At 45.2% G+C, this 122,145-nt stretch overlaps 1 protein-coding gene and 2 pseudogenes across 1 annotated transcript; all 3 read left to right on the top strand.

Moving 5' to 3' along the window:
- The first annotated feature begins 11,535 nt into the window (after window positions 1-11,535).
- On the top strand, window positions 11,536-64,538 carry LOC8023715 (annotated as a pseudogene).
- Window positions 64,539-67,977: 3,439 nt separating this feature from the next.
- On the top strand, window positions 67,978-68,656 carry LOC121835834 (annotated as a pseudogene).
- A 24,619-nt stretch (window positions 68,657-93,275) lies between these two features.
- Window positions 93,276-99,955, top strand: LOC115316188. Its single transcript, XM_040214436.1, has 3 exons — window positions 93,276-93,341; window positions 96,266-96,392; window positions 98,822-99,955. The coding sequence occupies exons 1-3, from the start codon at window positions 93,309-93,311 to the stop codon at window positions 99,052-99,054; spliced, it is 393 nt and encodes a 130-aa protein (XP_040070370.1). The 5' UTR covers window positions 93,276-93,308; the 3' UTR covers window positions 99,055-99,955.
- The last annotated feature ends 22,190 nt before the right edge of the window (window positions 99,956-122,145 follow it).

Raw genomic sequence — 122,145 nt, 5'->3', positions numbered from 1 at the left:
TAAGACCATCGGGAGCCTTAATAGGCCGAAATGTTTATAGCATATTCTAGAGTTGTTCTTTGAACACCAGTTTGATTTGTCTTCACAACTAGAATAAAATGTGGACCATTAGAATTAAACTTTGCTTGCTAGAAAACAGTACGCAAATCGGAATGGCTGCAATGTGATATGCCAGCTTGGTGTAAAAAGGTGACAGTCAACAAAGTGTACGTGTGAGAAGGATATTTACGCCTCGCAAGAGCTTTTTTTAAAAAAAAGCATCCTGTTTTCTGCAGGCCGTCACATTTCTTACCAGACTCAGCATTAAATTTGGCTGCCGAAACAAACAAAACTTTATGTGCTACAAAAAACAGTATTTGAGAACTCGCAGGTTTGGAAGGTTTTGGATGCGACCGCACGTGCCTAACGTCTATGTACGCGTACAACTACGAGTGCCGGAACGGCCGACGGGCCTCTCGGTTGAAGGCCTAATCACCTGATTGTCGACGTCACAGCGAAGCAACAATCGGCCCGATTGTTCCCACCGTATTTCCCTATGTGGCTGTCGATGTGACTCGTAAAACAACTTGTGTAATTAGGTTATTTTGCCGGGAAGTCTGCAAAACCACTTTCCAAGCAGGCACATCAATTATCGTTCACTTTAACAAGTACTATAAAATTCACTTACTTGATTCGTCGCACTGTCGTAATCCACTTCTGCGGCCGTGTTGCTTCCCACACTCTAAAAAAAAAAGGTGTCAAGGGAGAGTAACTGCCCTAAGTTACCCTCCTTTAACCCTATCTTCATCCAAGTTACTCTTTCACGACCGCTTCTTTCGATGATACTCTCCCTTAACCCTCACTCGAACTCTAGAGTAACTGTAGCTAGAGTTAGTTTCTCCTCGCGATATCACGGGCTGTCAACAGATGGCGCCGCTATGGGGTCGGCGCATTTTCGACGCTGCTCGGCGCAGATTTTTGTTGTTGTGTTTTTCTTTTTCCGGGGAAGGTTTTTTTTTTTTCCCTAGCCGCTTCTTTTTTTTTTTTTGGGGGGGGGGGGGAAGATGGGCAAGGATATTTTAATAAGTGAGTTGATACAGCCTACCTTTACTTAATTTTGTCAACGCGCAATTCAAATGTTTTTTCTGCTAATTAAAAAAAAAGTGCAGAATTTAAGGTGGTTTTTTGCTGCTCCTTTGTGCATATGCGTCGCCAGCGATACGAGCTTATAGGGACCACCAAATGAGCCAGCCGATGTCCGCGTCTATGCATCGCCCTCCCGTCGCGGCCAAACGCATGGGACTTTCGCTTTAGATTATTATGCAGACTTATGATCTTGATAGAAAAGCTTCGTACCCTAACTAGGGGTTTATGGACTGCACTTCGTGTCAGGAGAAGAACATTTTTTGCCTCCAACATGGTGACGAGGCACTGATAGTAGACGACAATGTTGGTTTTGACCTACAGTTTAGCCGGAAGTGACGTCAGCTGCAACAAACGTATACTTAGAAGCGCCAGAAAAAACAAACAACCTAACTGAAAGAAGTAGTAGTGCAAACTCAGAGCGGCTACCGGCAGCTCAATTTTATTTGGAAAACACGAACATATTTGCACACCAGCGGCGTAGCCAGGGGACGGGGTGTTGGGTGTTGAAGGGTCGGAACACCGCCGAAGTTTCATGGTTGTCCCCCTTTACCCCTTCCGCTTTTCCAATGTCAGTATTTTTTGTGTGTGTGTTTCGTTTCGACAATCCACTACGGCGAGGGGCGGTGCATGCCCGCAACATACCGAAGCAAAACGAAAAAGACGAGGCTGTCCGTGGACTGCGTGAAAAACACATCTCCGGCTCCGGCTCTTCGAACAGCCCTCTCCAAACTCGGCCACGTTTGTAACCGAAGCCTTTCTTCAGGCTCGCAGGTGCGAATGGCTTAGCTCCCGACGTCATAAAAGCCGCGAAATCCTGACCTCGAAAGACGCTGGCCTCGCTTCGGGGAATGCAGGCGGCTTAACTAAAGTTCCCCTACCCTTTGAGTGTCAAGGGCTCGACGACAATCTCAGGGCAGCACAACAAAATTCCAAAATAGCAATGATTTGACTTTACGAACCCTACAATGCGGAGAAAACCGGACGACAAAATGACAAACAGCTAAGCGGTTTTTTTGTTTTTTTTTTGTTTGTCTTTTTTTGCTCCGTCTTTTTTTTTTTTTTTTAGGGTTCACTCGCCTGCGCTTATTTAGCTTCAATATGGCACAAAAATGCAAAAAACACACACACACAAACATCCCCATCGTTAAAAAAAAAGAAAAGAAGCAACATAGAAAAGCGACAGCATATGCACTGTTGAAGCATATTTGTAATGCTCATAATCACTTGGTTTGAAAGCGTATCTAGTTGACTTCTTTAATCGCCGAAGTGGGTAATGTTTACATGCTTGCGTTCAGCACGTGAGTCGTGGAACTTTTTCAAAAATGAGTTCAAAAGCCAAGCCGTTCTTGACGTTCTTTTTTTTTTTTTTCTTTTTTTTTTTTTTTTTAAGAATAATTATTGACCTACAACTTTAAGCGTGTCATCACCGTCTCCAACAGCTAGAGTCGGCACATTCACGTCAGGCAGCATTTTATTTGGAGTCTAGTTGGACCGATGTCGTTGGCCACAACATCGCTTTCGCCCTAGGCGAGAGCGATGTTGTGGCCAACAACGTCGGTCTCTATGTCGCAAGCCTCGACTTCGATCAAATCGGCGGCCTGTGCGGAGCATTCGTTTTGTTAAATGCACTTCCTGGGGAAGTACTGGTTTTGACACAGATGGGGAGGGACCGCACCGCGTAGCGCGTCTCGGCGGTACATGCAACTTGCATTTGCCTAGAGGCTTTGTATCCTAATGTAACCCGCCTGCTTAGCTTAACCCGCCTGCTTAGCGCAATAGCTTCCACCATGCTAATTATAAACACCGTCGAACTTGTTGTCCGTAAGGTAATGACGTCACGAGAGGAAACCATAGGAGGGCGCCACCAAAACATCTCGCCTCTAATAGGGGCTGCGCATTTGAACATTCACAGAAATATGCAAATCGGCACCGAAAGGGTACTCTCACTTCTTTCTATCGACCGACGGCGGCTTCCACTAAATGTTTAGACCCCACAAAATGATAGAAACTGGTATTTGTTTCTTCCACTTTCTCGTAAAACGACAACGAAGAACGAAAATAGCCTAAAACATGACTATACAACGATATTTTCTGAAAAAATGTGATCCTCGCAGGGGAAGTACTGGTTTTGACACAGATGTGGAGGCACCGCACCGCGTAGCGCGTCTCGGCGGTACAGGCAACTTGCATTTGCCCAGAGGCTTTGTATCCTGATGTAACCCGCCTGCTGCCAATCCTGGCCACCATGCTCGTTAGCAGCGCTGAATCGGAACGTTTGTTTTCTAGACTCCGAATACTGGGACGTTGAAGCACCTGAGTGCTTCAACGTCCCAGGGGCGCTTGCTACTCCGTTCCAAGCTGAGACCAGACGCTCCGCCTTCAACGCGAGCTCGCTGGCTTCGGTAGTGCTTTGGTTGCGCGTGCCTGCGCGATCACACTTGTTTTTGCAAGGGCAGAAAGATGGCGACATGTGTGATCAAAAGCGTCGCTGTGGTCAGCCTTCTACGATTGGCCGAATGGTGACTATGACGTCAGCAAAGGTTTTCTCATCGACAGAAATAAGAGTAATGAAAGAACTTCAATTTTGACGGTGTTGGTAGTGTTGGTTTCAGAGCGCAATAGCTTCCACCATGCTAATTATAAACACCGTCGAACTTGTTGTCCGTAAGGTAATGACGTCACGAGAGGAAACCGTATGCGAGGGCGTCACCAAAATATCTCGCCGCTAATAGGGGCTGCGCTTTTGAACATTCACCGAAATATGCAAGTCAGCACCGAAAGGGTACTCTCAGGCCTGGTTCACACTTGCGCATCGGCGGGCGAATCTGCAAGAATTCGGCCGCCGGGCGTAGCGTCCCCTGTGCATTGCCGCGGCCAATTCCGCTTCGGCGACAGCGCATTAGCTGTAAGTGTGAACCAGGCCTCACTTTTTCAATCGACCGACGGCGGCTTCCACTAAATGTTTAGACCCCACAAAATGATCGAAACTGGTATTTTTCTCACACTTTCTCGTAAAACAACAACGAAGAACGTAAATAGCCTAAAACATGACTATACAACAATATTTTCTGAAAAAAATGTGATCCGCGCAGGAGCAATGAGAGTGACGCTTCACTATTCACTTCACTCATTGCCCCTCTGCGCATTGCAGTTTTTGTGTTTAATCGTATTCTAAACTTCGCTATTCTCTGGCACTTTTCCATAGTTTTCAGTCATTGGATACCCGAGTGTTCCGCATTGAAGTGCACGCACCGTAATTTTTTGTGAGCCTGTTTAGACTTTTTTGCTCGAAGTCAATTGTAATATTTTATGACTGCGTTCTTGCGTCGTTTAACATCAAATTCTCCTTTTTTAAATACTGGACGAACGAGATGGTGGAAAAGAAGGTTGGACTTTTGTCGTCTAAGAAACAGGAAAATAGCAAACAAAATTGTGTTTGGGCAGTTTCTTTTCCCGGTCTCTTCTTTTCTTTCTGTCTTTCAAACAGCTTAAGCAAAGAAAAACACCCATGAAAAAAATTCCCTGGCTACGCCACTGATACACACTTTATTATACCTCAAGCCAAATGAATCTGAATTTCTTATTTGATGAAACGAGCGACGACGCACTGATGCAACTGTCATCTTCCTTTACACTGATTTTGAACACCTCGAAATTTTTCCCCTCTGTTTTCTGTTCCTACTTGCTCGGAATCTGTGGTTTATCCAGCAAACGGTCGTACGAACATTTATCACAGTGGACTGCCAAGTTCCCTAAAGAAGACCACTTTATAGAAAGTTCATGCTCTATGTGCGATCGGGTGGTGCACGAAAGCACCCGATATCAAATGCCCCACGACTGACACCCGCCCTTTTGCCCTGCCTTCAAAGGGCTAGTTTTATCAGAAGCCCATGACGCGAATTCCCAGATCATGTGGCCTGGTCCTCACTGTGACGGCGGAGCATTCTGCTTTTAATTAAGAGACAGCTAGTGTGTACGCGAGCGCGTGGAAGGTAATCATGCCGTCATTTGTAGACCCTCAAGATATTATGTTATGACATGAAACAACGGCGGTTCAACCGTGTACAAAACTTCTGCACGTGGGGCTATAATACTACACCCGTACGATCGCCCACATGTCGTTGATATTTTAGACTACCGATGTGGCGCATTCTTCATGTTTGTGTGCATGTCTCTTTGAGCGCATGCTCTCCTGTTTTGTTTATTTTGAGGCATAAGCTAGTTAGCTTCACTGGTGCTGCGAGGGAACGCCAAGTGGCCGACAATCTTCTTGCAATTTATATCACCCCTTTTCTTTTCGTTGGGAGACATTTGATTTATCATTATCTTTTTTTTTTTTTTTTTTTTGACGAGGCTTCAAGCTGAGTTCAGTGCTTCGTGTCTGTCAATTCCTTTTTGTCCCCTTATTCTAGAGTTATCATGTGTAAGCAAACTCTACTATATTGTTTTTCTGGTTACCCGGATAGCAAATACCAGCTGAGACAAACCGACGAATTCGAGAGAGGGAAGAGCCTAGTGGAGGGGCGCGCCGATGGCCTCGAAACGGGTTGCTTACGAAGGTCCCTCGGCCTGGCGCAAGTGCTCTATCTCTCCCTCGAAAAGGGCGAGAGAAGGTGCTGAGAAAATAATTTCCCTCCCGTTTTCCCCACCCACCATCACTAATCCCTCCAAATCTCTTGTGAGCCTAGGGGACTCGGCGTCCGCGTCCTTGAAGGAGGAGGGCCCCCTTGATACCTAAGCTGACAGTTTCGGAGGACCGTCGAGCCCGCCATGCCAGTTATCGCGTGCTCCGTTCTCTGCGCGTGGTTACGGGAGGGAGCGTGATCATGTGATTAAAGCCAAATGTACGATTGGCTCACCGAACACCTTAGCTTCCTCTTCACTTTCAGCTTAGGAGTGACGGAGTCCAGCCCGCGAAGCGCACGCACACACACACACTCACAGAAAGTGTAGTCGCGTGAACCAAGGCCTAACGATAAGGTAGGGACTGGACGACGGTGGGGACGGTCCCCTCAATGTCCAACACGCGCATCCGCGAACTGGAAAGGGGCAGAGGCGCTTCGCAATTTATGGAGTTTTTTTTTCGGCAGAGATAGCTCTTTTCAAGAATGGCAAGATGAACATGCTCATATCAGGAGTCCAGGACACCGTGGTGTCAGTTTCTTAAGTTGTTTAGGTTCATTTGATTGCTTAGCGGACGTTTATTTTTTATATTTTTTTTTTCGGGTGAACCGGCTCGGCATCTCTTTTATCCACGCTTCCCCAACTGGAACCGGTAAGAACGATGGTTTATTGCCAAGAGCGATCTTCAACATGCGGAATGTCAAGACCTTGGATATTCTCTCGGCAGCGCCTACACACCGGTGATCTTCCTTTGTTGTGGCCATACATGTCACCACCAGCTTCGACGGATCGAAGACACGACGGACCACTTTCTTTTGCACGTGAGTGACAATGAGAGGATCCTCTCCTTCTTCTTGACCATCGGAGACATGTGTTTTTGCTACGTAATGTACGTTTTGTCATGATCCGATCCGTTTGAACCGTGTCTAACTCTGGGCCGGGAGTCTCCGACGAGTCCCGCGTGTAGTCCACAGCGATCGGCCTGAAAGGTCCTGTACAGCGTTATTTGTAAATGCTTTTTATTCCAATAGTCTGTGAGAGACGTTCTGATTGGGTATTTTCGTGTTTGAAGTCATTTAGTTCATTTTTTTTCTGTTAAAATATGGCTGTCTTCTTGAAGGTAGACGTGTGCTGTAGTAAAATCCTCCCAGTATGTCCAAAGCCGAATTGCACTGGGCGTTGAGTAGTCCTTCTTTGCCAAGATTCAGCTAGTCGGGTGGTTGTGGAGTGTCAGCTATGTCACTGCGCTATGCGAGCGTATTTGCCAGTAATCATCTTTACTTGACAAGTTTTTTTTGTTTTTTTTACGTGAGTGATTTATTGATTGAAGCATCATGTTCCGTTGAACTGTCATATTTTGTTTGTATAACAGGGTATCTATTGAACTGATAATTTAAAAGTACATTTGACACTGGTGAGCTGAAGAGGAGGCCAGCGATTTGATTTATAACTTGTAAATAATATAGAGGGCCCCCCCCCCCCCCCCCCCCCAATATGCCTACATTTATAACTACATATTTCTGCGCCGCAAACACCGCAATTCCTTAAAACTGTTTCTTTTTTTCTTTCAAATCAACGTAGAAATATAGGTGTGAACTTAAATGTCGAGATTGCAATAAACATGTTTTAAGTTTAGATGAAGGATTGAGAGTCGCTGTGATGCTGCCAGAGTAGGGCTAAGCAATTTATAGATTAACCTTTCTACTATGTGGGAAAAAAAGAGCTCTAAATTCGACCTTTCAATGCATGTGCCTGCCCCTGCATTCAGAGTGGTGCAACCAGTTCATCCGCATGCAATAAAAAACATAGAGCCCACATCTATTGCGCAGCAGCACGATGAATTGGCACACATGAGCAGCTCGCTGACTTTCTAGTAGTGTCGGTTGTGGTAGAACTTAAGCTCGCCGCGATGCATGTTCTGTTTTGACATGTAGCATATTTATCAGTTATTTTAATACTCGCCAATCTTAATTTGTACGTTCTTGGTATGGCCTACTTTTAAATTTCTTTTTCTTCTTGTTTTGTTTTGTTTAGAATTCGTGAATTTTAGTAGGTACAACTTTTTCTTTATTAAGGTTCAATGGTACTTTATGGCGAATTATCCCCTTGTAGAGCTGTAGTTACAATATTTAATGATTGGTCTCCCCAAACTTAGATGTTACTTGCATTCGTTAGCTTCCTTTCTAAAGTTGTGAAATAAACTATAATATATGGCAGTCAGCACTTAAACGCAATACGTTGTTTACACTAATTTATCTATAAAAATGTTCCTAACATATTGTATGCCACTTGGACAAATGCAGATGTTAAGAAATTGCATTTGTCCTACCCCTCAGTCTAGTGTCTATATAATAAAGCTATGTCTTGCACCGCTATGGACAGAGGCCAGCTGATTTGCTACTGTTTGGAAGGTGGAGGAGTGATGTGCAAGGAAGCTAAACTCTGTCCCTCACTCCCATATTGCCTGTTATAATTGTTCCAAAAGTCAGGGAGAAGGGGGAGGGGAACTGCCCCCTCTCGTTGCCCCCTTTTTCTGATGGGGTGCAAACTTGAGGATACCATAAATGAATGCAACCGCTTATGGCTGCTATTGCATACAAAGGAAACAAATAGAGAGAGAGCGAGGGATGTGGTCTATCTTTCTCCTAGGTGTTCATAGCAGGGGATACGAACGGTTTTGGATTTTTGCGGCTGAGCGAGCTAGCAATCAGTGCTGCCTTAGTGTTCGGTTGAGACTCTTATTCAATCGGCAAGAAAGCGAGCCCCAGCCAATTATTGGAGCGCATCCTATGAATGGCTCCTGGGATTTTCGAAAATGGTCTATTGTCTCGCAAATGAGTGCACTGGTATTAACTAAAAGCACTTCGCGAGCTGTTTCCTCTCTTTTAATATTGGTGACTCTGCATTTAAGCATTCATTCTTCACAGGAGGAGGGACACGGCCGATCGACCTTTCCGGTGACGAGAATTGACGAAGAGGACTCAAGTGCCATAACTGTGGTGTTGGAGGACCACTCCTTTGAGGTGACGGGCTGGTGCAGCGCTCGTTCTTGCATCGCACGGAGTCGACGACATTTCTTACCGTCAAAAAGCAAGCCAGTCACTCGCAGTGATTGGGCACTTCATTAGTTTGAAGTACAAATAAAGTCCGTCTTGGCTTTAGACTTCATCACGAAGTTAAAAAAAAAACTGTTAGCCAGAGGAAATTTGTGTGTTGGTTTTGCCTTTTTTGCCATGTGCTGAAATTAAAATTTTGGTTTATTAAAATCTATTCTACTGTTTTATTTCAGTGCTGACTTTTTATGAGAACCTATAGCCTCTGTGCAGGCTCGTGCTTTATATTTTGTCATTTTTCAGCTGCAGTTCCACATTTCCTTTGCACCCATCTCCTTGTGAACATGTACATAGCTGCTTTTAGATTTTAGGGTTTCCTGAAGAGGGTGCTAATTCTTTTATACAGAGTTTAGGGAACACATCAGATGGGTCTGTACTTACTGTACACAATTATTTCTGTAGAGTAATTACAGTCCCATTCAAGTGTTGCCTAAACTCTGTATTAAAGAGTTAAGTGCTATCTAAGGAGGGGTCATACAAACTGCTCAAGTGTGCTGCTATGTGACATTAACTCTTGGTAGAGAGCAGAGTTAACTCTATAATACGGACTCAAGGTACAATTCAAATGGAGTTGTACTTACTCCACAATAAGGTTAAAACTACCCTTCCTGGAGAGCGTGCTTAACTCTTAAATATAGAGTTCATGCAACACTTCTAATGGAGTTGTCATTACTCTCCACAAACGAGTGGATTCAACTCTTCGCGGAGAACATGCTTAACTCTTGCATACAGAGTTTAGGCAACACTTCTAATAGAGTTGTGGCTACTCTACACGATGGAGTGAGGGTAACTCTTCCTGGCGAGTACGCGTAACTCTTGAATACAGAGTTCAGGCAACATTGTAATAGAATTGTAGTTACCCTACACGAAGGAATGAAGGTAACCCTCCCTGGAGAGTATCCTTTACTCGCCAACAAGGAGTTTCGGCAACACTTCTGATAGAGTTATAGTCACTCTACACAAAAAAGTGAAATTTACTCTCATCAAAGAGTTTAGGCAACACTTGTCATGGAGTTATAGTTACTCTACACAAAGGAGTGAAGGTAACACTTACACTTACAAATCAAAAGAGTAGCCCTGACTCTCTCAAAGGTATTGGCGTGACTTTGTATAGAAGAGTTAAATGAACACTTGTATGGAAGAGTTAAACATACACTTGCCTCCGAAGAGTTATAGTTACTCTTTAAAAGAGTGGATTCTGTGACAAGCCAGTTACACTCCAAAAAGAGTTAAATCGACACCTTTTTTTTTTAGAGTGCAGGATCTCAAAAGGAAGCACTAAGGTTTGACCCTTGAGTTCTCTTCGCGACTGCGGCAGTCTTTTGCGCAGGAGTAGCGACGTTTATTTTTGGGGGGAACTGTAGGAGTAGGCAATATGTAACTCTAACCCGGTGAGGTCATAGACATGTGAATCTAGGACTTTTACAAAACACGGTTCCTAAAAAGGCTCACGCCGATCCAAAATTCCACGTTCACACCTGGTTTATAAATGCGCGCGCCAGCAGTCAACGCGACTCGGGACGTCCTGGCCTACCCACTGTTTTCTTTTGTAGCTGCTAGATGGCGCAACGTGTAATGCCAAAGTGCATTGCCGGTTGCCTCTATGATTGGATCAAAGTCCTCGACAAGTGTTGGTGCAGCACTCATGTCCAATACATGCTCAAAATACACATGACCAAACAATGTCGGGCACTAATAATTGGCACAGCAACTTCTAGATGGCACGTACTTGTGTTTCTTTGTTGTCTTTTTTCACCGCAAGTATAAACTACGTATTGCCGAACGTTGATTTTCTACCCAAGCGCAGGGCTATAGCGGTTCAATCGAGATGCCAAATTTTTTAAGACTGTAACCGTACCTTAGTCAAAAGTTTAAAGTGATTTTCTGAAATTTTTTGATAGCGAAATGGGGCCCGTTTTAGGCGCGTGTTCTCTAACTGGCGCCGTTTCTGCAGCTCCATGTATTTGGGAGCTTCGTCGGCCGCCATTTTTCCATTCGAATTGTCAAAAAAATCACTTGCAACTTTTAAGAAAAGCGGTTAGTTTTGAAACTTTGTCATCTGGTTCGGACAGCTCATTTGGGAGAAAAACGAGCGTTCGGTAATGCGTCGTTTAGTTTTGCGGTAAAAGTATATATATATATGTGTGTGTGTGTGTGTGTGTGTGCGTGTATATATGTATCAATTTTCTTGTTTCAGAAGGGGTGGGGTTGGCGTTATTCTGTATTTACCAATACAATACAATGCAATAAAACTTTACTCTCATCACAGATACATGTGGTAAATGGAAGGTCGGAAAAAATGCTGCAGAAATGCAGTTTGACGTGCTCCGGAATTCCCACTCAGCAGCTAAACTACTATCAAAAGGTCACCACATCAAAAAGCGTGACTAGGAATTGTGTCGAACGTCATGACGTTTATCTTAATGCAAAGACGAACCAAGTAAACATTGTTGGCAGCATCTTTGCGACCGTCACACACACTGTGCCCGTTGTGTTTTTTGGTCCTCGTGCTACGTACGTTCGTCGAACTGTTTAGCACATTGACTTAAATATCAATTTTAAGACACACGGTGCAGAAGGTTGTTAAAGGGGACTGATCAATATTTGTCTATACAGGTTATTGACACTCGTTGGATTGTGTTTTCTCGGAAGTCAAACTCTTCAAAAGTCTTCAATGCCAAATATCATTTTCATTTTGGCTGATGATCTGGTAAGAAATGACTAGTGATAATCTCCTATTGCTTTACACAATATATGCTGATTTAAAAGATGTCTTCACAACTTGAATGACAAATATCTTGAAAACAAAGAGAGGTGGAAAGGTGTGGATTGCAGTAAACTGTTAAAGATCACCTTAGGTTGTACTGGGTCCATATCAAATGAGCGATTGACATTTTAGCGAACAGCGACATTTGAGCGAAAGGACGTTTTAGTGAACAACCGGGGCGCGCGTTAACCCATCCGCCGCGCTGCGCTTTACGCCGTTTCGCGGCGACAGTCTGCGGCGGCTCATTACAAAAATGTGAACCCATTTGGCCCACCCGAAAACGCCGCTTCGCGGCGTCCGACTATTCGCTAAAGTGTCATTCGGTGAAACGTGGGCGTTCGCTAAAACGTCATTCGATCAAGTGAGTGCCTCTCGGTTGTATTGTAGCCACTTAAGAAAACGTCAACGCTTGCTCTGTCAGTAGCCACGCAGGAGATCAACTAGATACTCGACTTCCGGCCTCGTCCTGCTCAGCATGTCCGCACCAACCTGTGGGATCGGAGCGCTTGTGCGAGCACTAAACTCCTGCAGATAAGTTAAACAAAACTTTAGCTGTTCCTTAACATACTACTGCAAACAACACATTTTTACCCCTTTTCGTTTTCAAGATATTAGTCAACAAAGTTGTAATTATCTTTTCGGGACATATTGAAGTGTATTCGGTAGGGATGGGCGAATATACACTCTAAAAAAAAGGTGTCTAATTACTCCCCTTGTCCCACATAATACACCCTAGAACTTCAATTCGACGTACAGAGCCCCATAATCGAATAGGCGGCCCCAAAGTTTACGAGGGGCTTGATAGCCGTGTGGTACAACTTATTAAGATAGCTGATGTACGTATTAAGATAGCTGATGCACGACTACAAAAAAGATTATCGGAGTTTTCCTGGCCGTACTGCAAAAGCTGTGTGTTTTTTTTTCTTTGGTCTTCGATACGTACTTTAGCAATTTAATAAGTTATATCGCACCGTTATCAAGCCCCTGGTAAAATTTTGTGCCGTCTGTTCGACTATAGGGCGCTGTACGTCAAAATGAAGTTTTGGGGTGTATTATATAGGACAAAAAAGTGTCAGGTGATACCCTTTTTTTTTAGAGTTTAGCGACTTGAATAGAACGTCAAGCAATTCTTAGCTTGAACACTGCAAAGTGAATGTCGTCGGTTTCCCCAGCACTGTAAAGAGTATGAATGACTCAGCGCTATTCAATTCGAACCGCTTTCGCCTACCTCTTTTGTTTAAGTTAAAAAAACACACACAAAAAACATCAACAACGATAACAACAAATGAACTACTTGGGCACTATCAAGTTTACAGCTCAACTTTTCATATTTGTTGGATTACATAGTGGAGAAGTGTGCCATTTTGGTACCTGTCACCCATTGCCTATTTAGTGACTTGCAGCCTAAGAAACCCAGGTCGTGGTGACTTCCAAACATCTTATTATCTCTCCGACGCCTATCAGAGTGAGGTATTAGTCGATAAGAATGTCGCAGGACCAGTCACGAGGCAAGAGTTACGAAGATCGCATAGTACGGTTTTAACACGAAATACCGACGTAGCTTCTACGATCCCTGTTTTCAAGTTATACTACAGGTGAAACAAAAGAAAAATTATGAGTAACTGATTAACACGGGACTCAAAAGTATACATTCGTATTCACCAGCTTCGACTAGCTATAGCGCCGTTATAAAACTGTGCGTCTAAATAGTAATCTCCAGCTAAACGAAGAAAAATAAGTGACTAAGCAGGAGTGTTGTAGGCGCTACTGGACAAAAGTAGAGAAGTATGTTACACGTTAATTGCGAATAAAAGGAACGCGTTACGAACCGACATTACCTTGAAATAAAATGAACGCGTTAACGTTACTCCTGGATTGTTTTTTCTGAATTAAAACGTTTTACTGTTTCGACTATGACAAAGGACGGGGGCGCTGTTTCTTTTTTTCCTATGTAAACATGTTTGCGCGGGAAAGGGAGAGACAAAGTTCTGGAGGTATGCGAGATGGGTGCAAAAATTCATATGCTTTGACGCCTAAAAACACGAAATGAATTTAAATATAATTTTTTCGAACCTTGGGAAGACGATTTCTACTAACGGTAACGAAAGACGTAACTACGTTACCTGTTACCTAGAATAAGAAACGTAAGTATGTTATCCGTTACTTTTTGAAAGCGTAACAGGTACGTTGCTTGGTTACAAAAATAACGCGTTAACGGTAACGCCGTTACTTGTAAGAACGGGTTGCCACCAACACTACTAAAGAGTGACTATAATAATAATAATAATAATTTTATTGACAGTCTTGAGATACAAATCAGTGTTAACGTGTCCGCCAAAGCCTGTACTGGCTTGTGGGACGTAACCCGGCAACGGCGTAAAAGAAAAACAACATAGGAATTCGGAATATAAACATACATCACTACAACAACAACAAAAACTACAACTCATATCGAATGCACGAAAAAAAAACGTAAACATTTCTACACTGACAACGCAGCAGAAAAGAGTGAATACAATAAAACGCGGTAGCACAGTAGCGATGTCTAACACTTAGTACTCATAAATATTTTTTAATGTCGTTTTGAGTTTATATTACGAAGTGGTACTGTCAATTTGTTAAATATACCAGGAACATAAAATTACCGCTTTCTTTTTCCATATTTAGTGTATACTCTGGGGATCGCAAAATGTTCGCTGTCCCTCAGTGAACGCTGAGCTGTGCGTGAAATTTTAAAAGGACTATTCCAGTAATGTTTTTCTATGACACACCTCTCGAAGAGTGCTGCAAAACGAGGGAGATGAAAAAAAGGGAAGAGATTGTCAGATGGGATGTTGGTACCGTATGCTACAGCTTTCAAAATTCCTTTTAGAATACTGTCAATTTTGTTTTGCCAACCCAAGAACCGTTAACATGAAGAGTAATACCGTAGCGCAGCACACCATAAGCCAGAGCATTTGCTACCATTTTTCGGACTGTGAAAGGCAAAAACATTTTTGTTGAATAAAGCAAACATGAAACACTACGTAGTTTTTTAGCAATATGACAAAGATGGGAATTCCAGGAGAGATCACTATCAGACAGTATTCCCAAATACTTGGTTGTATTAACATGGTTTATGGGTATACATTGTGGGATTTCCCTTGCTGCTACCCGTCTAGGAGAATGACACAGCACACCGGTTCAACAACACGTAAACATTTAATGACCGCTATCGCCTGCGCCGCGATCCCAACAGCCCCCGCGCATCCGCTGCGACGGCCTTTTATCAGCGGCGGAGCGCCGCTCGCGTGGCCAGTTGCCCTTGGCCCCCTCGTGGTCAAGATGACCACTTATGATTGTCGGAGGGGCAGCCTGGGCCAACCGCTTGGAATCGCCAGGTTGCCCACAACATGTACAATCAACACAGCTCGATGAGTGTAGAAGGAAAGGAGTATCAAGAATCTTGCGTTTAAGGGGACTACAGAAACACACAAGTTTTGTTTTATCTGTGTTTACTTTTATAAAGTTAGAATTGAGCCAGTCCATCACCCGCGTAGCGTTTGTTTGTAACGCAGTCATTGCACTGGTACAATTTAGGTGACGCGATACCAAAAAAGTATCATCGGCGTACTGATATAGTTCACATCCCGACACCGCCTTTGCTTGATCATTCACATACAGCTTAAAAAGTAACGGTGCTAAGATGGAGCCTTGCGGTACGCCCGATTTTAAAGTGAGATATGTGCTTCTAGTGTTACAAATAAAAACTTGTTGCGTTCTGTTTGACAAAAAGCTACTGAGTAACGAAACAAAGGGTCCATGAAAACCGCAGTCAAATAGTTTCTTCGATAAAATTTTGTGACAAATAGAGTCAAAAGCTTTTGATACAGCTAAAAAGAATGCGCGAGCAAATTTGTTGTTATGAAATGAGGCGTACAACGTATCAACAAGATCCTCAAGTAAGGAATCGGTGCCACGCCCTGCAGTAACACCATATTGTCGTTTTGACAACAGATTAAACTTATCTAGAAATGAGGTCATTGTTTTTAGTAAATGTTTTTTGAGTATTAGTACTAAACACGAAAGGATAGATATTGGTCTATAGCTTGCAACGTCATTGCGCTTACCTCCCTTGTAAAGCGGCCTTACAATAGCGGCTTTAAGACAGTCTGGAATAACCCCAGATTTTATAATTCCAGTGAATATGTACAGCAGTGCATTGCCCAGAATATCAAAATTGCGAAGCAAATCACACAAGCAAATATTATCAGCCTCTGGTGCCTTATTAAGTTTAAAAGTAGATATCAGAATACGAAGATCTTGCATAGTCATTTCAGGCAAATGCGCAGAGAATTTAAAAGAAGGGTCTAGGTTCGAGGGCACTGAATCTTCATCGCACGAGCTACCAGACATCAAAGCAAAAAAAAAAACAGTTAAAACTTTCGGCGATTGATTTTGAGCCTGATCGAAAATTTCCAATAATCCCGTCATCGAGAGATAACTTAGAAGCGCAACCCTTGACCTCATTAACCAGAGACCACGTCCTGGCCATGTCAAAACGTGACTGATAAAATTTATCGTGCATGTGTTTACGTTTTCGCGATCGAACAATATCATTGACTTGGTTTCTTTTACTTTGATAAGCTGCTTTGAAGTCTTTATTTCCCGGATAACGACGGCAGCGTGCCCACAGGACATCATTTTCTTTTATAACCGAAAGAATGTCTTCAGTTAGCCATGGCTGGTTCTGTTTCCGCGTTTTTATTCTGACCACCTTCGTATTTGCAGATTTCAGACTCGTATAAATATCGACAAACTTTGAATAGGCCTCCTCGGAAGGTGTGTTTTCGACGAAAGAGACCCAGTCAATGGCCTGCAATCAACCTATCAAGATGACAGGAATCAGTGAAACTGATTTGTCTATGCTGTTCAAATATTTCGTTTGAGCCATTTACAGAGCTTAATCTAGAAGCAATAAAATAGTGGTCCGCTAGCTTCTGCTGAATGATGACAGCTGCTACTGGTAGTCCCGAGTTTCGTACACCTACGTGATAAATGCACGACGTTACCAGTTTGTTTTGGAGGATTTGTTCTCTAGTCGGTGTATTAATTTGACTTTCTATACCATAACTGGCGAGAATAGTTAAATAATCGCAAACTTGGGACTTGGACTGCTTTATTAAATCAATATTGAAATCACCCACCAGGCAAACATTATTGGTTATTGCCAACTTTTCTAAATTTGAATCCAACTCCTCTAGGAAGCTAAACATATTTTCAGACGGCGGTCTGTAAATAGCCAAAAGTGATACAACTGAAGTATGGTTAAAAAGATTTAGAACAAGGCATTCGGCATGATTAAAACTAAGGTTCAAGTCAACCGTCGACCAGTTACCTTTCACATAAATGGCTATACCTCCTCCCCTGGATTTACTACGAGTAGAAAAGAAGGAATCATAACCAGGTAAGGAAAATTGGTTTTGCAAAACTTCGATGTCTCGAACATTTATTTCCGTTAAAACAAACACGTCTACACTAACCCCCACTCTCCCTGCAACGATTTGAAATTCCTTCCAGTACTTTCTAATGCTTCGTATGTTGACATGTAAGACCGTAAGCGTACTAGCACTAGGAGGAAAAAAGTCGAGAAACGAAGTAAAATCAGGAAGTATTACTGTGTGCTCCATTATTACGCGATTTTTTCTAAATTCCTAGTGCTAGAGATACGGAGCGCCAATGACGTTTCATTTTTCTTAGCAAAGATAACGGCGTTTTTCACCCACACGAACTTGTAAGGTTTTTCTTTACCTTTGTTTCGCGCCTGCCAGAAGAGGTCCTTATTGGCTCTGGTTAGATTGTCGTTAAAAGTTAAGCCTCTGTTGGTGCTCTGACCGAGAAAGCGCAGCCAGCTTTTCGCGCGCGCTCATCCAGTGTTCCTTGATGGATACCGAGGTGAATTGCACCAAAATTGGCGCAACACCATCGCGCCTGGAGCGCAAGCGATGGCAGGCTACTACTTCGGCGGGGTCAAAACTCGCTACATCTACTTCTTGAGCAAGGTTGACTAAAACGGCTTTCAGGTCTTCACCGCTCGAACATGGCACACCATGTATTTCCCGATTGCATCGCCGACTACATCGCTCATTTGTATTAAAGTTTGAGTGGAGTTGCGCTCTCAATGATAATGTTGTGATTGCGCAGGCGAGCTGGTAGATGTTAACCATTTTGTTCTTAGCCCGTGTCCTCGACTGTTCATTTTTCTTCTACTTTGAAACTTTCCTCTTTTCCTGCCTCAGTCTCGCGCTAACAATGTCGTTTGCTCGGGCACTGTAGCTTGCAGTGCACCGACCTCTGATCTGAGTAGCTTCACCTGCTTCTCATTTTAGGTCACAGTTTGCATCAGCGATTCGCAATTTCTTACAGATTCTTAGAGCCCCTTAATCGTTTCCTTAATCGCATCAACTGAGGGCTTTAGCGAAAGAAGGTCATCCACCTTAGCTGGGAGATCACAGAGCCGATCAACATTTGCCTTTAGAGAGCGAAGCAGCTCGAGCTTCGAGTTTATCTCTGCAAGTTGCGCAGCGACCGTGTCTCCCCCGGCAGGAAGCACGTCCTCACTCAGAAAGCTTATACTTAGCTTACTCTCGCGGTTTCTGCATGTTTGACAAATCCACATACCACGCTTCGAGGTTCCCATTGATTTGAACGTTCTTTCCGAAATTCCGGAGCATGAATCGAAATGGTAAACATGTTTACATGAAGCACAGGTCATGAAGCTCCCGTCAGACAGAACTTGCTCAAAGCACGCAATACACTCGGTAGAACTTGTGGCCGCCATGGTAGAAGAGAAAAGTAAGACTTTGCGTGTGAACAAGGAAAAAAAAAAAGAAACACACACAACTCTGAATGAACACTTGGTGCAGTCGGCCGCAGAACAATAACAGTCGCTATCAAAATATTATACAAAAGATTCTCACCTGCCGAAAATGGCAAAGTTAATTTCGTGTTGATTTTGGGCCGCCGACTGCGCTGAGAATAGCCGTGGGATCCGCAGATATAGTCGTCCTATCCGGTTGTCCGGATGATGAACGGCGATCAACCACGTGACCTGGTGTTGCTTGACGAGTGCTGAGTCAGCGACATCGGTCGGCGAATGGCAGCAATGGCGCGCCCGGCACGAGGAGCTGCCGGAACCGAAGGACCGCTCGCCCTGCCGAAAATGGCAAAGTTAGTTTCGTGATGATTTCGGGCCGCCGACTGCACCAAATGCCACCAACACTATTAAAGAGTGACTATAGACCCAGCGGAATGCAATAGTGAAGAAAGATATAATTGAGTGATCATCTAATCAGGAATAAAAAGTGAAAATGACTTAAAAGATTGACCACGGAAGAGCGCAATCATACGTCACTTTTAGAATTGCTATTTTTATAGCATAACAATAATATTGAATAGCAATAAGAAAAAAAAAACGGTTAAAATAAAGACCTTATTGTCCAGGAGTGAGTTTTACAAATAAAATTAGAAACACGCCAGGGAGACACCACAAAAGCCGTATTGCCAGCGACATAAAGAAATATACAGGCATATAGTTAATCTAGATGGAAAAGTTCCCATGCATTCGGGCCACTTCGGAACTGCGGCGCGTAGACGCAGACATCTGCGGTCCCTTCCAGTTGGCAGTCCCGATGGGCCCTATATCGCTGGCGAAGCCTTAATATGCACAAAGAAGCAGCAAATCATATGTAAGGTCTGTAACTTGTTTTCTCTAGCTTACTTTGCAGGAAATACTGGAATGGCGCCTTGTATAAAATTAAATACAGTTGGCAAGCCCTCGAGCAACTTCAACTCGTCGCGGCTAAACGAACACGCCTAACCTTTCGTCTGTTTCTTTTCTCCGCTCTTTTCTCGCTCACGTTCTCGCTACGTCTTTTGGGACCTCCGATGTTAGTGCCCAGAGTTTGCCACGTTGTGTTCCCCTCTTTTGCCCCCTGTACACAAGCGCCTGTAAATGCGGGATCTCTCGTCCTCCAGCGACCTGCTGAGATTGGCTTAACGGCAGCTGGAACCCTTAAAGGGGTTATGACAGGCCAAAAATAAAAGATCAGATAACTATACTGCTGGAGCCCATTGGGTGTTCCAAGAATCCTGTTAAACTTGTTTGGAAAATGGCGCGATAGTTTCGTGGATAAATCGATTTATATGCGCGTCCCTCGGATCCGCCCCATTCGGAAAGGGCGCCGTGGATGGAAGGCTGGTGACGTAGCCAGCGTCGCGCGCGGCGTCCCATTGCAAGCATTCCCAGACTTGGCTCTCTTGGCGTCTCGAGCTTCAGCTTCCTCGTTTACCTTCCGCGCTTCGAGCATGCGATCCGTGACGACTACGTCTGCGGCATCGATCGCCTTGTCAAGGTGTTGGACATTGATCGCAGCTGCGATGAGAGTGATTGCTATCAAGAGATATTGGAAGCTGTTCATTTTGACTGTGACCCGCTGGAGACCAGCTCCAGCGACGACGAGTTACGGACAGACTCGCCGTGGTCACCGTCTTCCAGGAATATCTCGCAGGCGCATGCAGGGTGGAAGGTCAACCCGCTGGGTGCGAGCGCGAGAATAGCGTTCGGGTTGCCGAGTTGCGTTAGCGGTTTTGATCGTAACGCGGCGAGGAGGGCTTGGGCAATCATCAGGGCGTTTCGAATGAGAGAGCGTTCATGATCACGTAGTTTATGGACACCATGACGTGACTAACTTGGGCAGTATTGCCAGGTCGCCAGATGAAAACGATAAAAATTCATAAATTGATTGTTGCAATTACCAGAGCTTTAGAAAGCGCGTAACTTGGTGTATATACTAGGCAGCCTATAAGCATTCCATTTCAAGAATTATCTATTCGTTTAATTTTTGCGTCATAACCCCATTACACAAGTCAATTTCCGCACTATCTGCTGTTAAAATGTTATCTAGGCATTTTTCCGAGCATCGCACACAGTTAAATGCTTCGTTAACACTGGCAGTCAGTGGTTTGAAGAGTTTGCAATGGCACTGAGCCGCTGGTCACCCTCTAAATAGCAGCAGCCATTCCCCTTGACCAAGATTTGCTAATCGGCGCGCTTTCTATATGCGTCGCTTGTAGCGTCTAAGCTCTAAACAAGATCGATAAATATCGAATGCTTACTTCTCCACGATTGCAGTCAGCCATGCGATCATTTCAGCCGATGGCCTTGTTAGTCAACGGTTAAGCAGGCGCTAGCGACATGTGTTGGATGCGGCTGATAGTGTAGGAGCTTAAGTAAGTCATGCCGCTCGATCGATGCACCTGGGAAGCCTGAAGCGTTACTTACTTTTTTTCTGTGTGAATTGAATTTATACTCGCAAAAGCTATACACTGCACTCGGTCACCCGACTGGATCCATGGAGGCTGAACAAGCCTCCATCCGGCTTACGCAAACGCTGGAGAGGAGGCGACCTCCTCTCCAGTGTTTCCTCCGCTGAAATGGAAAGTGGTGGGAGGAGCTTCCACTTTGTTTTCGACCTACCACCGGCGATAGACATCTACATAACATAGTTTTCGCTGCGGAAGTTCGGTGCGTTTGACGGAATGCTAGCAGATTAATAAAAATTTGGTTAATATTATATAAGAGCCATAAAAATAAAAATAATTGTGAATACCCGGTCTTCATGCTCTAGGGCTGGGACGACGTTAGTTTTCACGGGTCTCCTCAAATACCAACGCCAAATATGGATGCATTAGCTGCTGACGGGATCATCCTCAACCAGCACTACGCCCAAGCGTTGTGTACACCGTCCAGGGCAGCATTGATGACTGGGCGCTACCCAATTTACACAGGTGGGCTATAATAATATTTTATGCTCTCTGCTATAGCCTACACAGGTAGGCTATAGAATAATTTATGTTCTTTGCTCTTGCGCCAAAAACGCCAGAGCAAAGTACAAAAAAAATCTAACAACAGAGCAAAGAAGTCAGTGAAACAACGGGTAGAAGGCAGTTATGGTGCCTGGAACGCGTCTCCGACTGTTGTGTTTACCGCGTCCGAAAAAGTGGTCCCTCAATTTCCGCCGGATGAGGTCAAAGAAGCGTTATGCTGTCGCCGGTTGCGATCCTCGCGGCGTCCCAGCAGCGGAATGTATGCGGCAGACGCCTGTTCTGCTACAGGTCGCTCTCCGATGTGACAGTCCACAGAAGCTTCTGCTGCCAGAAGTTGGGACGCCGTGACGACAGCGACACTCGTGTTCGCTTCTGCTTTTTGCCAGCAATTCTACGACGAACCGCCAGGATCGCGACATGCAACAGCATGGCACTCCGGCTTCTGTGACGTCATTTGTTGCGACTTCGGGACCACTTTTGATGTATGAGCAGCTTAGGACGCTAAACACACCAGCTGGAGACGCTCTCCAGGCACCATAGCTCCAGTGCAGCGTCATATTTCTGCCGCTCTCGTACACTCATAAAGATTAACACGCCGCTCGGATGTACCGTCGCTGCGGCGGCGCTGCTGTCGGCACGGAGTACGCGCAATCGCGTCACCTCCGCGAATCGTGATTTCTACGGCCATGCTGCGGCCTTCCCTTGGACAAACTAGGGCTGGTCTGTAAACAGCGTGTTTAATTCGTAAGAAAACAATATTTGTGACTTGTTTTTTGCCGCATCTAGGGCTGTTTTGTTCAGGTCCTTTCATTTTTTCGATAACTTAATACTCATTTCGTCATTATCGTAACTGCAAATTTCTATCTTAACTCCGTCTTTTTATGCTTTATTTCTTTATATATGTATTGTTTATGTACAGAACTCTTCCCGCAAGTTTTTTTTATGACAATGAAGGGAATACACTCACCGATCCAATAATAGTTTGTATCTAAACGACAACGGGCTCCAGGACATATGAACGCGTATTGTTAATGTTAGCATTTTTTATAAACAGGGATGCAGCATTTTGTAATTCAGCCTGGTGAGCCTTGGGGTCTTCCACTGGAGTATAGGCTGATGCCAGAGTTCTTCAGGGATCTCGGCTACAAGACACATATGGTTGGGAAGGTAATTTGTTTTCTTTGTGAATCATACCCGTGAAATGATCGTGATAGTATTATACGATGACCATAAAATGCCTCATTGAAAAAGCAGCTGGATTTAGAAACAGGCTATTGAAATATGTAATTAGAACGTTCACGCTGCACAACGAAATTACAGCTCTATTTATACATAAATAGATAAAAGAAACGATGAACTAAAAAAAAATATTTCGCGTGTTTTAAAATTGAAAAAAAGTATTATGAAATTATATTAATTGCAATCGCTTTCAATGAAGCTTGCACTATGGCAGAAGATGATGCATTTAATGTTATTCACTCTAATTATATTTACTCCCCAACTTTTTAAACAGTGGCATCTTGGCTCCTTCAAGAAGGACTTTATTCCAATGAGACGGGGATTCGACTCCTTTTATGGATTTTACAACGCTGATCAAGACTATTATAACAAGACCTTAACTGAGGTACCTTGCAAAATTTTCAAATCAGGGAGCAGTGGGTCGTAGTGGTGGTAATTTTAAGTTTTGAAAGTTTTCATGGTCTGGACATTGGGTAAAACATTTGTGTAAATGGTCGAATTTAACTTTGTGCTAATCATATTTTATGTTGGTATTTACAAATTGAAATGTGCATGTAAAATTTATGTCTGAATGTATAAAAGTGTCATCTCAAAGGTCTAGATTAACTTATCGTTTGATTCATATACATATGATACGGCAAGTGTCAAAAATATGCCATTGGTAGTTGCTGTTTTAAAGTTTAAGTAGAAGCTGGCAATCTAAATCCATACATTTTCTCATTACAAACTATGTGTGGGCTCAAAAATATAAAAGGAAGTTAAAAAGTGAAAATCGCATTAAAAAGGGGGCGAAAGTTAAAAAAAAATCTATTAGAGGGGTTATGACACGAAAATTAAACAGATAGATTATTCTTGAAATGGAATGCTCATAAGCTACTTAGTATATACACTAAGTTACGCGATTTTTAGAGCTCTGGTAATTGATATATTCACTTTACGAATTTTCATCATTTTCATCATCATCTGGCGACCACGCAACACTGCCCGAGTTAGTCACACCATGGTGTCCATAAACCACGTGACCATGAACGCTCCCTCATTCTAGGCGCCAACATGATCGCCCAAACTCTCCTCGCCGCGGTACGATCAAAACCGTTCACGCAACTCGGCAACCCGAGCGTTATTCTCGCTCTCGCCCCCGGCCCGCTGACCTTCCACCCTGCATGCGCCTGCGAATATTCCCAGACGACGGTGACCACGGCCTGTTCGTCCGTAACTCGTCGTCACAGGAGCTGGTCGCCAGCGGTTCGCAGTGAAAATGCACAGCTTCCAACATCTCTTGATAGCAATCACTCTCATCGCTGCCGCGATCAATGTCGAACACTTTGACAAGGCGAGCCATGCCGTAGACGTAATCGTCACGGAACGCATGCTCGAAACGTGGAAGGTAAACGAGGAAGCTGAGGCTCGAGACGTTAAGAGAGCCAAGTCTGTGAGTGCGTGCAACGAGACACCGCGCTGGAGGCTGGCTAAGTAACAAGCCTCTAGCTCCGCTCGGATCCGCCCCTCCGAGGGAACCGCATATAAATCGATTTATCCACAAAACTATCGCGCCATTTTCATAACAAATTTAGCAGGATTATAGGAATATACAATGGATCCTAGCAGTATAGTTATCTCATATTTTATTTTTGGCGTGTAATAACCCCTTTAAACATAATTATCTATATTTTATTTGGCAATGTAAACAAAATATAAATATAGACCGTTTTAAAGTTTGAAGGCAAAGGTAGGTTCAGTGTGTAATATCAATCTCAATGTAATTCGCAAAAAAAAGACAAAAAACTGAACGAAATCGGTTGCCAAGACATGTTCGGTGTTTTTTACAACGTAGTAGGTATGCTCAATATAAATTTAAGTCTATTCTTACACTATTAAGCTATGAAAGTACAAAAATATGTTACTAATTGTTTGGGTCAAGCACAAATCAGATATCATCAACGAAAATCATTAAAACTCAAAGCCCCGCCGTTTTTTAGCGCTTTGGGAATTTCTTTTTTTAATCAAAACATGCCCGAACATTCAAATAAGAAACGCCGTTTTTCCCGCGGTATACGCCACAATATGTAAAAACATTGAAGTAGTTCACTATACTCGTTTGTACATCAAGAACAACAGTAAAAAAAGTTCGTCTCCTCGCGGAGAATTACCAATTCAATTGCAATTTGTGATTTATGTAGATGCAGTTTAGATTAGATACATGCTACCACACCAAGACGTACTCGTTTCGAACGCCAAAAGCATCGCTACTTCCTATGATAACCAAATCTTGTAAGAACTACATCTCACGGCGTATAAACACTGAGCAAAACTTCCTTTTTTAGGTGAAAAGGAGTATAGAAGTAAGAATGTACTCCACCGCCGGTAACCCAAATGAAACCAATATGCAATATGTAACGTCTTTAGAACCACAGATGCTTTAGTAATGCTCAATACAGAGCATGTTATTATAAAAACGTGCTATAATATTTATTCGAATTTCAACTACGTAGTTATTTACAATACGTTAATTCATACAAATTGAGTGACGATACGTCAACCGCTAGAATGCATATACTATTGTAATGTTTCAAAAGGCATTTTTCGCAAGGCTGCTTTTACACATATGTAGGATTCTGTGTTTTCGGAGTTTATTTTTCTTCAAATTTGTGTGTGTGTGTGAGGGAGGGGTGGAGGGGGGGGGGGGCGGGGGCGGGGGGCTGGAGTTTATTTATTTTCGAAACTTCGAAGTTTATAGAAGTTCATTTTTGTCTGATTCCCAAATCTCCGAAATTTAGGGCTCAATTTCGCAGTGTTTCACATGAAAAGTAAGTAATATCCGAGTGTAAACGCATGCTGCATAAAGAAAAATAAAACGCGCCCTTATCTATTAATATTTCTCTAGCAGGATTTGAAGTTGGCGCCTTTTCTATTGACACTTCTCATTTGTCCCACGGCAAAAGTTGCACACATCTGTGGCTTCGATAAATGTCGATACCTTAAAAATAAACTCCTGGAGGTAGTCGCTGGGAAGCACGTATTTATCCCATCCTATTTCATGCCACCTCGCGGCCACGCGAGGTCGAGTGGTAAAGGATGTAATAGGGAAGTTTCTACTTCCCTATGAAATTTTCCAATTTTATGCAATCTCTATGGTCCATAGCTTTAACTGTTACAAATACAAAACCTCTCCTTCCTCTTAAAACACAAATAGTACGGCCCAAATTGGAAACCTATACAGAGGCTTCTGTCGTGACCCAAAAGTACATTCACATATCGTCCTGCAACTTGACGAGATAAGCGTTAAGACCCCTTTTGTCAATTATCCGAGATTCGAAAGACAATTACTGCGGTGGCATTTTCCCGGGACCATTGATCGTGTACGCTCATCAAACTTAATTTTAAAATACCTCCATTTAGTTTATACGGGGGGGGGGGGGGGGGGGAGGGGGGAGGGGGAGGGGAAGGGGAATGGGAAGTGGGAGAAAATGGCACATAAAAATTCGGAATTTATCGGATAAATCCGAATTGACTAAAATTTTAACCGGCAGGTGTTTTTCGGAGTTTTTCGGATTTATCCGGAAACATGGAATTCTACAGATATGCTATTTATTAAACTGAAAATTATTAGCGCGTGCTTTGTGATCACTAGTAATTATCACTTTTACAAAATTATTTTAGGAGAATAGCCTTTAAATACATAGTTCGATAATCAACTACTTCTGTAAAAAAATATAGGCGTTTTGCCGGAACTAACGCACCAAAGGCCTTCTCTTTTTTTGCAGGGCGAACATACCGGATACGATTTCTGGTTGGACGAAGACATTCATATACACCCAAATAACCGATACTCAACTCATCACTATACAGAAAGAGCAGTTTCTCTCATAAGGTCTCACAACCCTGAACAGGTGAGAATTGAGGGATCTCAGCTGATGAAGGTTTCATTAGGCTTAAACATTTCTAGCCGTTGTGTTCAAATATAATGCAATACACGTATTCATAGGCTTCATCTAGTTATATCATCACCAATGACTTTCAACCATAGAACCACCAGCTAGAAATATCAATTTTCACGATTTTCGAAATTTGCCGAAACACACGAATTGTTTGGTTTTTTGAAGTTACCGGAATGCACCAATGGGATGGTGAACAAATTAGGCGCTTCCTACTTCATCCTTCTTTAGAATTTATTATTAGTTTGCTTTTAGTTCTTCTTTTTGTATCCACGTACTACAGAGTTGATAGCAGAGCGAACACACCGGTAATGATGACGCTGCCTTGCTGATGATAACCACTTAGAAATGCTGGAGCAACGCAACATACATCTTTTATATTGATACTGCGAAAATTCAAATTACCCTTGCGCAGCGTTCTGATTTTTTTCCCCTAAATGTTTTGATCATGTATATTTCATTGGCGCTGCCCATGCAATATAGGCATCGAGAAACATTGTTGGTATAGTAGTCAAAAACCTGTTATTTGTAACGCCAAAAAGACATAAATAAAACGCCAAATATTGAAAATGCTCTTTAGAGCACGCAGTCATTCTCGACTAGAGCTAAGAAAGCGACGACTACGGTTAATCATTTTTAATATTCTCAACGACTACTGCTCAGTTGTTCTTTATTCTTTCAAAGACCGAAAAGCAAAAAGGGGCAAGTGGAGGTCGGGAAAAAAAGTGTAAAATACCGAATTTCCAAGGGGATACGACTCGGATGATAAAAGACATCACTCGAGACTTGTGGAGTGATAATGCTAAATGAAGTCTTGTTTTTTGGTCTTAATGCATACTGGGTGAGATATAATTCGTTGGCAAGAGCTGCAGTAAGTAGATGCTTTTCGACACAGAATTTGGTTGGTCGGCAGCCATTATTAATCCAGAATGTTTTATTGCTATTCCCGCGTCTCGTATAAATGTTAACTAAAAAAAAAGCCTGAAAGTGTTGCGTTCATAATGCACAATTTATACAATAAATAAATATTATTTAACATGTTAAGTCTTACTGCGAATGTTTGATTGAAACTGGTGAAAAAATAATCACATCTCGCATATCTTAGTGTCGAATTTATCTACATACTAATTGAATTCAAACACTAAATAGAGACACGATAGCTGCATATAAATAAAAAACAAATATGCTGTCTTTTTTTTTTTTTGGTTTGGGCGGGAAAAGGGGGGGGGGCAGATGCGTGTATTCTTTGAAAAAAGAAGCCGAGAACGTCAAATACCAAATTTATTTGTCGGAATAGAGCAGCAAAACGTGATATGTTTGAAGATGGCTTTAACCAAATTCCCTTTCCCATTGCGACCGAGAAAGTCCCCGTTTACCATTTCCCATTCTTCTACATTGTATCTGCCGAGAAACTGAAGGAGAAGGGGTGATGAGAGCGCGCAGGGACATCGGAACGACCAGCTCCGACTATGACGGTTGGTGGGTAGACGTGAAGCTAGCTGACTTCGTATCTACTTACTCTTCGAACGCGTTCCATTGCGAACGCGGAAAGCTGAACGCCGGAGTTTGGCGATGGAAAGCGTTCAAAGTGTGAGTAGAGACAGAGACAGCTAGCTTTGCTCCAACTCACTAAAGATCATTCCAACCAGAGCTCGGAGTTTTCACTTCCCGGCGCCCTCTCATTACCCCTTCTCCTTCAGTTTCTCGTCGCATTGAATCGTTTGTGTTTTGAAAACAACGGTTTTCGCATACGAAAACTATTGTCCCGAGACATGCGAGTCAGCTACGCAATAGTAAGCAAAAAGAAGTTTGGTAAGCTGGCGGAGTGAATTGAAAAAGGTCTAAAGTTTGAGGCCTATCCCCCAGCTCTTTTTCCTAGTTATGGGCAATGGACATTTCATTGAGATTTCGTTTTAGTTAAAATCGAAACGCACATGCGGGTAATTTTAGAAATACATAGTGAAATCGCTCGTTACCGAAGTGACAGAGCATGTGCTTGGTTTTTAGTAAAGTACACATGTATTAATAATTCTTCGCAGGCGTTAATTGCCTGGTTCATTGCCAAGTCCAGATTTGTTTAAATGTATAAAAGAAACCCTAGAGATGTAGTGCCGTGAGCCTCAAACAATAACTGTCCTAGCGGAATTGTTATTCGCCCATTAATCTAAAACACGAGAATTAGTATTACTATCAATAATTATCTTTGCAATAATTTGGCAAAATTGTATTAATAAAAGGAACATCGAGAAAGTGATCCGAAATTAGAGCGATTAGAAATGTCAACAAAAGCGTCAGCTACAATTCAGCATAAGACATAAGGATAGGTAACTATACTGTATAAACCACATAACCCTGGTGAAAATTTCATTTTATCGAATTTTGTTAGATACAATTATTACGAAAAAAAATTGGTCCCGCAGTTACTATCCCATGCGAAGGAATATATCGTACAAGATATACTCCAAACGGCAAAATTTTGCGCCCAGGAAATAATGGCAAAACTTTCTCTTTCCTACCATTTTATAAATATCGACACCGAGAAAATAATGTTCACCGCTATATGCACTCTGTTGAACCTTTTTCATTCTCAAAATAAGTAAGTATAGTATAATATATGTGTTATATTCAACTTCATTATATTTTTCGCAGCCACTCTTCTTGTATCTTAGTTACCAGGCCCCGCACGTAGGCACGGGGCCGTCGCTTCTTGAAGCGCCGGAAGAAAATATGAAGAAATTTCTCCACATCCCGGAGAAAAATAGGACAACATACGCTGGTGCGTACTGCTAAACCTATGCCCTAATAGTTCATATCAGTGTTTAAGAACACATATGGTTTATGTACGAAATGAAGACAAAACGCCGGACGGTTTATCGGCATTTCTTTTATTTTAATTTAGTCGATTGGTACCGTTCATATAACTGCAAATCCGAGTTATAATATTTGCGTATAGACATAAACAAACCGGGAAAAAGCATAACTGAACCAGCTATTGTGACCAATTGTCATAATTAAAAAAAAAAATAAGAAAATGAGCAAGATTTGAAATGTCAATTTCTGTAAACGACTTAATTTTCGCGGGCTCGAATCTTCGCGAATCGGGCCGCGAAGAGGAGGACACGAGAGCGTGTTGGGCCGTCAGAACGCCGAGCTCCGCTTGAAATTATTAATGGGTATACGCATAGCTAGATGTCTTCGTCTCTACCAACGAGGAAGAGGGCCTTAGAGCGATAGACTGGCAGCTGAAAGTAAATGTGCAACATGGCCGCAGCCATGTTGCACATTTTTTTACCACTAGACGCGTGACCTTATAGTTTTACGTCTAGAGATTGACGAAGTACCGCGCACAAATCATTGCTTATTGATCTTTATTAACAGTACCGACGAGATAAGCTATGTCTCGTTTATTTTAAGTCCAAAGTGTTATTTTACGACAAAAACTCGGCCATCTTCGAATGCCTCCACTAGATGTCGCCAGCCGCGCAGCTGCATTCTGGGTTTTTTATCGGAGCTTGACACTGATCTCTGGGGCTAACACTTTTGAAAAAAAAAAAAAAAAAAAATAGTTGATCATGTTTTTTTTACAGCGGTCGCAATACAAATCTCGGTTCAGTTTTGCGTAAAAGCCTAAAGATTCGGTACGGTGGCGTGTCTAGTGGTCAAAATTGTACAACATGGCGGCAGTCAAGTGGGGGTCACTTTTGCCTCGTGAACGCGATACCAGTTTATCGATGTAAGCCCATTTTCCTCGTTGGTGTCTACTCACTTTTCAAACGCGTTCGAACGCGAACACCAAACGCCGGCTTTCGGCAATCGAACGCGTTCAAAGAGTGAGTAGAGACCTTTGCGCCTACCCAATCATGATTCGAACCAGAGGCCGGCCCTTTGACGTCTCCGCGGGCACTCGTCTCCTCCCCCAGTTTTTCGTCGCCTAGTCATTGAAAGAACGAGAACGGCAGCGCGTTTCTTTCAAACGCACGGCTTCCAGCACGAGCTTCGTTGCCTTCCGTGGTGCTTTGGTTGCGCGTGCACGCTCCTCGAGGCGCTCACGATATGGCGAAGCGTTATCGAAAGCAGGAAGCTCGGATTGGATGTGGAAAAACTGAAGGACCCTTCGTATCATTCTCATCAAATTATATATATAAAAAAAGCAAGCATGTTTCGGCCATATTTAGCGAACTGTTAGACGCGCAGCATGTGTTGCTAATGATCTGAGCACATGCTCAAAGCATGTGTGACGTCGCGTGACGTCATGAGGTCGCGGGACACAGTAACGTCACAGCTTCACGTGATCTCATTAGGACTCGTGTGTCTGTGTAATGCCGGAACGCAACCCAGCAACGTGACGGTTTTCTAATAGAATCCGGCTGATAAAAAAACAATAAAAAGACATTCTGCATGTGATATTTACTTTAGTGTTCAAACAAGTGACTTTTAACTTACCCTCCCTTGTGTAATACCCGCACACGGGTCCTCAAACTAAATACATAAAATAAATGAAATTAAAAGGTATCGCAGCATTGTCATGTGTCACATTCTATTAAAGGAATGGTGGATTCACTTGACCAGTCAATCGGAACGATCATGGAGGCGCTTCAAGAAGCTGATTTGATCGGCAATACAATCGTTGTGTTTACCTCCGACAACGGCGCACTGCCGTGGGGTGTCAAGTCGAACCGCGGCTACAACTGGCCCCTGAGGGGAGGCAAGTTCACGCTCTGGGAAGGCGGCCTCCGGACCACCGCTTTCATCTGGAGCCCACTGCTCGAGAAGAGTCGCCGAGTCTCCAACCAGATGATGCACATCGCCGACTGGCTTCCCACGCTCTACTCCGCAGCTGGTGAGACATTTGGGCTGTTCAGACTCTGTATGCTACTACACTTTGTTTCATTGTAAGGCAGAGCGCAGACGAAGGTTGGAAGACAGACAAACACCAACACACATTGTCAAAGCGGGAACGACCGGGAATCCACCGCGTTTTATCGGCTTCACTGGTGAAAAAACGTAGAGAAGAATGACGAACGCCATGGCGTTCTGCATTTTGACGCGGTTCGATTGGCCGGAACTGCTCTTAGCGTTGTTTGCGCTCGGACGTGATGTGAAATCAAAGTACACTCAATTTCAGAAATCTGGAACGTTTATTACGGACTAAAAATGAATTTTCTGCAAAATATTCTGGAGAACGAATAGCTGCAATCTACAGGGGGTGCTCGGCGTATGACGAAGCTGAGGATAAATGTTAGTCCAGGTCTATCAAAACAGCCTACGCTGTGTCATTGGCCATGTTGTGTCACCATGCATGCTCAATGGTACACCGCGAATGAAATTTTTTGGTTTAGATAAGTTTTCCACCGGGTCAATCACCATGCAACCTCCGCAGATCGCAGCCAATGGTTCTTCCAGTCGTGCTTTGCGAGAAAGTAGACGCTCCATATTTCTTGGAGTGCAACCACTGACATCTCAAGTAGTTCAGAAGCCGAAGCAGTGCAAGAAACGACAGACCGCATGGAGGTAAACACAGACAGAACGCCGTTTTACTGTGAAACATTGCTGAGCAGTAAACAATTAAAGGGGCCCAGTAAATGCTAAAGTTGAACCTTTGGCAAGTTGGTACGACATACCTCAAAAGATGAAAGCACCGCAAGAAACGACGGACCGGATGAAGGTGGACGCAGACAGAACGCTGCGTCCGGCTTTTTTTGCGGTGTTTTCAGCTTCTGAAGTATGTCGCACCAACTTGCCCATGCTTCAACTTCAGTATCTCAAGTAGTGCAGGGCATTGTACTGATACACTAAAGTGCAGGACATTGATCTTAGCGACAACGCGTGCTCGTTGAGTACGTTGAGCGCGGGGTGGGGGTGGTGTATCGAATTCGGTTGAGTTGTGGTCGAGCATACCTCGAATAGACGGGCCGTTATGTCAACAACCGAGCGCGCGAGCACGCTCTGTCGCTGAGTGACTTGCATGTGTAAGTCAAACTTGTCCATATCACGATTCTAGGGAAAGGGGGCTGGTAAAACTTCAAGAAAATTGACGGAAGCGTTTGAGATAGGAGGAGAAGTCGCAACAGGGGGGGGGGGGGGGAGGGGGTGTCAGTCAAACTTCTGTTTTTTTACATAAGATGAGGTAGCCTTTTCGAAGCTCATGTCGATGCGATAGTGGTGTTGATGGTTAGTTTAATGTTTTTTTAATTAAATATTCAGTTGAAGTCCCGCGCTTGTCCCATCTGCAACTTCCTGGTCTTTTTTTTTTATTATTATTATTTCAGCGCCGTTCTACGTTTTGAATTGAAGCAGGCAGCAACCAGTCTAAATTAATATCCGGCAATGAATTCCGATAGGTAAAAGTGGGCGTATATGTCTTTGCGCTTGACAAAAAAAGCAAATATTACGAAAAATTTTAACGTAATAAATAACTTGCAGTAATGGAAGGGCTGCACCATTTGCGCCAAATTGCGCTATGAACGAAAGTTTGCTACATCTTGCGACAAAGTGTCATCTTTGCTACGAATTGCGCCACATCTGCCTAGATGGGCTTAAGCATCGTAGAAGTCGGCGAAAAAAATATACAAAAATTAAAGACGTTTACAAATTTCTGTAACGCGAAATTAGAGCGCAGCTCTTGAGGAGGAGGAGGGGAGGGTACGAAAGGGAAGGTATGCCCCTCTTACTCCTTCGTGCCCTCTATTCCTTCCCTCCTCCTCTCCTCTTCTCCTCTTTTTAGTCTCCCCTCCTCCTTCTAAGCTCCTTCTCCTCGTCTTCCCCTCCTCTGTACCTTCCCCTCCTCCTCCACTACACATGTGACGTCAATTTTCCCGCCAAATCTAGCGGAGAAACTGAATTTTTTCATAGGTGACGTGAAAACAAGACATCAAGCCATTTCAGGTATTTTCCCCGCTGAATTTAGCGGGGAAAAATTGCTGTTGAGGTCACGTGATGTCGATTTTACCGCTACATCTAGCGAAAAAATTGAATTTGTTTATGGGTGACGTGACATCAAGTCATGGGACGTCATTTCGCCGCTAAATTTAGCGGGGATACTGAATTGCTGTTAAAGTCACGTGATATCAATTTCCCGCTAAATTTAACGAGAAATCGAATTGTTGTTTACGTCACGTGACGTCAATTTTCCCGTCAAATCTAGCGTATAAACTGATATTGTCCATAGGTGACACTAAGTCATATGGCGTCACTTTCCCCGCTAAATTTAGTGGGTAAACTGAATTGGTGTCGAGACTCCCGTGACGTAAATTTTGCCGCTAAATTTAGCGGGGAATTGAATTGCTGATCAGGTCACGTGAAGTCAGTTTTCCAGCTAAATCTAGCGGAGAAACAAAATTTATTCATAGGTGACGTAACGCAAAGATTGACGTCATTTTCACTGCAAAATTTAGCGGGGAATCGAGTTAGTGTTGAAGAAGCGTGACGTCATTTTTCCTGCTAAATTTAGTGTGGTTACGTCGACGCCGACAGTGACGCCGACGCCCCGAAACTCAGAAACGGGTGCCTAAGAGCTGCGGTCTAATATGCGTTCTACAGCATCTCTACTCACCGTATAGTTGGTTTAATTTAGGTAAAAGCACAGTCGAATGCCCGAACACACACAACAATGAAAACAAACTGAAAGCGCAAGTTACGGGACATTCGCTGCGCTTGATTTAGTGGATGAACAAGCACGTACAGGAGGATGGACGAAGGCATCATTTTGGCGCTCTGACGCTGCTTGGTTGCTCCCTTTGGCTCGTAACGGTGGCTGCTCTGATAATTAAGATGAAACGACGCATAGAGGCTTCTTGTCAACCGCGGTGGCCTATTTATACACTGGCGGGTTGATTGCCGATATAGTCTAAATTTCCAGACGACGTCGGTGGGAGGCGCTGCGGGCAGCCGGAGATTGCGGACAAGCTTCACATGTGCTACGCGGTGTTTTCTAAGGTTCGGCCTAAAAATAAGTTTTTTCGCCGAAACAAGTGTTCGAGTGATCTCGCGAAGTGATCCGGACTCTTCCGACACCTACACCTGGTCGGTGAGCGGAAAGTCTTTTGATTTACCGAACTCTTCCTGTCTGGCTCCCACGAGGGCCGGCTAACTCTCGATAGACTTAGCAGCCCTAGGCGAGCCGAGTCTGGGAGATCCGAGAAGGCCGCCTCGTTAAGCCTAACCTAACGGAACTTTTGAGTGCGGCATGCGGACCAGCTTGACTATGGTTCAAGGACCAAGCAAGAGACCCGATACCGGAAAGACTATTGGCTACAACCCTGAGGAGAGGGACCACATCAGGCTAGATCCGACGCGACAGCCGCTACCTGTTGAATAAGTCCTGGAAGGCTTCCCCGGAAACAGGGACGCTAGACCCGGCAAGTATTGGGTTCAAGTGTTATATAAAAAGAAAAAGAACAGAGGCGAGAGCAGCAAACGCTCATCGCTCAAGCGCACGAGCGGATCTATGCGCCAGCAACCGGAATTAAAACTTTCCCGAACAAGCCTCTGCGACTGCCGATACTTCAAGTGTTCAAGTCCAAGATCGTCGCTAAGCCCAAGGAAGTGGTTGCACTCAAGCTATTCAAGACTCACATTGTAGAGGCGGTACGACGGACACTACGGAAGGAACTCAAGGGTAGTTCCGTCAATCGCCTACTTGAAGTGCAGAACATTAAACAACGAGTGGGACGACGCGGTTGGTCGTGCTGGCCGGAATCAAGGTTCTTCGCTTCTCGGTCGAATACCTGGAGCTGGGAGCCTACCACGTCGCACCAGTGAGGGAACTTTCCGCGGGGTGATCCTTGTAGTCCGGACGGAATTTACAGATGAGGAAATTTTACAAAGGACTGGAGCCAAAAGGTTTGAGGTTCTCGACGCGAGGAGGCTGGGCAGGTCGCAGTCAGTCGTCATCACCTTCGCTGGGAAGCAAGTTCCATACACGGTAAACTTCGAGTGGATAGAGACGCCGTGCTTTATCTAGAAAAGGACCAGAGGGAGGGCTGCCTCAACTGCGGGGAGGTCTGCCATAGGGCAAACGTCTGCTCCAAACTTAGGGGATTCGCCTGCACGCTCTGTGGAACTGCCAACGCAGCTTAGGAACTCCCGTGTACACCGAAATATTCTTTGTGTCGGAGGCTTCACCATACTTACGACAGGTCCTGCCCCGAAAATGTTTCCTAACCGGGCCAACCAAGCAGTCGGGAGAAGGAGCCCGAGAAGGAGCCCGAGCAAACAGTCGGGAGAACCGCTGGTGCGATGGCTTTCGTGGGAGTCGTCGCACGGCGAGTGAAGGTCGCGCTCGAGGAGCCGCTCGTGCATCTGCCAAGGGTCTACGTTACACAGTAGGGGTAGTACTCCTCCGATGCGACGCATACGAAACAAGGTGGGGAAGAAAGCCGGAACGAAACCGAAAAACGAGACATGTATCACGGGGAATACGGGGCAAACCGAGTGGCCAGTTCTCGCACCAGGGACCCAAGCGAGCACGCAAGAAATGCAGACCAGCCTCGAACTGCAACTGCAGAAGCTCAAAAGGGAACTGGACCAATATAAAATATCAAATCTAAATAAAATACCATTGCTTCAAAGGAGAGTGTTACGCTTTATTGGAAACGTTCCTTATTTATTCCACACCGAATCAATTTTCAAAAATACAAAATTATCATTATATATCGATTGTATGTATACCTTCTGACTAGGTCATGTTGTTTTTCATCACCAGAAGTGATTGCTTTGTGAGGCATACATCAAATTTAACCAGAACTATAACCACCATCCGCACCAGCTGCTCGGAGGAATGGAGGGTGTCCCGTTATCGTACAAATTACGGCTTGCAGTCCCTTTCTTATAACCTACCCATATTACTCAATAAATAGTTTATACATAATCTTGACATTTATAGTTTAAATCGTAAATCACTGTACCTACATTTTGTGTAATATGTATTAAGTTATGTTAACCTTTTAGCTGAGGCGTTTTTTGCATTTTGTTACCCTGATTTTTTTTCCTGCTTCTTGGTCACCAACTGCCAAGCTCTCGGGACCCGGACCTAGTCAAGCCAACAAAGATTACCTTCTTTGTCCGTGGCTCCGGCATCTGTACTTGCAGATGCAAATAAATTATTTGATTTGATAAACAAGCCTGCGAAGGGGTCAAAAAAGAAAACGAGCGGCTTAAGCGGTCCACGAAAACTGCGAAGCCAAGAGAAGAGCTCGCACAACTCTCGACATCCATCGCGGAGGCCATTGCTCAAGCGGTGCAAGAGATCAAGCAAAGTCAACTCAAGTTCTAGGAACACACTACCAACCGGCTGATATAGCTTGCGCAGCGGGTACAGGAACTGGAGAAAGAGAACAGAAAGTTGGCATTACAGCACCACAAAATCATTAAGACTCCAGACATCAAAAGAAGAGAAGTCGGAGGGGGATAGCTGGAATCGAAACAATCGGACACGGAATTATGCACAAACCAGAAGTAAAAAATATGGCAATCAAACTGCCGATGGATAGGGCGCAAGAAGGCTAGCCTCAGCCTGCGGGTGCCCGAGGAAACCAACCCTCCGGCGGTGATTATACTACAGGAACCTGGGAAGAAAGCTGTACATATTAAGGAATACGTGGCCTACGAAGCGGACCAATGCGTGGCTACCCTGGTGCATAAACAGTATTCCGCAACTAAGCAGGAACTGGAGAGCCAAGGGAGTTCGTACTGCTTTCTCACGGTGATCCCGCACCAATAGAAAGAGAGCGAACTGCACACAATGAATGTCTACAGCAACCCGAAGGACCAAAGAACCGACATTCAGCAACTGATCTTTGAAGCCGTGAGGGTGGCAAACAGGAAACCGGTCGTTATTGCCGGGGACTTCGATGCCGCCCACTCGGCTCGGGGGTACAGCTTTATCACGCTCAAGGGAAGACGACTGGCTGGAGCTATGAACCGGGCACGTCTCACGTTACTGACGGACCCAGATCACCCCACGAGGGTGGGAACAAGCTCATACTGGGACAGCTGCCCGGACCTGACGCTAACCAAGAACATACGTGACGCGAAATTAAAGAATCTTGGAGAACAACTGAGCAGCGATTACAATATACTGGAAAAGCTCGTGCACCAGGCTGGATGGACAAGAAAATTTTGGAAGGTTAAAATCGTAGACTGGAACAAGTGGCAAAAACACCGGGGCATCTCGTCGGGCTACCATCGACAATATTGAAGTCTGCACCAAATACATGATTAAAAGCGCGGAACCCTTCAAGAAGGAGCTGGAGCGTATTGAGAAGGACCCGGAGGTAAACCCGCATTTTCTACACTTGTGGGAGTCCCTGCGAGCACACATCAAACGCTGGAGGCGGCAACGCTGCAACAAAGCTCTCAAGAAGAAAATAGGTGAACTGACCACAAAGCCCGAAGAGTATGTTGTTGTCCTGGGCAGGCCAAACTGTATGACTTGTGCAGCAGCATACAGGGCAACCTCGGACTCGCCCAAACATGGAAACTTCTTGGGTGATTTCAGATAAGATCGACCAAAGGATGGCTAGTCGACATTTTCAAATCAACTGATGTTTTTATATGTTATTGTCTAGTGTCTGGTATGAACGAATCCAAACTTAGTTTTGACTAGAAAAAATACTTGGGGACAGGAAAAATCGTAAGGCATGAGGTGGTGGACAGTTGCATTAACGCGCACTGGTGGAGGGGGCCCGTTTGAGAGTGAATAACTAAAGCGATAACATTAGGAGAACTCTAATACGTTTTAGGCGCAAACTATGGGTATAGCTTGCTTGTAATATAAAGTAATCATATTTATTTAAAATTTATTTATTTTTCTAAAAATTGACAAACATGCCTGCTCGAACGACAAATGGCAAAATTTGGAGGTCTGTATCTCATGAAATAATTTAATCATTATGATATAATTTGCAGATATTATTCTTCTAATATATAGCTAACATTTACAAAATAACTAAGGTATCTGTGTGATACAATAGTTAGGATATATTTAGTCAAACATGGAAAAAAAATCAAACAAAGAAAAATTCCGATGCGAATAAAAAAAAAACACCACCCTCGATTTTTTTTTTTTAAATTTAGGTAACCTGTTATACTCTATTTCGGCATTCATTTCCATTAAAAACATGTTGCATGATTTTATTGAGAAAGAAGATACAACTCCCCAAAGTAGGGTCCTTTTTCAAAGCCTACACTTAGCAGTGTTTTATACAAGAACTGACTCTGAGTTCCAGTTTCATGAAACCAACACACATCATTTATATATTTTTATTCAGATGAGGCCAATGATAACTAAAGAAATCGTTCACACACTTAAATTAAGGAGAAACTACTGTGTACAAAGAGGTATCATATTACGCACTAGTGATCCGAGAAAAGATCATGCAGCCATCGACCACTAGGAACTGTGTTTACTTTATTCTCCTGCGACACTATATGCTATTCCCTCTTCCGCTCTACCTTCATCTCTCTCTCTCTCTCATATATATCCCTGATATATATCCAGAACAAAAACATGTTCAAGCATTCCCTTTCTGCGTGGTAGTGTTCTGTGGCTAGCAAAAATCATTTCCTCGCTAAGCTCACGATTATGGCAAAATAGTTGCCGGAAACCGCAGACGACACTCGTCGCTAGTTCTGGCAAAACGGCCGATACAATCTTTTTTTCGCATTTCCCCGCTCGCTGTCAAGGACAAGCGGGTTCGCTTCAACCAGCAAAACATGGCCGCCGACGCCTGTTTACTGAGCAGTCATGCCTGTCGCCATCTCACTCGCTGGCGTCACGGGTGATAACATCAGGCACAAAGGGGCACACCAACCGGCAGCATTATCCCCAAATACTCGAGCCTCGCGTAAATACATAGAGTGTAAACGCTGTCGCCATGTTATCGTAGTAAGACCGCCCCCCGCCCCCCCTCCCCCAACGGGGGACTGCAGTACGCGACGGCGTACTAACACAACGGTGACGATATCGACATCGCGGGCTCCGAATTTTCCCATAGTTCTACTCCACGGGCATTTCTCGACACGCTTGATATTGTGTACGCCCGCCGGGAAGGATTTCAGGCGCGTAGTTAAGATAAGGCGGTTCTCCGCGGCAAAAGAAAGCAATTTCACAAAAGCTTAAAAGCGGCGGCGACGCGTGTGCGGTGAACGCTTGTAGTTTTGGTGTAGACAGGGTGTGTGTGTTCTCGTTGTTGACACCAGCCGGTGATAAGGCACTGCAGGCGGTAGCTCAGTACAGCAAGGGCTAATCCGAGTGACCATCAACGTAACCCCACCGCCAACCCCTCGCGAACCGGTCGCCGACATGGCTCAGGCTGTGTCATGAACCACGTGGTAGAAGCTCGGGTGCTTTCATATCAGCGCGTTGAGGGACGACAGTGCGATTCCGGAAAGTCTTTTTCGAAGGCCGCTGACCACAATTTTTTGTCTGGAGACTTTCCCTCTTTCTTCCTTTGACGTGGATGAAGCTTTGCCGACAGCCTCAGTTGTGACCTCTCTTTTCAAATGTACGTCTGCAGTGAGTGAGCTCCTCAGCCTCGGACTTGTCACTTGTGCACCCAGTAGTTCTTTCACTTGGCAATTATATGCCATCAGTTGGGATTTAATTTCTATTATTTATGTATGCATTATGAAGACGTCCTGGAGCTCCGAACAAGTGTTTTGTGCAGATTACTTTTGCAAACACAAAAAGACTATACCAAAGCAGCGGAATTTTCGAAGTGTTGGCGAGTTGGACCTAAACTCGTTGAAGCAAATTCTTCCGCCTGACTGTTCCACCAAAGTGAGTGCGACGGACTACCTGTGCTACCATTGCTTCATGCACATCACTAAGGAGATCTCGATGCGAAGCTCAGAGCAGTGCCCTGACACATTTGTGCCAGCTAAAGAAGCAATTGAAGATCTATATCGCAGCATACTACCTACAGATGTGTCGCCGCTGAGACAACCAAGCGTCGTAAGAAGTCGGGACAGGCCTGCCTATGTCAAGAGAAAGCAGACAGAACTGGAGCAGGTTGCCGTCAAGAATATAGGCTCAAGGCTACGTATTGCGTACGACAGGGACGCACCATCGGGGTCGTCCGAACCAACATGCTCCACATGCACTGAGTGGGTGGACAACTTTCGGCAGGCCTTTGAAACCGCCACCTCTCTCCGGGAACGTTGTCAACTGCTTACTCTCCTGCCGTCAACACTGACGAAGAATGAGGTTCAAAAGATGATTCCACAGGCCTCAATGTACCTCATCAGTAAATCCCGAAAACTCAAGGAAAAGCATGGCGTGTGGTATGAGCCGGATCCTTACACGAGGTGCAAGGTGAGCCCTGAGAACCTGTCTGCTGCCCTAGAGTACTTCACGAAAGACGAGCTACAATGTTCGCGCCAAAGTCCCAACCAGAAGGACGTCATCTCTGTCATGCTCAACGGAGAGAAAACGTTCGTGCCAAAGCGCTTCATGACACGCTCAATACGAGAGGCCTTCCGTATATACAAAGACAAGCATCCCGATTCCGGCGTTGGGCTAACGAAATTTTATTCGTTGCGCCCTAGATGGGTCCAATGTATTCCACACCAGGAAGTGTGCGTTTGTGTGCGCTGCGCCAATTATTATCTTTGTATTGCCGCTCTAGAGAACGTTACAGGCTCAACATTCAACACTGGTGAAATGAACTCGGCATTTCTGTGCGACCCAGCAACAGAACTGTGCCTTCAAGGAGACTGTGATCACTGCCCAAAAGGCCAGTTTCTTACACTCCAGGAACTTGATATCCCGGAGGATGAAGAGATTGTGCTTGCAACATGGGAGTCCGGCGACCTTGTGAAAAAAACTTTGGAACCTGAGACTTTCCTAAAAGTCATCCAAGTGACGGTTGAAAGTTGGGTACTTCACAACCATATCCGGCAAACGCAAGGTAAAGCGATCTACGATGAAAAACAGTGCATGCAACGCGGGAGCATTGTCTTTCATTTTGACTTTGCTGAAAACTGGACCATCGTGCTTCCTGACGAAGTGCAAGCATATCACTGGAAAAAAAAACAAGTTTCGATATTTACATGTGTAGTGACGACAAGAAAATCTACAAACAGCTTTGCCATCATCAGTGAGGACCTGTGTCACGAGGCCGCTCACGCTTGCTTGGCTCTAGAAAAAGTGAAGGAGTGGGTTGAAGACAACGTTGCGGTATACTCGTACGTGACGTACGTAAGTGACGGCGCCGCCAGTAATTTCAAGAATCGCTACCAGCTTCACCAATTTGCAAAGGACGATTGCCCACAAGCCCAGTGGTTATTTTCTGCATCTGGTCATGGGAAAAATGCATGTGACGGAGTTGGCGGACTCGTGAAGCACCAGGCCACGCTGAACAACCTGAGAGAACGTTCAGTAAGCGCAATTCAGACGGCCAGGACAATGGTGAGCGTTCTATCAAAGAAACTGAAAGGCGTGCATCTTGTATATCTGGACGAAAATGAGGTTGTTCGGTATCGTGAACAAAAAAAAGAAGAGTGGCTGACGGTGCGCGCCTTCCCTGGCATTCAGTCTTGGCACGCGTGGCGGCTCAGCAAGTCATCAACAGAAGGGACCTGTGACGTATATGTAGCACGGACAGTCAGATCTGCTTGGAAGCAACTTTATTAAATGGGTACAGAGAGGAAAACCTTAGCGTAAAGTGCCGAATTTGATTTCCCAAGGACTGCTCATTTTGAATGCAGGGACATCTTATTTATCACATTTTTCTTCACGGGGTATTTAACCTACTGTTTTTGTTGGTGGTTACTAATAATTTTTATCTGATCACTATAAAAAAAAATCCCAAAATGTTATCCTCGAGCAGGATAAAATATATCGGCTTGCCACGATTCATTCATCCACCGAGAGCATCGAAGCTGCTCCAGTTAGGCACTATGGCATCCGTCACCTGAAATTGTTTGTAATCGTAAATACACAGCCAACCTAAATATCTTACTATTATATCTTTGTTTTTGTGTGTGGAAGTAAAGTTATTTATTTTACTCTAGATGTAAAATATACCGGAAGGTACAACTTCACACTGCATCATCTTTTCTCAAATCATTAGTCTCTAATATGATACCACTTTGTACGCTTATGTAAAATGCTGTATATAGTTTCTCCTCCCTTTTACTGTGTGACCGATCGCTCTTTTTATCAATGACCTCATCTGAATAAATGTATATAAAAAATTTGTGCAAGTTTCATGAAACTGGAACTCAGAGTCACTTCTTGTATAGGACACTGCTAAGTGTAGGCTTTGAAAAAGGACCCTACTTTGGGGAGTTGTTTCTTCTTTCACAGTGCAATGATGCAACATGTTTTTAATAGAAATGAATGCCGAAATAGAGTATAACAGGGTACCCAAATTTAAAAAAAATCGAAGGTGGTGTTTTTTTTATTCGCATTGGAATTTTTCTTTGATTTTTTTCCCATGTTTGCCTGAATATATTGTAACTATTGTGTCACTCAGATACCTTATTTATTTTTTCAATAATAGTCATATATTAGTAAAATAATGTCTGCAAGTTATGTAATAATGATTAAATTATTTCATGAGATACAGATTTCCAAATTTTGCCATTTGTCGTTCGAGCAGGCATGTTTGGCAATTTTTAGAAAACTAAATAAATTTTTAATAAATATTATTACTTTAAATTACAAGCAAGTTGTACCCATAGTTTGTTTGTAAAAAGTTTTAAAATTCTCCTTATTTTATTGTTTTAATTATTCACTTTCAAACTTGCCCCTCCATCAGTGCGCGTTATTGCAACTGTCCACCTCCCCCTGCCTTACGATTTTTCTTGTCTCCAAAGTATTTTTCTGGTCAAAACTAAGTGTGGATTCGTTTATACCAGACACTAGACAATGTCATATAAAAACATCAGTTGATTTAAAAATGTCGACCAGCCACCCTTTGGTCGATCTTATCTGAAATCACCCTCTTCGCGCCCTAATCCACCCGGAGAAGACGAGAACGGCCACGACCAATCGTCTCACGGAGTTGGTGTACAAGATCAAAGAATCGCAGGACGAAATCAAACAGCTTTGACAAGAGATACACCTGCTTAAGCTCAGGCGTCATCCAGCCTGAGTACAAAGAAGTACATGAAGATATCCGCAGCCCCGGATCCGGACGCCATCGCGACCAAGCGCCTATACAACATGGACGAAGGGGCCCTAAACGAACTGGTATAACACTTTAACAACTAATAGACCAAAGGCATCAAGCGGGACGTGTGGAAAAGGGCTGAAGTGCGGTTTATACCCGAGCCGAAGAAAGAGCTGAATATAGAACCTTCGCCCCATCTCTGCTAGCATCGTGCACGGGGAAGTCCTTTGAAAGGGTAATCAACTCGAGATTAAGAAAATACATTGAGAAGAACTCTTCTCTACCCAACACACAATTCAGACTCAGGCCGCATACCTCCACAAAGGGTGTACTCTTCTGGCTGTAGGAAGACTTGTTTGAGTAACCCTGAAGGCCCAGCCGAGGTGCGAATTCGAGTGTCCCTTCCGCGGGTCACTCTGGGCGGACGCGTATCACTTCACCTGTGCCTGCCGGAACATCCCCGACTGGACCAAATACAAGACCCCAAGGAGTTCTCTGACTGTCAATAAAAAAGTTTTCAACAACAGATGATGTCGGCGATGTCAGGAGCTAAAAGTTGCGAGAAAACATTGTATTGTAGTATTTTTATAATCGAATAAATGCAAAGGTGCAAGCGAGCTGAACAAGAATGAGGAACATAATCCCTGGGGATTTCCAGGGATTATTTTCGTCGGCATTGTAGTAGGATGGCGACTATTGTGCTAATACAAAACCAGAACCCAGGTTCTTGTACTCCTGGTGAGGCGACTTTATTATCATGTCTGCCGCATGCCTCCGTGCCGCCTCTCACCAAAGCGCGCGCGTCGAGCTTCACCGCTTTGCACCGGAGTGAAACGACGGCTGACATGGGCGAGCGCCTTGGTTGGCGCGATAGGCTCGGAAACTATGCTCAGTACAATCACAGGCGTGCCTTCTTCGGTCTTGGTTGTCGGTTGATCTCTAAATCTAAATAGCTATACCGAAAAAGAAAAATTGAGGGTCTATATTTGAATAAATACAGTAGTCAAGGTAGTTCCCTTGCAGCTGTTGATCGAAAGAGCAGCGAACTTTGACTTAACTCTGGTTCAACACCGCTAAAGAGCCATGCAGATTTTAAAGCACGAGTGTAGGAGGTATTTGTAATATTTGGTGGTGGTTCGTTTTTAAGTTTATAATATTAGAATTGTGTTTGGCAGGTTTATAAAACTTGGGGGGCGGACTTGTTTATAGACCTGTTAGCGGATATGCCGTTTTTTTTGTATGTTTGCAGAAATAATTTTTACATGTTACAACTACCCGGTGCAACAGTGGGAGGGGAGAGAGGCTTTACCCCAATTGAAATGTTGCGCTATGAGTCATATTTTACCAATTTTTAGTACCCATTCCCATACAAAAATGATCTATGGACGTCTATAGAAAATCCTATGGTGAGCTATCACCTTCTATGGCCCTCTATGGTCAGCCATTAGAAACCATAAAACACGCTATAGCCACCTATAGGAAAATGTATGTCTTCAAAGCTTTAGAATCTCGACCATTCCGATTTCTATACCTGGCTATAGAATAATTTATGACTACGCAGCTATAGACTCGCGACTATTCAATATTCTTTAGCGAGCTATAGAAATATGTATGTCCTTGATGCTATAGATTCGCGACTATTGAATGTGCTTTAGCCGGCTATAGAGTGGTGTATGTCCCTAAGTCTATAGAATCGCGACCATTGAATTTTCTTTAGCCTACTCTATAGCGTTTTATGTCACCAAAGCTATAGGCGTTTGACCTTTCAATATTCTTTAGCCGGCTATAGAGTGATGTATGTCCTTAAATCTATAGACTCGCGACCATCGAACTTTCTTTAGCCGTCTCTATAGTGTTTTATGTCACCGAAGCTATAGGCCTCCGACCATTCAATGTGCTTTAGCCGACTATAGAGTGGTCTATGTCCCTAAATCTATAGAATCGCGACCATTGAATTTTCTTTAGTCGACTCAAAAGTGTTCTATGTCACCAATGCTATAGCCTCCGACCTTACAATGTACTTTAGCCGGCTATAGAGGGATCTAGGGTGCCTTCATGTGCGCTTTGCTTAGGGTGGTGGCATCTCGCCATTTTATCCCACATGTTTATTATTATTTTTTGTTCAAAAGCGCGTGAAAGAGCGCGGCCCTGCACGCGTTTGTGGCGTTGACTGTGCTACGGCGACATTTTGTTTTCGTTGATTTCTTTGTATTTTCCCCGTGAGCGCGCGCTGTCGGCATCGGGTACTACAAAGGGTGGCATCACCCTAAACAGAAGGACATTGAGGCACCCTAGAGGGATCTATGTCTCCCGAGCTATAGACTCGCGACCATCCAATTTTTTTAGTCAGCTCACTGGTTTGCTTAGGCTATAAACCCGCGACCCTCTTTTTTTTTTTTTTTTTTTTTTTTTTACTGCAGATGTACGAAAGTGGAAGAGAGTCATTCATGCGCTCGATCGGGGCGAGAATTTTCTTCAGCCAGGTTAACGGGGCGTACGTCGCCGAGGTTATACGCCCGCGATCACAAAAGCGTCCTTAGCTGCCTATACAACTATTGCAGTTTTGCTGGCTGCTTTCCCTGCGCATTGCCTTATTTCGGCGTTGACGTCATCTCAATCTTCCGTTTTTTAGCTCTAATTATCTGTCGTTTCCAGTGTATTTGATAAGTATATGTATTTCGTAGCGCGCCTTCTACGTTGTCCGTGTCCCTGCCATGTTTGTATTTCTTTCTGCCTGCTGTGTTAAATATATTTAATTTTTTTTTGTATATTTTGTCGTTCTCGACGCGGCGTCAAGAACGCTGCTTACGCCACTACAGAGGTGAGCTTTACTCTTGTCACGACGGTTTATCGCGCTATAAAGCCGTCTATTGGACTCGTATAAAGTCTCGAGAGGGCGGTTTTGAATGCCGGTGCACATGTCATCGGTGTAGGCAGAGCAACGACGTAGCAATCGCGACGCGAGTGCTGACTGCGCCTCGATCTGGCCGGCCGCGCTCGCTCTGTGGAAATGTAAGCTTGGGACTCTCGAGCCCCGTTAGCTTACTGAAGATGCAAGACACTACTTCGTCGTCGCGAATCCTTTGCCCTTCGAATGGCTTCGAAGCCGTTCCAGCGCACGGCGTATTAGCCCCGAGAAGTTCGCGTGGCGCCCCCTTACGGCGAACCGGGGTGACGTCACGGCGAGGAGAGAATTTTTCCCCGACTCGGACCTCTCGCCCTGTGGAGGCTGTGACGACGCTAGCTGACGGCGCGCTCGTTTCTATTTAATTTTTTTTTGGCGTGTTTTTCGTAGGAACTGTAAATTTTTATATGAGCCTTTATTAAGGTATGGCCTGTAACTACAGGCGAAACTTCAACCAACATTTTAAGCATGGTTGACAGGGCAGGCAACGCATGAATCACAGCTGGTATATGAAAATAAAGAAATATGGCCACAATGGCAGGAGCATCACTATAGATTTACATTTTGCACAATAAATGCTGCTGATGGTCTGAATGAATTGGCAGGATATGCATTTTTTTATCTCTGTTTTTAAACAAGATCGCCGAAGCAGAAAAGCTGCATGCTGCTCGAGCAACGTGCTAAATACAGTCTGGGCCATGAAGAGAGAATTACAAGCAAGACTGCCCAAGTGCAGGGGCAAAGTAAAAAAAAAAAAAAAAAGAACAAGGAACATTTGTTATATACATTGCTCGCATTTGACCTTTGCTGGATTCGGATAGTATTTCGATGGACTACACGGGTGGTATCTGTGGACTTGTTTCTATCAACGCTCAAGTAATGTATAACAAACGTAAGCGAAGGTGTCTAGCTCGTTATTAGCCCCTTAAGCCCTAAAATTGAAATTTTACTTATATCGAATTGTCCTGAAGCTAAAATACCAGAAGCTTTTCTCACGCAGACTGTCGCCCTTCACAGGTTCCACATTTTCTGCTGCTAGAGCTGCATCTACCACTGGAAAGACGTTCGAATGCTTGCTTTTACTCCTGTTTGCCTCTGATGTCAGAGTCCAGCTGTGGGGAGTTTGGAGGCTGAGGAAGCTTTTGGGGACCTGCAGCAGTGTCTTTTTTAATTGGAAATGACAATTCAGACTCAACGCTGTATTTTCCGAATACCAAAGGCTGGAATAAAGAATGTCAGGAAAAAGTATAAACATTGCATATTACGGCACTATTGCCGTGTATAGTTTGGCAGTTCAATACATATCATACGGACAACTGGGAACAATTCGGCCGTTTTTGCTGCTACCATAAAAACTATTTTCCAGTAATTGTGCAGCTTCTAAGAAATATGCCTGCATGCGTGTGTAAACTATATAATTAATTCACGAAGAAGCTACATTTATTGAAAATAACCCTGTTCCACGAGCACTTTCAAGATCATCAGACGCAGGGCCTTTAAAACATCTGCGAACCAGCGCATGCAGAGTGGCAGCGCAGAGTCAGGGTCGCGAGCTAATTTGCCGACCGCCCAAAGGCCCATGATATAAATGCCACTTCAAATGCCTTGAAAGTGGGATGTAATATCGTCTTAAATCATAAACGTGCAAGGAACAGAATTCCAGCGTCTGAAACACTCGCGCCACCGCTTCACCAACCCCTCGCAAGATTGCCTTGTGTCGTGTGGACGGACGGGGAAGTTCATCGGCGGGATTGCCTCCGCCGATAGCTTTCGGTATTTTTAACCCAATTTCAAAGGTAAAAGGGACAAGCAGGCTTATAAAATGTACGGAAGCACGTCAATATCGGCCTAACTCAACGTCTTATACCCGGGGTAAACGGAGTCCAGCTCCTCGAAGAGCTTGCCGCACTCAACGCCAAACCAGGAAACCGGTGCTGGGAAGCGAGCCGATGCGAGATCGCGGAGCGGAGTCCTCTTCCTGACGTCACGGTACACCTCACCCAATGAGGGCGCGGCGACCGCAGCGACGCTTGCGTTCGCTCTCGGGGCTAATACCCTACGCAGCGTCCTCCAACAACCGTTCGCACAGCATCGGAACCCTCCGTCTGCGAGCGCCGGCGATTCGCCGTCGCGGGGATTATGTTCGCGGGAGTTCATGTTCGCGGTGTTTCATGTTCACCGCAGGAGTTCATAAAATGCTCCCATTCAAGTCGCAATGATAAATCGTCGGCGCTCGCAGACTGCCAGTAGGCTCCAGAAAGGTTGCGATGCTGCGCGGGCGGTCGCTGACAGGCGCTGCTGCCTAGGGTACGCCGAGCACTGGAACGTTTTCGCCGGCGTTCGCAGGACAAAGAATCTCAACGACAAAGCAGCGCCCTGCATCATCAGCAAGTTAACACTGCTCGAGAGTCCCACGCTCGAGAGTCCCACGCAGTCGTCTCTCATTTCGCGATTGCTGCGTCGTTGCTCTAACTAAACAATTCACAGTTCTCTCGAGACTTCATGAGCGTTAACTCGACGCGTCTATAGCGCGATAGAGTGTCGTGACAACAAAAAAGCTTACCCCGGCAGGGGCGTAAGCAGCGGTGCAATGTCCGTCAACGCCCATGTCGAGAACGGCGAAATATACAAAAATAACAGCCGAAAAAAAAAATTAATATCATTAGGCACGCGCTACCCTAGGTGCGTCTTTCTGTTCTGCGAATTCAACAAATCAGCAAGCGCTGTGGCTAATTTTTCTTCTTTTTCTTTAAATTATGAGACATTAGACTCATTGGAGCTTCTTGGAGCACACATCCCCACCATGAGTCATCATGGTGCTTAGAGATTGTAATTGATGGCAGTGATATAGACTGAACTCACAGATGAAAAACGTATTACGGCACAAATTTCTTAAACCACACAATTATAGATGCCACAACGATGCAAAGATTCCCAAAATTGACGTTTAAAAATGCGAACCTAACAGTGTACACATAATTCAAAAGTGCTTGGTAAAGTATATATATATATATTTATTTATTTGTTTGTTTGGAGACATCCTGCGCAAAGAGAAAGTATTCGCCATTAATTATTCATTTTGAATTAGAATGTGGGCTAAAAGGCGTAAAATATGATATCTTCAAACATGCCTCGTTTTGGGTCACTTCTGGGAAGTGCAGCTTTAGAAAGAAGTCCAAAAGCTGGGGGGCCTTCATGGAGCTGTCCTGTTCACTCGGTAGTGACAGCAGAGTAGACGCTATGCGTGTTTGAGGCCAATCATGTCTCCGGTTAGGGTCCCGTGACAACTGTCTCGAAGCTGGTGATAACGCTGGACACGGCACCTGCCTTAAGCCCAAGGCCACACATAGCATCCACTGCACTATCAACCTTGGCACGAACTGTCAACAGGATATAAGTGACACATTCTCTCGTTGTGTTCATTGTTGGTATGCCCCTGAGGATTAGTCTTTGTGATCGCACCCCCGTTCTGGCCTTGAAGGAGCTCTGCTTTTCAATTTTTCTGTTTTCTCTCTCTCCCTAAGCTAAAAGCATTGCAGAAGCTGCGGACTCGGCGGACCAATCAATCGTAGACTTTCTATCGCTTCACTCCGCTCTCTGTGCGCATGTAGCGGAAGGAGCGTGATCACGTGGTTTAACGGATGACGTAATAGCCGCTGCCAATCCCGGAATGAGGCTGCTTGCGGACCTAGTTTCGCGTGTCGTGCGGCCCGCGGGGCTGCTGTGGATTTCGCTTCTATTGGTGAATTCCACTCGTAGATCTGGAGCGCTTTCCAAAATCCGCGAGGGAGGCAAAATTCCGCTCCGTGGGACCCGCTCCGTATCGACGAGGGGAAGATAAACTTGCATTTTTGGAGCGACCTCCCCCACACCCCTCCCCACCCCTTCTCCTTCCGCCGTTCAAAATGGCCGCTGCTCGAACTTGACCAGCCCACCAACGCCTCAGCCGGCTGATCTTTCCGACGACCAGTGACGACTGTCACGGCTTAACTGCAGAAGTAACACGCGACACAGGCCGGGCGGAATTATACGTACCACGGCGCCCATGTCACAAATAGCGAAGACGTCCGCGTTCGGCACCGTCACATACCTTTCGGCCGCCTCGAAGCGGCGGGGCACGGACAGCGATTGCCAGCGGTGGAGTTCAGATTGCTAGTACGACTTTAATAAACACAGAGGTAACAAACCATCACTTGCGCGGTCGTTGCCTAACCACATCTTGCTTTATTTCACGGGAAAACGCCGATGGAATGCAGTGTAAAAAGGTAAACAATCACTGGCTGCAGAATGAATAGGCCTAACCTTCCGTCTGCCTCCGGCTTTTCTGTCGTTCTTTTTTTCGTTCTTCCTCGGTGATCACAGATGTCAGCGCTTACGATTTGCCACGCTCCACATTCCCGGCTTTTTATCCCTGATCTACGCGAGGTAGAAGCGTTCGAGCCGTCACAGTCCAGAGTAAACAACCGATGCACCCGAACAGATCCAACTCCACCGACCGGCCCGCCGATCTCTCCAACCTCGCCGCGCATGCGCACCGCCGATTTAGACGGAAATCACGTGGGCCGCTCTGTCAATTTCCGGAGAGATCTGTGAAATCCCGCAGAGCAAGTTCGGCGGAGTTTGGGGCGCTCCGTGGAGCGGGCGCTGCCAGAGATCTACGAGCGGAAGATGACCAACTTGAGCCAGATCTGCGAGCGGAATATGCGCGCTCCAAATGGAGCGCTTTTGGAGCGCTCGAGATCTGCGAGCGGAATTCACCATAAGTTAAAAGGTACCCCGATCGAAAAGTCCTACCCGTATGTCGGCAACAAGCGATTTCTTCGAAGAAGCCCAAGACATTCTTGTCATGAGTTCAGTGTTCGGTTCGGCAAATGACAGCTTGTGCTACATCGTGGTGAATCTTCACGGATCCCTTCCTTCTCGGTTTTGTGTTTGAGTGGTTGGTCTGCAGTGCCCGTGTCGACGTATATTTCGGATTACATCTTTCAAGTCCGGTATTTTGAACGTAAGTGCGCTGCAACCTACTCGGCGACAATTGACCGTTCTGTAGTGTCTATCTCCTGGCAGTGCCTATCTTCTGACAGCTGGGAGAATAATTTCCCCGTAATTCTACCGCAGTCGGCTGCCATTAGCTCTCTGAAATCATGTGAAAATTGTAGTTAGAATACTGACATTCTTATTCTCTCTGCGTTTTGTGAAAAGACGTTTTATGAACACCTTTTCGTGGATAGACGCTACATGGACACACGTTTAGTCGGCACTCGTTACGCGAATTGCACGCTGCAGGGATATTTCGTCGCGTCTGTATTCCTGAGGCGCGTGCTCACCGACTCAGCCCACCCGTTCACGCCACTTCTTGGCAAATCATTACAAAAAAAAAAAAAAAAAACATATTTTGAGTTGTTTATAAACGTCACGTGTTGATGAAACGATCTCGATGAAACGTCTTTTGATAAACTGATTGCAGCGCCAATGAGTGGCGACTGGCATTAGAATTTCGGGGGGAAAGGGGGGGGGGGGGGGGAGGAATTCGGCCGGCTGCCGGGGGACTAGACACTACCCAGGAATTGCCTTTGGTTCTTGTTTGCTTTACAATATTCTCAGTTGTATAACAGCTCAGTAGTACCTCTTCACATAGTAGAGATTGCTTAGTGTGTGCTTGTCTACAGAATGGGCTGTGTGTAATAAACTTCTAGGAGATTTGAAAACAATACCTTGTGTTTGTTTACCTGTGCTTTTTGCAAACACCTGAGTGAGTGCATTTGTTTTTTGTTGTTTTGTTGAAATGTTAGCTTTTTGTTTTAAATGGGGCTATGAAGTTCGGCACGTCTCACAAGGTTTTTTTTAAAGATGTCCAGTGACAACAAATAATTTGTTTCACATTTCATACGATTGCGGTAAAAAGAAAAACTACAGGCAGCTATGGCACGATGGTAAAGAGACTCATAAGACGAGATATAGAAGAAGCTATAGCAAATCCTACAGAGAGCAGTAGGCAGCTAAAGAAATCATAGAAAAAGCGATAGGCAGCTATTGCACGGTGTCTAAAAAGATCCATAGAGTAAGGCATAGAGATTTCTACAGCACACCATACAAGATGCTATAGGTGGCTAAAGGAACCAGAGAAAATTCTATAGGCAGCTGTAGCACGGTGGGTATAGAGAACCATAAGACGAACTATAGAATGAGCTATAGCGGACCATACAAAGAGCAATAGGCGGCTAAAGAAACCATAGGAAAAGCCATAGGCAGCTATAGCACGGTGTCTAAAAAGATCCATAGAGTAAGCCATTGAGATCTCTATAGCAAACCATACAATATGCTATAGGCGGCTAAAGGGATCATATGAAATGCTATAGAAAGCTGTAGCACGATGGGTATAGAGAACCATAAGACGAGCTATAGAATGAGCTATAGCGGACCATACAAAGGGCGATAGACGGCTAAAGAAACCGTAGGAAAAGCCATAGGCAGCTATAGCACGGTGTCTAAAAAGATCCATAGAGTAGGCCATAAAGATCTCTATAGCAGACCATACAAAATGCTGTAGGCGGCTAAAGGAACCAAAAGAAAAGCCATAGGCGGCTATAGCATCCTTTCTAAAGAGACCCATAGACTAAACCATACCGAATTCGATAGCGAAATTTCCATTGAAAAAGCTATAGACAACTATAGGGGAGACCATAGGGAAAGCTATAGACAGCCATAGAAACGGCTATAGCTAATTGGGCCAATTTGCTATAGCCGGCCATACAAAGGATTTTCTATAGCCGACCATAGATCATTTTTGTATGGGTTGTAAAGTTAATCTGCTCTGACCAGAGCTCTATTTTTGGGCCTTGTCGTCTATTTTAATTGCAAAAAGGAAATACGTAATATGCTCCAGTGTCAAAAAAAATTTTAGTCATCAAATGTGAACTTGTTTAACGATACAATCATTTTTCTTTATTTTTATGTGATGTGTTAACAGATATTGACATCTGTTCCAAAAACGTCAGTGGACCAACCAATATTTTGCTTACTACAGAGCATGCTATAAAAGGTCAAAGCCACTTCCATCACTAAGCCTGAAACATTTCTCAATCACGCAAACGAAATCATGGGTCAGTTAGAGTGGTTTTCTTAAAAATTTATGGCATTAAACACAGGGCTATAATCGATGCATGAATGTTTTCGTGTGCACTGTTGGACACTGTTAGCGCGGATACGGCGTCAGCGCTTTTCTGCAGGGGGGATTCACGTGCCAAACGAACAGTATCTGTAAAATGATGAGGTACTACAAGAAGTAACCTGTAACACTGGATCAGTAACTGCATGTGCACGTAGACGATTGGTTAAAATAAAAAAAAAAGTTTGCCACGTAATTATAGCCCGATTTACAAAAATCAAATTTTGTTTTATTCTTTTTGTTGATGCATTTGTGCAAAGATGCTTAGCTCTAGCGTTCAAAAACATCATCTGAACGCTTGAAAGTTAAAAAAAAAAAAATAGGGAGAAGACAAAAAAACAGGTGCCCGATAAAAGCTACCCTAACTGTGAAATAATAAAAAGAGATACCTTTCATCGCCCACATACCTCATTTTTTTACGTTTTGAGCGATCTTTAAGCGCTGGTAAAGTTGCACGCACCTTGGACACACTTTACATTCCTTTCAATTGTTAGTTTGCTCAGCTTCGTCGCTCGTCTTTACACTCCTGCTGTGGAACAAAGGTTTGAGCCTGAAATACAGCGAAGTTTAACATTTCTCACCGACAAAGGAACATGCAGTGACTGTAATTACATTTTTGCAATATAAATAAGGTACTACATACTCTCCGCTACGATCCAAGTAACAGAGCTGATTCCTATTATTCCCCGGCGGATAGACAAAAGTTTTCCCGTGTGGAATGTGCAGGAGCACCGCAAAAGGAGACTGGTTGCTGTCGGCTTCAAGCGCCTGTTGGACATCTAGGGTGTTCCACTCTAAGAGAAGCCCGTGTTCCTGCACAACACTCGGAGAGCCAATCACCGCAACTTACGGAGGCAGCTTAGCGAATGCACCCCCCCCCCCCCCCCCCCCCCCCTGCCGGGACATATGTTCAAATCAACTCATGTTGTTGTTTTTCTAGTGTTTCGATCTTATTTCCGTGTTCAGATATGCCTTCTGAAACTGAATTGTATTTTGCAGAGAGTCCACCCACTTTGCTCTTCAGCACTTGCATGTGGAAATCTAATATCTCTCTCCTAAGCTATAGTGTCAAAAGCTTATCAGTTCTAGCAGGCACTCAGTGGAGTATATCAATACAAGTGTTTGTCCTCGTTGCCAACAGAGCATCAACTTTCTGGACAAAAGGCGTAGGCTGAGCCGTGACTTCTGTTGCGTCACCTTGCAAGTTGTTCTGCGAAAATAGTGTTCCACTCCGATATCCGCTTCTGTTATTTTACGTAGGGCAAGTCTTTCAGTACCACATCCCAGAATCTGCTGTACCATGTATGCATAGAAGTTTTTAGAAATGCCAGCGCAAGACCAACCCAAGTGATATCCAGATTTCTGCACTTAACACGAATTTATCTTCTTTAGCGAACGTTTTTAGACAGGCAACATACTCATTCACGTTGTAGATATCACGCAACAACTGACGGCACAACACTTCAGCCGGTGACTGCTAGCAAGGATTCATATTCTAACAAGGGTTCAACCGTAGTCTCACCTATCAAAAAAATACAAGCGAGTTGGCGAGATTGCATCACAACGCTTCGCCACCGACTGCGTTCATCTCCGCGATGAAGCTATCTTTTATCGTGGCCTCTTTTTCGGCTCTGCGACCAGCGAGCATGTGCTGCTGAAGGATACTCCGATGATGTGACCCGGGGGTGTGAAGAAAGCCATCGAAAGCGTAGATATGGACACTGTACAGCCTCGTCACGGTAGAATCATAGTCCCCCAGGAATGCCGCAGCGACATTCTCGAGAACTGCTGAAAGAAACACAGGAGTGTTGGCGAGACTGCTTCACAACGTTTCGCCACAGATCGCCGAATGTAATCGAATGCACAAGGCTAAATATAGTTTTGTATATACGATTACGCATTTAAACCAGGATATATTAAAAAGTTTTCCGTGTAAAAGTTTAAGAATAGGCAGCGCAAATGAATTTTCATTCTTACGCACATTTGTATCTCTTGAAGCATAACCATACACCATAAGCACAACCGCCACAACTGTCTTCTCTCTGTAATTATTTTGTGGGTAAGCATGAACACCCTTTAAATTCTAAAAATATATTTAGACAACACTTATTTTAGTTGTTATTTTAGGTCTATGCATACTTACAGCCTCATTCACCATTCTCCATAGATTTCAGCGATTGACACTTGTAAGTGCTTTGTGGGACTAAAAAATACGATTAAATATATATATATATATATTTTTTTTTTTATAGGTGGAGATCCTTCAGCCCTTGGTTCCATAGATGGCGTGAACATGTGGCATGCCCTTTCTCGTGCAGCTGCATCACCCAGAAAAGACATCGTTCATAACGTAGATTCCAAGCTTAATTTATCGGGAATTCGCGTGGGAAAATACAAACTCATCATGGGGACATTCAACGACAGTCTGTACGACGGGCGCTTTAAGACGGTGCAAGGTCACGACCCGAGAATGGACCTAGATATCCTAATGAAAAGTTCTGCGGCGAGCAAAGTTCTGGAGGCCTTGCATTCCTCCACTTCCTTGGAAGTTCCTTCGGGATGGCGGGAACAGGCGTCTATAAAATGTGACACCGACGCACCAGAAGACGAACTTAGTGCCGAAGACCACGTTTATTTATTTGACATAGAAAAAGACCCGTGTGAAATGGTCAACATTGCTGGAAAGAACAAAGAGGTAAGTGTTTTACGGAGACAACTTTAAAACTCATATCATAAAGCAAATACACTATAGGACAATTTCGGTAAATTTCCTTAACATTTTTAAAGCACAATATATGGCGAGCAAGTGTTCTAAATTGCGTCTTGGGCGCATCGGAACGTAAAGAAAGGCACGCCCATCAAATGGCAACATAGAGAGTGCGTAGATAACGCGCGATAACGAGGCAGTCAAGCTCGCGCGGTCATTGGTTGAGGTTGGGGGTAATCAAAAGCACGTGGGCGGATTTGGCGGGAGAAACAAAGGCACAAGATTCGCAAGGAGCAGGCGAACTTGCCCGCCGTATAGTCACCGATAGCTGAATAAACGCAAGGCTACGCTTTTTATGTTCACGCTTCTTGCTTACTGATTCCTTCTCTGGCGTACTTATTGGCTAATGGAGCATTTTTATTGGTCGAAGAAGTTTAGTGAAGACGTGTTGCCCGCGACTTCCTTTTTTTTTTTTTTGAAAGATGTGTGTCACCAAGCCCCTCTCTTCTTAGGCCGTCAACGACTTTAGTAGCTTTCAGGTTAGTATTTAGCAAAGAGATTAGGGAGGTTATATTGTAACCTTTGTTTTGGTTTTTAAAGTTACATCAGCTTTTAAATATTCAGATGCCCCCTAAGAAAAGATCTTGCGTCAATTTTTTCGCACAACACTCGATCGGATTGCCAATCCCCGCAACTTCCGGAGGCAGCTTGGCGAATGAGGATGCCGAAACATGTTTATACCAGAAAACGCAGTCGGAGTCGCGACATTAAGCAATTCAAGCGTGAAGTTTTGCATTGCTCAATGTTACAACTCAAAGTGCGTTTTTTGGTCTAAACATATGTTTTGGCATCGTCATTCGCTGAGCTGCCTCCAGAACCTGCGGAGATTGGCTCTCCGAGTGTTTTGCGGGAAAGTAGACGCCCAGTTTTCTTTAGAGTGTAAAGCGCCATTTTGCGGTCGTATTGCGTGGATGGTGCAGCCAGAATAACATGGTCGCCTCTTGCGGACGCGCTCGCGTCCCCTGCCCGAGAGCACAGGTCTATGGCGAGCTTCCCTGGTCCTTCGCACCCTGCATTTCACACCATCAGCATACCGGTTTTAGCAGCCTATTAATGTGAGCTCGCCCCGAGCATGGGCTCTGAACAACATCCTAAAATATGCGCCCAGTGAGTAGCCCCTATACATCATGCAAAACACACTCTGCAGCCAGATTCGAATGTGAGTCACCGCGACATCCGCGCTTCGAATGCCACATGGCAATGAGTTCAAGGAGAAACTTGGGCACGCGGCATTTGAACCACGGATATTGCGGTGACTCGTGCTTGCAGACTGTCCTTAGAAGGATATATGAGCGGATGTGAACCCGGCTTAATAAATCTGGGCCGCAAAATTTCCTGCAAAAACATTTGGGAAAGCCAGGAGCCGCAATCTACGAATGGAGCTCCGCGAGCGACGAGGCTGATTACAAGTTTACACCTAAAAATACTGTCGGCGCTATGACACTGATCCTCACGTTGCAAAGTTTTCACTTTCACAGCGCACCGTTTTTTTTAAACTAGTCTTCGCCTAAAAAATGTCTCGCGCATTGTTTATGCGCCGCGCAATGCAGTCCTTAAAAATTTGCCTGTCGGAGGAAGGCACGGTGCTATAGGCTTTTGAAAAGTGTGCGTCTTGATATGATGACACACACACACACATACACACACACACACATATATATATATATATATATATATATATATATATATATATAAAAGTAGATGCCACCGAAGGGTCAAACAAACTTGGACGATTTAATTGAACATGTATGATTCATACATAAACCGCGACGTTTCGAAGGGGGACCCTTCTTCCTCAAGCGGGACTTGAAAAGTGGGTCACTTTTCAAGTCCCGCTTGAGGAAGAGGGGTCCCCCTTCGAAACGTCGCGGTTTATGTATGAATTATACATGTTCAATTAAATCGTCCAAGTTTGTTTGACCCTTCGGTGGCATCTACTTTTATAAAAATACGCCTACAGCCTACTTAGCCCCAAGATGTCATATATATATATATATATATATATCTACAGGATGTTTCAGAGAACGCAGGCCAAATCGATCTTGCGAGAACTACTCATCGCAACGGAAAAAGGCGTGTGGCGTTTTGGTCCTGGGTCAGGGGTTCATTTACGAAAGTGCTTAAAGTCCGAGATAAATAAGTTGTTAATTATTTTTGCGTGATTAAATTTTTTTAGTATTGTGTTTAAGGGCACGGTTTAAATTAGAAAATTGCTCGGCATCATCGAAAACCAATAAATCAACGAATTGCAGAACGATAGAAGGCACGCGAAGCATTTTACGGCTTTCTGAGAAAACGCACAAAATCGACGGGTTTTTAAGTTGCGAGCATCTTCTAGCTCCGATTCCCACAAACCCTGTCTCCGGATGAATATGACTCTTCAATGCTTCGCTCTCGGCAAAAGGGTTTATTCACTCACTCATTGCCTTGGGGGGTTTCGGGATCGGGGGACGGTCATCAGCGAGGCCGGGGGAGAGTCCGCTGCCCGAGCAGCTTCTCCGAGTCCCAACGGTGGTCGTCCACACCGCGTCATGGGGACGTCGTCGTCCAGGGTCGCTGTCCGGTCCGTTTGTCGAGTCCGCCACTCGACATGGTACCCGCACTCCCTGCGCCAGCGTCCAGCGCCGTCCGAGCTCGCCTCCATGACCGGTCCCTTGTGAAGTCGGCAGCCTCAAGCCCTCTTCCTTTGTCTCCGTTCACCGTCCAATCGGGGACCTTGCTGCGAGCCGATCCTCCGACGTCAGCGCTGGGTGAGGGGGCGCTTGCCCCGTTCCTCCCGGAGAGCTCGGACGTTCCGCGACAGGACGGCGACAGGAAACGGGAAGGTCACGGGGAACGAAGGAGCGCCCGACAGTACGGCGGCAGGGAGCGGCAAGGTCACGGAGGGCGGAGTATCCAGGGAGAGGGTCCCCACACCTCCCCTCCCTCAAGGCTCGGACCCCGGGGGGCTTGAGGTTGCGTGGTCCCCAGGACCCCGGGCAGGGAGCTCGTTCAGCTGAGTTAGCTGAGTGTCGCCGATGACGACGAGCACCCTCGATGATGATGATGGCATCAAACCAAGCAGGTCAGCGGTGAACGTTGATTCACTGGGAAGCTCGTGACCGACGGAGCACGGTCCACGAACTGGTCCGGAGCACCACAGCTCACAACACGGACGGGCACTCAGGCACACACAACACGCCGGCACTTAAAGTTCGCTTCCGTCCCTAATGTAACAGACAGCGAATCGCGCAAAAACGAATAGCGGCACGCTATATCAGACAGCGCGACGAAACCAAAATCTTTCGATCGTTGGACATGCCACGAAATAAAAACAAAACTTTTCATTTCAATACTAACGGGCAGGCAATCATCAAGAACGTCAAGCTACACGTTCAAGAGGTACATAAGAGGAAAACCACTCCTTAACTAAAAAGTATGAGCACTCACTGCATACCAAAATCGTACATACGCCCACTATACAACATTTGCTCCTATCAAACTCAACCGCATTCTTTTAAAACAGTAAGCAATCTACCAGAGCGTCAGAACCGCACACCTCTGACAACAATATTAATCTCCAACACATTCGCGAAGAACGTACAAAACCTCAAGAACTAACAATAACCCCCCGTAAAACAGAAACGGCCACAAATCCTGTCCCGTTCGCCAGGTGCGACTCGAAAAAACAGGCTGCCAACAACCCATGACGGGCACTCATGCACTCGGCGTTCGCGATACCCGAGCTACAAACACGTTACAGCCAAGCTACGCAGCACGCCATCATCAGAGGGGGTAATCACCTTACTGAGAGGCCGTTGTTCCGTGGTACCGGCCACTTACACCAGTACAAAGGGAACAGTACCTGGATCGTGCGAACAGCAGATCTCATTGGACAGCCTATTTACAAAGCTATGTCCGTAACGTCTGGGCATCTACCAGACGTTACCGCTTCACCGCTCGGAGGTGACCACCCAACAGGAGCGACGAGCGCGTAACGGCGGTCCGCACCGAACCCCGCACGGGCTCGACAACCGCGATAAGCGCATCGACGCACGTTAGAGTTCTCCCCCGGCCAAACCCCGACACCGCATAACTAAAAAGTCTTCCAGCTGATGAAAAGGCCGGCCGGGATCGAACAATGAAAGTACGCCGTCAACGCGTCTCGCGACTCTTCGACGTTCTCGAATCGAGCAACGTGTCCACACACAAACGCAGTAGGTTACGCACAAAGCTCGCCCCCAGCCAAGTCAACACGCCGCATGACTGAAAAGTCTTCTTGCGACTGTGAGGGCAGGCAGGGTTCGAACCAATGTAAGTACCCCACACGCGCACCTCTCAACTTCCGCGCAACGAGTGCGATACCAAAATGCCAAATAATCTAACCGGCCGGTCTTGGAAATGGACGAGCTAATAAACTATATTTGCTCTGCATAAACAGTTTCCGCAGCGTCGAAGTGTCTACAGCATTTACCGCCGCATTCCAACACCCGCTACCCATTCATGCAAAGGCTGCAGTTAGTACAGCGACGGGCTGACCCAACGCACAACAGTTATAGGCCGCCGACGGCCATGCCGCTGCCATAATTTCTAGGCTTCCCGGGCACGTACCCGCCGACGTGAACCGTACGTTTTCCCGGGCCAACCGCGCATCTGTACAGGATAAAACTATGAACAACTCGTCACATCATCGCAAGACCGCCACTCCCCTCGTGCAGGTTTTCACTGCACGAGCCCAGCTTTTTTCTCACCTAGCTGTCTTTTCTCCCCTAAATTTATAATTTATCTCTAAGCCAGGTCTCTGCACGACCAATTACGCTCTCTACGCCCTCGCGTCCCAACGCGAACCCAACCGCGGCCGAGAGCCGTATCCGGCGGCAGCGCAAAGCGCGCGCTGGCCGCCGCTCCTCCGGAGACGGAGAAAACGAAATGAAAGAGTGACTCCCGCCGCGAGGCTCAACCATCGATATGGCGGTGTGAGGATCCCGAACCAACTGTGCGCACAATTAAACGAATCAACCTCACGACTCTACAACCAGAAACGCACGGGTCATGCCCATCGCGTCAGACTGGACTCCACGGAGCAATTACACACACACAGCCACTGATAAGTGAACACGGAAACTCTGTGGTTTTCTGGATTCCGATGTCTACGCATCAGACATCGCGTATCCGGCACGATTTAGTGGGCTTAGCCCCTAAATGTAGCCTTTGGCCACAAGGTACTCGTTCAAAGCGATCTTGGTCGGAACCACAAGAGCGCATCCGTACCTTAAAACGCTGTCAACTAACGAAGCTAAAACCGCGCTGACAGCTCAAGCAAGGCCAACTGGGAGCTAGCATGCGGTCAAACCGAGACGCTAGTCTCCTCCCGGACAAAATGCAATGCGGGAATAATTTCCAAACACAGTACATGCAACCGCCATCCGCACTGGGAGCGTTGTCCACCCAGAGCGATGCCTCTTTAACGCGTCCGATCCGTAACGAGCGTTACAAACAATTACATCGATACGCGAGCAAAGGCGGTTAAGCGCGTCACATCCCCCAAACCGTGAGCTGGCATCTTTCACAGCAAACGTGAACGGCCGGAGGCGTAGGTGGGGTGAAGCCCGACGCTACAGGCCTCGAGAGGTGTGGTAATTTCGACGCACACAGCGCTCTTGCTCAGCAGGATCAACCTGCCAGCATCCAACGGTGCGCTGAACAGGAAATACTGATGGCGCTTCTCGCAACGGGGGATAAGTAAATTCCTGACAGGCTGGGGAAAAGGTTTAATCCCTTAAAACAGCGGTCGAAATCCGCGCCTCCTAGTCAGACAGGCGATAATGTCAGGGCCTCCGTGCGGCGTCCCCGCCACGAAACTTCGTGCGGCGCTCCCGCGACAAAGATGACCCCCAAAAAGAGCGCGAAACAGTGCCCCAATTCAACCGGAAACAGGTTGGGAATCGAAATGCCTGCCTGATCAAAAATCAGGCCCCACGTTGGGCGCCAGTTTATGCGGGCATCTTCTAGCTCCGATTCCCACAAACCCTGTCTCCGGATGAATATGACACTTCAATGCTTCGCTCTCGGCAAAAGGGTTTATTCACTCACTCATTGCCTTGGGGGGTTTCGGGATCGGGGGACGGTCATCAGCGAGGCCGGGGGAGAGTCCGCTGCCCGAGCAGCTTCTCCGAGTCCCAGCGGTGGTCGTCCATACCGCGTCATGGGGACGTCGTCGTCCAGGGTCGCTGTCCGGTCCGTTTGTCGAGTCCGCCACTCGACGTGGTTCCCGCACTCCCTGCGCCAGCGTCCAGCGCCGTCCGAGCTCGCCTCCATGACCGGTCCCTTGTGAAGTCGGCAGCCTCAAGCCCTCTTCCTTTGTCTCCGTTCCCCTCTTAAGACCTTCCCAAGTCCTTGTCCCGCCGACCGTCCAATCGGGAACCTTGCTGCGAGCCGATCCTCCGACGTCAGCGCTGGGTGAGGGGGCGCTTGCCCCGTTCCTCCCGGAGAGCTCGGACGTTCCGCGACAGGACGGCGACAGGAAACGGGAAGGTCACGGGGAACGAAGGAGCGCCCGACAGTACGGCGGCAGGGAGCGGCAAGGTCACGGAGGGCGGAGTAGCCAGGGAGAGGGTCCCCACAAAGTTTCGGTTTGCTATCGGAACGCATCTCAGCCCCGGTGGCAACGCGCCCCGTGGAGAGATTGTGCAACCATCCTCTTCTGCGCTGTCATCGCGCGACGCAGCAGAGGATGGTTGCACTATCTCTCCACGGGGCGCGGTGCCACCGGGGCTGAGATGCGCTCCGATAGCAAACCGAAACTTAAAAACCCGTCGATTTTGTGCGTTTTCTCAGAAAGCCGTAAAATGCTTCACGTGCCTTCTATCGTTCTGCAATTCGTTGATTTATATGATTTCGATGATGCTGAGCGATTTTCTAATTTAAACCGTGCCCTTAAACACAATATTAAGAAAGTTAATTACAGAAAAAGTAATCAACATTCTAATTATACCGTACTTTAATACTTTTTCTAAATAGGCCTCTGGCCCAGGACCAAAACGCCACAAGCATTTTTCATTGCGATGAGTAGTTTTCGCAGAGCGATTTGGCCTGCGTTCTCTAAAAGAATATATATATATATATATATATATATATATATATATATAGTCTAAAATGCACCCACATATATCGTAATTTTCATAAAGCGAGAAATTAGGGATGCCCCGCGAGGAGCAGGAATTTTTCACTGCGCTACTTGAGGTGACAACGAGTCAAAAAAAAATGTAATTGGGCAAGTTGGTACATCTTGAACTCAAAAAGCGCCAAAAAACAAACAAACAAACAACAGGGACAAAAGAAAGAATTGGACGTAACGATGCGCTACTGTCAACTGAGTTTTTATTCGGAAAAGACAAACATATAGTGTAGACTTCCAAGCGAACCATTCGGTCACAATCAAAGTTCTCACGAGGTGAATTCAAATTCCTTATTTGATGAAAGGATTGGCGACGGGTTGATACAAGCTTCATCGCTCTTCGCCCTGAGTTTAAAAGCCTTGAAGATTTTTCTTTCTGGTTTTCTTTCATACCTTCCCAATATCTGCGTATCATCGAGTACAGAAGAACATGTTCTCCAGTAGTGTGTCGGCTGATCTACACCTAATTATCATATAACCGATCCAATACGAGCTGCCAAAATGTCGGAAATAAACTTTGGAATAATGTACAAGGGTGAGTGACTTTTTTTTTGTGTGCTTTCAGATACTTGCCGAACTAATGCTCAAACTCGCCGCTCACGAACAACTGCAAGTAGAACCGCGCAATGTTGCGGAGGACCCCGCGACCTTACCGGAAGCAAATGGCGGCGTTTGGAAGTCAATGGAAGAGTAGATCATCCTATCATCCACAAAGAACAAAAATATTCGTTGAATATTTATTTATTTATTCTTTAGGTGGTAATAAAAAGCACAGAAAACGTTGTTTCCTGGCTCATTATCTTGATCATTTTCATAGCGTCAAGGACAAAACTATACTCTATCTTACAAAAATACTATCTCAGTATAATGTTTTTGCTTGTACGAGCGTGTATAGAAAGCTCTTTTTAACACGCGCTCGTGCTCATGCCTTTGTTCGCACTGCAGATGTTTGTGAGATGGAGCATGCTCCCTTTACCCCTAAGATCACAGTGCAGTGGAAGCTACGTGGTCGTTCGACCAGTCAAACGCCCGTTTCGCTGCGTCATCGCCCTCTCGCCCATATCCCCGCGCATAAAGTGGGTTGCCAGGGGATGAAAGGGGAGCGGTCAACTGGTCCGGCGAGCACGTAGCCCCCACCTCGCTGTCAGCTAATGGGTGTACGGAATAAACTGGACCCCGTGTACACTCGCTTCACCTTTAGGTTGAGACTGCAGCCAATGAACGCTACAAGAGCCCGATCGCGAGATAGTGGCTTTGAAAAGTTCTTCCGCAGTAGGAGCGTTCTTTTAAGAAAGACGCGCCTCAAAGCTGCAGGATAGCGGATTATTCGCCTCGAGAGTCCATAGCCACGGCTCATATGGGGAAAAGCAGAACTACACTTAGTTTTACACTCACTTGGGGCAAGACGAATGCTGCTCACGCGAGGCCGAAACCATGGGAGGCGCCAGTACAGCGCTCGTGCACTGGAATCAACTGCTAAGAGCTCGTGCTCTGCACACGTGCCCTTTAGCCGTGCTGTTATTGTGGATCAGGCACGTAGCCAGGGTGGGGAGGGGGGGGGGGTGGGGAAGGGGGCACAGCATTTTGTCACAAACGCCCGCTACGAAAAAAAAAAAAAAAATTGGCTACGTGCCTGGTGTGGATGCTTTGTTTCCACCCGCATTGTCGACAGATGGAATCACCACGTGCCTCATAGAGAACCATGGATAAACAAAATCACGCTTCCACACAATTTAATCTGGGTCTCGAGGCCAATGTCGCGCTTGTAGCTTAGGGTGCAGTCTTAGCTTACCAAGGCCAATTATTTTACTGTCCCAAAGGGGTACGGAAATGAAATGACGTGAGCGTGAGCTCTCTTCCCCTCGCTTCAAAGGCGGCCAGTCAGGAGCGAAAGGCGTACGACTCATGCTTGTGACGCGAATAGTTCATGCACAGTCAAGGGTACTGCAGTTGCGAGTTTTGCCGCTTGGTAGCGTAAACCCGTGACAATCTCACCCAGTAGTAATATTTTAGGACTGTATGCCTTATAGGCTAAACTCTTTGAAATAAAGTGTATATTCTTTCACCCCTTGTCCCATATAGGACACCCCAAAACTTCAGGTCGACGTACAGCACACTGACGTCGAACAGACGGTACAAACTTTTACGAGCGGCTTGGTAGCCGAGTGGTTCAACTTATTAAATTAATGAATATGTCACTGCCTACAAAACAAAATAATCGGGGTTTTCTTGGCCCTACTGCAAAACCTCAGTGTTTTTATTTTTTGTTGCAGTGATTGATACATAGTTTAGCGGTTAAATAAGTTATATGGCGCCGTTATCAAGCCCCTCCTAAAAGTTGAGGCTGTCTGGTCGACGTAAGTGCGTTATTCGTCGAACTGATGTTATGCGGTGCATTATATTGTCACGAATGACAATTGATGAGGCGATGATAACTAAGAAAAGTAAACGTTTAATGGGGCGAACTTGTGCCCAAAACAGACAATACAAAAGGGGAGCACAAGAAAACAGCAGAGCGTCGCGGGCGCCGATGTCGGCGAAACCGCAGGATCGAACGCTGAGACGAGACTGACTCCGGCTTGCCACGCGGAGCCGCTTTTGTACACGCGTGGGCTTCTGCAGCATTCGGCGTAGAAGGTTCGGCGCGTAGAGCATTCTAACCTCGAATCAGCCGAGACGGTTCTCGAATTTACCAGAATACTAGTCTGCAGGAATAAACAAAAAGATGCGCCGCTCCCAGGAATCGAACCATGGCTTTTCGCGTGGGAGCAGGGTTGTAAAGTACCTAGGTACAAGTAACTGTAAATCGGTATCTAGGTACTTTTGTTGTACCTGAGGTACAAACCTAGGTACTTTCATTTCTCAGTATCTGTATCTGTATCTTAGGTACATTTTCCAGTAACTTGTAACTAAGTGAAGTTACTTTTTACAGGTACTTTTCTATTCACTTCGTCAAAATCGTATAAAATACAATATAACATATAACTGAAAATAAATTATACTTACAGTCGTCAAGGTTTTTAACTTCACGTAGTGTTTCCACGCAATAAATCGAACTCAAATTTTGCACTTTACAAAACTGAAAATATTTGTGAAGAAAAAATAATGGGAGGACGATTAACCTTCGCCTTTAAGAGTTGAACGCGACAGGGTTATCGGGCCCCGTTCGCATGGCCTTCTCAATCGCTTCTCATGCTCTTGAGTCACACAACGACCTAGTTCTTATGATACAACACTCCCGGCGCGATCGAGGAGCTTTTGCCAGTGCTTTGATGCCATTTTACCCCGCAAGGTTTATTTATGTGTTTGCTCGGCACGCGCTAACAACACTCGATGCAATAATGCCTTTACCCTGACACAGACAGACATCGAGGCTCTCTAATGACGGCACGATCGCAGTGCCATTCCCAAGCCCTCCGTTGCCTAGTCGGTAGCATGTCTGGCTCGCAACCGAAGTGTCGTGAGTGCGATCCTGCGTAAATTCTTCAAATTTTTCTTTAAGGCAAATGAATTAGTTTATCAAGTGGGATCATTTGAAACATGCGGCGACCATTAATTCGTATGTATTTAACCACCTTCATTCCACGCATGACGTCACGTTTCACATGAGCGTTGTGGGTTGTTTGAAATCCCCGCGCGAAGTCATGTGGCTGTGACGTCACGACCCTATCGACCATTCAGGAAGTTCCCGTCACGCCACCGACGCCACGGACATCCGACAGATTTTCTGTAACCCGAGCTCGCAAACGCGCTCGCCGTTAAAATATTCTCTGCCTTCCTAAAAACAAAAGAAAAAACGTGAAAGCTTGAAGACTTTCGCTCGTCGTTGCGTTGCGAAGGTTAGGTGCGTGTGCACTCGTCTCTTCGTTTCTCCATGCCGCCGACGTCTTCTGGGCCCGCCAATGGCTTCGGTGCCAGTGCTGGCGCTGAAGGGCAAGCCACGTCAACAAGCGAGTTTGAGCAGGACGTCGTAAACAGTGGAAGCTGTGTCCTCGGTGAGCCAATTGGAGCGTGAGAGTAAGGCACGTGAGGACTCAACTCCAATCCTTTCAGCAAGTGCTCGGCATTATGGAAGAAGCAAGCGAGGTCTAATGTGGTTGCTGACGCCATCTCTTCAAGCTGTGAAGGATATTTGCCCACGCCTGTCCTCACGCGGTGAAACTCTACATACGATTGCCTCAAATCGCTTCACGGAATGCTTGTTCACAGTGAGGGAAAGTTGACGGAAGTTTGTAAGAATTTTAAAATTTCGCGATTCACGAAGTCAGACATTGACTTTATTGATGAGTATGTTCAGGTGTTTACACCTCTCGCACAAGCTATAACTTGCGCAAAAACAGCATGTTTATGACATATCTCCTGCCTACAGTGGCTTCACTTCACAAAAAATGTCCGCATTGCTGACGGAGAACTTGAGGTACTGCCGCCCGGTGGTCGAAAGCTTAATCACGGCGATCAATAAGAGGTTTGCAGGTATGGAGGACGAAAAACATTTGATACTATCTGCCGTATGCCATCCAAAATTTAAGGTTGCGTGGATAGACAACGAAGTAGAACGGAAGCGGGCCTGGGATTATCTAAAGAACGAACTTATGCGAACATCAACTATAGAAAAAGCGTCGTCAGGCGAACAAAGTGGTGAGGATGAAGAAGACTGTAAGCACTTCATTAGCTTCCACACATCGTCCTCATCTGCTCCCTGGGAACAGTAGTTTGTACAGTACACCGAACTTGCTCCGACAAGAAGCCTCGACTGTCTCAAGCACATGCCGCTTCTGAAAAGCGTGTTCTTAAAATTCAACACGGGGCTTCCAAGCAGTGCGGCGCTGGAGCGCGTTTTTAGCATAGGAGGAACAATTGCTACCAAACTGCGATCGAAGATGTCGGATGAACATTTCGAAGAAGTCCTGATTCTGAGGTCAAATCGAGCACTCAAGTGAAAAAGACAAAGTCTTCGAATGCTCTGGTGAGAGCGTTTTGCCTTATTTCTCCCATTGACACCAATAAAGCACGTTTATCAAACTTGTTTTGGTGTACATCCCAGTATACCAAAGGATTTACTTCCAATATTAATGTGACAAATTTGAGAAAAATACTTGACGTGAAATTAAAATGTACCTTTGAAGTAACTGTACCTGTACCTAGGTACATTTTTAAGCGAGTAGCTAGATACGCACCTAGGTACATTTTCGTAAGAGTAACTGTAACTGTATCTTAGATACATTTTTGAAGTAACTTTTACAACCATGCGTGGGAGGCAGGCGCGATAACCGTTAAGCCACGCGCGCGCTGTCTACTTGGCCAGCTGCGCGCGCGGCAATATGGAACAAAAGGGTGTAAGACTAAACCCTTTTTTTCTAGATCCCATAGCTTGCACGTAACGTCATTCGCCGCCATGCCGGTATTTTATGTGCCGCGAGCGTTCGGTTCAACGTATTCGTTCCAGACCGCAGAAGTAGTTGCTCGAGGGAATCAGCAAGTGGAAATAACCGTCAATACGCAGCAGTGACAACACCTGCAAGTTCTGTATATAAGGTATTCACCGGGTGCCATATTTGGACGCCTTCTTCGCGGAGCGTATCCTGGGAAGTTGGAGTGGTGCGGTTGGTTGGGATGGTCCCGGCATCCTCCAATCAAAATCCTACCTATCGTCTGCAAAAAAACAAAAAAATTGCCGCGAACTGGCAGCGCGGCGGTACCGATAGATGTGTACTATTTTTTAATTGATTTAGCTCCGTCACCCTAATTTATGTTTAATATTCATGACATAACGGCATTTCAGCGGAGCTTGACAGAACGCGCCACCAGGCCCAATTTCGAAATATGTTAATTCGATTTAAAAAGGAGTTGTCTTGACTTTTCTGCCGGCAGCCCAGAAGCGCTAGCCTGGGCTAGTGATTATGGGCTGCAGGCGCCGCATAGAATACATCTAAGCAAACGAATAGGTGCAAACATTTCGTTTTCACACCATATTAAGATACTATAATTGTCGATTCCGACTACACGTAGAAAAATCTAGAGCGTTAACTTGCTCTCGCAAAGCACTTATGAGGGCCAATTGGCGAAAGGTTTACGGAGCGAGCTCAGGGAATAAAGAGACTAGAAAATCCGTTTAGACCTACACTCCGTTTCATTTCTAATCCGACCGCAGCAGACGCTACTATATAATGAAGCCAACCAAGCAGCGCAAAAAGTTCATCGTCACGGCGCTCGTTTTCTTCGTGGGTGTGCTATTGTCATTTCAATCAATCACGAATAGAAGAAAAGGTAGGATCGCGGCGCATTCACTGTGCGTGATTGGTGTAGTCGGTGGAATTCGGAGCGCAAACTCGTCTGCTTCTTTTGCAGGGGAGTTGTGCTGACGTCAAAACGCCGAGCTCTGATTGGCTCCTATAGGAAGGATAGTGGGTAGACCTCAAGGCATGCTAGCATTGAGGTCTGCCTACTATCCTTCAATGAGAACCAATCAGAGCCAGTCAGAGGTCGGCGTTCTGACGTCACCGCTACCCCCCCCCCCCCCCCCTTTCCCCCTGCACAAGAAGCAGACGAACTTGCGCTTCGCATAGAAAAAGGCAATGAGCGCCATGACGATGCACTTTTTGTCGCTGCTTGATTGGTTCCTCCATCGATTTGTACACTGTCGGCTGGAGGCGAGGACTTAAAATGAAACGGAGTCTAGGGACCCGTAGTCTACACGGCGGGACCAAGCGGAAAGGGGGGGGGGGGGGGACTGAGAAATGGCCGCATGGACATCTTCTTTACCCGACGCTGTCTATCGCGTTGGGAAACGTCGCGCGTTGAACACTCAGTGGAAAACTGGCATTAGAAGGAGAACACTCACTCGATCTCTTTGTCAGCTTTTTACGCGCAAAAGTTATTAAATATTCTTTTTTTAAACATTACTAAAAAAAGTGAAAATCGTCCACTACCTTTTCAAGATATCCTACAAGCGCGCAAGTTTGGTCTTCCACAGCGGATAGGAGAAAGTTAGATAGGGAGCGTGCCAGTCTATTTTGAATGATTTTGTGAAGAAAAGGATACACTCGATTTCTTAGGAAAAGAAAACGAGAAACCATTTGGCGTATAAATACATGGGGAAGGCCTAGTCCATTATATGATACACGACAAAACCAATTGTCGCGACGCATGGGTTTTCAAGTGGACTTTCATACTGAAACGGCAAAACCCCTGAGCAATTTATGAACTTTCAAGATATCCTACTAGCGCGCAAGTTTGGTCTTCCACAGCGGATAGGAGAAAGTTAGATAGGGAGCGTGCCAGTCTATTTTGAATGATTTTTTGAAGAAAAGGATACACTCGATTTTTTAGGAAAAGAAAACGAGAAACCATTTGGCGTATAAATAAATGGGGAAGGTGTAGTCCATTATATGATACACGACAAAACAAATTGTCGCGACGCATGGGTTTTCAAGTGGACTTTTATACTAAAAGGGCAAAACCCCCGAGCAATTTATGAACACTTGTCCGGGTATAGTGCTATACTTGAAAGACATACACCATATTCTGGCCGCAAAAAGCAAACACACATGGCAGACGGTCGAACGTGATGACACTGACAAAGTTCCATGAGACCAGTTATCGAGTCGTTGTTCCAAGTCAGTACCAACTCCGTACAGATGGACGTAAGCTATCGGAAAGGCTTCGAGGGCACTCCCAGGGCGTCGCAAGGAGTACATCTCCACTCTCTGCTTTTGTATTGCTCAGGCTTCGTCGCCCAAGCTCCGTGCAAGAACCCTCGACACTTTTCCAGGTTGACTGAGGCGCCAGTGGCCTTACAAAAGCTGCGAGGGCGCTCCTTTGCACTGGTCACGTATTTCATGATTTTACGCATTTATGGGCCATCGCCTGCATATGCGAGAAAAGTACAAATAAATAGCCGGTAACAAAATACCTCCACATATCACTTCCAATTCTCAGAGTTTGTGAGCTTTCACATGCTCTGGAAAAAAAAAGCATTCGGAACAAAATGGTAACCCCAAAGAGCTGTATATTGTTCGCTAGCTGCTCAGCTGGCGCTAGTGTGCTGTTGCAAATTAAAGCAAATAGCAACCAGTCAAAAATTGACTTCCGGTAACGCCTTTCCACTGGGAAAAGCGGGTGCATTTTTTCTCTGCGCTCGATTATAAGACCAAATATTACGAATAATTATAAAGCAGTAAATAGCTTCGAACATTTTCCAATCACATAAATAAAAATATTGGTCAATTACAGTGTTTTGTCCCCTCAAATTTATGGCTAGATAAGCTTCATATATGTATCTATGTGCACTGTTGGGCGCTGTTAGCGTGAACACGGCATCTCTGTACTACTGCATGAAGGATTTATGTGCCAAACGAACGAAGGATAGGTGGAAAACAAAGAGACGGCAAAAACTACGCTGTAACGCTGGATCTGTAGCTTCCTGTGGATCTAGACGATCAACATAAAGTGAGGGCCAAGTAATATTGTCCGAGTTGCAATAAAAAAGCCTTGCTTTATTTTCTCTGTTCGTGCATATGCATGAAGATGCTTGTTCTGCTTTGAGAACATGACCCTCTGCACGCTATAAATATTTGAAAATATGGAGAAGCCAGAAAAAAAGTTCCCGATAAAAACTGCCCGGCATTAGAAATAATAAATAGAGATATATTTCATAGCCCGCGTACTCTATTCTTGACGTGTTGAATGTTTAACCGCTCGTAAAGATGCACGCGTGAAGGGATCATTTCAATATTGTGACAGGACTGGCATATTAACAATATATAACAGTCACCAGTATGCTGGTGAACCTTCAACAAACTCTATTATCCTTTCGAATGTTATTTTTCTTAGAATCCTGGCTCTTTCTTACACACCTGCTACTGACCAGAAGCTTCAGCCTTTAAAATCATTGAAGACAAATACTGTAACTAAAGCAATTACACTTTGGCAATGATGATAAAGGCACATATTATTGTGTACTACCTAAAAAAACAAAATGATTCATGTTTCTGTTTTCAGGCGAAGAGAGAAAATGCACAAGCGATTTTCCGTAGAAATGCACAGGAACACCACAAAAGTAGACTGATTGCTGTCTGCTTCAAATTGCATCCCGGAAGTCGCATAAACACTAGCGCCAGTTGAACCTCTAGCGTACATTGTAATAACGATGCGTCACCATAAGCGATGCGCAAATAAAGGCACCCTAGCTTTCACAATCCTCTTCATGTACTATACGATATTTGTGGAACAAAGATGCGCATGCGAGTCCCATGCAGTGCCCGATAGCCCGAAGGAAAAATCCATCAATGTAACCCTGTTTGGCAGTCAATGTTTTCTAGTGGAGCGCTGACTATGCCTGACTGTACGTCAAGCATGTCTGATTGGCCAACAAGTTACTCTGACCGACAGTCAAGCTCCAGTCAGACTCCGCTTGTCGGCTTTCTGATGTGTCCTGGTGGCAGTCGGCCGCAGCGAAATGCCATCAAGATATCTTGATGGCGATTCTGATTGTACATCGATTGGCTCTGACTGTACGTCAAAAACCTTTGACGTGCAGACAGACGTATGGTCAAAGGACGTAAAGCTCCTTCGGATACCACTATTTCGTCAAATCTATGAATACGAAAAATAATCTATGCACAAGAAAACGATTTCGGGACGTGAGCCCATAAAACCGCTGATGTTAGAGATACTACACGCAGCCGACCGACAACCTTGATCAGAAGCCCGCCGGAGATGCCAGTTCGCTGACTTCGCTTCGCCCATAGAGGCTTCGCCGAGCTTTCATGAACGATCGCTCTCTACTCGTTTTGTTTTCCCGCTTGCTCCAACCTGTCGATCCTGCCCGGGCTCTACAATGTCATGTTTTAATAGAATTTCTACTCGACAAGACCCAGCTTGTTGTGAGTTCCCACGATGGAGGGGACTTTAGCGGTGTAGTTGAAGACGACAAGGTGTACCAGGTCTACTGGGCCGGAGACGCGCGAACAAAAGGATCGTTCTACGGCGCGAAAGTACTCTACATGGCAGGTGAGTAGAACTGAAGTACGGCGAGTGATGTACGAGTGCTTTGCATAACATGCTGACGCCTTAAATGCATTTGCAGCCAAAGCATTTCGTATAAAACGAATAGTCAAATGGAGTTTCTCTAACGATGGCGTAGCATAGCCAATAAAGAAAAAAAAAATGGCGTAGCATAGCGCTTAAGGTGTCCGATTTGTACGCATGTGGTCGTGGGTTCGATGCGCGGTGGTGCTGCTTTTTTTTTTTTTTTCTCGAACATTTTGTTTTATCGAGGCATTTGGCGATATTTATGAGTGCGTATAGCTTTACTCTTATATAAATGCTGCCCTTGTTGATGAAATTCCCTTGGCAGTGGCAGTCAGGCGTCATCTGATGGACCATCAGATGACGTCTGATGGTTCATCACGTTCCACCAAGGCTGCTGACTGGCAATCAGTGTCCCAAATTACGTATCTTGATGGAATTTTCAATAGGGAGATGACCACAGTTACTGTGATCTCGCGATAAAAAACAATATTCGTTATTCTTTATTATTTTAATTTTAATCGGTATGAATTATTGAAATTAAGGACTTCGATTGGGGTGGCGCAAGCCTCCCGATTAAAAGGATTCAGCCGTGTCCCTCCATCCAATAAAACCTGAGACGGGCCTGTGTACTACGTCCTCGTTAGTGTAAAGTCCCTGTCTCTGGGAAAAGTGGCGCATTCTCTTCCCTTCTCCTCCGAAAAACCCTCCTTACCCCAACTCTAACTTCCGGTTTGCGACGGAGGCGCTTTCTGGAAGTTGCCAAGCGTTTCGACGTCTCGGTCAGTTGGAGCGGTTCGGTATACCGATCGTGTGCACTTTTCTCGTGATATAAGTGTGGCGATGATCTCCTGTAGAGCCCGCATTCGCATCCGACCGTCTTGAAGCCACTCTAGATCTCATCGTCTAACCGTGGATCCCGAAAGTGGTTTGGATAATCATACCAATCGTCCCTACCGAGTTGCATTATCGGTCAGTGTCTCGTGTCGTGGGTGTCTGTCCGCCCTTCGGCTTCCCAGGAATTGCGAGCCGTTTTTAGTCATCATATCAAACCGTCAAATTGCAATAATATTCTACACGATTTCAAATGATTCACTACTACTTTTTAATATGTCTCCTTGGCGAGCTTTCGGGAGGGTTTGGCTTATGAACGATAAATACATTAAACGTCCGAGAAAGCAAGATACTATTTTATTTCTACTCGGGGAAGCGTTGATGTGGTTGACGCCAAGATAACATTCTTAAGCCGACTGCAGTACTAGTAATGATAAATCACTAGGTATTTCTGGATGTGGGCATTCTGTGCATGCTGTAAAAATTTGCAATACCGCGGGACTTTCAGTACGAGCTACGGGGCTACGCGGTGGCGCTACTATCCAAGAGTAATAAATACTATTTTCGTTAATATATGTGATAAACCCGTGTTTAGAAATGAAAACTCCGTATTCGTTTAGTTTTCGTACTCCGTAAGTTTATCAGTGTCTGTATCTTTTCTGTTATTCGTTCATACTGAAAAAAACAGGTTTAATTACGATTCACGCTGCTCTTTGACACCTGGGCCAGCGTCCAAGAGTAAGAAACCTGGTGCAGACTCGGGAGATAGCGTTCGGATTTAGCACCTAATTGAGCGCTTCCGAATTTTACTTTTATGCAGTTCAAATGAGGACCTCAAATCTCTCTACTCAACATGTCAATATTCATACATATTAATCTTGTAGATGTTGATAAGGCCTCTGGTGTCTACATCAAATCTAATAAAGAAGTCAAGCAATTGCAGGTTATTTCAGTGAAAGTGAATGAGGCAAAAAAAATTTCAAATCTCATCCAGAGAACAATGTAAAACAAGCGAATACAAGATGGAAATCTCCATGGAGATATACAAGCGCAGACGACGCTAAAAAGAGCAAGATCAAAGCCACAACTTTTTTTTTCACAAACCTGCCAGTCAAGTAAAAGGCCACGGCAGGAGTATGCACTACAAGCAGAACACTAGCTGAGTGCATAACAAAATAGATTACATAATGAAAAAAGAAGATAAATGACACGGAGACGGACCATCCGCCATCAAAATGCTTTCTTAACACTTCACAAACGTGGAAGTAGGTGCAAGTGCAAGTAACACGACCGAGTCCAGGAAGCTAAGTATTTATACTACGTCGACAACTGCCGAACTTGTGCCACTTTGGCTTGCACTTGTCTCTCTTAGCAACCTCCCTCAATGTGGCGAAGCGTTAATCCTCACAGACTCTAGGATGGCGCTGCAACAGCTAGATCGTCTTCAAGACGCACAGCAATAGGCTCGATTCGTCGCGCACGTGGTGAGAAGCTTACAAACAAAGGGCTGGCAATTAGCCCATCAGTGGTTGCCTTCGCGCATTGTCATCTCGGGGAATGAGGCTGCCGACCTCCTCGCTGCAGCGGCTTATCACATTGATGTTCCAGTGATAACAGTACCTAAAATACACGAAGCCAAGCTACTTATACATCGAAAAATAATCCTTCATCACCCGGACCCAAGAGTTTCTGGCGGAAAAACTCCTCCGTGTATCCCACCGAAGCTAAAACGAGCCAGCACCTCTTTGCTGCACAGGCTTCGCACTGGATGTGCCTTCACGGTAAAAGCCCTCCACCGCATAAACTCTGACGTCGACCCCCACTGCCCAACCTGCAATGTTCCCGAGGACTTTAACCCTCTCCTCTGGGACTGCGCGACGTAAACGAAAGAAAAAAATCCCTCTTTGACGGCCTGCAGTAAGCCTGCGACGCACATGCCACCTACAGAGGAAATTCTTAATTAAAAAACAAATACCTCCGACCTGCATAACATTACCAACTCATAATTATATATTGTTGTTGTCTTACAAATTATATATTGTATATTGTACATTATATATTATATATTGTATATTATATATTATATATTGTATATTGTATATTGTATATGGTATATTATATATTATATATCTTATATATTGTCTTATGAATTGTTGGTATTGTTATGCAAGTCGGAAGTATTTGTTTTTCAATCATGAATCCCGGCTTTTGGAACATTTCTGCATTTAGAAGAAATTCCTTTTCCCCCGGACCCGGCCGGGACCGATTCTAAATCATTCGCTCGTCCCCTAACATTTTTAGAAGGCACAGAATTATTAGACTGCCCATAAACCACAAGTACGCGACCTTAAGTGGAGTGACAGTCATCCACCGCTTCCCTTTGTCCTTATCTATCTCTCTTTTTCTTTTTTAAATCTGTCCCTCCTTTAAACGTTTCCCCAACACTGAACTGACTCACACCCATTTTTAGGAGTGGCCAACTGTTCAAGTTTTTCTTTTCAATAAAACGCTTACTACTAGCTTTACTGACAGTTGCAGTCACTTATACATATCATAAGATACTTCTAAAGCCCTTACACCTTCTAATGCTGCGACAGGTACGGTGCACCCGAAGACAATAAATTGTACAAACCGCAAGGGGCTATAAATTGAGCTCCTTGATGGGATGGGTCAGCAGGTATCCGATTTCGGGTGCATACTCAAGATAAGAATGCACGAGTGTGTTATATGCTGCAAGCTTTACTCGCCTTTTATGCTAAAGAATCCTTCAGCTTGTGCATTATGTCCGACACGAACTTGTAGTCCTGGAGATGCCTATGAAGTGTGTGTTCTGCAGGCAAAAGCTACTCCAATTGCTCAGTATCACATTGAAACCATGGAAACCACAAGAAAGATGAATCTTAAAAACTTTCACGAGGGTGTCTTTACTTCATGCAGTCCCTTTCTCAGTGGGCTTTTCGAGAGACTAAAGTTGACCTGCAACGAGAAAGCGTTTAAGTAAAAATTTTAAATTGTTCTCTTCACGTTGCAACTGATACTCCTGTCGTTGCGCCACTATCAGTTTTATCTGCATTGAATATAGTTGTCTTTGTAGCTCTTTGTTATTCATTAGTGCACAAGAAAGACTGGCATTTTGATAATACTGCCTGATGCCAAGTGTAAACAGTGTGCCTGAAAAAGAAAAAAAAAAAAAGATTATGATCTGTTCTTGTTAAGTGGCTAACCGTGAGACCATAAGCTCGGATGTAAGCAATAGTGTATAACTGTGCGCTATCTGCCAGGAAATAAACAACAGTCGAAAATGAAAACTCATCAGCAGTTGCTATTGCGCCAGCTATCTGTCCAGGGCAAGCTGAGGAAGCGAGGGTCTGTAGGGCGCTGCTCAGACCTTGCTCGGGGAGCCATGGGACGGCGCACACGTCTAGAATGAACAAATGAAGAAAGACTAAAGTTGTTGTAGGTGTACCTCGGTCGACTTGGAAACATCATTGCGCTAAACTCACCAGCAGCTGCGGTTGCCGAACTAGACAGCTCTGGGGAAGCTGGGAATTTAGGTTCTGCTCAGCACCGCTTGGTACTTGCTGGGGGGCCTCAGGAGGACACACTAGCCTAGAATAGGCAAAGGCGGCACTAGTGGTAGGTGAGCCTCAGCCGACCTGAAAAGAGTATCGGACTGCCAAACTCACATACAGCTGCGGTCACTGCGGCAGATGGCCTCAAGGAAAATGCTCCGCTCGGACCTTGCAGGAAGCCCTCGGGAGGACACGCATTTCTAGAATGGACAGAGATGGCACTAGTGGTAGTTGTGCCTCGGTCGACCCCGAAACAGTATCGGGCTGCCAAACTAACGAGCGGCTGTGGTTGCTGCAGCAGTCTGTCCTGGGGATGTTTCAGTACTGTGGGCATCGCCTTGTGGTGTACTATTCAGACTTTGCTGGGAGTGCCTGGGGGCTATAGAGATCCTACTAAAACAACTGTCAGTGCAACTGTATTTTGTAATGGAGGCATCCAAAATCATCAGTTTGGGCATGGAATTTCTATAAACCCCTTTCGGAATTTTGGCAACACTGAAAAACATTTAGCGGGAATAGTAAAACATCTAGCCATATTGGGTGATCGCCGCCATTACGCAGGGTTCGACCGGTCGGCGTGCAGCGTAGTCGCCGTAGCGTTTTGAGCTATGGCTTGTGCGGGTGCTTTCCCGATCACCTGTTGGTCTAATGACCTATCGATACTGCCACATATAAGTGACAGAGAGGTGGAGCAGTTCTACAGTAGCCGGTCAGGCACAAACCGGTGCATGGAAAGAAGCTACAACTTTTTCGTCGAAGCATACGTGGTCCCCGCATCGATAAGGGCTAACTACTCACGGAACAGGCAAGTTCTTTTTTGTTTTGTAGTGATTTTTTTAGTAACATTTCATAATTTTAATACAGTTAATCATAGTGATCGCGCTTTTAGCGTGCCCACTCCGAACGACCCGGTACGCTGCCCCCGTCGTGAGCTTGTCGTTCGGTGACAGCCGAGAACTCGCTCGTTTCGTTTTTCGTACCCCTCCAATAAACTTACGACCGCGTACCAGTAACTGCAAAAGGTGCCTCACGAGTCACAGCCTTGAGTGTTCAAGAAATCGCAATCGCAAATCGTACAGAACAGCAGAAAAGGTTGTACGGGTGGGTGGAGCAGCATTTTAAATTCCTTCCTCGGTCACCTTTTAAAGACTAAGAAATTAAGCGGTTTATGGCATTGCTCACAAAGCTACAGAGTAGACTTTCCAGAACCACTGATGTATTGGGTTTATTTCACGGCGTTTTTAAACGTACCACGTTTGTTTGAACCCACCTGAAATGCGACATTGCAAAAATAAAAAAAATATGTGTGCTGGAACTGATCTTTATTTGCACAGAAAATATGCATAGCTGTTTGAGTGTCAAACCGGTGTATAATTTTTTTTTTTATCCCATTCAGTGCAGGAGGTTTCCTCATCAAGGGTTCCTGCTACCGAAGCAAGAAGAAGACCCAAGAACAACATACAATGTGTTCAGGAATAAAAACCGTTGAACAGAATAACAATTGTTGAACATGCTCTAAACACCAACTCTTTGGCTGCATTCTCACAAATTTCCAAACTGATTAGTAGCGTAACGTCCCTAAATGTCTAGCGGTACGGCCTTGGCACTCTGTTCAGGACACCACCCCAAAAGTTCCCACGATCGCAAGGCGGGTTCGAGTGATCTTCAGATTCGGTGTACACTGCATTTAGTCCACCCGACGTCTGTTTTCTGGAAGACTCTTTACCGGCGTGAGTAAAGGAAACGAACTTGCGGAAGAAGTAATCATGCATACACGCCGAACAAGTACCTAAAATGGCCTCGGTTGCAGTGAAGAAGCACTGAAGGAGGGAGCCGCTCGCGCATGCGAGCCGCGCACTGAACCGTGGCCGTACCTCTCTAGTTAAAGACACGGCTCGACACACGGCCACACTACTACAACATATAATCGTTTGCGATGCTTCCGCTTACGGATGATAAGAGCGTTTGCTTGTCTAACCCGTGAAAGTTTTGTAAACAACACGAGGACTCGGTGTTTCTTTTTGAACACTTTAGAACTTGTCTGACACGTACCTTTTTCCGTCTCCGTCAACGTATCAATCCTGCGTACACAAAGGTGCGCAGCAATGCGATGGCATATTGATGCGGCGCGCGCAGACTGGGACTCAAAGTGTAAGCAGCACCGTTGTAGGCGGTAAGATGCAGGCGGTTCTGGCGGGACCCCTGCGTAATGGCGGCGGACCTAGTTGCAGTTGCGTGCAACAGGTGGCGCTCTACACCGAAAGGGGTCTATTGAAAAACTGAGGTAACGTTTCTTACTGAAGAAAAATAAAATATATGTTTTGTAAGATGTTGTACATACCATTTATATTTCCAGTTCCCTCACAGTGGTGGTTACTCTCATGGTTGAAGGTAACGAAAAAAGAAACGTTTGAGAGACCATCTCTTCTCTATTTTTTGCGCTCATTTGTTTTGCATGATCAGTACTTTAAATTGGTCGATACTGAAGTGGTCCTATATTAGATTGAAAGATTGTATTTTAGTCGAGAGCAGATAATGTAACGCCACCTCAAATGCCCCTTTTTGCAGATCCTAGGTTAGCCTGCAAAAACCTGCACCTGAAGTCTGCGCTGTCAAAGCTGCTGGAGCGAGTATGGGGTTGATGTCAAATATTTTGTTTGCTTGCGTTTTGGTTTCTATTAGACTGCGAGCAAGGAAGACCCTATTAACGCTACGAGAGCGAACGCACTTTGAGCGGGCTATGCACACACGTTCTTGCAGTAAGAACGTGGTCAGAGAAAACATACTAGTGCTTGTCGCACTGGCTGCGCTCGCACTTTATTGAAGTAGGATATAGATACATCCACATGCTCGCGTCCGCACCCGTGGCAGCGGCAGCGTTGCAAGCTATCTGTGCGAAATGAAGTGTGGTACTGGAGCACGTACGCAACACTTGACGAGAGGGCGTACTCCGAACGCACCCGTAAGTGGGAGCGACGTCGATGGTACTGTAACGAGAAAATAAATTAATTGGCTCGCTGGATGCCGACGAGCGGGTTTCCCGAGAACCCGAGAGATAGGGCTCCCCCAGACCTTGAAGGGTGGGAAGTTCCTTAATCTCCCTACACTCTCGGGACATCGAGAGTCGGCTATAAAAGGCGCAGTCTGTGAGCGGCCGGGAAGTAAGAGCTCGACAGCGGACTCGTTGTGTTAGGCGTACGCCCGGCCACGAGAATCTTGTTTAGCCTCTTGCCACTCGGTCCTCCAACGGAGACTACTGCGGTGTGTTAGCCTTGGGGCCGGCCAAGCAGTTCCGTCGAAGCTGCAGCTCCTTGGACAGTGCCAGCAACCTTATTGAAAGCGCACCTTGCGTCTTACGTCTTGCCTCCCGCAACCAAATAAAAACGTTGCAAATTCGAAGAGGTGCGGGGTACTCGATACAACCCATAATGGAACAAGAAAACCGAACGAAATCTGCGGCAAGGCGAGCGCGGCGCGCTAAGCTGCAGGGATCCCGTTGCCCACAATACGAGGCGACACGTTTCGAAGACGAAACGGGGGCATGGAACATCCACCAGAGATTTGAGGACCTGTTCAACCTATGCAAGCAGTAAAACAAAAATTAATAAGGTGCATGACAGGAGAGAACGAACGTATACTCTCCGAAACAGAACAGTCAAGTGGAACGATATGACTCCGCCCGTCGGTACTCCCGCCGCCGAATACATCATGCATGCCCCTTACGGGCCCCCGCCCAAATTCAAGGGGAACGCTGAGGATAACCTGTAGGACTGGCTGCGGGTGTAAGACCGATACGCCAAGGCCCTGGCTTGGTCTGACGACCAAAAAGCCGACAACCTGGTCGTCGTCCTGGAAGAGGAAGCACGGCGATGGTACAGCGGAATACTATGGGGCCTGGCGCCGGAGGCCTCGGACGGGTGGAGGACGATCTTGCGGAGTTCCTGCGCCACCTACAGCGGCTTACGCACGTCGGAGCCACGGCCCGCCACGCACTCCTCGAAATGACTTCCCGCATGGAAATCGGCACCGAGTTTTTGTAGGAAAAGCGGCAACAAGTGGAACAGCTGCTCGGGAATTACCCCCCCCCCCCCCCCCTCTTTTCCCACACCGGGAGCAGCATGGGACGGACCAGTTTTGTGGAGCACGAAATCGACGCCGGGGCGTCCAGTCCTGTATGTCAGAACCCGTATCGAAGCTCAACCTTCCAGCTTCGATACGGGTTTTGTGCCATTACTATCGAAGTACAATAGAAGTTTCACTGTTGGACACTTCTATTGTACTTCCTACTAATGAATTTCAGCTTTTGAATGATCGGGTAAAAAATAAATCAACTTTTACGTGGTGCTGCTCTGCCTGTTGTGTGTATATATATGTTTGCTTCTCCTGAATACAACTAGATGAAAGTTAGCGCCTGTCTTGTATACTTCTTGTCCATGTCTTTTTTTCGCTATTTTATATGTTTTTACCAAATGTTCAGCCCGATTCGATACCTTATTCAAAAGTTATACGTGATTTTCTGAATAGTATAAAGGGAAAATTTAGCCCATTTCTGCCGGTTTTCGATTTCTAGTGCCATAAAGCCTCGTGTATTCGAAAACTCTGTCGGCCGCCATTTTCCCATAGAACTTTTCAGAAAATCACTTACAACTTTTGACTAAGGTGCCGAATCGTGCTGAAACTTTGGCATCTGTTTCTGACCTCTAGAGCTACATTTGGGCGGAGAATGAGCGTTCGGCAATGCCTAGTTTATTTTTGAAAAAAAAAAAACTGTAATCTTTTTTTTTTTTTTTTTTTTTTTTGTAACACCCTTTACATTGCTTGCGCTTCCGGTGAAATGGAGCGCATGACTCGCTCTAAACAGCAGTCTTTTTGTATGCTGGTGAGCTTTACACAGAGCACCCACCTCGCCTAACTCTGCGGCTCCCGTCGGGTTGGTATATTTTCGACCGATTTCGTGAAGTAAGATCTTCTTCCGAGGTTCATTTTCCGTTCCAAAGGGAACACTCAAAAGCTTTCCGGCCGACTCTTCTACAGGCGCAGCCTTCCGTCAGCTGCGGCTTAGCAACAGCTTGGGAAAGTAATGGCAACCGGAAGTCCAAAACCGAAAGCCAAATGTCACGTGACGACTGGCCAGTAGTGTGCGCGGCGGCTAGTTCAAAGAATGGCGCCACTCTTCCCAGAGTAGAGGAGCTTTACGTTAGTGTAGAGTTCCTGTATAGGCTCCTTACGGGAGTTAGAGTTGCGCGTTCATCCCCGTTGCGCCGGCTTTCCTACACGGAATTCAGAGTCTGCTCATCATGTGTCTGAATTGAACGAACAGAGGCGCCGCGGTTTGAGTCGCGCGGCGCGCTCAAAAGCAGTGGAACCTACTCCGGGGCGCGTCCAAGGGCTACTTCCCTGCACGGCATTTGAGTGTGCCCCTCACGTGATCAGATCTCTGCGATTAGCGGCGCGGCGGCACGTGGAAAGCAGACGCGCAAATCTGGCTCCCGTTTTTAGATCCTTGAACGCCCCCAAGCGATAGTCGCGCCGAAGTTTGACGAGAGTATGGCGCAAAGCGGAAGACGCCTGCGGTTTGGCGTCGCCCTGTGCTTCAGTCGCACTCGTTGTGAGACGCCAAAAGGGGCGCCGGAAGGGACGCTGATGCGTCTCACCGTTCGTCGAAGGTAGCTAGCTTTCTCTGTGACTGTTATCCAGATTAATTCAAGACTGTTCTTTTTTTCTTTTTAAGAACTTATGCAGACTGCTCTACACTAATAATAATAAGAAAACAAAAAAACATTTTAAGTTGGTATTATGCTATTGGAACAAAATGTTGGAAGTTAGGCTCGCCTTTTTTTCCGGAATCCTGAAATGATATCTACCGGGTGTTTGTGGGAAATCCCAACCCGGTTTTTCGCACCGCGAAAATAAACGAAATATTGCAGGGAGCTCCAGCTGCGTCAAAACGTAGCGCCAGCCTTTCAAGCAAGATACCAAAATGTCGACGCTTACCATTACCGGAATATGAAGTTAGCGGTGAAAAAACTGTGTGCGCCTATGAGAGAACGCCGTTCGTGAGAAGCAACAGACGAAATGCCTCTGTTTGCGACCGTATCTCACAGATGACACCTCAATCGGTCAAAAGATTTTTGGTTAGTTTCGGTTTCCATCTGGTGGTTTGTAGCACAGCACCGCCACACCGTTTCTCACGTGCTCCACTCGGTTCGGGTCACGGTGGTTCGGGAACAATAGACGTATGGCTACATCACCCAAGCATCAAGGACAATGCAGCGATCGGTGTTCCACGCGCCACACGCGCAGGCATTCCCCGTATAAAAGATTCGAAGAAAATAACCAGTATAAAGCGTTGACGAGCGCGCGTGCCAGATGCGATTTGTTTTAGGGATTTGCTTTAAAAAAATACTACTGCTAAGGCCAGCACGTGCGGCACGTGGAACACCAATCCTTGCATTCTACTATATGCTTGGGTAATTTAGCAATAGGTCTATTCCACGTTGTTAGTGGACTGCTCTTTAAGATCAGGTTAGGCTCGCTAAGTTTGCTTTATCTGCATAATGCTTTTTGATTATATGTTTTGTTGGTTCATTAGCTGGCTCTGCATTTTTGTTGTTGTGATGTGAGCCTTTCACTGATTTACGGGTGTAACATATTGTGCTACACAGAACTGTATAAGGTGAAGGTAATAAAGCGGGGGATATCTGAGGAGAAAAGAGCGCACATACAAAGGAGCTAGTTTGCATGGATATTCAGAGACACGGCATAGCAGGCGCGTCACTGAGTGGCTAAACTCCGTGACAACATCATTTGGCAGCCCTAAAAAGGGCCTTTGTCAGGGTATTAAAATAAATAAATCATAGACTTGACGGAAAGGTGTGAGTTCGTTCCGTAGACAGTGTTCAGGTCAGTCCTAGGCAGGGCACTACGGCTCAAATTCAGTTGCAACCAGGGCTTCGACGTGGCCTGCTAGCGCCAAGTGCAGAGGCCAAGCCTGGTCACGTACTATCCAAATGCAGCACCTCGCATCTCGTCCCTGATGAGAGCGAACGCTCTCCCGATGCGCAGCTTTAAGTCGTCGAGTGTGGGGATGCGGCCCTTGTACAGCTGGGACTTCACAAACCCCCAAACGAAAAGTCACATATCATGAGGTCTGGCGATCGGGGCGGTCACGGCATGTTCGGCGGTCTCCAGACCATCCAGCGACATGGGAAGGTATTGCCCATCCAGTGCCTTACACTCGTTGACCATTGGGCGGGCGCACCATCCTGCATAAACATGCATACGTTCCGTCACTTCCGCTGCATGTGCAGTGCTTCCAGCTCGGGAAGGAAGTCATCTTGCACCATATTCAGGTGCGTGCTTCCAGTTGCGTTGTCGTTGAAGAAAAAGGTGCCAACGACGCCTTCTCTCCAGACTCCGCACCGCACTAAACTGTTACCTTCGGCGACTGAAGGGCTTTCTCGAACGTCCAGTGCGGATTTGTCGAACTCCAATAGCGGTAGTTCTGTGTGTTCACCTGCCCGTTCAGGTGAAATGTCGCCTCATCACTAAACAACAGAAACTGCAGATGTGATGGATCTTGAGCAATCCTGAGGAGGTCGCCTCGGTAAAAATCGAGCCGCTTTTCCTAGTGTCCGGGCCTAATGAATCAGGCCAAGCTTGTACGGGTGCATCTCGCCGAGAGCTTTGCGCACGATGTGCGTGGACACTCCGAACAAACGCGCGGCTCTTCGCAGAGACAAATGGGGATCTGCCTCGAAGGCCCCGAACGTGTAAGACGTGAGTTTCGTTCTTGACGTTACACGCTTCTGCAAAGCGCCGAGCCCACATCCAGATCACCGACTTCGAAGGTGGCCGAAGCCATAGTCCGAAAAAAACTTGCGTTTGACCTTTTTGAACCTCCTCAGTACGGTGTAACAAAGTACGACCTCACTTCGTCGCTTGCGCGTTAAGGGAATACCAGTTGGTAATAAAATACAACTTAATATAAACAATCAATGAGGCGCGGGTGGGTATTTGTAAAGACAGAAGCAGACGACGTATGCTTCGGTATTTATAAGGACACCTTTTCATGTAGAACCCGAGTGACTACAATTTCAGATATTTTATTTAGCTTTGTTTCCTTCTATTAGCAACCAAAAACTTGGGCGCTAGGATGCGGTAAGTTTGTCAGGTTTTTTAACTTTGCCGCCTGTCGGGGGGAGCGCGGGAAGCTTCGAGGACGAGTGGTGCCATCTGTGAGATGCGGTCGCAAACAGGGGCATTTCGTCTGCTGCTTCTCACGGACGGTGTCCTCTCATAGGCGACAACAGTTTTTTACCTCTAAATTTCATTTTATTCTGTTAATGGTAAGTGTTGACATTTTGACATCTTGCACACACGGCTGGGGCTACGTTTTGACGGAGTTAGACCTTCCCGCAATGTCTAGTTTATTTTTGCGGTGCGAAAAGCCGGGTTCAAATTTCTTACAAACAACTGGTGCATATATGATCGAGAACCTATAAGGGAAAACCTCATACAAGTCAAGAGATTTGCCTTATCGAGCTCGCTGATTACCAAACGAAGGATGGGGTGAAGGGAGCTTTTTTTGCGAACGACTGCGTTAGTTTTACGCAGGCCCCCTGAAATCAAAGTTTTCAAATGTACGATTGCTCGCAGCGGCACTAATTGAAGCTGTTGTTGTAGCGCGCCGGTTGTATATCTGAGCCTGCTTTTCCAGATCGAGGCGCATGAAATAAGTGTCCGTTTTCCACATGACAGTTAAGCTTCCACAAAACGTTTTGCTGCTATCAGCGGTTTTATAGTTAATGTTCGCATTTTGCCAACAGATATGGAACACCACAAATCTTCCTAAGAGGGGGCACCAGAAAACTAACGTTTCGTGTACCTAAATCAAGAGAACGCTGCTTAATCCAGAGATATCACTCGCGTTCTTTAGTCGACTACAGCAAAAGGTTGCCAACCTCTGCAATAGATAAAACGTCGAGTGAGGTGAGAGTATTTTTTCCATCGCGTAGTGTTTGTATATTGCTCAAGCGGAACTTCAGCAATAAAAACATGCTTCACTTTGCCGCCAAAGATAGGGACCAGAATCACTTGCCCGTTAAAAGAACGGTACTGCAGTGTTCAGTGACAGGTGGGCATTACCCGCATACCTTGCAAGCTGATAACGTAGCGCTCCGCTCGATAAAACCAACCCGTACTCAGAAAGCCTGACGTCACGGCGTGAACTTCGCCTTGGCCCGTATGAAAGTCGGCGATGCGGAACGCTGCCGACTATGCGTCTCTGTCATCCTGTTTTAGGTAGCGGTAGCGGTCCATTTTGTCCGGGAAGCACCAAGTCCAAAACTCAGGCCCGTTCTTTTGCGGCTGATATAGAAATATTCGCGCGGCAGCGGCTGACCTCACTGCGAGAAGAACAAGAACGTTTCTTTAGCCTGCGACGCCTTCTTGAACTGGAATAAGTGACACGCTCAAGTAAGGAATCTTCTTGCCAGTCTTTAAGTAACATTACCTACTTGATTGAATTGAATTACGATGCTCTTTTTTGTGGTCAGTCATATCTGAGCACCTTTCTTCTTAGTTAATGGTATTTTGTGAAAACAAAAGCGTTCCGTTTACAATTACTAAAATTGAAAAAAATCCTAATGTTTTTTTTGGTCAAAAATGTATGTGTTAGATATTTGAAAACAATAAAATTATCTAGCTATTCTATAATTTATGCATTAATCGGCAACTAAGGTAAAAAAAAAAAAAAAAAAAAGATCGGCTGCTGATATGCTTTTTGAAGAATAATGTTTTGGGGGATGGTTAGAGGAAGAGTTGTTTCGCTGTCAAACCCAAAATCAAGAATTTAGCCGTTGGCGAAGCTTTTGCATCTTGTTTGTTTCCAAAGTTTAAGATGATTAATATCCTAGATATCATTAACGCCTAGTTAACTTTAAACGTTGTTGCGAAGGCGGGCAGGTACAGGAACGCAAAAAGAAAAGGGAAGTTGTCTTTCGCATGATTCCTTTATTTATTCATTCGCTAATTTTTATGCGAATTTAGGGCTGGCTAGTTTGACGATGCAGTGGGTTGACCCTTGTCGGTTGTGGCTAGAGAAGTAACGCTTATCCTGGTAGTTGTAGATAGGCAGATACCTCTCCAAAATATAGTCAAACACGTAACCTAGCTTCAGCCATCGACAGACTAAAAAAAGAAAAAAAAAGAAAAAAATACCCGCACGCTTATATTCTTGCAGTGCACGCACGGGTGAGCGGGTAATAGAAAATTTTAGTACACCTTAAAATAAAAGCCTGTTTCTTCTACTTTCCCGCACAACACTCGTAGAGCCAATCACCGGAACTTACGGAGGCAGCTCAGCGAATGAAGAGGCCGAAACGTATGTTTAGGCCCAAAAACGCAGTCTGAGTTGTGATGTTAAGCAATGCAAAACGTCACATTTGCATTGCTTGATGTCTTAACTAGGACTGCGCTTTTTTGGTCTAATCATATGTTTCGGCATCGTCTTCCACTGGGCTGCCTCCGTAAGTTGCGGTGATTGGTACTCCGACTATTGAGCGGGAAAGTAGACGCACGGGCTCTTTTTAGCGAGTAGCTCGTTAGGGGGGGGGGGGGGGGGGGGGGATGACTCCGATCACTATACCCGATACTCCGCCGACGGGGGGGACCGGCGGCCGCGTGGGCGAAAGCTCGCGTTGCAGAACCCAGGGATCTTTGGTTCGAGCCCCACCCCTGCCCGCTTCAATCTGGATGAGCATCGTACCAGCGTGCGGTCGTGTATCACTACTGCGTGGTGCAGGTTAAAGACCCCAGGCTAGCGGTTGTACTGCGCTCATCTGCAGCGTGTGACTGGCCGCAATTTTTAATGGTTGACCAACAACACGCTGTATAAATATCCCCACAACCGCCCAGCCCCCCCCCCCCCCCCACCAAAAAAAAAAAAAAAAAACCTCCGCCGACGCTTTTGCACGTGCATCGTATAATCATGGGCTGCTGTTATCGGTGTTATCAGGACAATCTACTAAAACTGTTTATTAACTGGGAAAAACACAGCATGTCCCGCAAAGGGTGGTTCTCATTTGAACCCGTTCGCATTTCTACCTTCTCGTTTTTACCTTCTCATTTCAACCCAGCGCAAAACAACTTACGCGTTTCTCCCTTTCTCATTTAAACCGTTCTCAAAACAAACTTTCGGGTTTTGACCCTTTTCAAAACGACTTTTCTCATTTTAACCTTTCTCATTTCAAATTTTCTCAAAACATACTTTCTGGTTTTGACCATTGTCAGAAAGACTTCTCTCATTTTAAACTCTCTCATTTCGAACCCAAATTAATCCAACATCATGATCTCGCAATCTTTCTGCGGTATTTATGGCGAATTCCGGTAATTAATTGCCTTCGAGCCCTTGCCGGTGGCACCGGCGACCAAAAACGCGCCAGCGGCGCATCACGTGACCCTCTCCACCCGAATGCAAAGCACAATGAACTGGCGTTTTTATTTGACTGGGTCGCGAGTGAGCTCTGTTAACTTCTTCGATCATTCTATGGTACCATGAGCACGCTGCATACGCCAACAACATAAATTACGACTCTTTGAGATGTGTGTAAACAGAAGCGGCTTCACAAAACTTTTCAAAATATTGGTATTACCACCGTCCGTACAGCTGACAAAATATTAAAATATAAAATCAATGAAAGGGCAGATGTATAAATCAGTGTGGTGCTGCCCGCACGCGAGTCAAATTTCAATAAACTTCGTTTGGATTTTCGATTAACTGTTGCCACAGAGGCTTGCCAGCGTCGCTTTCCATATTCTGTTTACTGTTAGTAGAGAGTTTTAGTAGATCGTTCCCATGACTCCGATAACGATACCCGATACTCCGCCACCGCCTCCCTTGCGCATGCATAGTATCGTTATCGGGGGTATCGGAACGATCTACTAAAACTCTCTGGTACCTTTTTTAGAATCCTCAATCTTCTCATTGGACTCACCCTCCTTGAAATTGTAATGCGTGTTCAAGTTTCAAAGTGCATCACTATGCATACTTTTTTTCAGCGGTGTAATAACTTGTTATTACAGAGTTGTAAAATAAAGTGATGCATGACGCAGCCCGTGTCTCAGAGCTAGCAAACATACCTTGCTCAGGCTGGATAAATTCTTCCAAAAATGTTGACTTTCTTTGAAACATAATTTATATTTCTCTTCGTTGTTTTCGCTATCTTGTCTCAGAGCACAAAATGGTGCCTGTCTCGATGGCTTCGTTTGCCACTCGAACCAGCTATTTGCCGCATCAACGAGCATTGTTTCGTTTGGTTTTCTATCCCGATTCGGATGTGACGATACCGGATACAGCCTGCCAGACAAGCTGCCCGACCTCTTGGAGCTCGGGAAAACTTCTGCTGCTGGTAAATTGCCGCTACACGCCTGGGAAGCGCAACCCGAAAAGGTTCCACCCGCCAGCCTTTGACCACGCGAACGCCCTTACCGAAGATATGGGAAAACTTTTTTTCAGGGGTAATGAACACCCGAATTGGCCATTACAAGCAATAGCACACGACTAGCACAATGATCCATCCGCTCCACACGACGACATCTTAACGACATACAGCGACAGGAGAGAAATGAAGTACCGAATCTGCGCGAGCACTTTTGAAACCACTTCACCATGTGACCACGTAGCTACGTCAACAGACTCGGGGCGGCACGCAGGCATAAGGAAAATTGTTTCATGTGCTATGCAAGAGATGGTGCCGCTTCGCTTCATCTTCAACCTTCATCCTTAACTGTTTTTCCTTCTTTCTATACCTCACTACGGTGTTCAAATGACAACGGGTTCAAATGAGAAAGGGTCGAAACGCGAAAGGTTAAAACGCGAAGGGCGTTTTGCGAAGGGGTTCAGACGAGAAGGGTTCAAATGATAATGGGTTCAAATGAGACGGGTATAAATAAGAAAGGGACGAAACGCGAAAGGATAAAACGAGAAGGGCGTTTTGCGAATGGGTTCAAACGAGAAGGGTTCAAATAAGAATGGGTTGTTTCGAGATACACCCCCAGCAAATGGCGACGTTCGAAGGGTGTTTCACTCGAAGGCGGAATCCGCAGGGGTCAATGAGCCTGCCGCGTCACTGCCACATTAGAGAGTTTTAGTAGATTGTTCCGATACCTTCGATAGCAGTAGAGAGCTTTAGGGAACCGTCTTTGCACATCCCATACGGTACAATGGGCACTCTGGTACGAACTGCACATATGCGAGTCTTCTGCGATAGCACATGCGTAGTTTGTATCGGAGTGCGCACACACACACGCACACACAAACACACACACACGTACACGCACATGCACGCAAGCGTCGCACACACACACACGCACACACAGACACACACACACACACGCGCGCGCGCGCTCACACACTCACAGGCACGCACGCACGCACGCACGCACAAAAAAAAAGTTTATTTGCTCGGCGAGACCACATAGAATTCACGCGTCGGAAGAGGTTTACTCCAGTAAAACGTTGCCTATAGACCTGCTTGCTCGCGAATTGTACGTATGTTTGTTTTTAACATTCGCCTTGTAAAACCACATACCTTGTTTTGCGTTGGAATTGCCAACGTTGTCTAAACCTTCTTTTCTCGTGCACCGCAATTTTTCTAAATCATGTATCCTTGCCTTTTCAGTTAGGTTACCTTATGAGCTGCGAGTCCCGTAAGAAACGCAGCACGTAGTGTTTACCACGGCGTTATCTTCATGCTTCTATAAATTTTTGTTATTTGTTCATCGACGTTCTTATCAGTGAATGGCGAAAGTTCACTAGCTGGGGACCGATAGTCACATGCGGGGAAGCTTCCCACGGCTCCCCCCCCCCCCCCCCCCCCCCGCGCCTAAATTCCGTGATCCCTGATCTCACATCGGATGCCGCCCCATCAAATGCATTGCTGGTTTCTATATTCCCAGTTTCTTCAGTGACTACGAATTGTTAAGGTGCGCTACGTCTGAAAAATCATTTTTAATTGGGGAATACTGCTTTATAGACATTTGTCAGGACAGGAGGACAGTACAAAATACTTTTGAAAATTTAAACCGCGAGTCGAGCAACTGATAGACATTTTTAAACATAATGTCAGGCCGGCTAGGCATGTCATGAGAAAAACGAAATCCGGAAAAGTTGTCCGCGCGTCAACACGAACAAAATATTCCACGTATATATTAAAAAAAAAAGCAAGGATGCACAGCTTTCTTAAAGAAACAAAACAAATAAAAATGTTGCCGTTGTATTTCTGTTTATCCATCAAAGCAACTCATGCGAAATGCAGAATAACCCTTTTCGGAAATATCCATCGTCTTTTTGGTGCGCACGACGGCAATCCAATGTCGGGCGCGTGGAGTACTTATGAACAGAAGGAGCGGGTCAAGTTTCTTTGGCATTACGAATTTTTCGAAAGCAACGAAAGCAGAACGATAACAAAACAAGGCGCGTACTAGTTTTGTGATGTGGTCGTTCTTATTTCTTTGAGTCCTAAACTCACAGTGTTAAGAGAGAAGGAAGATGAGCTAGAATGGGTAACGCGAGCCGGCCCGAGCGTACTTCCGAACGGCCCCACAATGCCCCACGCCGCGCGGTGCAATGTGGGATTGGCGAGAAGCCTTGTGGGATTTTCCGGAAATGACTATTTCAGAATTGTAACAACGCGTCTCCTCGCCGTCGTCCTTTCGTGCCTCTTGTTCACCGTGACGACGCGGAAAATGCTCGGGCGCAGATGAGGTCAGGGAGCGTCGAGAGAGAGGGGGGGGGGGGGTTCTTGACAACCGATTTCTGCGAAGATGCCCAGTAAGGTGGGGGCGTAGGTGTTTGGCAAGCGACCAACACGCCTTCAGCCGACACGTAATCTGGATCTGCTTCGGTTAGCACGCGATTCTGCAGTAATAAATATCTCGTGACGGACACGAGACATGTTTCAAGCTACCTTTTTGAGCATCATCTTTATAACTTGATCTATGGCTTTGCTGGAAAACGTTCGTACTCTCTTTAATGCAGGAACAGCGATACATTCGGTGGCGCCAGCCATTCGTCGATGTTGCTCTTTTAATGATGACTTCCTGCATGATTTCCGAGGTTGTAGTAAGTCGCCTAGGAATTTGCTGTCGTCGCGGCTGTTGATGTCAGCATATGATATTTTTTTTTCTTTTGAGCGCGAACATCACACGGTAATATGCAGAAATGTTGCGAGCTTGATGAAATTCGTGTTTTATGAGATTTCTTTTATTTTTTAACTTTTAATGCGAAGTTTTACAAAAGCTCGATGAAGCGTGCGACTGCTTTGCTCAAGCGCGAACAATAAACATTAGCTAACCCACATGGAGGATATGTGTGATATGTATCCGGTACACCATATGAATCTAACAGACAAATTAAATAATACTAATAAAAATTATGTTTGGTATCACATAGCGTTAACATTAATGATAATTTCCTAAGACCTAAAAGTAAATTCTATATAAATTACTTTTCCCTATACTTGAACAATTCGTGTGGAAGTCGGACATAACTGTTCTACAGTCGAACGTTGTCGAATGTTGACAAAAGATCGAAGGTCCGCCAAATTACTCGAACATCAGGTTCAAGAAAGTTCGCAACATCCCTAGCTATAGGAATGAAGAGGCGCGTTTTAAAATGCAGACGTGTACTCACATCCGTATCGTAGAAACCGCAAAGATTCTAAGTTGTCAGAAAGATTTTCGGCACGGTTAAGTGCTGGCTGGTCAAATGACTGTTTCGGGTATTTTGATGTTTATACGGGACGCCAACTTTGAAGGTGATACCATCGGCCCGAGGTTCTTGTCCCAAATGTTTTGGTATGCTTGTGGACTGTGGGGTTTGTTGGAGTTCGTTTGACAAGTTTTTGTCTAATTAGAATATATGTAATTAAAAACATTCGTTTGAAATTATTCTTAAAGTTATTTTGCTAAGAACATATGCTAGAAATTATAGTGTCAATTTTACCTTTGTTCAATTTGTGTGGACGTCGGGGTTATTAAACTATGTTTACCCTGATCCAACTTGATGTTCATGTTTAAAACAGTTAGTTGCAATTTGGCACATCAATATATATATTAATGGTTTTTACACTCTTTTTACCATGGACACAAACTGTTAATGCAGGACACATTGATTGCGGGGCAGTGCATCAACTAAGGTTTTTAACCAATTTTTCGTGACAATTATTCGATAAGTAAACGGTTAATTTGTCCAATAGGAACACTGATATAATTGGTCTGATATGTTGGATTTCCAAAAGCTTAATTTAGAAAAAGAATATAAATTCACTAATGCTTGCTTGGCATTTCAAAGCTTACTTCAACAATGTTCTGCTTAATCGGCACTGATGTTGATGCACTTCTGGAGATAATGATTTTGTTTTCCAAAAACTCAAGAACATAATGTGACGCTGTTCATTGGACCTCGAGAATCAATCTGGTTCAAGTTTAACCTTAATGTCCGTTTTGGCACCAATTAACGTCTAGCTTTTCTCGAAAATCAAGGCTCCTATGCACAAAACAAGCTAAAAGGTCCGAGGTAATTTAATCAAGTTGGTCTAAAAACAGCTAAGAAACCGATGAAAGATGGTATATGTGAGTAAATCAATTGTCATTAGTGGCAATAGCGTTGGGAAGGGATGAATAAACCATGTTTCAAATAAGAAAAAGAACTAAAGTAGCACTGAACTAGTTTTCTAAAATTAACACTATTTTGGACCTCCCCCCGTATATGAGGTCAAGAAAAAATCGTTACCTGGAGAGACAGGGGCCTACTCTAAAGAGCAAGCACTTCAATATGATAGTTATTTAATTACGTATTTGAGAATGCAAAGTGTGCACTCGATTGAAACTGTTTATTGATTTTTTCATACATTCAAATGTAATTGACTCACAACAGAAGCGCTTAAAGAGCAAAGAACAGAACAAGAATAAGTATACTGTTTTTCTGACATTAAGTTGCCAGTTACTACTACTATAAATGGATAGAAAAAAGGTAAGATGTATCATTTACCTTTTGTTTGGTTCTTACGTTTGGCGCTTGATATGGTGTTAGGTATTTAATATTCAGGAACATCTTGAAATAAAAAAAAAAAAAAAACGCTTGAGTGCCCTACAAGCGATGAGTCCCGGTGAAGCAGAAACCTTCCCTTTAATTTTTTCATGTTAAATAGTGCAGCGGCAAAAATGATTCTTGGTTCAATTTTGTCCGGTTAAACATTTAGTTACTACCTAATGCATCATTTGGTTAATCAGTAAGTACATTGAATAATATTATACCCCTAATAATATAAAAAGAACAGTACCAATTGTTTGTATAAAGAAGTCAAATGGCACGAATCTTTATTTCAATCATAGACCAGTATAAACAAGACCATAAACATTGTTATAGGAAGTGCAACAGAAAAGACGTCATATGTCATTCAATTACAACGGGGTAAAACTGCAGGAAAACCTAGCATTACATTAATAAATATTATTTGAAAAGAATCTGGTTTTATGCGTCAGTTATACATAAACCTACTTTTCGTGTTACCAAATAAGAAAAATGTTGTCAAGACGTTCTAAAGATTATTTATCTTTACAAGCTTTATTCCTAGGTATATCTATTGAGGGTGTTTCCAACGTAATACATTTTAATATGAGTTACACGTATATTGGGATAAAAACATCCATTCATTTAGTTTGATAGCTTCGGTCTTCAAACCTGCCTTCGTTTTATCTCTACACTTTTAAAAATAAAGTACCATGAAAGATACACGAACTTTTGAACAGAAGAATGCAGGCAGCTCATATTTTTATGAATGATAAGATAGACACGCGCAACATGTCAGAAGGAAAGTGACAATGTGCCAATGTGACAACACGCTCAAAGCTTAGTAGTATTGATGCCCCACTTTCACGCGACCGTTTCCGAGCGTGTTGAGCCGCTAAAATTGCTTCGAGGGTGTGTGTCTCATAGAGCTCTGTCTAAAGCCTAATGTTTGAATTCTTCTTTATTACACACAGAGCATGAACATGGACATTGGACACTGGACTCAGCGAGAGCGAAGGCTTCTCTTTACTCTCATATTTATGAGCGTTTTTGCCTTCTGCCTTTTTGTTACGGCCACAGTCCTTGGAGAGAGAGCAAGGGGTGAGTACGTCGCGAAATTTGGAACCAAATATAAAGCAATTTTTAGCTTGAATTTGAGTGAAAAGTGGAGTCCGAAGCGAAGTTGAAAAAAGATAACATCTTTAACTATTCTGGCATGTATTCACAAGAGATAATTCGTATATGCTGTAGTGGAGCTATTTCAACAGCAAAGGTTAGTGAATCGCACTAAGCTATAGAGCTCCCACTAAACGGTTGGGTTTTTGTTTTTTTGCAATGACATGCCCCTCGATTTAGGCCCATGTTCTTCATTGGAAACCTTTGGAGTCCCAATTATTTCGGCGAAATGGGGCGTTTAGACTTGTCAAAAGAGCAGACAAAAACTGTTAAAATGTACACGCGGTGTTCCTAAGACACTATACGAATCCTGCGAGACATATTAACGCCAGCCAGTTTATGCTTGAGCTAATAAAGGATAAACTAGAGACTTTCTACTTGGAAGGGTTAGTTAAAGGCCGACGACGACTTCTGCAAGGCAGAAGATCCTCCTCACCATAGGGGAGGAAACAGGCAACGGTGGACATGGCAGAAAGAGGGAGAGTAGGAAGTAAGGGTAAAGTGGAAAGCGCGAACTGGTCGTCGGTATTTAAATCATCACTTCTGAGAAAAAGTTAAAAAAAGAAAAAAATGAAAATAAATGTTTTTAAAGAAACGAATTAGGCTTACACGTTAAATAGTGCAACGATTGTGAATGGGAGGAACATTCAGTTTTATCATTTATGAAAGATGCAACAAAGAAATTGTAGAGATATAAATTAAAAAAAGAAAAAAAAAAGCTGCAGCTCGTGCAAATGAATTAGAATGCAGAAGGTATTGTCCGACGTCGTTAATTCCCTACTCGATTATTCGCACGTTCGCAGTAATATATATGTCATATTTTTACAGAGACACGCAAAACGCACAAATACTATGCCATTTATTATTCATGTGTCAAAAAATTGTAAAGGAGTTTTTTTCTGCCATTTTCAGAATTATTGGCCGATGAATGCTTCGTGACAATTCTTTGTAAGGCTTACGAAAGTCTGCAAAAGTAAATAAAGCTTAAGCATGTATAAAAGCATTGACTTAACGATAGCCATATGATATTTTTTTTCACATTGAAGCGCGACGCTTCGATGGAAAGCTTTCGAATTATTAGGATCTGTGAAACAATTACATTTTTTATGAGAAGCAAGGAGAATTCGCATTTAATTGATTTATAATTGAAATGTGTTTTTTAAACTTCGGGAAAAGCCTTTTATGTAGTTCAACAAAAAGTTAATATATTAGCCTTGCATATTTCAGTGCGCTACGTTGCAATAAAACGACGATATATACAAAACTGTGTAATGTTTTAGTTTTGTTCTATCATGAGATGAAAGATCTCAGCCGCTTTGACTATAGGATTTTTGTTTTCCAAATGTTTATTTGACGGTGTGGCCTTAACAAAAGAATGTACGTTTTGCTTTCATTTCTATTAATATAACGTCATTAGTGAGACTGCCTAACGACAAAAAACACTATTTCGCCGTATTTCTCTGTGATAAAATTGCGCAAGATTTGAATTTGCTAGCACCAATTCATGAGGTTCTCTTGAACAGGATTTGCCTATCTTTGTTATCTTCTAGATCAGGTTGGTCTTATGTAGGGACTTGCTTTTTGGGAACTAAGAATTGAAAAATATTTACCCATTGAAACTTCATAATCAAATAATTAATGAGAATAAAAACAAAGGAACATTCAGGACCGTAAAAATGTTTAGACTAGATCATTGCCTGCCAGCAACAGTTTAAAATAAATCTTGTAAAATAACTCTGAATGGTTCTTCGACTTATCCATATATAGCACACTAAAAAGCTATTTTAAGCAGTCGTCAAAAGGGATCTTCGAAAAAAAACTTGTAAGGGGTTCATTTAAGCTCCCTTTTCGAAGCGAAAGAGCTATCTATCACCCAATTTCTCTTCTAGTGTGCCAGATGGCGATAGTACTTTAGGCGAAATCGTTCTTCTCGAGCTGCAAGAGTTCTTGGGGTGTCGAAGAACCTTTTAAGAACGGATTTTTTTAGAGTGTATAGCCATTCCAGTGTTGACTGGCGTTTTCCATATATTTGTTTTGTTTCTGGCATTGCATTTTTGGCACTCTCAAGAGGTGTTCTGCAGCCAAATTAATTTTTCTACGTCGGATTCGCTCTCACTCTATCAATCAATATATTTTATTTCGAAAATTCCCGTTAAGGGGCCTATTTTAATGCAATTAGGTGCAAGATGAATAAGTGCGGGTAGGCTATTTCACAGAACGTTAACGCTAGAAGATAAATAAAACGGTATTCTTAAACTTAGGTTATCGCCTTCTCGCGCAATTCTACTCCCGTTGCTACACACGGCGAAGGCCACCCAGCCTTTTATAAAGCTTTGCCGCTTCATCTTTTGCAGAAAGGGGTTACGAGCTGGAACAGGAGCGAAGTAAAACTTTGCCGACACCGGTGCCCAATGTGACGATACCGACAACGGTTTCTTCATCCGAAATACCAAATTCGACTGCATCATCCGAAGCGACATCCTCGTCGTCTGGGAGCTCAGGTGTGACAAAGGCCACGACAGAGTCAATGTCGACGGCGACACAGCCTTCCTCCATCGTCCAGCAGTCAAGCCCACGAACAGCCTAAACTAATTACGATATTATTTTTTTGTTTCGTCCTAAAATCAGGCGAACAACTCGGTGAGGCCACTGAAATAAAACAAAATGTGGGTTACACGCGGCATGCATGGGGCCTGGAAAGTGTCTCCTACTGGCATGATTAACGCCCTATTCCACTCATGCATAGAAAAGGGGTCCCAAAGTGGCAACAAACGGCGTCACAGAAACATGGAGTGTCACACGCTGTCGGACATGGCGCGATCCTGGTAGTTGGTCGTCGAAGTTCCGGCAAAAAGCACGAGCGAACGCGAGTGTCGCTGTTGTCGCAGCGTCCCGACTCCTGGCTGCCGAGGCTTCTGTTGACTGTCAAGCAGGAGAGCGATCTACAGCGAACAGGCGCCTGTCACATCCACTAGCGCTGCTGTGACACCGCCAGGATCGCGACCGGCGACAGCATGATGCTTCTGTGACGTCATAGGGCGAAGATTGAGGGACCAGATTTTCGGACCCGGTAAACACACCAGTCGGAGACGCGTTTTGGACACCGTAGTATTGCTAGAATAACTGTACCCCAAAGTACGTTCTATGAGATGACACACTATTATAATTGACAGAAAAAAATAATCGTGAATAGCAAACATAAACTGCGGTATTACATAATTTGTTTTTCTGTTTGGAATGTTCAAATTATACAGGCATCGTTAAAATTATTGACAATGAGCCGCGGCTGTAGGTAAAAGCTATCTTAAGTGACGGGGTATTTTGAAAACTCGAAATGGCGTAAAGTCTCCTTACATGCTTTCGGTAAATGGTTGTTTGGAACGATTTCTTACATATTTATTTCTCAGCCACGGAACGACTAGAAGAAGCTGGTTAAGCACGATTGGTCCAATAAAACTGAGACGGTATACTAATTTTATTGACAGCAATTGCACTCCACACTGTGTTTCAAATTGAATTGGTGTTGCATTTGACATCGCATGACAAGAACGTGTTTGCTTGATATATTGGATTGTAAACGCTGTTTCAGGAAATTTCTTTTTTTATCTTCGTCAGGTGAAAATTTGGAACGTATTTTATATCTATACATGTTATGAACATCTTTTAGTAAAGTTACAAGAAACAAAATGTGCAAAAATTATCAGAAAACGTAACGTTGCAAAGGTGGTAGTTTATAGTGATGCGTTATCAATAAAAATAAATAAAACAGCACCACAAAGACGAAGAGTATGACAGAAGGCACACGAACACAACGCTAGATTCTCGACGATATCCAGAATACGCATCTAATTACTAGGACTACAATTTTATCTAGACTACATATTCTCGCTTGATAAATCAAGCGAGCACGTGTAGTCTACACACAATTAAAAAGTTGGACTAAACACACACAAAGGACGCAAATGAAGCGACAACACAATTAAGTATCGACGCATGGTATAAACGGTCATATGGCCTGAGGTTTGAAAGCCATGTAATATTATATATTTTAACAATGGCTTAACAAACCGTTTTAAACTATCATGCCTTCTCTATCGTTAGAATTAGTTTTCAAATCTTGACAGCCTCTGAACGTAACTATGTTGTCACCGCATGTATCTTTTCGCTGTTTCTTTTTAACATATAGGTGTCTGCCTTAAACATTCTACGCATTTGAGAGGAAAACTGATAAAGACTGAAACAGCGTTTATGTAAGACAAACTCATGTATAACTTTAATAAAATACCTCAGTTTTGTGGAAGCAAGCGAATAAAAAATATCTACCAGATTGTGGGCACAAACATAGAAGCTAATGGCAATAAACAGAGTACTATAATAATGGACTAAAAACTTGCTACCAGGGTTATAAAATAATTTTAGGAAAAAATAATATCACATACCATATTAAATAACATAAAATAAAACGCCCATATTTGGTTTAGTTTTTATTATTTAGTCACTTGAAATGATTAAGTATGCATTCCAGTTTTTTTTTTTTTTGGAAAGTGAACTTTGCCTAAATGAGTGTTTATTCAATAGCCATGAAAATAAGCATTTAAGGTTCGAAAACACGCAAGGTAGACCAAATCGTTGGTTTTCCTGAAATAAGTTTTCTCTCTGACGCCTGCAATAGACTATTTGCTATATCCTCCAAGTACCCCGGCCCGCACTAAAAGAATCATGGGAACGGTGTTCTTTCAGGCCCTTAGTGATCGGTAGTTTCAGCCCTATTCTTGGTTACAGAGGTTTCGAGCGCAATTCAAATTCACCGTGAACAAGCGCCTGACATACCCCAATGACCGGTCATATCGCTTTCAAGATTTCTCCTCAATGTCAGCGTTTTTTGATACTGTGCTTGCTGTCCACCCATCAACCTGGATGGGCTGCAGAAATCTCTTACATTATTATCATGCTGATATTAAGTTAGAAACGCTAAAAATGCTATAAACAGCCCCGCGGACTCCGAGATAAATCCTGGTTTTTGTTGTTGTGATTTATCGCCTTTTTAAGCAATTCCTGATCAAACAACAATCACGAGAATGATGATATTGTAAGAGATTTCTGCCGCTCAACCAAGTTGAAAGGTGGACCGCATGCGCAGTATCGAAAATGCTGACGTTGACGAGCAATTTTAAAAGGTGATATGACAGGTCCTTGGGGTATATCAGGTGCTTGTTCAGAGTGACCTCGAATTACGCTCAAAAACTGCGTAAGCACGGAGTTGCTCGAAAGTTGAGCCATCATTAGGGAGGAACACCGTTCCCATGATTCCTGGAGTGCGGGCCGGGGCGCTTGGGAATACTGCAAATGGACTATTGAAAATCTGTGAACTGTTGTTGAAACCCGCTAGAGAGGTGGTCATCTTAAGATCTTCGTACCTCAAATGGTTTCCGTTTCTGTGGATGAAAATTCAGACTTCAAAGGTTCACGTTCACATCGAAGCAGGTGAGGTCTGTTAAGCGCGATCCAAACCAATGCTTCTTTTTGCGCCTGTAGGTCGTGCGGCTGCGGATGTGACGCATTTCCTGACGTTTTTGCTGTTTCCGGGCGCGCTTTCTGAGTCAGAACCGTGCGCTTTGGTTTGGACGGGCCAGCTTCGGGCGAGCGCGCACGCGCGCCACAGACTGGCCGGCCAGGCAAGTCTGTCGCAGCCAGAAGGCGGCGAGAGAGAGAGAGATCGCGTTGTTATGTTGGAAGAGAATAAAAGTGGGGGGAGGAGAGGGCCAATTGTGGATGCGCACCGGGCGCTTTTTTCACTTGCTCTGAGAAGGCGGCGAAGAAACGCGGAGCCGGAACTAGCTTGCCCTCCACCGATTGGCCGAGACACAGGAGCGCCCTATACGTCACCGCGCGTTTTTGTGCGCGTTGAGAAAGAAGTTGAAATTATCCAACTTTTTTGTGCGCGCCCGGAAGGAGCGAAGAAGTGGCGCGACGTCACGAAAATACGTCACATCCGCAGCCGCACGACCTACAGGCGCAAAAAGAAGCGTTGGTTTGGATCGCGCTTTAGTGCTGCGACAGTGCATGGTCGTCTCGCAGCGCTTGCCACCTGCCCATTATGCGGCCGGCCAACCAGCATTGACTACAATTTAAACGCCAAGACTTCGACATATGTCTATTAGTGTCGATAGTTATTTAAAATTGCACGCAACTGACTCACCTCGCGTCTAGTGCCTCTGTATATCTTCGCGAAGGGAGCAGTGTAGCGCACTTCTCTGATCCACAGACGTGAGCCAGCAGAACACGCCCCGCAAAACAGGGAAAAGGCAACGATCACGTAGTGCACGCCGGACAGGAGGAGACGCACTACCGTTTTCATCCTTTCGATGACCAGAGCCTGAATAGGAGCCGCAGTATGCCCCAAATTTAGCGCTGTGTGTAGCGGTGTTAAGGTGGAGTATGGCTCTACATTTTAAAAAATAAGGGTGTCATCTTACACTCTTATGTCCTGTATAATGCACCCCAAAACTTCAGTTCGATGTGCAGCGCACTATAGACAAACAGATGGCCACAAATTTTACGAGGGGCTTGATAACGGTGGGATATAATATATTAAATAGCTAAAGTACGTATCAAAGACCACAGAAAGAAATCAGTGAGGTTTTGCAGCAGGGAAAAGAAAACCTCGATTATTTTTTTTGTGGTCAGTAACACGCACATTAGCTATTCTAATAAGTTGTACCACGCGGCTATCAAGCCTCTCTTGAAAGTTAGTACCGTCAGATCGAAGTCAGTGCGCTGTACGTCCCACTGAACTTTTGAGGTGTCTTATATGGGACAAAAGGTGTAAGAATACACCTTTTTTAGGGTGTACATACGCGGCATACGATACTTATATACAGGCTGTATGGTCGTAATTCGAACTAATGTAGTAAAGAAGTTTATGAAGGCTACACTAACGCTGTATTTGCGGATGTGTTATATTAACCCCCCATATCCTGTTCCTCTGACCATATAAATTATCTGGTCGGAGGAACAGAATATAGGGGGCTGATTGTCACAATAAGCAGAATTACTTAAAAGTTGTTCATTATATGTTTAATTAGTGAAACTATACTACAAGACGTATGATTTCAATTAGAAGCCCTGCTAAGCGCCATCTTAAGCAACTAAGTCAAAATTTAAAGTGTCTTGAAGCTGGGAAGAGAGGGAATTCTACTTCTATATTATGTCTCCTTGACTTTTTAAATCAGCTGCATGGACCACGTAAAAGTACCTCTCAGGGCTTTTTAGTTTTGTATATTAGCCTCCTCGAACTGCAGTGAAGCACCCTGTATAAATGCGTGTTTTCCTTCCAACTTAGTAACGGGGTTGGGGCAAAAGATTTAATTTTGAGAGAACAATTATATTTGGGGGTATCCTTAATACAAAACGGAGCGCAAAGAGCAAGTATACGGCTCATTTTCCGCACTCGCATTAATTACTAGCCATTGAAGCGGCTAAAGCAGACACCGGTGCCTCATCCGCCCGTCAGGTTTCTCATGTTTCCCCCATTTCCAGTTTTGTCACTCTTTAGACGACTGTATTATGATTTATTGCGAGACTCATATGGCAAATATTATAACAATAAGTAGATTAAAAAATGGGCAGCGGCCTTAACTTTCAAATTCTTATATGATAGATGAAATGTATTATATGGAGTTGGTGAGGAAATTGGCGTGTCACATGACATATATTTTGCCGCTAAATTTACCAGACAAAGTGAATGGTTGTATAAATCAGGTGATGTAATGACACTGGACGTCGATTTCCCCCGCAAAATGTTGTGGGGAAACTGGATTGTTGTCTAGGTTACAAGATGTGAATTTTCCAGCTAAATTTAGCGGGTAACTGAATTGGCGTAAAGTCAAACTCCTCTCTGTTACGTCACGGCGCGGTGATGGCACATTGGGCGCACTTCCGGTCTGGGGCTGTGCGCGGAAGCTCCCATGTGAGACCTGTATTTCTACGTTGTTTTAAAAGGAACCTGACAAAAAACCTGCCTTCTTCTCAAAACGCCACGAATGGGGCTCTACCAAAAGAGTCGAGAAAGGTTTGAAGATCATTTTTTCATGTGCTTGGTTCGGCCGAGAACGTGGATATGTGCCGTGAAAATGAAAAACCCGACGCCGTCGGGCCACGATTCCTTGGGCAAGAAGCACTTTGGGTTGCATTCACAGATACTCGTGGTCATCAGCTTTATTTGCTTTGTTCCAACATGAACGCCGGAAAACCATCAAGTTGTACGGACCATCTGTGGACTACGTTCAGTGCGTCTTCAAGTTCGAACTGCCGCCTGACAGTTCGAACTGCCGTTTGCTCTTTCAGACGCTTCTGCTTGTCGTCTGCTCTTTCATGCAACACCAGACCGTAGACCAAATGTTGGCCCGGTACTTGCTATAAGAAGTAAATTCAGGCCTCAAAAGACTTAAGTTTGAAGGTTGGTAAGCAGGCTCGATGTAAACAGTAGATACAAGGAGATGTTGATCATTGTTACCAGTGGCCATCACCAACTGATTCACTTGGTTCGATTATGCTTCCGATTTTCAGTATCGACGTCGGCCATCTCAGCTACGGTTCACGCTTTTGCAACCCGAACGACATCGCGACTGAAAATCGCGAGTGAAATCTTATCATGAGAATCAGGCTTTAACGTACATTCTGCGGCGTTCACGCGGGATCAATCGCCGCATGTCACATTATTCACGCGAAGGTTTGTGTAACGAGCCTCGGTTATTTCGCTGAGAGCAGTTCAAGTTGTCAGGCACTGCCAGGAATACGTAGAATCAACATTTAGAACGCGAAAAAGGGTAGGGGCTCACACCGACACCGACAACATCGCATTTCAATGGTTTGTTTATGGGCGACGGCGAGCTTTTTGCCCACAGCCCATCGCGCATGCGCGGCGCCGGTGGCGTCCACTAGGGGCGCTCCGGTTTGTTTGTAAACATGAGTTGGTGTAAAGGCTGACGTCGATTTCTCGCTAGATATAGCGGGGAAACTGAATTGATGCTTTGGCCAAAAAGACCTAAAGTTTCTCGCTAAATTTAGTGGGAAAACTGAGCTGACATACAGGTCACGTGCTGTCAATTTCCCCAAGGTGTATAGGTCACCTGACGTCAGCTGACGCGTTATGCCATTTTCTCGCAAAATTTAGCGGGGAAACTAAATTGGTATGTATGACCCGTGACGTCAGGTCACGCGACATCAACTTTCCCTCTAAATTATGCTGAGAAATTGTGTTCGTGTATATGTCCCGTGATATAAACCTCCACGCTAAATTTAGCGGGAAATGCACGAACGGACCGACGGATGGACAAAACTTTGGAATGGGAGGGTAGTGTTAAAAAGCATTTCATGCTTTAAAATCGGCAACAACCTTTATTTTAAAGTTCTCTAATACAGTGGTTCTCAACCATTGATGTTTCGCGGACCCCTTCTGGAACGGGGGTGATGATGGAAGACCCGTGGCGAGGGGAAAGGAAAGGTATAGGTTAAATATGATAATCATTTAATAAATGCATATAACTATGGGCCAGTGTGAAGTAGACTTCGCGCATTCCCATACACACGAGAAAACTCACCCGAAAATTGGAACGTTTCTTCATTCAGAAAAAAGCCAGCTTTTATTGCACTCCTGGACTGATGAGGCCGGGCTTCGCGGACCCATAAATTGCCTTCGCGGACCTCAAAGGATTCGCGGACCCCCATTTGAGAGCCACTGCTCTAAAGCATGAAATGTTGTGGAACACCGTGGGAGCAACTTCGCCTAGGGTTATCTAGGAGGCCCAGCTAAAAATGCCATCAAGTACGTAATTTGGGACACTGCCAATCAGGATGTCACCATGTGGAACGCACCTTGATGGTCCATCAGTTATATTGTAGCCACCCTGAATGTTAAACGAAACGTTAACAAATAATCGAAGTGTCTTTGCTAACATATGTATTATGTTTATGGGATTCAAGGGAAAGACATGATAGACATACATTGATATTACTATGTTTCTTGGATACTGCCATGTAATGTAGCATAAGCACTTTCAATCTACATTTAACGGTGTGATGTATATATTAGAAATAAATTTAAAATCTATAACAATGCGCATACAACCAGGAATTTGTATTATGCAATGAATGCTCAAAATAATACTTTTGTGTTCATCATAAAAATAATAAAATTGTTGTTTAGTACAGTGCACCCGTGCAAATTTTTTCCATCACCCTAGCCGTCCACATTTATACACATAAATTACGAATACGTGTTATGAGTATGCCGCACATGCACCCGAAGCTTTTTTCAGAGATGCGCGCTCGCAGTCTGAACCTCGCACCACAACCCACACCCCACCTCATAAAAGGCGAGCGGTGTTGTCGAAGGAAAACGCTGGAGCACGCTTGCACGGGCAAAGACGCAAACTCGTTTGCACGTTTGTCCGTCTAAGCTAAGTGGGTCTGGACCACGCTCGCGCTCACTATCCAGTGTTGAAGGCTCATAAAACAATAATAACAATATACGCTACAGCAGTAAGGCCTGTAGCCCACGCCAGTGCTATAAACTTACACTTCTTGGACAATGTCCAGGTACTGTAAGTATCGTAGCGCGAGGTTCCGACTTCAGGGCACCGCTCTAAAGAATGCTTCGGCTGCATGTGCACACGCGTAATGTGTTTGTAGGGAAAGCTTCCCTACATCAACTGTTGTACTAAAGTTCTACTCACCTGCCATGTAGATCTTTTTTGCATCGTGTAATGTAGCTCACGCACACCGTGAACTGCTTTATCGAACTGCGTTATCGAACCAACTCGAACCACCACCGAAGACGAAAGGACACTCGCGTCAACTCCCGGTCACGCTCCCGCTCCAGAGGGCCACAAAGGACAGGACCGAGGCAACGGTCTTTCTCGAGACTAAGGTCCAATTCCAGGTCACGATCAAGCAACCCACAATGCGTCAAGGCACCAGCGGCAATCCGTCAACCAACAGACAACAACACGGTGAGCTGGGCAGCGCGGTTATTCCCACAAAATAACCAAAAGAAGCAGACCACTCACTCTTCGTCCTGCGCGCCGGTTGTTAGCCAGAAGTTAACCGACATTTTAAACCCGTTAAAGGAACTAAGGGCTGAGAATCAACAACTTAAAGAGGAGAGTCGGCAACTTAGAGAGGAAAATAGGCAACTCCGAACACAGCTCACACCCTCGAGATCCTCGCCACCCCCAGAGCCCTCCCAGGTCATACCCGCAATCAAACCACAACCGGAGAAAAAAACACCCTCACCAGTGTCAGCTTCCCATGAAGTTGCTGTAATCTCCGAACCCACTGCCCCCATGCCCTCGAAAATAGAAACAGGACTAGGTGAAACTCTCGTACAGTCACAACAACAAATGTAGCAGCAAATCATTCAAATCCAGCAACAAATGAAGCTGTCCCAACAGCAGTCCCAACAACAGCTGCAAGAGATGAAACTGGCCCTCCAGCATTTTCATATTCTTATTACTACTGAAGATACCGACCAAGCAAACCGCAAAAAATCCAAACTAGTACCCGACCTAGAATCCCCCTCTCTTCTTACTCATACACCCCGTCATGATGAATAATCAGGCCCAACAAACTTCCCACCACCTAACCATTTGGCAATGGAATTGTCGCATGTACAAACAAAAACATGCCTCTCTTCGTCAATACATATCCGAGGCCGAAACCCCCCTGATGTCATAGCAATTCAAGAAACCGGATCGGTCCCATCGCAATCCGGCTACAACTGTCATACAACCTCCGCCGATAGTAGAGTCGCCACACTCACTGCCAAATCACTCACCATTTTTCTGCACCAAATTGATGGCAGTAACATCGATCATAACCTTATCGAGATCCTGACTGCAAAAAGGGGTCAAATGAGTATTTTCGTGCTTAATGTCTACAGGCCACAAGTCGACGAAAGGAAAATTTTGCCTACCTGCTCGTCGCGACTTTCAATCTAGCCAAGCAGAACGGGGTCGTCGTCCTTGGTGACTTTAACGCGGCGCACCCAGCTTGGGGATACGGCAAGGCGACCGTGAAAGGCAATAAATTGTGGGAGCTCATCCACACAGGGCCTCACTGTTCACACAGACCCTGCCTGCCCTACGAGAATTGGCCACAGTGTGTAGCGTGACACGTGCCCCGAATTGACAATGACCAAGAGACTCGCAGAAGCTGAATGGTGCAACACCAAGGAAACACTCGGAAGTGACCACTGCATTCTCATCACTACGGTCCCCCTCATTTGCAAGAACTCCTACATCAAAAAGACACGACTCGTTAATTGGGACGAGTTTCGTAAGCAGAGAGAAACCACTTCCACTTCAGAGATCACTTCCTTCGACGAATGGGTGAGCACTCTACAACACGACGTCTCCGCTTATGCCAAAGATATCATGTTAACCGACGAACGACAAGCAGTTGGCCCCCACTTATTCCATCTGTGGGAAGCTCGACAAAGCTTGATCAAGCGATGGCGTCGGCAGAAGCACAACAGGACCCACAAGATTCGGATAGCAAGGATCAAAAAGGAGACGGCTGATTACGCTGTGGACCTCATGCAACAGAACTGGCAACAGTTCTGCAACAGCCTTCAGGGCACCCTGGACACCGCCAAAACCTGGTCCCTGCTGCGCCATCTGCTTGACCCCACCAAGAGCAAGTCAGCCACCCGGCATATCATCACAAAACTCCTACATCAATATCCAGGGACAAACAAGGACATTCTCGACGCTCTGCGGGACAAGTACATAGGGCAACAACATCCGCCCTTTTAGCCCATAAAATACCGTGGTGCGCCCAACGCGGACCTTGATAATCCCATCACTTTGGCCGAAGTGAATCGAGCCATCCAGGCTCTTACCCGGAGTACTACCCCCGGTGCGGACAAAATTAGAAACCGTATCATACGAAACCTAGACGACACTTCCATCCAAGCCCTCACCAATTTCTTTAATCAGCATTGAGAGGAAGGCACATTACCGGCAGCGTTGAAACATGCCGATATCATCCTGATCCCCAAGACCGGCAATCCACCCAAATTGGTGAACCTGAGGCCCATCTCTCTCACTTCATGTATCGGGAAGCTATTCGAGCACGTGATACTTAACCGGCTCCAGCCATACATCAAGAACCACAACCACCTCTTACCACCGAGAATCTTCGGGCTTTCGTCCGCACCTCAGTACGCAAGTCATCCTCCTCCAACTACGCGAGGATATCAATCAAGAAGTCTCCGCTCACAGCACTAGAGCCATCCTGACGCTGGATCTGAAGTGGGGATTTGACAATGTGAGTCACGACATCATACTTACCAATCTCAGTGATCTAAACTGTAGTCAACGAACCTTTGCTTACATTCGAGCATTTTTACAAAACCGCACCGCCCCGATCGGCATTGGCGACCTTCGGACCCAACCTGTCCCCACTCCCAACAGAGGAACGCCACAAGGAGCGGTTCTGTCGCCTACGTTGTTTAACTTGGCGATGATGAAGCTCCCTGCCCGACTCGCGGAAATAGAGGGTGTATATCACGCCCTCTACGCCGATGACATTACTATCTGGGCCACCTCCGGCTCTGACGGGGAGATCCAAGATGCCTTACAGCGCGCGACCGACGTGGTTCAACGGTATGCACGTGGTAAAGGTCTTCAATGAGCGCCTGAAAAGTCGCCACTGCTCAGTGTAAAGAAGAAATGCCGGAACATTCCCTATGACCCGCCACAGCTCACTCTCACACTCAAAACTCAAGTCATTCCGCAATTGACGCGCATTAATATTCTCGGCCTCTTTCTCCAACAAAACGGCGGAGGATCACCGGCGCTTCAACGTCTCACGCACACCACAAATCAAGTCCTTCGTGTGATGGGGACAAATTGCCAACAGACGAAACAGCCTGAAAGAGGAAGACGCTACCCGTCTCATCCAGGCACTCATCATTAGCCGTGTAACCTACTCTGTCCCCTATCTGACCCTCAAGCCTCGGGAACGAGAAAAGCTCGAAGTACTAATTCGCCTTTCTTATAAACGAGCCCTCGGTCTTCCACCCGGCACCTCGAAACCACGTCTCTTGTCTCTCGGCATTCACAATACCGTCGAAGAGCACATTGAAGCACACCTCAGGTCAACGCGAACGTCCAAAGCTTACACCTTCAGGCACTCAGGTTCTAACTCGATTGGGCTATCCGATTCAAACCTTGGGCCATAGTGAAACGATTCCCCTCACTGCTGTTTATCGTACCAAAATTTCTGTTGCCTCAATACCCAAAAAAACGCACCCCGAGTTCCATCAGGGAAGACGACAGGCTCGCGCCCGCGCTCTTCAGAAGTAACTTCAATATACTCCCCACGTCAAATACACTGACGCCGCCAGTTACCCGGGTCGACTGGCCATGGCCGTCAGCGTAATCGACGAAACATGCGGGAAGTGACCACCGCGACCGTTCCTACCTCCCTCCCACTCGAGGCAGAAGCGGCGATAGCGCTCGCTCTCACATCCACCCCAGCTATCACATCTCTTTCGAAAATTACTGACTCGCTGGCGGCTTGCCGTAGTTTTGGCAGCGATCGCTCTCCAGATTTGCTTATCGAATTTTAACTAATCACCCCCATACAGAATCCTTGATATGAACGCCGGGGCATAAGTCCCTGGGAGGGAACAAACGCGCACACGCGTCAGCCCGAGCTTTAACCCTCCGGGCCCCGCCACCGAAGGAAGACCCATCCCTGGTCCCCATCCCGATCCCCCTTACCTATCGTGACATCCTTCAACATCTCCGATTGAGTCGCCGCACCCTTCCTCCGCCGCAGAAGTCTCTAACGAGGGAGGACACTGTAGGTTGGCGCATGTCACAAACAAATACTTGCCCCACCTCAACCTCTTACATGCTATGTGCCCTTCAGTATACCCCACAAACAAATGTCCCCTGTGCACCGAAAAGGCTTCATTATATTACATCACATGGGCATGCCCTAAGAATCAGGCTGCCCCCCCCCCCCCCCTCCCTCCCCAGTCCCCAACCCAAACGCCGAGCAGTCGGAAGCTGCGCTGTCCAGCTGGGATCCGGACGACCAGCGTAATAGGGCCTCGCGGGCCCGAACCGCAGCGACAGCTACAGAGGCCCTGGAAGGAGGGCTCCTCTCGCCTCGGAAGAGCCAAACTAATTGTTTATTAAAAGTTTTTTCTATATTTTTCTCTCTCTTTCTCTTTCGACAACGTATTCGATGTGCACCAAAGCTATCAGTGTTCGAAGAGACCTACGCGTATATCGGCAACAAGCGATTCTACAAAGAAGTCAGGAATTCTTGCAGTTTGGTTAAGTTCGGCAAATGACAGCTATTGCGCCGCATCGTGTTGAAACTTCCAAGGAGCCGTTCCCTCTTGTTTCTTTGTTTGTGTAGTTGTCCTGCGTTGACCGTGTCGACATATATCTCGGATTACATCTTTCAAGTCCGCTATGAATATGGTAAGTGCACTGCAATCTGCTTGTTTGCAACGATTGACCGTTCTTCTACGCGTACTCTTCCAGATTATCTATAGAATTATGTAGCGTCTATTCTCGCGGCAGCCGGGAGAATAATTTTCCCGAGAGTCTACCCTTATAATCTAGAATTACCTCGGTTATTGTTTGCTTTGCAGTATCCTCAGTTGTACAAAAGCTTAGAGTGTTTCTCACATTTCACAGATCGCTTGCACGTTTGTACTTGTCTACAGGATAGGTTGCAATAAATTTCAAGGAGAATTGAAAACACTCTTTTGTGTCTGTTTTCCTGCCCATTTGCAAGCACCTACGCGAGCACATTTGTTCTACGTGTTTCCTCCACGTTATAAATATGTTTATGAGTTTCCGGACGTCTTAAATAAGTTTAAGATAACCGACCTTTTAGACGATGCCCATTTAGGGCTAGCGCGTCATTTGCCTAGACGAATGGCACCTTCAGACGTGTGGTCACGTGCCAGGTCGAACGGGCACCCGTATAAAACGGGCACCCGTAGGAAACGGGCACGTGTATCAAAAGGGCATCCGTATCAAACGGGTAGCGTTTCAAGCGGGTAACCGTGCCCCATAATCACGTTTGATCCAAACGGATCGTCAAGTTTGCCACCCGTTTGATTCAAATGGGTCGACCAGCTTGCCACCCGTTTAAATTTCAAATGTTCTTTTTTTTTTTTTTTTTTTTTTTTTTTTAGTTAGGCGTCAATTTCCGCGCCGAGTGCCTTTGCCGCAGAAACTGCATTAGGCGTCGTAGAACGTTATTTCTCGGGCAAAGAGATTGCCGAAGACGCCTAAGACACGCACGGAACTTGCCGAGCCGAGTAACGGTGGCGCGGATGCGCCAGCGAAAACAATGTAAGCTGAACCAGTTCTGCTAAGTGAGTACTGAATAAAATGAATTCTGTTTTATATGTGTTTGCTTAATTCGAAGTTCGCTTAATTCAAAGCATTTTTGCTGTCCCCATGAGCTTCGAATTACCGAGAGTCTACCTGACACTGAGGGCAGGAAATGTTGAGCAAGAAACGACAATAATAAGGGGCTTCCTCTTAAAAAACCGCTTGCCACCATTTTACTAGTTCGCGACGTGCCAGATTTATGTCAAAAGTAAGCAAACGTAAAACAATGAATTGCAAGCGCCCCAGCCGGTGCCTCAGTCATGCAATCATGTTCGCATGCACGTGAGGCCAACTTCGGCAGGCTTGCTGTTGGGCATGCTTCGTTGCGCGAGCGCAGACAATGGCTGCCCGATCGAAACCAAAACCATGCCCCTCGGCTCCGTCGCTAACTTATCCCCAAAATTGTGCACAAAATGTTACTTTCGAGCATGCGACAAAAACAGTCCAATAGCGCGTGGCTGCCAGGCCGACAAACAAGGTACAAGCTAAACAGACAAAAAATAAAGAACCTGAGTGTATCGATGCAAGACATTGCGGGCCAGCCTGAAAAAGTTCTTGGAGCGCTTTGTGCAATGACTGAACTCGAGACAAACAAGCACGCTGTGCGGGTTCAGCGTGCAGACATATCCTCCTTTGCTTTAGCTCACTTCTCTTCACCAACTTTCTTTCACGGCAGATTTTTCACGTACCGAGGTCCCTCTCGAGAGAAGGCCCACCGAGAGGAATCTAGATAATCAATATTTTGAAAGAGCAGACTTTGAATTAAAGATTTTTGTAGTAACGGACGATTTAAACAAGAACAGGAATGTTGATGAACATGCGGCGGTACTTAGTTTCATTTTAGAAAGTACCATATCTGCAGTTATCTGGGGACGGCAACATTCGACTTCGCGCGACCACGGAGACTGAAAGGCAGTGACCAAATACAGTTTTCCCATGGCCGTTGCTTCAGCTCACAAAGTAACTCCTGCCGCGCAAAAACGTGGTTTCGCTTCACAGCGTGACGGCATAGCTGGTACCCGGCACGCTAGCGTCGGAGCATCTGCACGCATCCGCGTCTATTGCTGAAAATATAAAAAAAGAGACGAGACACGAGACCCACAAGGCGAGAGCGCGAAACGCGAGACGCCGGGAAAACCATGCAAAACCAGGTGGACAATTCATGCACGGTAGTTTGTGTCAGGTGGCCGCTTGCGCCACATAACACAGGCCTGCTCAATTACAGTACTCAGTTTAGTTTGGGTTTTGAAAGGCAATCTAAATTGGTCCTTTGGCGCAGGCTTGGCGCAGATTACCCATATTTTGGCGAAATGTAGCAGGATGTAGCAGGGTTAGCCCCTTGGCGCAGTTTGGCGCAGCAATTACATCACTGGTAGCCACACTAAGCCGCATAAATTCAAGATTACATCCGCGTGACATAATATGCCTCTTGCAATAAAACTGGACACACGTCGGCAAATGTGTTGTCCACGTATAATGCAGCAAAACAAGCTTCAGTGAAAGCATTTCCAGTCCTTCTGATCTCCGTCAATTAAATATGCCCTACAGCTTGTCTGGCTTCAGTATTGCGGCTTCAGAGCAAACTAGAAAATCTGGAATCCTCACCTTTGAACGAGAGTAAACTGGCGCCTGCTGGCTTGTGGGCCGTGGAAACCGCAAGAGAGATTTGCGATTAGTTACGTACAAGTAATAATTTTTTGTTGAGTAGCTGCCTACAACACATTCAAAATTACATGCATGGGACATAGATGCCTCCTGCGACAGACCCCCTTCATCCTTGTTTTCCATTAACTCTGCTTACCGTCGCCGCTTGCCTCCAATTTCTGTGCTACATCTCTAATCTTGATTCCCTGGTTCCCAAAGGCCATGCCATGGCTTGTGCCAGGCACGGATCTGTCAGCTCCGCGACCGTCACTATTGTGGCAAAAACGCCACGGCACCTGGGCGCTTGACAAGTTCTTTTAATATTTTGAGCATTGCTGAAAACAGGTGGATGGGTGTCTGGTATAGCCTTTGCTTATTTGCGGATTGTTCCGAAAACAGGGGGTAGGCGCTTCTGCGATCTGGGTGCATGTTCAGTATTTTGGAATATTTGAAATTGAACTCTGCGGGAATCTTGAAACATAACAAACAGAATGTGCATGCCAAAACGCATAGCAAATGAAACACCCACCATCTATCTATTTTCGTTTCTTGTCCGCAAGAAGCTGTCGTATATGTAGCCTCCCTTGCTTCAGCCGCTCCTCCCTAGTGTCCCGGTTGGGTATCGTCCTGATGAATCGTCGGTGGAGACCTGAGGTGCGGTCAACATCAGATTAGACCTTCTTGAGACAGAACCATATGCTTGCAGAGAGGGAGTACACCCAAACAAATCTCAGACATGTCATTTATAGTGCGTTTTATATTGAGAGGCCTGATGTAGAATAACACGTGAATACTGGGCGCGTTAAGTCGGCGCTCCTTTACTCCTACTCCGACGCTCCGAGTTTCATACTCCGAGCGCAGCAACTAAACGGCGCATAGCGTACAGGAGCGCGACACACCGAGGCTGCGTTCCAAACCTACTCAAATGGATCAGAGTTACCGAGGCGGATTATGTCACGTGACAACAAAAATAGAGAAACGCTGGACACAGGTAGGTTTTCGATAACCACCTTTACCCTACAGTTAGATCAAGTAAGTTTTGCAACTCGGCCAGAAACTATCGACGGGCCACACGAGCTCCTTCCGACCGTGGATATGGGTGGCAGAAGCCGAAAATATTTCGAAGATAAATAATTAAGCTCCTGTGGAGCGGCAAAGTCTAAAGCAAAAGAGACGGCGACGTTATGAAGTTTCTAGGAACGTTTTAATATTGCTGAAAGATTTGAAGACTCGCTTCGTGCACATATGCGGCAGGTTACCTTGGCCGAGCTATTTACTGACCATGCATGCTGTTCCCATTTAAATTAAAAACAACACTCTTGAACCCACTCGTCGACGCAGGAAACTCTCAAATTTGTCAGAGATTACCTGGTTCCATCGGTTCCGCCGCCCAACGAGACGGAAACTACGCCGATACCGGCACACCGTCGTTCGATAGCACGTCAATTCGTTTTTAGGCGGTATGCATGAACAAACCTTTCCGTAACGCTAACTGGCGATTCGGCTTCCCAGTCTAAGTATCTTTATTCGCTGCGGCTGGGCTAAGCATTCTAAGCAGGGCAGCGGTCTGACTGTCTTTTCATCACAACTTTTCTGTCGCCGAGCTATCGGCACGCTCCTTTGATAGGTCAATTCGTTTTCAGGCAAGACGCACGAACAAACCTTTTCCTCAAGGCTCATTGATGTTTCGGCTTTCAAATAGAAGTATCTTTATTCGCTGGGCTAAGCATTATAAAAGGGACAGAGCGGTCCGAATGTCTCATTTCGACAACTTTTCTGTCGCAGTGCTATCGGCACGCTACCGTTTGATAGATGAATTTCTTTTTCAGGCGAGATTCACGAACAAACCTTTTTCGGAACGCTAATTGCTGTTTTGGCTTTCAAATCAAATCGTTTTTACTAGAGCCAATAAATGAGCTACGCTTAGAGTATCGGCACTCCGTTCCCCGACATTGTTGTGGGCGCCGCCATTTTGGCTCGTATGCAGAGCAGACGCAACTGCCGATCGTCATGATTCAAAAGTGCGACTTCCTCGGCATTCGGTTCGGTGTTAGAAAGGTTATGTAACATTGCTTTGCTCTGCCGCGAACTGTTTTAACATTTGTGGAGGGCGGAAAAGCGTGTCCTATGATATCAGATAAAACTTCAGATAACTGGCAACCATGATTTTAAGACACAATATGGCCAAGTGACGTTACTCTGAAGCGTAGCTTATTTAGTGGCACTAGTTTTTACCAGCTGGATTAAGCACTAATCAACTGAAAAGGGGCAGCGGTCCGCCTACGGCTTTCGTCTCGACGGTCTCAAAAGCAGCACAGCCATCTTGTTTGTTTGCGTGACGTCACGGAGCGCGAAGAAGTCACTCGCGCTCCGAAAAATTCTCGGTGCACGAAGAGCGCGCTCGAGTGTCAGTCTCCGGTGGCACTCTTGTCCGTTTAGTGAAAGGAGCGCCAAACTCTCGCGCTCCGGAGCACGGACTTAACGCGCCCACTGACGCACCCCTTTTGCGAACCTAATATTTTGAAGGCCTTGTGCCCCTCTCTAGGGGGACAAGGCACATGAATCCCGGCACGTGGATGAAATTTTTACCGTAACATCCCGACTCAATTGCCCATCCCCGAATATTCGACCACCACACTTTTAGAAAAAAATCATGTTTTAGAAAACGCCGAGTCATCGGCGTTTTCTAAAAGCCTGACCAAGCATACTCGTACCGTGGCTTGTTTGCTCTGTGCTGCCCCAGTTAACTCGGGCTGGCAATGTTTTTGCTTCAAATGGAACCCACATTTTTAGTTTCGGTTTCACTTGTTGAGGCAGGTGGATATTTTTGTAAAGCTTCCTTCCTATACCCTTCCGAGTCAACATTTTTGTAATGGCCAACCCCCGGGCTTTGATTTTACGCTCCTTGACAAATGCTGAAACTCATATAGGCGGGCAATAGCTCGCCTTGAAGATACTTGCTCTCGGTGGCCGAGAACAAACTCGTGTTCCAGATTGGCAGCCACTTGCTGCCAAGAATTGCTGCACATATCCGAAAGAACCCAGTCTTAGTCCAATACAGATGCTTTGGCCGGACAGACACACAAATGCCTGACACAAGACAACTATAAAGACAGGAAATAAATGTCTCTGAGGAATGAAACACATAACTTAAATAGGCGTCAATCACTCACCTTGAAAACACTGGCCCATGAGCGGCAAAGAGCAAACTTCTCGCCTTGATTGGCTGGTGCTTGCCACCAAGATCTGCATGTATAGGAAAGAACCCGGTCTTAGTCAAACTTGGCTGTTTTTGCAGAAGTGAGACAACAAAATACTAATGTGAGACCAGTACAGATAGGAAATGGCATCCAAGAGGAATGGAACATAGAACTCATATACGTCAACTCATCTTTACAAACATTCCCGGAGCGCCCCTAGCGGACGCCACCGGCGCCGCGCATGCGCGATGGGGGTGTGGGCAAGAAGCTCGCCGTCGGCCATAAACAAACCATTGAAATGCGATGCTGTAGGCGTCGGTGTAGTCCCCCTGCTCTTTTTCGCGTTCGAATTGTTGATTCTACGTCTTCCTGGCGATGTCTGCCTACTTGAGCGGCCTCAGCGGAATTACTGAGGCTCGGTATACCGCAAAAGGTTGCGTGAATAATGTGACATGTGGCGATTCATTCCGCGTGGACGCCGCAGTATGTACGCTAAAACCTGATTCGCATGATGAGAGTTCGCTCGCAATTTTCAGTCGCGACGCCGCTCGGGCTGCAAAAGCGTGAACCGTAGCTGAGATGGTCGACGTCGATACTGAAAATTGCGAGCAGAATCAGACCAAGTCAATTAGGCATAGCAAGTCAGTGATGGTCACTCGTAACAATAATCAATATCTCCTTGTATTTGCTGTTTACATCAAGCCTGCTTACCAACCTTCAAACTTAAATCTTTTGAGACTTGCACTTACTTCGTGTAGCAAGTACCAGGCCCACATTTAATCTACGGGTCGGCGTGGTCTAAGAGCAGACGACAAGCAGAAACGTTTTAAAGAGCAGACGACAGTTCGAACGATCAGGCGGCCGTTTGAACTTGAAGACGCACTGAACGTAGTCCGCAGGTGGTTCGCACAACTTGATGGTTTTCTGGCGCTCATGTTGAAATAAAACAAATAAATCTGATGACCGCAAGTATCCGTGAATTCAACTCAAAGTGCTTCCCGCCCAAACAATCGTTGTCCGACGGCGTCTACTTTTCCCTTTTCACGACACATATCCAGATTCTCGGACGAACTGAACACGTAAAAACTGACCTTTAAACCATTTTCGACTGTTTTGGTACGGCCCCAGTCGCGGCGTTTTGACGAGAAGGCAGGTTTTTGTCTGGTTTCCTTCAAAACAACGCAGGAATACACGTCTGGCATGGGGACTTCTGCCCACAGCCCCCGACCGGAAGTGCGACCGACGCGCCACCACCGCGCCGTGACGTCACAGAGATGAGTTGGTGTATAGGCGGGCAATAGCTCACCTTGCAAATACTTGCTCTTGGTGGCCGGGAACATACTTGTGTTCCTGATTGGCAGCCATTTACTGCGAAGAATACCTGCACATATCCTAAGGAACCCAGTCTTAATCTAACACGGATGCTTTGGCCGGACAGAGACCCAAAAGTCAAATACAAACCACAAAAAGCAGGAAATAGTGAGTGCGAGAGATGGGAACAGACCCAGGTGGAGAGGCTCGTTCTGTTTCAGCTTAGTCAAATAGTTCCGCTCATTTTGCTAAAATAATGCATATTTGCTAAAAAAAGTATAATATATATTTTGCCCCTTTTGGCAGAGTTTACTGGCATGGGTACCTGCACACCAGCACTGACCAAAAATATTCAGGCGTTTCCCACTCGTCACACTGAGTATTGGATGATGATCCCTAACAGAACAAATTATGGTGAGCAAATGCTCAAACACACCCTACCGTTTTTACTCAACAGCCTCACAAGTAATGATCTGGACCTTAGCTGGATACATGTGAAATTTGTGCTGTCCTTGCTAAAAATGTAATCATTAATGGCTGTCAAGCTACTGTATTTCAATCTTTATTTCCCTTCCCTGTTTTATAACTTGTTCGTTGTTCTTGCTACCGTCTGTCTTGCCACTGTAGGGGGCCGGAGACTCGTCAAGCTGTTCCTTTGCAGCTTTTTTCTCGGGCCTCCCCTTCATCATTGATGAGAAATAAAACTATTATTATTATTATTATTATTATTATTATTATTATTATTATTATAGTGAGGCGGGTCTGGCTTTGACAGACCCGCCTCACTATGAAGTGAACTACACGCGTAAATAAAGATTATTATTATTATTATTATTATTATTATTATTATTATTATTATTATTATTATTATTAAGTCAGACTTAGTCACAGTTTTTTTTTTTTTTTTTTGATGAGCGAGAACAGAATCCTAAACGGGCGATGGAACAAAATATAAGCCTACCAAGCCAGGCTAGTTTGCCTTGATGTTAGCACAATGCCTCGGCCGACAAATGAGGTTCTATTCTTGGTCACTTGTCATATTTATTTATTTATTTATTTATTCAAGTTCCCTCAAAGGCCCTCGTTGAGGGCATTACATAAGGGGGGGGGGGGGGGGTACGTAACACGAGAGCATAAAACAGTAACAACGACATATGCGAATACATGGGGTGCTGCAAAACAACGTGGCATCGCCCCGAGCAACGGCAATACACAAATTAGTCTGGGTACATGGGGAGCGTAAGGGGATGAAAACATTGATACATGGCAACCAGTAAAGCACTAGACAAACAAATAGAAAGGCACGGTGGGATTAACAGAAATGAGCACAAAGAGCGTTGCGAAATGCGATGGGATCCATCTGGGTTACAATAAGCGGGGGGAGGTCGTTCCAGTCCACAATAGTACGAGGGAAGAAGGAGGAGTTAAAATAGGATGTGCTGCCTGAGATGCGGGAAACGTGACACGGGTGATTTAGCCGCGATGAAGATCGCCTGGGGGGTAGGAGGAGTGGGTCTCGGAGCGCAGGGAGGTAGTAGTAAATTTTGTGAAAGAGACAGGGTCCCGCTATCTTACGGCGGACGTTTAGTAAAGGAAGGTTCAGTTCGCTCTTAAGGGCGGATACACTAACCGACCAATCGGATTTCTTCAAAATTAACCTGGAAGCGCAGTTCCGGACTGCCTCGAGGAGATTTAATAAGTATATTTGGTGAGGGCTCCAAATGGCCGCAGCATATTCCAATTTGGGTCGAATGTATGTCTCAGAAGCCATTTTTCGCACGAATGGAGGAGCCGATTTCAGGTTTCGTCTTATGGAACCGAGTCAGCGAGACGCCTCGCCGCATATAAGCTCGATGTGAGCGTTCCAGGTAAGATCGTCAGTTAGAGTGACACCGAGGTATTTATCGGACGGGACGTCTTCGACTAAGTTATTTTCTAACTTGTACGAGAACTGAGATCCTTGGCGTTTTCGTGAAAACTGGACTAACTGCATTTAGATTTGTTTAGCGTCATTAACCACCTGGTGCACCATGCCTGGATTTCGTCCAGGACTCTTTGAAGTAAAAGATGGTCTCCAAAAGAAGCTACCCTTCGATATAGGACGCAGTCGTCAGCGAAAAGGCGGATGCTAGAAAAAAGTTTGCCTGGATTAGAAAAAGTAGGGGACCAAGAACCGATCCCTGAGGGACTCCCGAAGTAACCTGAGCGCGGGTGGATATGGAACTATTAATTGTGGTGAATAGAGTGCGAGAGGAGAGGTAATCCTGGATCGACGAGAGAATGAGAGAGTCGATTCCGAGGCATGAACGTTTGGGAAGCAGGTGACAGTGAGCAACGCGGTCGAAAGCCTTTGAAAAGTCCGAAAATAGGGCATCAGTTTGGTGGTTGTATTCAAAATTAGTGCATAACTCGTGGGTGAATTCTACGAGTTGCGTCTCACAAGACAGTCCCTTACGAAAACCTTGTTGCTTGTTGTAAAATATATTATTACTCTCAAGATGAGATACAACGTTTGAGTAGATAATATGCTCTAGGAGTTTTGAGGCTACGAAGGTTATAGATATAGGGCGGTAATTCGAAGCCGAAGAACGATCCTCATTTTTAAAGACCGGAACGACCTTACCCAGTTTCCAGTCGGATGGTAGGCATCCCTGCGATAAGGACTGCGAGAATATTAAGTAGAGAAATTCGCTGGATATTGCTTTGGTTTAGTGAAGAATTTTGGGGGTGATGTCGTCAGGTCCTCCAGAGGATATCAATTTTAAGTTGTCAAGGAGTTTCGATATTCCAGCATATGAGATGTCAATATGTTCCATTGACTCGTACGGTAGTGCTGGCAATATAGGGACGTCGGCGTCTTCTAATGTAAACACAGACGAAAAATAGTCGTTTAATACTGTTGCACAGTCCGCTTCAGATATTGGGGACCCGTCCTCGTCGGTTAGCTGGATAGTGGAGGAGCCAGAGTTAGGGGATATTATTTTCCAGAATTTTTTAGGGTTGTTACACAGGATACCAAAAAGATCCTAAAAAAAAAAGAACTTATATTTAGCCAGACGAAGGTTCCGAGTGTAGGTCTTAAGGCACAAAAAG

This window comes from Ixodes scapularis, unplaced genomic scaffold (genome assembly GCF_016920785.2).
Source record: "Ixodes scapularis isolate PalLabHiFi unplaced genomic scaffold, ASM1692078v2 PGA_scaffold1__304_contigs__length_218370807, whole genome shotgun sequence".
Taxonomy (NCBI): Eukaryota; Metazoa; Arthropoda; class Arachnida; order Ixodida; family Ixodidae; genus Ixodes; species Ixodes scapularis.
The sequence above is the reverse complement of the archived record's forward strand: the minus strand, read 5'-3'. Positions and strand labels throughout refer to the sequence as shown.

Bases quoted from the DNA above. Each gene is read 5' to 3' on its own strand.
- LOC115316188 (XM_040214436.1), top strand. From the start codon at position 93,309: ATGATGACTTCCTGCATGATTTCCGAGGTTGTA. The intron at 93,342-96,265 runs GTAAGTCGCCTA...TATTACACACAG, and splicing joins GCATGATTTCCGAGGTTGTA to AGCATGAACATGGACATTGG. The intron at 96,393-98,821 runs GTGAGTACGTCG...CATCTTTTGCAG, and splicing joins CCTTGGAGAGAGAGCAAGGG to AAAGGGGTTACGAGCTGGAA.